Genomic DNA, 144,179 nt, shown 5'->3' on the forward strand with positions numbered 1-144,179 from the left:
CTTGCTCTTGGGACTATTTTCCTTTTAAAGGGTTGTGTAATCATGCATGGATATGATGAAGGTTTGTGTCTACTCTTAGTGTATCTTGTCATGTTCATTGACATTCTTAGGAGCCCTGCTCTTTCTGAAGGGAATCAGAGGAACAGTGGATCTGGGCCAGTGGGAATGTTGGGGACTAGGGAGTTTACACAGGGTTGAGGCTGTGGTCAGATTGTACTGTATTACAGAGAAGAATAAAAAGAATAAACAAAAAGAAATGAAAATGCTTTGAATCTAACTTCATAGTCTTCAACAGCCAAAACGTTGTTCAAATATCCAAAGTCTCTTCTGAGACTCAAGACAAAATATTGTCTTGTGACATCTTTTAAAATCAACAAGCAAAGTAAACTTTTCAGACATAAAATGACACAGGATATAATCCATTTAGAAAGAGAGGAATATATCTGTCTGTGTTCCAGTCCTGAATTCAGGCAGACATCCCTACTCACATTCAGACCACACCAGGCATAAAAACAAGTAGGCCACCATTTCATAAAACTTCTTCATTCCTTTAGATTCCACAGTCACAATCCCAAACAACTCTCTAGCCATCTCCCCTGAGACATATCCCCACCCCTCAAGAGCAGGCCAGGCCACCAAGAAGAACAGGTAGTTGAACTCAGGCAAAGACTCCCTGATAAAGCAGAGTCCACACCAGCCATTAGAAATCCAGGCAGCCTGTCCAGCACTGGGTTCCTCCACTCTTTGAGTACCTCCTCCAAACACTATCCCCATCCCAGCTGCCTTCTTGTCACTGTGTACTAGCCTCCAAAATAGGTAGAGATGTTCTGTTTGAACAAGACACACCAGCTGTCAGAAGTCCATGTAGGCCACTGGTGCACTGACATGTCCACTCCCAAAGTCCCTCACACCATGTCCACTCCCGAAGTCCCTCACACCATGTCCACTCCCAAAGTCCCTCACACCATGTCCACTCCCGAAGTCCCTCACACCATGCAGTCCCCAATCCAGCACCCCCCTTCATGTAATCTTAGCCACCAACTTGCACAAAAGACTTCCTGGCAGAAGAGAGACCACATCTGTCAACTGATTTCTAGTCCCAAACATGGTTGTGAAGGAGCTCTGTTGAACCATAGGCCACACAGACCAGAAGAACAGACAGCAAATAGAAACCAAAGAATAAAACACACTGTCAATATAGACTGAATGAGCTTCGGATCACACTGGACTCTCTGAAGGTGGCTCACAATTGAGGCAGACTGAGAAGCCAACGATAATGCCACTGGGATTTGTCTCTACTACATGTACTGGCTTTTTGGGATCCTATTCTATTTGAATGCATATCTTCCTAAACCTGGATATAGGGGGAGGGCCTTGGACTTCCCACAGGAAAGTGTACCCTTCCCTCTCATAGGACTGGAGAGGGAGGGGGAAGTGTGAGTGGAGGAGCAGCAGGACGGAAGTGGGAGGAGGGGAGGAAGTAGAAATTTTGAATATTATTATTTATAAAGAAATAAAAATTTATTAGAAACAAAAATTTCCTGCCTCTGAAAATAGTCTGCCAGTTACTCTAGGTTTTAGCCAAATTTGGTTGCTCCAACGTTACAAATAAGACTTTGGGTGATTGCCCAGGTAGCCAGTTGTCTCTGTCATTTGTTGCACATTTTAGAAGTTGCTTGATTGCATCTCCTGCTTATTAAAGAAATATTATTTCCTTTCTTGGGTCTTCAATGGGGTTGAAGACTAGATAGCTATAGTTACTTTCCTCACAGCTGACTTTACGGAGTCAAGCAGGATTGAACACATCTGCACAGGACAGTTACCTAACTGGAAACTCAATATTCACTGGCTCAAGCACTTTTAAAAACAATTTATTTTAAAAACAATAAGATATACCTCAGGTATATTGACTTTGAAAAAGATTAGGTCGTTTCATTGTAGATTCAATGCCACTAATAATAGACCAATTACATTCAATGCTACAATCAGGTTCTTTGTCATACTGGTAACTCCAGCAGCTGATTTCCTACCATTTCCCCCTGCAGGTTACTCGATAAACTATTCTTTCTACTCTGGTCTGAAGGCAGAAACCATGTTCTACATGCAAATCCTTCTCCTGCGACTGTAATGGATAGTCCACTACATGACTCAAGTGGGTAATTTTAAAAGTCTGAGGTTGCAGTCATTTAATTTAAGAATTTTGGAGGTGTAATCAAAAGGATAGCAAGGTCACTGACTAGAAAGCCAGAGACTGGGATAAAGGTCACCTATGTAAATATAGGAGAGCTTGTCTCAGAAATATTTTTCTAAAAGGCTTGGAGTGCAGCTGTTCTAGAGTAGTCTTTCCAGTGAGTAATCATTCCATTCACTTGAGAAATTAATAAAGAAAAAGCTTTGTAATGATAGCATGCACCCATCTCTGGTAAATGCTCAAAGAGGAGAGAGACGAGAACAAACACTGCTTTCCACATGTGCCGCCATTCTTAACTTTCTCTTAGGTTCAGACTCTTGCTTACACTCAGAAGACTTTAAAAAGTAACAGGAAATTTAAGTCTAGCCAGTTAGGCAAATGGGAGACTTACAAAGCAAAGATATTACTCTAATTATTACATAAGTTTATCAGAGACCTGAAATAGCAGTTCATACTTTAGTGATACGGCCTGAGGTGGAGGTTCCAGAAGGTGAGAAAGATAGAAAAAGTAGAACAAAGAAAAGATAAAAGCCGAAGTCTTATGATATGTCTTCTGATATGTCTTATTCCAAGTAAGCTTAAGATGAATAGCTTCTTGTATACTACTTCCAGAGGAAAATCAAAATCAGCAGAAATTACCATACAATGGGACAAACTCAGGAGACAGTGAATCAAATACCACAGCACAAAGGGATCACAGGATATCTCTAGAATATTGTGGACTAAGCCCCCAGTGGCCTTGGGACTGATAACTGTAGCCCTGTGTGAAGTGAAGAGTACTGTTCTCAGGATCTGAAGACCCTGCTCACAAGGACACAGGCTCCAGACCATTACCACCTATCCCTAGCACATTCTTGCTTCCAATATAGGAGCTCTGTCTTATTTTGTATAGCTCAGGGACTTAGGAAAAACTACTAACGCCTATACACTAGGCTGTTCCTGGCTCTACCAAAAAGTCCCTGGGTTTGAGAAGGAGCTATGTTCCATCTCCATGAGGGAGAACTGAAATGAAAAGTGTTGCTTGATCAGCCCAGTCCTCTGCACAACAGTGTTTTCCTTTTCAAACAGCTGAAACCTGCTCTCATCGTGTGCATTTGGCAGAACATTAATTTTCCATAAGAGAAGACTGGTTATTTATGGCAGACCATGCCCTCAAGTTCATTGTGACCCTGTAACGGCCCCTTGAGCAGCTTGTGAGAGGCCTGTTCTTTGACAGGGGAATAGGCCAGGTGGCTGTTTGCAAATCAGCAGTGTCAACTGTGTCCTGGATTAGAGCCAAATGTTTGGGCAATCCTAGAGAACAAATACTTCTCTTAGCACCTTAATCTCTAGCAGGCCTAGTTAGCATACGACTTATCTTTGGGTAATTTAGAGGCAACTCTCCCTCAGCTAAATATTTCCTAGGCATTGGTCAAGCCTTTATTTCAACAATTCTACTCTTCTGCATCAAGGTTAGTAGTGAAGTGGGAACGAATGCAAAAATACCATTTACAAACTCCACAAAATTAACTCCAAATGGATCTTACTACTAAGTGTTAAACACAAAACGCCGAACTTCTGGGAGAACCTAGAAAAACTCTCCAACAGCTTGGCTTCCATATGCATCAAAATCACGTTGATATTGACTACAAAGAAGTTTCTACACACAACTCCCTCCTCGAAATGCTTTTCCCAGATGCTGCCCACAGAGGAATTTTTTCGAGACCAGAAACTGTGCCTGGGGAGTTGCGAGTACCACGTGGGACCTAAGAGAACCCTGACTGTAGGCTTAGGCTCCCACCCAGCCTCCCGGAAGATCTGCAACGCTGTCTCACATAGCTCACCATCCTCTCCTCCCCATCTTGGGACAGCAGCCCCTTACTCACCATGTCGTGGCTTCCATGCTCACCCATGCTTTCCTCCAAGTTCCCTGCCATATCACTCACAGCACAGCACACAATCCACTGAGGCATGCTCTGCTTTAAAATCAAGCCTGTAAAATGGCGCCAGGAAGTCCCACCTGACTTTTGACTGACAGGTCAGCTTGGAGGCAGTGATTGGCTACTGAGACTTGAGTGACAAGAACACCTCTCTCAGGGTTACAGTGTATTTAAAGGCATAGCACAGCAGTTCTTGGTTCTGGCTCCCATACTCGATCCAGAATTTATGGACCTGCAGAAATATGAATTTTAATATCATTTACTCTGTCTGCAGTAGATGCCCCAACTCTCTTCCTGCAGCCCATAGGCACATGGCCTTCTTCCTCTCGGACACAATGTGCCTGGCTTGCACAGCCCAGTACACAATATGGAGTGGAGTTATTCTCCTGTTCAACAGATGGAAGGGTGCCCTGAATATTACAAAATTACACATTTAGGACACAAAAGATGAAGTTTGTTCTATGGTTTCAGGCTGACATCAGGAGAACTAAGGGTAATTTTTGTCTGGTTGTCACAGATACTTCTTACAACCATGAGAACAATTCGGGAACCACATCACCAACAACACAATATTTTTCTCCTGAAAGAAAACTAGTTGATACATCCAGGATTTTAATCCTGAATTTGAGGTCCAAATCTTGAGAAAAGAATAATAATTATAATTGTCGTCTCATAGTAGTTGAACACCTGGAGAGACCAGGGCTAGAAGAATGCCTTTATGGGCAGTATGATGAGTCAGCACATCTTCCTCAATGAGCAGGTGAAAAAAATCCTTGCATTTTTCAGGGTTCTTTACTTGAACAGGACTGGTAGAATGAAATTCTTCATATATGTAGAAGGTGGATTTATCAGAATGTCTCACGGGTTGTGGTCCAGCTATTCCAACAATGGTTACCTACTAATAGAAAGCTGAATGAAAATCCATGAACTAGATGACTCAGCAGACTTACAGTATACATGAGAATTCCAAAGATGAAGGCTCTAAATCTATTAAAGGAATAAACTTCCTAGCCAGATATGGAACAAGCAGGTAGAGAGAGAGAGAGAGAGAGAGAGAGAGAGAGAGAGAGAGAGAGAGAGACTGAGTTATGACAGACAAATAGAGACAGTGCTTTTTTTCTTCAATATTCCTATTAAGTAGACTGCCACCAGGATTTTTGTTTGATTGGTTTTCTTGATTTTTTTGGTAACATTGTTATACTGTGTTGACCTGGATCATATTCTCTATACCAGGCTGGTCACAAACTCAGAAAATTCAACTACTTCATTTTCCCAAGTGCTGGGATTAAAGATCCTCACCACCAAGAATTGTTGATGATGGATGCTTTCACCTCAAAAGATTCTGATAAAGGTGAGTTTTCCCATTTCAAAACCTTAAATAAGAAAAACCCCCATAGGTGTACCCAGCTTTTTGAGTTTTTTTGTTTGTTTGTTTGTTTGTTTTTGTTTTTCGAGACAGGGTTTCTCTGTGGTTTAGGAGCCTGTCCTGGAAGTAGCTCTTGTAGACCAGGCTGGTCTCGAACTCACAGAGATCCGCCTGCCTCTGCCTCCCAAGTGCTGGGATTAAAGGCGTGCGCCACCACCCCCTGGCTTTTGAGTTTTAATTAATCGAGAGGTAGACAGATTGACTACCTAGAACAGACTTCACAGCAGGCAAAACTGAAGAAATGAGGCAGCTTACTTACCTCAGCTGACAAGGAGAACATGGGTATATTTCCAAAGCACAGCTGTTCCTAAAGAAGGAAAGCATGAAGATTTTACTTATAGAATCTGGACATGTTCCTGTGGAATTCTGCCTAATTCCTAACCATAGTCTGTCAACAAATCCACAACTAAACATGATCAACATGATCACAGTGTAAAAAGAGAGATATTTAGGGACATTCTTATCTAAAACTCATGCAGGAACCTATGTAAATTTTTAAAAAATGAAAAGAAATTCCCTGGCAAGTTTATCTTACACTAAAACTTCTTAGTTGAGAATCAAATAAAAGAGACTGTGAAGCAGAATGCTTGGATCCCTTTTGTTATATTTGATAACATAATTGTGATGTTAAATCTAAAAGTTAAATGTGGCAATGACACAATTGGATCCCTTTTGTTATGTTTGATAACATAATTGTGATGTTAAATCTAAAAGTTAAATGTGGCAATGACACAATTGGATCCCTTTTGTTATGTTTGATAACATAATTGTGATGTTAAATCTAAAAGTTAAATGTGGCAACGACACAATTCACCATATCCAAAGGACGAAGAATACAAACACAGATAACATCAAGGATGAGGTACCCATCACTAATCTGTTATTAGGCGAACAGCTCTAGTGATCTACTTTAACCTGAGCACCAGCTGCTTTAGTCTCTGAGCATGTTGGCTCAGAAGAAGGTCATAGCTGCTTCCATGGAAGAACAGAATTAGTTTATTTAACTAACCCTGCCTGCTTCTTTTTTTTAATATTTATTTATTTATTATGTATACAATATTCTGTCTGTGCATATGCCTGCAGTCCAGAAGGGGGCAGCAGACCCCATGACAGATGGTTGTGAGCCACCATGTGGTTGCCTGGAATTGAACTCAGGACCTTTGGAAGAGCAGGCAATGCTCTTAACCTATGAGCCATCTCTCTACCCCCCCCCCCTCCTGCTTCTTGCCTCAGGTTGTAGCATTACTCTAGCGAGTTCGACTCTCTATTTTTTCTAAACTTTTTAGAAAATTATAGTTATACATATATATGTTTGCGTGTGTATGTTCACAGTAATTACAGAGCCCAGAAGAAGGGACAATAATCCAGAGACTACAGTTATGCCAAGTCTTACCTCCCATGTGGGGTACGGAATGAAACTTCAGTCTTCTGTAACAGTACCCAGTACTCTTAATTGCTGAGCCATCTCTCAAGACCCACTTCTTTCATTTAAAATTTATCTCTATACATTATTAATTAAAAGACATAACGTCACGTTCCTCTCTTTGGTCTTCCTCCACCTCTTCCCAAATATTTCCCTTGTAGTGTTTTACTTGTTAAGTATGTGTGAACAAATAAGCTGAAATATCAGATTACAATATGATAAATTTGTATTATTAGTTGTACTTTTATGGCTTGGGGACTGACAATACTGTATTTGTTAAACAATTAGGAAGTTCACCCCCTACTGGTGGCTTATACACATGGAGGGGAGTTCAGCTGTTTTAAATCAGTATCAGGGGTCTGACTGTGATTAGGTTATCTTGCACAGGAAACAATGAAGAAGAGAAAACTTGGGGTGGAAAATACCTTAGTAGTGAAGTGGACTGAAGATTTTTCCAGAGTAAACAGGTTTCATTTCCAGTACATACTGAAGCTTAGTACTTTCTGTATCTCCAGTACCACCTCCTGGCCTCTTAAACACCATACATGAATGGGACACAAAGGCATGTATACTGGAAAAAATCCAATACATATGAAATAATGATAACAATTAGTTTGTAAAAGTAACCACAACAAATACATAAGACAAATGATATACAACATAAAAACTATTTCTCCAGCATTCTTTAAGTACCAGTACTCCAGACAGAGTGAGGAGAATATCATTGTGAGTTTCAAAATTTGTGCTACATAGTCTATATAGACATAAACACACACACACACACACAGAGAGAGAGAGAGAGAGAGAGAGAGAGAGAGAGAGAGAGAGAGAGAGAGAGAGAGAAGAAAGCACAAGACTGAATAAAATTTCAGAAAAGCAGAATTAGAATATTGGGGCAATATAATACTTTTTAAAATCATTTCAGGTGTGAGATGGGGAATATTTAATGTTAGGCTGAGGCAGGAGAGTTGAGATAGTAAAAGGTGGGCAGCATCGGAAACTGAGAGAGGCGTCTTCTACTAGTGCCACCTGTAGGGAAAGAACTTGGGAAGGGGATAAGGGGTGTAAGTCTTTGTAAATTAACAGATGGGATGGATTGTGGTGGGGGAAGGCAGTGGTTGGTGCCCCAAAAGATAGTTTCTTTGACTCATGAATAAGAAGCTCAGTGGTCTCTAAAGCACATATGCAGGGTGCCCAGCGCTGTCTAAAGAGATCCAGCCTCTTTGACAGGTACACCACAGGTGAAAAGGAAGGTCCCAGCTGATGTCCTAGGAAACCAAGGACATATCCCTCCTTCTCTGTTACGTAGAGGGAGAAAGGCCAAGTTAAATCTGGAAGACGAAGAGCTGGGGCCTGGATAAGAGCTTGGCGGAGTCTCTGAAAGGTTTAGTAATGGGATGGAGAAGGAGCTCATGCAGAGATTCAAAAGGCCTTCAAAAGGAAGCTGGAAAACTCCCAGACCAGCAAAGTTGTAGGTCTTGTCTTAAAGGCTGGAACACAGTAAAAATGCATGGAGACCAGGGAAAAACAGGCTGTCTCAGACTCTGTGAGACCTGCAGGCTGCTTTGGAGCAGTCTGTGTCAGGACAATGTACAAGGGCTTCTTGCAGGGAGAGCTGGAGATCAAAGCACACAACTGTTGAGAGGAAAGTGCCTGGCCAGAGCAAGAGCAAACACTAACACCTCAAATGATTTTAAAACTGGTGGAATAAATATATGTTAATAGAAGAATATGAAATGACAGAATCTAACAGAAGAAACTCTCTCTTTGGTGTATACTTGAAATTTTGGGAGAGGAAAGAAAGGCAATCCAGGCCAGGGAGACAAAGAAAGTTTCTCTCCCCTGTAAAAAAAACATACAGAGTTGGGAAAAGAAACTGTAGAAAAATAATACATACTTGGGATTATATTTACCTGTGATGATGTTGTAGAATCTAAACTGACCACTTGAAGCTCATAAAAACCTTTCTTAAATTTAGGTATGTTGCCGGGCGGTGGTGGCGCACGCCTTTAATCCCAGCACTCGGGAGGCAGAGGCAGGCGGATCTCTGTGAGTTCGAGACCAGCCTGGTCTACAGAGCGAGTTCCAGGACAGGCTCCAAAGCCACAGAGAAACCCTGCCTCGAAAAACCAAAAAAAAAAAAACCATAAATTTAGGTATGTTGTGTGGTCATTTTCATTGAATTTTAAAAAATCTTTAATTTCTTAATTTATTTTTTCCTTGACTCATTGATGATTCAGTTGACCATTTTTTAATTTCCATATGTTTATGGACTTTCTGTAATTAGTATTGCTGTTAAATTTTAATATAATTCATGGTCATCCAATAAGATACCTGGAGTTATTCCAATTTCTTTATATGTTGAGGTTTGCTTTGTCAATTTTTGAGAAGGCTCCATGAGGTGCTGAAAAGAAGGTATATTCTATTATGTTTGGATAGAAGCTTCTATAGATGTTTGTTAAGTCCATTTAAGTCATAACATCTCTTAGTTCCCTTATTTCTATGGTCATTTTCTGTCTGAGAGACCTGTCCAGTGGTGTGATTAGGTGTTAAAGTATCTCACTATTAGTGTGTGTGGTTTACTTGTGATTAAAGCTTTAGTAGTGTTTCTTTTATTTATGATGATGCCTTTGTATTTGGGGCATAGATGTTCGGCATTGAGATTTCCTCTTGATGTATTTTCCTCTGAGCAGTATAAAATGTCATTTTTTGTCCCTTTTGATTGATTTTAGTTTGAAGTCTATTTTGTTAGATATACCAGCATGTTTCTTAGGTCCACTTGATTGAAAAATTTTCCCCAACCCTTTTCTCTGAGGCAATATCAGTCTTTGAGGTTTAGGTGTGCTTCTTATATGCAGTGAAGGATGTATTCTATTTTCATATCCAATCTGTGAACCTGTGTCTTTTTATAGATAAGCTGAGTCCATTTATATTAAGGGTTTTAATGACCAGTGATTGATTATGGGACATAATGAAAGCAGTGTTAAGAAGAAAGTTCATAGCTCTAATGGCCTTCAAAAGGAAGCTGGAAAACTCACACACTAGTGAGTTAACAGGACAGCTGAAAATTAACCAAAAGATAAAGAGAGAATATTCAAATTAACAAAATCAGAAATTAAAAGGGAGGCATAAGAACAGCCATGGAAGAAATTCAAAGAATCATTAGGCCACATTTCAAAAACTTGTACTCCACAAAATTGGAAAAATTAAAGAAAATGGACAATTTTCTGGATAAATATAACTTACCAAAATTAATCATGACCAGATAAGCAAATTAAATAGATTATAACTGCTAAAGAAATAGAAATGGTCATCAAAAGTCTCCCAACCAAAAAAGCACAGGGCAATATGGTTTTAGTGCAGAATTCTATAAGATATTCAATGTAGAACTAATACCAAAATCCCTCAAACTGTTCCACACAATGGAAATAGAAGGAACATCACCAAACACTTTTTATGAGACTACAATTACCCTGATACCCAAACAACACAAAGACATTACTAACAAAGAGAATTACACACTAAACTCACTCATGAATATTGATGCAAAATTACGCAGCAAAATACTGGCAAACCGAATCCAAGAACACATGAGAAAAACCATCAAGCATGATCAAGTCAGCTTCAACCCAGAGATGCAGGGATGGTTCAACATATGATAATCTGTCAATGTAATCCACCATATAAACAAACTGAGGAAAAAACCCACATGATGATTTCATTAGATGCTGAAAAAGCCATTGACAAAATACACCATTCTTTCATGGTAAGGGTCTTGGAGAGAGCAGGGATAAAGTAACATATCTAAACATAATAATTGCAATATACAGCAAGCCAACAGCCAACATCAAACTAAATGGAGAGAAATTCCCAGTGATTCCATTGTAATCAGGAGCAAGACAAGGTTGTCTACTCTCTCCATATCTAGTCAATATAGTACACGAGGTTGAGCAATAGCCAACAAAAGGAGATCAAAGGGATACAAATCAGAAAAGAAGAAGCTGAATTCTCATTATTTCCTGATGATATGATAGTTTACAAAAGCCAACCCAAAAATTCTACCAAGGAATTTTAACAACTCATAAACACCTTCAGTAATGGAGCAAGATACAAGATTATCTTGAAAAACTCAGTAGCCCTTTTTTACACAGCTGATAAATGGGCTGAGAAAGAAATCAGAGAAGCATCACCCTTTACAACAGGCACAAATAACATAAAATATCTTGGAGAAATTGTAACCAAACAAGTGGAAGTCATGACAAGAACTTCAAATTTTTGAAGAAAGAAATTGAAAAAGAAACCAGAAAATGGAAAAAACTCCCATGCTCTTGTGTAGGTAGAATTAACGTAGTAAAAGTGGCAATGTCGCCCGGCGGTGGTGGCGCAGGCCTTTAATCCCAGCACTCGAGAGGCAGAGGCAGGTGGATCTCTGTGAATTCGAGACCAGCTTGGTCTACAAGAGCTAGTTCCAGGACAGGCTCCAAAACCACAAAGATACCCTGTCTTGAAAAACCAAAAAAAAAAAAAAAAAAAAAAAGTGGCAATGTTACCAATAGCAGTCTAAAGATTCAATACAATGCTCATCAAAATCCCAGCAATTTTTTTACAGACCTCAATAGAACAATCCTCAAATTCATATGGAAAAGCAAAATAAATAAATAAATAAAAATAAACAAACCTATAACCAAAACAATAAAAGAACAATAAAGGAACTTCTAGAGGCATCACAATCCCTGACTTCAAACTCTACTACAGAGTTACAGTACTGAAAACAGCATAGCATTGGCATAAAAACAGAGAGGAGGATCAATGGAACCAGATAGAAGACCCAGATATCAATCCACACACTGACAAACACCTGATTTTTAATAAAAAGCAAAAATTATAAAATGGAAAAAAGGAAGCATATTCCCCAAACGCTGCTGGCATAACTGGATATCAATATGTAGAAGAATAAAAATAGATTCATAACTATCACCACGCACAAAACTCAAGTCCAAATGGATCAAAGACTTCAACTTACAGCCAGGCACACGGAACCTCATAAAAGAGAAAGTGGGAAGTACACTTGAACTCATTGGCACAGGAGACCACTTCCTAAATATAATCCTAGTAGCACAGACACTGAGAAAATGAATTAATAAATCGACCTCCTGAAACTGAGAAGCTTCTGTAAAGCAAAGGACATGGTCAACAAGACTACAGCAGCCTACAAAATGGAAAATGATCTTCACCAACCCCACATTGCACAGAGAGTTGGTCTCCAAAATATAAAAAGAACTCAAAAAATTGGTCATCAAAAGAACACATAATCCAATAAAAATGGAGTACAAATCTAAACAGAGAACTCTCAGTAGAGTAACTTAAAATGGCTGAAAGACACTTAAGGAAATGTTCAACATCTTTAGCTATCATAGAGATGTAAATCAAAACAGCTCTGAGATACCATCTTCTACCTGTAAGAATGGCCAAGATCAAAAACACTGATGACAACTTATGCTGGAGAGGATGTGGGGTAAAGGGAACACTCCTCCATTGTTTGTGTGAGTGTAAACTGGTACAGCCACTTTGGGTATCAGTATGGCAATTTCTCAGAAAATTAAAAAACAACCTACCTTAAAACCCAGCAATACCACTTTTTGATATATACCCAATGGGTGTTCAATCATACCACAAGGACCTGTTCTCAATTGTGTTCATAGAAGCATTATTTTTCATAACCAGGACCTGGAAACAACCTAAATGCCTCTTGACTGAAAAATGAATAAGTAAAATGAGGTTCATATTCACAATGGAGTACTACACAGCAAAAAAAAATTATAATTACATCTTGAAAGTTACAGGCAAATAGATGGATCTAGAAAACATCATATTGTCTGAGATAACCCAGACTCAAAAAGACAAATATCATATGTAGTCTCTCATAAGTGGCTTTTAGACATATATAAAGAAAAACTAGCCTATAATTCACATTTCCAAACAACTTAAACAAAAAGAGGACCCTAAGAGCAAAATACATGGATCTAATCTACACAGGAAGTAGAAAAAGGCAAGAACTTTTGAGTAAATTTGGACCATGGGGACCATGTGAGTGGGTAGAAGGGGAGAAGAAAGGATAGGAGAGGGGTGGAGAAAAATAATAGCTCAATAAAAGAAAGAAAAATTAATAAAAAAGAACCTTTCCTAAGTGGCAAAAAAGTTAGGTCTATGAGATTATTATTATTTGTGTTTTGTAATAAAATCCATGTTGTGGAAGAAACAAAGAGACACATTTTTCAGTGATAAAAAAGTTTGAAATTCCAAAATTAATTTTGGTTAAAAGCAGAAATATCCCCTTTCTTATTCAGAAGGTTGTGTGTGTAAATTAAGAGATGTCTCCATCAAAATCAGAATTTTTTAACTTTTATATTTTAAAAAATATTGAAATGGAATATAGAAAACTAAGCTTGGGTCTAAACAGTATACTTAGCTATAGCTTTATAAGGGGCAAGAATTATAGATGTTAAATTTTTAAAATTATTTTTACAAATGGGGAACTTGGAAAATTTACCCTGTCTTTTTAACAGGTAAAGGTGTTTTTTGACTTTCAAGCATACATAATTAAAATAAATTCTATAGCAGAAACTAAAAAAATGCATAGCTTTGCCGGGCAGTGGTAGCGCACTCCTTTAAGCCCAGCCCTTGGGAGGCAGAGGCAGGCGGATTTCTGTGAGTTAGAGACCATTCTGGTCTACAAGAGGTAGTTCCAGGACACGTTCCAAAACCACAGAGAAACCCTGTCTCGAAAAACCAAAAAAAAAAAAAAAGCATAACTTTGCTTATGTGGAATTATTTATAACAATAGTACATTTATAAATACAGTTTTCAATATATGAGATAATATTTTCAAAGATTATTTGAATATGTTAGAATAATTTAGACTGGCCAATAGCTTGTATTTTTAAATAATAATATTTATAAATTATGTAAACAAATTTTTTTAAATATTTATTTATTTATTATGTATACAATATTCTGTCTGTGTGTATGTCTGCAGGCCAGAAGAGGGCATCAGACCTCATCCCAGATGGTTGTGAGCCACCGTGTGGTTGCCAGGAATTGAACTCAGGACCTTTGGAAGAGCAGGCAATGCTCTTAACCACTGAGCCATCTCTCCAGCCCCCATGTAAACAAATTTTCACCTATAAATTATATAAAAATTTTTATAATCAGTTGTAAATTTACAGTAAAATAGATTGATTTTTAGAGTTTAAAATAATACGTATTATGTGTAATGAGTATGGAAACAGATCCCTTTGAATGAGTAACAAGGGGGAATCTACAGTGTAGGTAAAGTAGGAAATCTATAGTATAAGGATCAGTATAATATAGAAAATAGAAAGTTAAGCAAGAAAACTGTGTAAAGTAGAAAATTATTAAGGAGAAATATTAAGAGAACATTTTTCCCCATTTGGAGGCTCTGCCAGATGGGAAGGCTGCATCGAGTAACCGTGGTAACAAAAGCAGTCTTGCCACACAAGAAGAACCCCACCCTTGTCTGTCCAGTCGATACCGTTAGCCTAGGACACCTGGCTATCAGAAGGATCAGACCGGAGACAGGTTCAAACTGGAATAAAAGGAGAGGCAGAAGCAAGGCAGTCACTCACCATCACGATGGCCTCGTACGCCAGGTGACGTCACAGGCTGTCAGTGCTGCTGCAGGTGCTCAGCTTGCTGCTAGTCCTGCTGCAGCTGCGGGGCCTTGTAGGGAGATCCTCTGAATGTCCTGCCTCTGAAGAGCACAACATCGCCAGACCACACAGCCTGAATTATCAAGAGGTAAGTTTTGTGGTCAAGCACCTGGTGTGGTCAGGCATCCAGCCTGAAGAAACCCAAAACTCCTTTTTAGGGCTGAAGAAACCCAACAGTCCTTTTCAGGACTGAAGAATCCTTAGAGGAGATATCAGGTTATATGATGCTATTTACACGCAAGAATGGAACGTCCTAAATCTGAGATGAATGCACTAATGACAAGAGAAGAGCGCAAATGTACTTAAGCACGTGTTTAGTGTGTGAAATGTTAAGAGATATTTTATGGATAATTGATAAGTTGAATGGAGGTTAGGAATTGGTTAATGTAGTAGGATTAATTAATTAATTAATTGTGGTATTCAATTATTTGTGTGTTGCCTATCACGGCCCTCCCATGCATGCTAAGAGTGTGAACCCCCTTAATGCATTGGATATAGAAGCTATTAATAAAGAATCATTATAAAGACAGTTCTCTTGCTTGGTCTGGTTACTCATCGATCTCTGGGAAGAATGGCACTGAGTCCTCATAGCACTACTGGCAAAAGAACCTTGAGCTGAGGAAGTTTACAGGGATTGAAGTGGCTAAACAAAATAGCTCGTGACATTATGGTATTTATATTTTCATATACCATGCACATTTATATATATATATATCATATATTGTATAATATTATGTACTTATATATATAATGTTACAATAACTACATAAATTATCCAAACAATTGTTTAGATAATTAATCTTTAGACTGTATCTTTTAATTTCTCTTACTTATGTTAATAGATAATGATTTAACTAAAGTTTTTCTTTATAGTTTATAAGTTACTTGTCTTATACAGATGGGACTTGTGCTTTATATATGTTAAATTGAGCCTAAAAATTGATAAAGAATGTGAAGACCAGACAGCCATGATAATCTAAATTGGGGCAGAAAGCAAGTTCTTTACTTCCTCCAACCATTATCACCTGGGACTCTGACCATCTATAAGTTTAAATGGAGTCTATTGTCTCTATAGTTTACTCTGAGACAATGCCTGGCAGGCTGAGATTACCTGAACCCCCACCCAAGAGCAGACAATTCAAAGGAAATTCCTGGCATTCCAGGCACTGTAAATAGAAATATTTGCCAGCACTTCACCAGGACACCCCTAGACAAATGTCAGCCAATCAGGGGTCCTGAACCTCAGAGACTCCTCACCCCCACCTTTACTCCTATAAAAACCCAATTCTAATTGAGCTTGGGGCTCTCCAGATATTCCAATACGCTGGACTTGTGGAGAGACCGAGTTTGCTGACTTGATTAAAATAAAGGCTCAGTGTTCTTTGTTGGCTTTTGTGGGGACACACAGATTTGGGCATAACAGTAAATTTATTTAATATAGAAATGAAAATTCTTAATCAGAAATGTAATATACATATACATGGAGGTGTTTAATTATGAATCCTTTACAATGTATTATGAGACAATTTAGGCATTATAAAGTGAACAAAATAGCTGCTTATGGATGTAGAATAAGGGCAAAGTGTATTTTAAACTCTTATGGAGATAACAGGAAAAGGGAGAGAAATGCTGAAAGACCTGGATAAATCCAGACCCCGCCAGCAGAAAAAAATAGAGCCAAAAAACTAAGCAGGAAGAAAAGAATCAGAAATCTAGGATTAGCTGATTCAGTGACTGTGTTTCAGGAACTAGCTGAAGATAAAGTTAGATTGTAATCTTAAGAATAATCTTGAGAAACAGGGAGTTTCCCCCTTGTGATTATCATTGGTATTTTTGGAATACTGTGTTTCAGGAACTAACTGATTATGGCCTTGAGAGTGATCTTGAGAGGCAGAGAGTTGTCCCCTCGTGATCATCACTTGTATTTTTGGAATTTTCTACGATGTTCTCCCCACCCCTTTGGAATACTGGGCTGTGGGTCCTTCTCTTAAAAACCCCTTCTCCCGGCTACTAGGTGTCGAACTCTTCCCCTTCCTGGGTTATGAGTCTCATCTCATCATTTAAACCTCATGTGATTACAGCAAGTACAGAATCTACTGAGTTACTGGGGGGGGGGGGTCATGTTATCCCGAGTCTTGAGTGAGAGTCTCCCCACACTGGGGGTCTTTCAACGTGAGTGCAGATAGTTTAAAATTCAGTTAAAAAGAGAAATATATTTGGTGGCTGTATTTTGAACTATACCTGTGAGGTAGGTGGCACTTAATAAGAAGACAAATACAGAGTTGGAGAAATAGGTCCCTAGAGTTAGAATGAAAATTTTGTAGAGTTAAATGAAGACTGTAGAATTTAAATTTAAAGAGAAAATAGGAGTATTTTTTTTTTCTTGACTGGCTGGCTGGGAGGGCAGGCAGCACAGGAGAGTGGCAGTTGCTGACATCTGAACAAGCTGGGAGATGAGTGAAAGAGCAGGGGAAGGGGCAGAGACACAGCTGCACAGGAGAGTGCAGACAATTAGACAGATGCAGAGAGATAATAAGCATTATAAAGTAATTTTTATTGAGTTATCTTGAATGTCTACAACTGAAATTTAAAAAAAAATCCTGTAGAGTTTTTACAAATCATCAGAGAGAGTACCCTCTCTTTAGAATTTGGTCTTGGATTGGCTAAAGGCAGCTTTCTGTATGTGGCCACTGATATTATGGAAACATGACTGGGGCAGGATAGCCTTATTCAGAAAGAGAGAAGGACAGGATTTAGTTTAGTAACAGGAAGAAAAGTTGTAGGAATAGTTTATGCAATGTTGAGAAATCATCACATGGGTTTTTAAAGTAGCTGAAATGTCTCTCCACAGAGCCTAATGCTGTGGGCCCCTTAGGGAAACTTGCTCTGTCATTAAAACACCAGGGGTAGGCACCTGGGCTGCCTACAAGGCAGTTTTAAAGTTTAAAGCACAAGTTTGACCATTTAGATTTTAGTGGGTTACAGTAAAGAAATATGTTCACAGTTCACAGGAATCCAAATGCCACGCCTTAATCCTAGGTGATAGCATGGCAAAATATTTTCGACTGAAACATGATTAATAAAACTCAGAGAAAGTAATTGGGGTTCAAGCTGAAGGTCAGAGAAGTAAAGCAGGCAACCACTGGCTCTTACCTCTACCTCAGTCCAAAATGGTGATCTTGCCTCCAGGAATTTTAGAATTTATTAGAATACAAATAAAATACCACTATATTTCTGCCTTTTTCTAAAATAAAAAAGAAGTAAATAACTAATATAAGAACAAATATAATAAGAATTACAATAAGTATATGTAATATGTACAGTCAATAAATACATCAACAATGTCGAATCCATTAGCATTTGAAAAAAATAGAGAAAATACTTCATATCTGTTCTATCTTGGTAAGTCCAAAATCTTTTTTTTTTTTTTTTGGATGTTTTTCGAGACAGGGTTTCTCTGTAGTTTTTGGTGCCTGTCCTGGAACTAGCTCTTGTAGACAAGGCTGGCCTCAAACTCACAGAGATCCGCCTGCCTCTGCCTCCCGAGTGCTGGGATTAAAGGCGTGCGCCACCACCGCCTGGCAAGTCCAAAATCTTTTCTTTCTTTTTTTTTTTTTTTGGTTTTTCGAGACAGGGTTTCTCTGTGGCTTTGGAGCCTGTCCTGGAACTCGCTCTGTAGACCAGGCTGGTCTCGAACTCACAGAGATCCGCCTGCCTCTGCCTCCCGAGTGCTGGGATTAAAGGCCTGCGCCACCATCGCCCGGCCAAAATCTTATACATAATTTGTATTCTATCATAACTTGCTTTCTGTAACTGATAAACTATTGCTATAAGTATCTAATCTTCAACTCCCCCAGAGACCAAGAAGGAAATAATATTAACTGAGTAAGCAGAAAGTACAGGATGTGACTTCCAAAAAAATGTGAGTAATGACAAAAACAGTTCACTGCCTGAACAGTCACCCAAATTCCTTTGAAACATTGGGGCATCCATCTTAGGCCTACAGGCCTTCACAGATGATTCTATAAAGCAGGAAATTCTGAAGGGCTTTTTCTCCTTGTCTTGACCATGGTTGGCAGTCATTTTCTTTTGTGTCCTGCTTGTCCAATTAGGACAGTATATTATCAGCAGTCGAGACAAGGACATTTTCTTGCCCAGAGGTTTACATTTTGACCCAAAGAGAGTAGATTCCATGTGGTCTTTCTTTACTGTCCATTATTTTCTAGAAAGTACCTTGGTGCTGACAGGAGCAGACAGGTTTCATTTTCATAAAAAAGAACAACCTAGGCAATTAAATCATTGTAAGTATCATATTCTGTAGATCTCTGGAGTGTTTGAAAATGACCTGTCCATCTAAATTATATCTCTGTGTGACCTGGAAAAATACCTAATGTGACTACAAGTTCAATTATGATAGGTGACTAATTATTAAACTGCATTTCCTAATTATCTTAAACAGTTGGTAATAATAATGTTCAAGGACTAGGGATGCATGACATTGGTAAGTACAATACCTTGAACAGAATTAGAAATATATGTGTAGGAGTCAGCCCAGGATAAGCTAAATAGAAACAGACAAGCCAAAAGAAGTATCACCTGCCCAAGTAAGAATCAGCCATCGATAAGTTTAATGGAGGCATGAATCTCACTCAGTAGTTGACCCTGAAGCAATACATGGTTGCAGGAAGAACCACCGAGATTACCTGAGTACCACCCAAGAACAGACCATCCAAAGGAAATGCTTAATGTTCCCACTATTATATAGACAGGATCACTTGCCAGCACACTCACCAGGACACCCCTAGACAAATGTCATCCAATCAGAGGTCCTGAACCTCAGAATACCCTCACTCCCACCTTTACTATTATAAAAACCCAACTTTATCTAAGGCTGGGCTCTCCATTTATTCCAATATGTTAGACATGTGGAGAGACTAAGTTTGTAAACTTGCATAAAATAAAGGCCTTTGCTTTTACATATGGGACTCAGTCTCCTTGTTTGTTTTTGGGGAAACATTGCAGATCAGGGCATTACGTGCATACAGTATATTTTAACAAAATTAATCTCAAATTTCTATAAATATACAAAATTTGTATACAATACAAAAATCCAATCCAATGTAAAACATTTAAAACTAATAGTTGATTTTTAAATGAGGTTCAATAATCGACCTTTTAACTTATCATATCTATGTCCTCCCTTTTTCACAGGAGATTCAATAATCTACCGTTTTACAGTCTCATATCTATAAAATACATAATCTGTTGGATAACCAAAAATCAACAACACCATCTCTAGGGAATGTGGGTGTCATATTCTTCTTAAATTTCCTGCTGTCTGATGGCAATGATATTTTTAGGGTATCCTGAAAGAAAAAAATGGTTTAATTGCTAAGTCATGGAATAGGCAGCTATATCATTTTTTTGCAGTCTATGTATAATGAATATGGCTTGTCTCAAGTCCTGGCTAGAGTAGTTTGTGAGGCTGGATCATCTCAGCTAGACACCTCTGCTGTGCACATCTAGAGAGATCCAACCTCAGTCTGCCCTGAGGATAGAACATCTACCCCAGGATCCTGGTTCTGAAATGAGAGACTTCTGTTAGAGACTGACCTGACTTTCATATAAGATAAGATGCACAGATGAGCAAACTTGATTAGCTGTGAATTATGCACAATAAATTCCACATTTTCCTTTTGGAACTAATGTCCCGGAAAATTTATGAAGTTGCCTTCAACCATGAGAAAATTCTAGTAGTGTTTGGTGAAGCTTAGTTTCCTTCCTAAGAGCTGATTTCTCTCTGGATAGGAGATCTGGTAACTGATTCCTCTAAGGGGTGTCTTTTACACACACACACACACACACATACAACTAAGGGTAAGAAATGGAGGTATATTGAATTTAGAAGCTTCTGTGATATCTCCTGCTTTGCTGTATGCCACTCCATAGGTGTCAATGACAAGTATCAACGAAAATATCTCTAGCCAGGGAAAGGGCATGGGGATTAGAAATATAGTAAAAGGCCGGGCAGTGGTGGTGCAAACCTTTAATCCCAGCACTCGGGAGGCAGAGGCAGGCGGATCTCTGTGAGTTTGAGACCAGCCTTGTCTACAAGAGCTAGTTCCAGGACAGGCTCCAAAACCACAGAGAAACCCTGTCTCGAAAAAAAAAAAAAATATAGTAAAGAATATGAAGATGTGAATGAAAATAATAAAATGGAGAAACATATAGGGTAATATCAGGAGGGAATTTTTGTAAGCACTGAAAACTCATCCGCATTTAATTTCCAACTGCTTAAAATACCGTTGATCCCAAAAGAATGGTCCCCAGTGAAAGTGGGACTAATTGGTGAACCCCCAAATGCACAGAAGTGTGGCCGGGATACAAGGGAGTATGTGAGGGATCCCACAAGAAAATTGCACAAGTGGAAAGGTAAAGACTGAGCACTCAGAAATCAATAGTAGACATAAAAAAGGAAAGAGAAAGGCAGGGCATAAAATCAGGAGTAAAGGTGTAAATATTTGTAAATATGGAACAAAGAAATAGGATTCACTATCTGTACTGTCGCTTGGATGTGTATTGAAAGCTAGAGCTAAAATGGCATGGCTATGCCTAACTAAACTTGAGTTCTCACACGGAGGTCTCAGAGCAACTGGAATGGTGGCCACCTGCGAGCCCGTAAATTTGTCAGTCCGCCTCTAACATTAGCCTCTAATGGGACTGCTGAACATAAATGAAGGGACAAAACCAACTATTTTGTGCTAAGTCCCAAGGTGGCTGTCAGCAGAGTGGGAAGTTCCCTAGACTTGAGCGCAGCTGCTGAAGGCGGCTCTCAGCAGAGTAGAAAATCCCCTAGACTGGAGCCAATCAGAGAGTCACCTGTACCCCTTATGCCCATAACAATAGATTTGTGAGTTTTTTGCCTTTACAAACCCTGCCTAAGAACGATAAGATCCTCTTCCGACCACTGCTGCATCATTGTGCTAGACAAGGTCCCTATCACGATTTGTACTACAGGATTAAACCTTGCTTTTGCATTTCTGTGAGTCTGTGTCTCTTGTGGTCTTCTTGGGGTCCCTGCAACTTGGGCACTACAATAAAAAGCGCTGTCTGTGCCCAGGCAGAGCAGGCAATGAGCGACCGGCTGCCTGGTCCCAAGTACCCAGGCCAAGCAGTGGAGGCAGCATGACTTGTGCCCCACCATATGATCCAACATCAAGACCAAATCCCAGTTCCAAGCCTGACAGCCTTGCAAAGTAGTCTCAGGAAACTGCAGCTTCAGGACAGTCAAGTGTCTGTGAAAATATAAATGAGCAAGTTAAGCCTGTCAGCTAGGCAGACTTGCAGTTTGGATTACAAAGATAGTTTAAAACTTTAAATAAAAATCCAATGATAAAACCTTTATTTAAAATATTCCATGGGAGACCTTGAAACACTCAGCGAAATTCTTAAAGGGAACAGTGATCCAAATTCCACTAGACAACTTACAAAAGCTGCCAGACAGGTACTTTCCCAGGTAGAGTAAGGTATACAGAAACAGCAAGTACATTATATTAATTATGATCAGCCTTGGCAAATATGTATATCGCCTACAAAACTTACCCCTACAGCAGTGTTATGGCAACATGGTCTGTTTCTATGGTTGCACCTTCCTGTTTCATCAGTTAAGGCATTAAACCCTTATTTTGAAGCAGTATCTTGTTCAGCACAGAAAGGCAGGATGGAATCTGGGAAATATTTTGGTAAGGAACTCGATATGATCAATGTTCCTTATGCTAAGCAACAGATTGACTGGTTATTTCAATATAGTGATCAATGGATAACCGTATTTGCTTGGTTTGAAAGCCAGGTTAATAATCTTTTCACAATTGATCCGTTGCTACAATTCATTCAACTACATTCCTTTATTTTTCCTAAAGGTTTAGCAAAAAGATCCTTTAAAGGATGCTACACTAATTTTTGCAGATGTTTCTTCCAATCAAAGAGCTGCATATGTGGTTAATGGTGAAGAACATGTAGAACAAACAGAACTGACCTCAACTCAAATAGTTGAGCTGCAAGCTGTATCTGTAGTGTTTCAACTTTTTGCAACAAAAGGCATTTAATCAATATACTAACTGCTGATATATATTTAATGCTGTCCAGGTCCTAGGGACTGTTCCTTATATTGGGGCTAGCAATAAACAGGTTAAGATGCTAGTCCAGCAAATTCAAAATGCCATACAACAATGTAGATTGCCATGCTTTGTAGGTCATAGCAGAATGCATTCAAATCTTCCCGGTCCATTAGGTGAATGTACTGCTTCAGTTGATAATCTTACAAAAATAATTGCTGTATCTCTGGTGGGGCTAGCTCAGGAGTCACATGCTCTACATCATCAAAACAGTATAAATTTAAGAAAACAATTTAGATTAACAAGAGAAGTTGTCTGCCAAATTATTAAGCAATGTGATATGTGCTCACAGTATTTATTTGTACCTCTCTGGAAGTTAATCACTGAGGCCTACTTCCTAATCATTCATGGCAAATGATTGTTACTAACATTGCAGAGTTTGGAAAATTAAGCAATGTGCATGTGACAATTGATACATACTCAGATTCTTGATGGCCACTCAACAAACTGGAGAAGCCACTAAGCATGTAATAATTCATTGCTTAAAAGGCTTCCCATAGGGCTGGAGAGATGGCTCAGAGGATAAGGGCATTGTCTGCTCTTCCAATGGTCCTGAGTTCAATTCCCAGCAACCACATGATGGCTCACAATCATCTGTAATAGGGTCTGGTGCCCTCTTCTGGCCTGCAGGCATACACACAGACAATATTGCATACATAATAAATAAATTAAAAAAAAAAGGCTTCCCATATATGGGAACCCCACAAATCATAAAGATGGATAATGGGTCTGGATATGTTTGTAAAGCAGTGTAGCAATTTTGTTCCCAATGAAATATTCAATTTAAGACAGGTATTTCTTATAATCCTCAAGGATAAGCAATTGCAGAACGTGCCCATGGCTCCTAGAAAGGGTAACTTGAAAAAAATAAAAGCAGAAGAATTATATTCTAAAATGCCACATAATGCCTTGAATCCTGTACTTTTTACACTAAACTTCTTGAATATGGATGTCCAATAGCAGTCTGCTGTGGGCAGATTTTGGCATGATGGCACAAAGGCAACCTTTGCTATAGAAAGGTGGAGAAACTCTTGCACTGGATTATGAAAGGGACCAAATCCTGTGTTAATATGGGGTTGAGGGTATGTCTGTGTTGTCTCACAGGATAAGTATCAAGCAAGATTGCTTCCAGAATATTTAGTTAGATGCCTCCAACACAGGTGTACCAGCCTGATGATATTGCACCTTCTGATGACTCCACAAGAGAAGCAGAAAGAGATTCCTGACCCCATGGTCACAACCTCCTCATATCACCATGCTGCAGGCCAAGGAAAGGAATACCGGAACCAGTGTTCCTGACTCACAACACCATGCTGCAGTCTGACAAGTGAAAGACCTTGGTGATGACTGGTGATTCCTAGATTTTTGATAATATTGCTACACAAACTCCCAGAAGTAGCGAGTCCTGTTTACTTTGGAACCAGAGCAGAAACACAGACTGAATACTTGACTCTTTTTACTTCTGGACGAAGAACTCAGATTGCCAATGAAGTATTAAGTCTGTGGTTGAAATGGTGAAAGAACCTGAGAACTGAGACCTCAATTTTCACCTGAGGGGAAAAAAAGACATATTACAAGTAGTGACCAGAGCCCCTCATCTGATATGAGGAGAGTAGCATAAGGATTTTGCTGCTACTCAGCAACTGAGACATATGCTTAAAAGAAGCATTGACTTGGACCTTCACCTATTATAAAAACCTTTTGTTTAGGATGGATTTAAGACAATCATGATTTGACAAATTGTATTATGATATTGTCCTGTTTCATTGTGTTATGGTATTGACCTGTTAATGTTTTAGTTCACTATAAGATGCTAATGACTAGAAAATTGTTATAACTTGTCTAAGAAAAGTTTGAAATTTCCAATGAATTGTTGAATTTGACATGTTTGATAAGACACATTTAGATTTTGATACAACTGAATACTAACAAGACACACTATAGACCAATTCAAAGTGGGCATTCCCAACCCTGGTGATCCTCCACTCCTTTAAGTAGGAGATTTATGAACATAAAAGTAGGCATAGCACAAAGTATTAACTGCTGATGAGCTCTCTTGAAAGGAACTTGGCTCAGAGACACAGAGCCCAGTGCTTTATCTCTTAACCCTGTGATTACAAAGGTCAGCAGTCACTGATGGGTTTAATCCTTTTTCCACCCAAGTACCAAACATAAGGACTTGCATAATTGGAATACATGTTCTGAAGATGGGTAAGTCTGGGAAATGAAAAGTGTTCACATGAGGCAGATGCAAACATCTGTACTGTTGCAGAAGTATAGGCTTTATTAAAGTTAATAAGAAGGGACTGTTAAGAAAAAATAATAAGAAAAGGGCAGCACCACCGGCACAAGAAATCTAATCAAAACCAAATCAAAATTCGCATCTTTTTATTAAGTATGATACTCTCGGGTGGCTAAGCCCTTGGCGGGGACACAGAAAAGCAGGGAGCCAATGCAGACCTGAAAACCACTTGTTTATCCTCTGGGTGGCCACTTACATACCCTGTGGAAGTGATCCTAAACGCCCCCCCCCCTCAGGGAGGGGCCAGGATCTGACATGCTGGAATTTGAAGTCAAGAGCAATGCATCTCCCAGGCCAGGTTGGCTGGGATGGATGCCAGTGGCTGGAGGTTGCGCTCCCAACCTAACAGGAAGGAATTGTGGAGGCCAAAAAATGTGAGCCTATTTCCAAGTTGACAGAAGGTCAGCAAGCTGGAACTTACCTCTAGTTCCTTCAAAGTTATTATGTTTCTACCTCAATCAATGGTCCCACCTAGAATTAGATCAGAGAGTTCTGCTCTCTCAAGGTTATTGTCAATAGGTGTAACTAATAGCCAGACCTTGTATTGCAGGAATAAAGAAGTAGATATGTTTTCTACCTCAAACAAAAGCCTATGTATCTCAATAAAGAAAGTAACTAGTACATAAAAGAAATTGTTAGAGGAATCTAAAAATAGAATTGGCCTTAGCAAAAGATCTTAAATTTCTTAAATTAATAATGACTGGATGGTACCAGAATAAAGAGACCAGAAAGGTTTGACAAGTTATGGAGGACTGGGTAAGTTATTTAAGGTACATAAAGGGTGAGACTTAGAAGCCACATATTGTATTAAAATTGGTAAGGTCAGATATCATCTATATCAATGACTGGATAAAATGTATGTCAAACAAACATTTGCTGAGTTATTTCTGGCTTTTGAAATATTGTACAGAAGGTAAAAATATAAAACTGGTGTATAGCTGATATTCTGGGTATTTAATAATCATGTTTGGAGTCTATCCTACTGCATTTAGAGGAATTAAAAACATAAGTATTTCTCCCCTTTCCACATAAGGTCATTAAGGTCAATGAAAATGAGACTATTTATCACTTGTTGTCTTTTTCATATAGGATATCATGATGCCACTCAAAGAATGAACTTGAAACATTATCCAATATATAGAAAGGAGGGTCATTATAGGAAATGTTTACTCAACACTTCAGAGGAAGTAGCAGTTCATAAAACAAAGCCTTTGGTTATTATCATATGGATGGAGACCTGACTAGAGAAATCTAGAAAAGTCTGAGGTTCCTTTCAAGGCCAAGTGACCCATGAGGTCTAGTTGCTCAACTGGCTTTGACAACACAGAAGAAAAAACTAACTTTGGCGACCTTCATAGTCTTCAACACTCAGCAGGAAAGTTCAATCAAAAACTAGAACTGATCACAGCCCAAGGGATCACACTCAACAGACATTAGATATAAGTGTACATGGTCAGTTGTTTAGACAACCAATATCACTAATAATTTCCTCATTGTAAGTAATTGTGGCTCAGATGTGAGACGTCAGACTTTTGCTCACTGAACACCTGCCTATAGCCAAGGAAGACAGGCACATAATTATTTTAACTCCTAAATTACACGATGCTAAATAGCTCTACTGTCCCTAGATAGAAGCCACATGTGAAGGGCATCATGCTGACTTTTGGCTGATGAAAAGCTATGATAGTGTGTGAAACCTGACTGTCCATTCATCACTCAGAAGACCAACTCTAGAGATCAAAAGACACATCTACTAGACAGCTTTTTAGTTCTTTTGATGCCTTATAAAAATAATGCCATCAGATACCTCAAAGCCAACTGGATTAAGCCAGATCAACCATTGCTCTAAGCAGATAATGGCATTTATGGTTACCTAAGCAGAGAGAAGTGGGCTAAGAAATGGAGCTGGAAATTGACTAGGTTGTTTAGGATAAAACACTCCAAAGAAAAGTAACCAGTAGATTTCCAGACCAAATGTCAAGAGTCACTGCAACTCTGAGTGATTACATCCTTGCCAAAGGCCAAAGATTCTGAAAGTGTTTTGTTTTTGTTTATATTTATTTTATTTTATTTATTTATTTATTGGTTTTTGGAGACAGCGTTTCCAAGCCTGTCCTGGAACTAGTTCTTGTAGACCAGGCTGGTCTCAAACTCACAGAGATCTGCCTGCCTCTGCCTCCTGATTAAAGGCGTGCGCCACCACAGCCTGGCTGAAAGTGTTTTGGGAGCTCTGATCTCTGATCTATGGGATTCTTCTGGCCTTAGAAGGAGGAAAGTTAATAGTAGTACTGAATGTCTGTTAAGAGAAAAAGGCCCTTGGCTAAGAGAACAGCATTTCTTTTCTGTCCTGGAGGCAGACCTAACATTTCAGTGGTGACATGCCAGTGTCCTGGTCAAGAAGCCTGGTCTGTGGAGCCTAATAAATGCCCATGTGGGACATTTATAGATCACATAGTAATGATTAAATCATTAATTTGATTCGATTGACTTATTTGTCTGCAATAATCCTAATGTCACACAAAATTGGGAAACACTCAACTTCTTTTGTGTCCTCCTTTTCTGTACTTTGATCATAACATTTTGTAATGTGGGAATAATGAATTTCCAATCTTATACAAGTGCCTTGGCATTGCCACTGACCAATAAAATGTTGGACTGCTCTAGAAAACTCGATCTACTGTCTCTTTTTCTTCTCATTGGCTAGTCAAGGCCCATTTTGGAATAACTGTCATACATGGGCTTGGAAGTAGGAAGGGGATGGTGGAAATGATGCAATAATAATCTAAAAAAGTTCATATTAAAAATTTGCAACAGCTTTATGGCCATGTTTTATAAACTATGCAAAAACTAGAGATTTGTATTAGAGCCTACCAAGTATTACTCAAGCCTTCTCTTTCAGGCTGTGAATCAAAAACATGGAAAATTACAGTCCTGCTAGCCAGGGTCATAAAATTTTACCTAAAATTTCTTTTTTGAGTAACAATAGTATTTTGGTTTCATGATAAGTTCAGTTCTTTATCGTGATCTGGATTTCCTACTTGGTGGCCAGTCAAGACACTTATCTGATAGGGAACCTCCTTCAGACAATGATTTTTAAGAGGTTGGACGAGGTTGTGGCGTGACTTTTTGGGTACTCAGAGAAAACTGCCTGCCCACCTACCCAACGCGCTCTCTCTGTCTGTCTCTCTCATTCCAATGTGCACATCCTCCTGAGGTTGGCCTTCGCATTCCTGTTCCATGAGTTTCCCCCTTGCAGTACAGGACAATATTAGCAACTTTTGGAGTAGCTTGGGATCATTTGACTCTGTGTTTTCCCCTGTTTACACATTCAGTTGCATCGGGTGCCCCATCACGGGTTGAGGGGACTGGTCAACTCTATTTTGAGGACCCTGAGGCACTCCCGTTTTGCCAGCCACATAGTGCAGTGGGCACTGACTCTCCCCGCCCATGTCACCAGCCGGTGGCTCCTGCTTCACAAACACTGCTGGGCCCTGTGTGTCCCGGGAATGCAGTGTAGCTCTCCTCATGTCACTGCCTCTCCATCCAGTGATCCCCAGAGAGCACACAGTCCGTGATTCACACTGATGGAAGGCTCTGTGTTTTTTCTTTATCCTGATCACCAAATCTCTGAATTGCTTTGATCACTTTAATAGCTACTCTTAATTTGTTAAAGAAATCATATTTTCCAGTGTCTAATGCATGTAATCCAATTAGGGATTTTCTGCTGCTTGCATCTCTCAGCCACGTGGCTGCAATGGTGTCACCTGCTGGCTGGTATTTGTTATTACACATGCTCCAATTGACTATAACAGGGTAAACTACAAAAATGGGCCAATAATATAACAATCCAGAAGGTGCTGAGACATCATTGCCTGAGAGAATTAGTGTTGCTTAATATAATAATTATAATCTGTTGAACAATTATGATAGAATGACAGATAGGGTGTCTCTCCAGAAAGGTCATATGCATGACATCAAAGTTATGTTCAAGGATGAGATGTTATCTTTACTGGGAAAATTATGTATGTTGGAATTCTCAGTGAGCCATTAGAATAGATAATAGGATAGGAGATCCAGACATTACAAAAGGAAGTGGTTAGAAGATTTGAAAAATGAGGAATTAATTGAAACTGATGATCAGGGACAGAAGGTACAAAGACAGGATTTAGCCTCATCAGTACATGTCAGACTCTGGGATGACTTTTCCAGAGTTATAACTGCCTATGCAGTGATCTTCTCAGAAAGACCATTTAGCAACCAGTACCCTAAAGTAGTCAAAGAATAAACATGTGAACCTATATGTATGAAAGCTATAAAAGGCATTACACAAGCAATACTGGTTTATAGACTGCATTCACCTTTTGTAAGGAAAATTGTGAAAACATGGGCTTAAGGCAATAAGGCCATCCCACACAGGTGGCTTCAATTAATCTCAGTGGTCCTAGAAGATGGACCCCAGCTGCTTCTGAAGGGTTAATAGAGAGAAGGGGGGGCTGGAGAGATGGCTCAGTGGTTAAGAGCACTGGCTGCTCTTCCAGATGTCCTGAGTTCAATCCCCAGCAACCATATGGTGGCTCACAACCATCCATACTGAGATCTGGCACCCTCCTCTGGCATGTGGGCATACATGGAGGCAGAATGTTGTATATATAATAAATAAATAAATCTTTAATAGAGAGAAAAGGTTAAACCTTTAGAACAACAGAGAAAAGCAGAAGGATTTGTGACTTCCCAAGATCAAATTCTTGGTGAGGGACATTATTCTGTATCTCAGGACCAGCCTCTCTACAACAAACACACCTAGTCCCAATGTAGCACAGCAGCTTTAAATATTTGGGACACAATTTAGGAAAGAGAAAAGAGAATTGAATTATATATAAGTGTTAAACACTGCCAGAACCCTTTAGTGACTTTTTATAAAGATTAACTAAGGAGTACAGACCCAGAAGCTACATGTGTACTTATTAAATATTTGACTTTTGAAAATGCCAATGTAGATCTGGGTGGTGGTGGCACACGCCTTAAATCTCAGCACTTGGGTGGCAGAGGCAGGCGGATCTCTGTGAGTTTGAGACCAGCCTGGTCTACAAGAGCTAATTCCAGCACAGGAATCAAAGCTACAGAGAAACCCTGTCTCGAAGAGACAAAACAGAAAGAAAGAAAGAAAGAAAGAAAGAAAGGAAGGAAGGAAGGAAGGAAGGAAGGAAGGAAGGAAGGAAGGAAGGAAGAAAAAAAAAGAAAATGCCAACTTAAAATGGAAAAGGATCCTTGGGCCTTTAAAGGTTAGATCAGTATCAATAGCTAACTGGACCTTGCATACAATGAATGTTGAGACATGTGACTACAGTACTGAAACTTGGGTAGGAGAAGCAATTTCCACTGGTATAAAGAGACACCAAAATTCTGTTTTTTAAAATTGTGGTAGAATGAGACATCTGAAACAGGATTGTAGACAAGGAATTCCCAGGAGCAATGTCACCTTTAGGAATGGCAAGAATAGGTGGACTCAGCCTTCTGATGTGTGTAAGAGGTGTGGCAAAAACTGACATTGGGACAATGTCACAGGCCCCCATGATCCACATGGTTCAACCATTCTCAGTCAGTGTGGAGAACATGCCTCACCAGGAAAATTAAAAAACGCAGTGCCTAAGGGGGACAAAACATATTGTTTTGAGTGATGGAATAGACATTGTACATGAATCATAAACTTCAGAACGAAATAGGAAACATATATTCTGGCAGACTTCTATAAATGATCAGAAACCAAAGCTAAGAGTGTGTATAGATAAAGTTGTGATTGAGGGATTAATAGACATGGGTGTGGACATGAGTATTATTACTCCAGAATCTTGGCATCTGAATTGGTCTCTTCAAGAGGCATCAAATGGTTACTTCTTCTGTGTCTGGTCCTGGAGTTATTTTCATTAGATCCTGTTTACAATATTCAAGCAGAAAGTTCTTGGATAAAAGCTATGTGCTAGGTCTGAAGGTGTGGAAGATCCTTCTGTCTGTGTGTTGTTTTTCTTGGTTGATGAATAAAAAAAAACCTGCCTTGTCCTGTTGATAGGGCAAAACTTATGTAGATGGGGAGGAGCCAACTTAATGCTGGGAGAAGGAAGGCAGAGGGAGAGACGCTATGGAGCTGCCGCCAGAGTCAGACATGCTGAATATTTGCTGGTAAGCCACTGCCACATGGCGATATACAGATTAATAAAAATGGGTTAAATTAAGATGTAAGAGTTAGCCAGTAAGAAGCTAGAGCTAATGGGCCAAACAGTGATTTATTTTGTACAGTTCCTGTGTGATTATTTCAGGGTTAAGCAGCCAGGAACCAACAAGGTCCTCTCCTGTAACAGTCTGAAACACAACACAGCTAGAGTCAGGTTTCTCCAGAAAATAACTAAATCCAAGGGTTCACAGTAAAATCAAATACCTGCAATATTATAATTTCAGAGGGTTTAGTCCATTTCATCATGGCAGGAAGTATGGCAGTGTGCATGCAGACATGGCCTAGAGAAAAAGCTTATAGGTCTAAATCCAGATCAGCAGGAAACACAAAGAGACTGTGATACATTTCCTCCAACAGGGCCATACTGCCTAGTAGTGCCACTACCTATGAGACTATAGGGAGCATTTTGATTAAAACCACCACAGTATTCAAATATAACTGAAAAAACATGAAGCTATCCTACCTTTGGAAAAGAGAAGGCCACTCCCTGGTGGAGTACTGGCATTAATAAGAGATCATTTGATGTAAACCAAGGCAGTTTTGCTTTGTCTCGACTGCCCAGTCTTTTTTTTTTTTTTTTTTTTTTTTGAGACAGGGTTTCTCTGTAGCTTTGGAGCCTGTCCTGACACTAGTTCTTGTAGACCAGGCATCCGCCTGCTTCTGCCTCCGGAGTGCTGGGATTAAAGGCGTGCGCCACCACCGCCCGGCTTGACTGCCCAGTCTTTAATAATCATACAATTCTTATATGTATATTTGTGTTTTTGGGAGAGGGTTTCTCAGCAGCTTTGAACCTATCCTGGAAGTAGCTGTTGTAGACCAGTCTGACTTTAAACTCACTGAGATCTGCCTGCCTCTGCCTCCTGAGTGCTAGCATTAAAGACATGCATCCACACCTCAAAGCACCTTATATTAAATAGAAAACCTGTGACCTATACTTCAGGCTTATTACTAGCTAGTTGTTATAATTAAATTAGACAATTTCTATTAATCAACATTTTGGCACCTGACAACATGACTTTACCTGATTTCATATATGTCTTGTTCCTCTGGTAGCTGGTTTGCATCTCTCCTTAATCTGCCCTTCTTTTTTCCCTGTATTTCCTTTGGAGACTCCTGCCCAGCCTCATTCTGCCTAATTATAGGACAATTCAGGTATACTTTTAACCAATGAAAGGAATACATATTCAAAGAATACAGAAGAATTATGCTACAGCAGCTTGAACTTATGTAATATTAGCTGATTTAGACATGTAACATGAAACACATCGCTATAGTCAATGACCTGTGTCTGAAACCTCTGGGGTGACACAGCTGTGTCAATCAGGATTACACATATTTGTAGGCGGAGATTTCCTGCACTGACAGTTTCCAAATAATTGACATAGAGACTTAATTTGATTGTAAATGCTTGGCCGACAGCTTAGGCTTATTGCTAGCTAACTCTAACATTTAAAATTAACCCACATTTCTTATCGATGCGCTGCCATGTGGTGGTACATTTATTAGCATGACAGATTCATCTCCTGATACATCTGCATTTGGTTTGTGAGTTCTCTGACTCTGCCCTTGCTCTACCCAGGGTCCTCAGTTTGGTTTTCCTTCCTATACTTTGTTACTAACAGTGACAGCAACACATTGTCACAGTGTATAGCAGTATTCCACAGTACCTATTCGCAAAAAAAAAAACCCTTCCTTAAATATTCATTTGCTCAAGAGAAGTCCCCCCAATTGTATCCCCAGTAATCTGGTCTGTCTTCATTCACAGGACAAGAATTAACACATGCTGGGAAATTACAGAATCGCTCCCCTACTACGAGCCACAGAATTATGCAGTAATTATACAGTCATCATTTCATGAGATCGACCCATCAGAATCAATGATTCTATTGTGAAGGATTTAATCAAGACTGGATGTTTCCTGGCTCGCTCTCTGGATGATTCCCGTGGAACACAGAGGAACTTGGAATTTCCATTCTTGTTGCATGCTTTCCCTTATGATAAGTAAAAATATAATTGCTTATCTTTAAGCTAGCCTGGTTATATCCCAAATTGAAGTATTTCTACAGATAAGCATATTTATATAATTGAAGAAAAGTGTGACATCCAAAAGGGTTACCTTATCATTGAATTCACAGGACTTCTGTCCATATAATTTTGCAGGTGCAAACAAAATAGAGACTTCATAATGCTTGACCAGATTTGACATTTGTATACTTGTTTCTTCCCCCTCTTATGTAAGTAAATGTGTGTTGCCTGAAGATATTTCCAAAGTATTTATAGTCACATTCCCTTTAGTGTGAATCTTCTGAGGTCCTCAGAGTACTGTGATATGCAAAGGCCTTAATAGACCCCTTATCCACTAAAACTTTACTCTCTTAGAAAGACTATCAGGAAGAGGAAAACTTTACCACACTGATTGCCCCTAAAGTGTTTGATAGGCTGGACTGTGGTGGCACACCCCTTTAATCCAGCACTTGGGGAACAGAAAGAGACAAATCTCTGTGAGTTAAAGGGCAGCCTCATCTATGAGTGAGGTCTAGAACAGACTCCAATGCTACAGAGAAACCCTGTCTTGATAATACAAAAAACAAACAAAAGAATTTCTTTGCAGTATGATATTTTTTTCTCAAAATATTAAAGCCCGATGACACATACAAAGGCTCTAACACATTGGCTAAAATTGTAGGGTTTCTATACAGCATGTATTCTTTGATGGATTTGTACACTTCTATTACTTGCAAAGGCTTTATTACATTGATTACATTCATAAGGTTTTTCTCCAGTATGTATTCTTTTATGTGATTTTAGATTACTGTGTTGTGAAAAGGCTTTACCACATTGATTACATTCATATGGCTTCTCTCCAGTATGTGTTCTTTTGTGAAGTTGGAGATTACAGTGTTGTAAAAAGGCTTTACCACATTGATTACATTCATTGGTTTTATCTCCAGTATGTGTTCTATTATGTCTGTGAAGGTCACTATAACTCGCAAAAGCTTTATAACATTGATTACATTTATAAGGTTTCTCTCCAGTATGTCTTCTATTATGTCTGGAAAGGTAAGTATGACTCGCAAAAGCTTTATCACATTGATTACATTTATAAGGTTTCTTTCCAGTATGTGTTCTTTTATGGCTGTTAAGCTCACTATTACACACAAAAGCTTTATTACATTGATTACATGTGTAGGGTTTCTCTCCAGTATGTGTTCTTTTATGTATTTTGAGATTATATTGAAATTCAAATACTTTACCACATTCATTACATTCATAGGGTTTCTCTTTAGTATGTGTTCTTTCATGTATTTGGAGTTTAGAGCATTTTGAAAAAGCTTTATCACATTGATTACATTCATTCCTTTTCTCTCCAGTATGTGCTCTTTTGTGAACTTGGAGACTTCTGACATATGAAAAGTCTTTACCACATTGATTGCATCCATAGGGATTCTCTCCAGCATGTATTCTTTTAAGTATTTGGAGACAATTGGTACCTGCAAAGCCTTCATCATATTGAATACCACCATATGGCTTCTCTGCAGAATAAATTTGTTCATGCCTTTGAAGATGATTGTAACATGCAAGGGGTTTAACACACTGAGTATATTCAGAGGCCTTCTCTCCATTACAGTTTCTTTCATACGTGCAAAGATAATTGACACATATAAATGTTTTACCATGTACATTACACTGATGAATCTTAATATCTGTCTGAATTAATTTTATAATTTTGTTTAATTGTAAAAAGGAATCAGATTTTAAGTTTTACATTCATGGTGTTCTTTTAGTATGGGATATTTTATGCCTTTGAATAACCTTTCATAATAAGGGTATTTTTTTAAATGACCCACATTTATAGCATTATTTTCTCTTAAATTTTTTTCTATATTTGAAAGGAACTCAGTTTTAAATAACTTGACATTCATTTTGTATTCTTATGTTTTCCTGAAGTACAATACCTACCACAAGAAAGTATACTAGGACAAACAAATGTAAGTATACAGTCCAACACTCATAGGCCTTATCTTCAGTGTGAGTTTGCTGATGTCTTCCCAAGGAAGTTTGACAACCAATTAAATATAATCTTATAGCATATTCAACAAATCTACACAGTGTTGAAATACTAAATATTTTTCATATCTTCTCATTATTCTGAAAGAGATACAGTCCATCTTTCCATTTTGGGAAGCTCACTTGTGACATAAGATTTTCTTAATAAAGGAATAATAAATAAATGGTTGTCCATAAAATTCACAGTTTCACTTTCTGTCCCTCATAGACATTTGGTGTAGGAATGAAGGTTTCTCCACAAGAGCCTTTTTGACTCTCATAAACTAACTCTTTCAATAAGTTTGAAAACGTCACAAGTACATGAGTAACACTGGCTTTACTACAGACTATTTATTTTTGGACAGTTTTAAACATATACTTATTATGTATTCAATGTTTATATGTGTGTTCCTTGTGCAATGTCCCTCTCATCTGTTTTTAGAGGAATGTCTTGGAAACACAGGCCAGTTACCTCATATTGAGGCATATGATTTTATTAGAAATTAATAATCATAAATATTCTTTTAGCTGTGCATATTTATACTATTTTTTAAATATTCCAGGACAAATTAAAATTTCTTCAAAGACAAATTTATACCAAATTCTAAATAAAATTTACCTTCCATGTTTTCTAGCATTTTGACAATGCTCTTCAAAATTATGGTCTTTCCAACTGTACCCTAAAATATAGTAACAGAAAGTAGATAATATATTAATGGATACTGTAGAAAATTAAATATCTTAAGTGAATATGCCTTAGTTATTTAGCTCATCCTTACTATTGATCAAACACAAATACACAAAAGTATCACTAAATAATACACAGTTGTCCCCTTATTTTAAAACATGAAGGAAAGTTCACAATCTTACCAAGAGCGGTGAGGTTCCTGTATGTCTCCAGTATCACAACTTTGTATAGACTCTTTTGGGAAGGATTCAGCAAAATCCACTCATCCTCAATGAAGTCAATGTGCACATCCTCATAGGTCACTGAATTCTAGAATAATCCAACCAATAGTAAAGCAAAGTGTGATCCTGACATTGGATACTTATTTTACAATGATATATTTGTATAATGCTACTGCTTCACACACTTCTTCCATGACATTACATTAATATAATCACCAGTCACTTTAGAAGGAAACTGAAGACAAGGTTCATATGTGCCACTCGTTGGCCCTTTAAATAGGATACAGCCTTGAGAAAGAAATGGCAGTAAACAGACATACAGAGACAGACAAGCAAGCAGATCAACACTACTGAGAAAACATTACAGAACTAGTAAGAACAAAGAATATATAGAAAAAGGATCGCAATTTGGGTATATTCACTTGTGACTTTATACCCAGTGAACAATATAAAAGCAGATGAAATAAATTGAGTTGGATGTCAGTCAAAACCTATGCAATGAGTTACAGGTAAGCCAGAGTTACAAAGTAATAAAACCCAGTATCCATTCATAATCATTTAAATAAAAAACATAAAAAGAAATCAGAGGTTTGACTGCAGTTCTTACAAAAAGTTTTGTATTTATTTTAGTTTTACATTTATCTTCCAGAGCCTGCGGTGGCCCAGTTTATAATAATAATAAATCTTATTTATTAATAAGATCTTAATAAAAGGGAGTGCATGTTTAACAGTTACAAATGGACCAAAGAAAACATCAGCCCTACAAATGATGATCATAAATAACCTAGAGTAAGGGAGATGGGTCAGCAATTAAGTGATCTTGTTGTCCTTGCAGATAACTGGGCACAATTGCCAGTACTAAAGGGGCTTCTAATTATCCTTTACTTCAACTTCATAAGTGCTGAGGCCTCTTGGGACTACCTTGAGGAACAGGCATGTGTGTGGTACATACCCTTGTGTGTGTGTGTGTGTGTGTGTATGTGTATATATATATATATATATATATATATATATATATATATATATAACCTTATATTCATTGAAAGCATTCAAAACAAAAAAATTAGAGGCAGGTAGAAAGTCACACACCTGCAGTGCAATGGTTCAGGAGGCAGAGGTATTAATGTCATGATATTATTCTTCTGGGAAAAAGAATGATACCTTCCACCAAACTTCAAATTTCAAGATGTAGGTGAAGTTCAGCATAGAAACTTATCCTTGAAATGTACAAAAACCTACATTCCAGGATCATCAGACAATTAAAAAATACACAAATATAACAAGTATGTTGCTTCGCCATTAATCCTTCCTTGCAGAAGCCAGGATCATTTGTATTTTTGAGTTGAGGAGAGCGTGGTCTAAGGAGCCACACTGAGGACCCAGAGCTACACAGAAAAACATTGTCTTTCAAAAACAAAAATAAAAACAAAAAATTAAAATAGACATCAGGATAGCAAAGGATTAAGAGTAAATAACAATTGTTTCAAATGCATGTTTTGTCATTTAGTGATATTATCTATAATGGCGGTGAAGTCATAACAGTAGGACAAACATAACCAGAAATGGGTTGAGGCTATGAAGATGTAAATCCAACCCCCAATATAGGAATTTCATCCAAAATATTTCACCTACTAAATGTTCTACAAATACAACAAAGAGGGGCACCCCGGAGAGACAAGTGTTCAACTACTTCTTCTAATCTGGGACTTTTTCCTTCAATGAACTACATTCTGACCCTGTTCCATAAATATTCATAGTCATCACAAGGAAAAAAAAGTATTTAGTCTAATTCAATGCTTGTCACAGGCTGCCAGAGTTCCTAAAGTGTTTAATGTGAAGGCTCTTATAACAATCTTGATATTGACTTGACTTGGCCCGTCAAACTTGTACAACCATGTTGGAAATCAGTATTTCAGTTTCTCATAAAATTGTGAATCGTCCTAAGTCAAGAACCAACAACACCACACTTTGCCATGTACCAAAGGATGTCAATCATACCACAAGGGCCTTTGCTCAACTATGTCCATACCAGCATTATTTTATATTGCCAGAACCTGGAAATATCGATGCCCCTCAACCAAAGAATGGATAAAGAAAATGTGGTACATTCACACAATGGAGTACTACCCAGTGTTAAAAAAAATGACATCTTGCAATGGAAATTGAGGGAACTAGAAAATCCCATCCTGTTTGCGGAAACTCAGATTCAAAATCAAGAAAACAGTATTACTTACTCAAAAGGAGATACTACTTTTAAAGCATAAGAAAACCAGTCTATAGGTCACAACCACAGAGAAGCTAGGTAACAAAAAGAACCTAACAGAAACATATATGGATCCACCTGGAAAGGAGAATTAGACAAGATCTCCTGAGTATATAGCGACAATAGTCCTTTAGGCAATGTCGTTACAGTTTACAGATATCTTGTATTTTGGTTGAAGCAGTAAAATGACAGCAATTGGGCTTCATGATAAAGTCAGTTATTTATCCAGGTTTTGTTTTGTTTTGTTTTTCGAGACAGGGTTTCTCTGTGGCTTTGGAGCCTGTCCTGGAACTAGCTCTTTAGACCAGGCTGGTCTCGAACTCACAGAGATCCGTCTGCCTCTGCCTCCCGAGTGCTGGGATTAAAGGTGTGCGCCACGATCGCCCGGCTTTATCCAGATTTTAAATTGCTTTTGTCTGTGAATTCCAAGAAATGGCCAGTCATGGCATTTATCAATCATCTAAAACTGAATTCAAAACTCTACACTAGTAATTTTTATTGGAAGCCTTGAGTACCAGCCCAAGTACCCCTCAGGTTTCAGAACTGGATATCTATGGCAAGCAAGGATCTCAGGGTAAAACATTTAACTCAAGTATATTACCTCGGCATCTTCTTTATTTTCCATGCTGGAGGAAAAATGAAGTGAAGGGGGCATGGAGTAGAGGAAGAATAAGGAGAAGAAAGGAGAGTAAGGGCAAGTAGTAGAATTAGTGGAGGTGAAAAAGAAGAGTAAGAGTAAGGGCAGATCTCCATAAGAATTCTAGTTTTTACAACATGGTTGGAAAAATCCCTAGGCAAGGAGATTAATAATATGCATATCAAGATCACAAAAAGTGGCAGGTAGGGGGCTGGAGAAATGGCTCAGTGGTTGAGAGCATTGCCTGCCCTTCCAAAGGTCCTGAGTTCAATTCCCAGCAACCACATGGTGGCTCACAACCATCTGTAATGAGGTCTGGTGCCCTCTTCTGGACCGCAGAGATACACACAGACATAATAAATAAATAAATAAATAAATAAATAAATAAATAAATAAATAAATCTATCTCAGGTGGGCAGTGGTGGTACACACCTTTTAAAAAAAAGTGGCAGGTAGAACTTGACAAAGCAGTACTCCAGAACAGGTGACGTGACCTAGGAAAGAGCCAGCATCCACAGGGAAGATTCTGACATTCTAAGCCCTTAGAAAAAGTTATTGAACATTTCTGAATCCTTGATTCCCCCTTAGTCCTCATCTAATGTCTGCTGTGATACACACCTCTGAGAACACCCAGATTTGTTTGTTAGCCAAGAGGAGGGCATGCTGCCTTCCTGCTCAGTGCTTGTCTTTTATAGAAATTTCTAGGTGGTCTGTTAGCAGGTAATTTTGTGGGACTGACTCTATGTAAATTTGAGTGCTAGAATAAAGAGTGAACGCCATTGCTCCAAGGCCTCCTTGTGTGGGGAACTGGAGCAAGGTCAGTCCACTGATCAAGCAGAGGTTGCTCTGCTGTGGTGTTCTGGGAATGAGGCCCATTTCAAAGGGAAGAATCTTGGCTTAACAAGGTTTTTAACGATAAGATGGTGACTTTTACAAGACAAGTGTTCCCACAGCTCTGCAAAATAAGTTGTTCCATGTGGATGAGCACATACTTTCCATGGATCTCCCTATTGGTCTGCATTGACTGTAAGTCTCTCATGTTGCTTCCTTCCCTCCCCTTTCTGCACTCTGCCTTCAACAGCTACAGAGTAGGTAAATGGACTCAATTCTTTCACGTATCTCTCTTCAATTATGAGTCCCCAGAAAACGTCAGACGGATTAGAGGACTCACATTAACTGGTCTATTTTTCCTTCACAATGTCCAGTCAAAGCCCAGCCTGGAAAAAATTGCAAGAGTGTTTTCCCAGCACTGGGTAACAGAAGCAGAATTATCTGTGTTCAAAGCAATCCTCAGGTACACAATGTGGGGGCAAGCCTGAGCTAAAAAACACACTGATATAAAAGAAATAAAAAGAAAATCAGTAACACTCAGGAAAAACACGAATATAATGTTTAATAAAAACAAAATAATGTTTTGTTGGGAAGAGAACAAAATAGTCATCAGAACAGTAATGCATTGGGGGCTGGAGAGATGGCTCAGAGGTTAAGAGCACTGCCTGCTCTTCCAGAGGTCCTGAGTTCAATTCCCAGCAACCACATGCTGCCTCACAACCATCTGTAATGATACCTGGTGCTCTCTTCTGGCCTGCAGGTGTACATGCAGGCAGAACGCTGTATACATAATGAATAAATAAATCTTTTCTTTTTAAAAGAACAGTAATGCATTTAAGAAATGAAATTTGAAAGAGAATACAAATAATGGGCTTTTTAAAAAGATGAAAATAATGTATTTTAAAATCAGTAAGATAGGAGCTGGAGAGATGGCTCAGCGGTTAAGAGTACTGGCTGCTCTTCCAGAGGACCCAGCGTCAATTCCCAGCACCCACATGGCAGCTCACAACTGTCTGTAACTCCTGTTCCAGGGGATCTGACTTCACACCAATGCTCATAAAGTTAAATAAATCATAATAAATCATTTTTAAAAATTAGTAAGATAAACCTCAGGTATATTGACTTTGAAAAGGAGTAGGCCATTCCCTTTTAGATGGCATGCCTCTGATAAAAGACAGAATGATATTGCTCACATGCTCATGTTTGCTGCTGAGATCTGGAACCTGAGATACAGAGTTACAGTCAATGGCCTGTTTCTCAATCCTCGGTGATGTATTAACTGGATAAAGCAGGATTGAACATGTCTTCACAGGACAGTTACCTAATTTGAAATTCAATATGCACTGGCTCAAGCCAACCTTCCAATTATAAACTCACAAATCAGGACTGTCTTCATTCACATGACATGAATTAGTACATCCTGCAATATTAAAAAAAATATTACTTAGCTGGGCAGTGATGGCACAGGCCTTTAATCCTAGCACTGGGAAAACAGAGGCAAGTGGATGTTTGTGAGTTCAAGGCCAACCTGGTCAACTAGAGCTAGTTCCATGAGAGGCTCCAAAGCTAGTGAAAATCCCTGTCTCTAAAAACCAAAAAAAAAAAAAAAAAAAAAAACAAAATTACTGAAAGTACCCGTGTTAATTATGAGTTTTATGGATGTGAAGAGATACAATGTGCACCAAAACTCCTATAAAAAACATTTAATCAAGGGGGCTCATTTAGACTTCCAGAAGTTCAGTCCATTGTCATTATGGTGGGGAGAATTATGTTGTACAGAACAATTTTGGTGCTTGTTACATCTTGATATGCAGGACACAGGAAGTTGACTGAAATGCTTGGCAGTATCCAGAACATAGGAATTCTCAAAGCCCATCTTCTGTGCCACACTTCTTTCAACAAGACCATACAGATTCCAAAATTCCACACCTTGTAATAGCACCAATCCCTATGAGATTATAGAAGCCAATAACATTGAATCTACCACACTGCCACAATCAGGTCTTTCTCAAGACTGGTGACTCCAGCAGCTGATTTTCTCCAATTTCCCCTGCAGTGCACTGAGTAAATTATTCTTTCTACTCTGGTCTGAAGGCAAAAACCAAGTTCCACGTGCAGATCCTTCTCCTTTGAGTGTAATGAATAGTTGAATTCATGACTCAAGTGGGTAATTTTAAAAGTCTGGGGCCTCACAGTCATTTTAAAACTTTGAATCAAGCCGGGCGGTGGTGGTGCACGTCTTTAATCCCTTAACTAGGGAGGCAGAGGCAGGCAGATCTCTGTGAGTTTGAGGCCAGCCTGGTCAATGAGAGCTAGTTCCAGGAAAGGAACCAAAAGCTAAGTAGAAACCCTGTCTCGAAAATCCCTATCCCCCCCCCAAAAACAAAAAGTTTGAATCAATATCAGGTGGTGATGACACACACCTTTAATTGAAGGCGTAAGTCATAAACAATGCCACACCAGTTTGGAATTATGATTAATAGGGTGGTATTTATTTAAAGGGGAAAAAACTTACAGATCACTGTCAGCCCTCTGCGTAACCAGGAAGGAAGTCAAGTCACCGGCGGAGCAGGAAGTGAAGAGAGAGAGGAGAGGGAAGTGGCCGCTTTTTTAAAGGGAGAGAGACCACGCCCCAAGGGGCTGGTATCTCAGCAGCTATAGGTTGGAGGAGCGGGAGGACCTCCCGCAACACCTCCCCCTTTTGTTTAAATAAGAGAGTTCTAAACCTACTATGAAATTATATACAATAAGTACAAATATCCTATTCTAACTAGCTTAGGTCTTGTATAATAAATAACTTGGCCAAGTCATGAGAGAAAAGTAACTACATCTATATAGTCTTCAACCCCATCGAAGATCTGAGAAGGGAAATAATGTTACCTGGTTAATTAGGAAGTTCAGTAAAACAACTTCCAAAACATGCAACAAATCACAGAGACAACTAGCTACCTAGGCAATCACCCAAAGTCACATTAGCAGCGTTGAAGCAACCAACTTTGGCTAAGGCCTAACATAACTGACACACCATTTTCAAAGGCAAGCAACTTTTCAAAACTATCTTACCCTGTCTTGGCAGGATAAGACAGCCCTGTTTTATCCATTGATGCATGCTCTGTATCTTTGTCAGTGGTTGAGGTATGGGCATTTCTTTGCCCCAAGGCCAGTTCTGCCAAAAGGAAAGGCTCCAGGTGGAGTGTCTTTGGTGCTCAACATTCTCTCGGGAATAGAGTGGTGTTGCCAGGAGCAATTGGGTCTCACTACCACAAAACTCTGAGTTAGATTAAAGGCCATTTTCTACAGCTCTTTGAAGAAGTTGAAGACTATCTATCTATACTGAGTATAATCTCTATATATCTAAAGAACCTGATTAGTCTAATTATAAATGACAAACTTAGATGACTATTAGTCTATATAATTCTCAATATCTATCTAACTTAAAGATTAAGACAATAAACAACTGTGAAACAAATGAGGACAATGACCTCCAAATATAAACAATGTACAAATATACATTGCAGTAGGTAAATATATATCAATACACAAACATTATATAAGTATCTTAATCAGAGGTAGAAATGTACACAGCAATATGGTAAATATATACAATACAATATATGTCAATACATAAAAATGTTTTAAACAAGGTAGAAACATGCATGCATCCAATAGTCAATATAATTTAACTTTGTATCAATATACAAGAATCTATACCAATATATTTGTCTAAAAACAGTAACTCACAATTACAAATCTATTATCCCATCATCCCTCTTTTTTTTTTTTTTCAAAATGATCCCTGAGCTTATAAAATTCCTCCCCCAACCCTCAATCGTATACTAATTATAATCAACCCCTAAATGATGTCCCTAAACCCAAGGGCAAACTTTACTGGGAGAGGGGACGTCGTCCTCTAGAATTACTTCCAGCTGTCATGGGGGCGACGTTCTTTCTGGGGGATCCTGTGAAAGTAAAATGATGGTTAAATTTCAAGATCAATGTCTTTTAAAATTGCCAATAGTCTCTGAGTATTTTGTGCAGGTCTGGCCAAAATGTTGTATAAGATATGCACCATTTCAGCTAACCAAGTTGGAACTGTCTTGTGCAGCTGGTACCCAAAGCAGGTCTTGTTGTAGCGCTATCAGTATCATGACGTCATATCAACCAGGTGGAGTTGTTGTTATGGGGCCCCATCTTCTTCCTGGAAACTTCAAATGTCACTTCAGGAAAAACTCATTGTTCATTATGAGAAACTTAAGCATTAATCATATAGACATATGTATATATATTCAATGAAAGACATGATAGATATATTCAATGAAAAGTGTGATAGATATGAGGAAAAGCAAAGATGTTTTCTAAACTCATATTTCTTTCTGTCCCACATCATGGCTCTTGACATGAGACAGAAACTCCAGAAACTCTGGGTTTTTCTCTTACTAACAAGCTTGGAATTGGAGAGGGACTGAGCCAGAGTCCAACTTCAAAACCAGCTTTATAAATTTAGAAATATGGTTTAATATTACTTACACAACCCATTCAGTTTTCTTGATATTTCCTATCGGGCAGGTATTTTTCCATCTGTCAGTATCCAAACATCCAGGGTCCCTTGAATTTCTCAAAGATGAGTGTTTTCCTGTGGAGATAAGAACAGAACCCTGCCCCCATTCTATATGTTTTTCTTACCACCTGTATGAATATCATCATTGTGGATGAGTTGTCATTTCTCCTTTCCAAGAGGTTTCTCTTCTTCAAATCGAAACTTTATTAATTTTGATGGTATCCACAATTTTTCTTCTCCTGGGGAAACAAGAGCAAAACCCCTTCCCCAACGTAGCACATCTCCTGGCTTCCACTGAGAGGTCAGCACATCTTTGAAATAAATCGGTTGATTTAGTTCAGCAGACTTTTCCATTATCCAATGTCTTTCTGCTGCTGTCGTTCCTTTCTCATTAGCGTTAAGAAAATTCAAGGTTAATAAAGCATTATGTAATCTATTTCTGGGGGTATTTTCGGTCCCTTTCTGTTTGTTCAGCATATCCTTTATAGTACGATTTGATCTTTCTATAACTGCCTGACCTGTAGGATTATTTGGTATACCTGTAATGTGTTTTATATTATAATAATCAAAAAAGCGTTTCATTTTCTTAGATACATATGCTGGACCATTATCTGTCTTTATTTGTGCAGGTATACCCATGATGGCCATAACTTCCAATAAATGTGTGATTACTGAATCAGCCTTTTCTGAGCTCAGGGCAGTAGCCCATTGAAAACCTGAATACGTGTCTATGGTGTGGTGTACATATTTTAATTTACCAAATTCTATAAAGTGGAACACATCCATCTGCCAGATTTCATTTCTCTTAGTGCCCTTTGGGTTACTCCCTGCAGGCAACGGTGTTTGATTATAGAAAGAACAAGTAGGACATCTCTTTATAATGTCCTTAGCTTGTTGCCAAGTAATGGAAAATTCTTTCTTTAGGCCTTTACTATTGACATGATGCTTCTTATGAAATTCTGAGGCCTGCAACACACTTCCAATCAATAATTGATCAATCTCAGCGTTGCCTTGGGCTAGAGGACCAGGCAGACCTGTATGGGACCGGATGTGTGTTATGTACATCGGACAAAGCCTGTTCCTGATTATGTCTTGTACCTGGATAAACAATGAAGTCAACTCTGTGTCATCTGGTATAAATTCAGCGGTTTCAATATGCAAGATAACTCTTTCTGCATATTGTGAATCTGTAACTATATTAAGAGGTTCTTTAAAATCCCTTAGCACCATAAGAATGGCATATAATTCTGCCTTCTGGACAGAATTATAAGGGCTTTGTTCCACCTTACTCAATTCATCTGACTTGTAACCTGCTTTCCCTGATTTATTTGCATCAGTATAGAACGTACGGGCTCCAGTTATTGGAGCATCACGCACAATTCTAGGAAGAATCCAAGAAGTTCTTTTTATGAGGTTAAGTCTACCACTTTTGGGATAGTTGCTATTAATTTCTCCCAAAAAATTAGCACAAGCTCTTTGCCACGGTTCATTGTCTTCCCATAACTTTTTTATTTCTTCAGTAGTAAAAGGCACTATAATTTCTGCTGGGTCTATACCTGCTAGTTGGCGAAGTCTCAGCTTACCTTTTATAATTAATTCAGAGACTTTTTCCACATAAGTTTTTAATTTTTTACTTGGTTTATTAGGTATAAATATCCACTCTAAAATAATATCTTCCCTCTGCATTAGAATCCCTGTAGGAGAAATTCTGGAAGGCAATATGACTAGGATGCAGCTAAGATTTGGGTTCACCCTATCCACATGTGCCTCCTGTAATTTTTCCTCAATCATTGTCAGTTCCTTTTCTGCTTCAGCTGTCAGTTTTCTTGGACTATTCAAATCTTTATCACCATCTAAGGTTTTGTTTAAATGGACTATTAGATCAGGTGTTATCCCAACAGCTGGTCGTAGACTGGAAATGTCTCCTAACAATCTTTGGAAGTCATTAAGAGTCTTTAACCGGTCTCTCCTAATTTGTGCCTTTTGCGTTTTAATTTTCTCTAACCCTATTCTGTAACCTAGGTAATTAATAGAATTTCCTCTTTGAATCTTTTCAGGGGCAATTTGTAATCCCCACCTAGGCAAGACTTTCTTTACTTCTTCAAACATCCTTTCTAAAGTATCTTTATTTGAATCAGATAACAAGATGTCATCCATGTAATGATAAATAATGGACTTGGGGAATTGTTTACGAATTATTTCCAATGGCTTACTTACAAAATATTGGCACAGTGTAGGACTATTGAGCATACCCTGTGGGAGGACAGTCCATTGATATCTCCTATTGGGCTGAGAATTATTATAAGTAGGCACTGTAAAGGCAAATTTTTCTCTATCCTTTTCTTGTAACGGTATAGTGAAAAAACAATCTTTCAAATCAATAACTATAAGAGGCCATCCTTTTGGTAACAGAGAAGGCAAAGGAATTCCAGATTGTAGTGAGCCCATAGGTTGAATTACTTTGTTGACAGCTCTTAGATCTGTCACCATTCTCCATTTACCAGATTTCTTTTTTACAACAAACACAGGAGAATTCCAAGGGCTGGTTGATTCTTCAATGTGGTGAGCATCTAGTTGCTCCTGCACCAGCTGTTCCAATGCCTGTAGTTTATCTTCAGCTAGAGGCCACTGTTTGATCCATATTGGCTTCTCAGTTAGCCATTTTAAAGGTAGGGCTGTTGGTACCTCTAAAGGTTTGGTATTTGCTGTATGTTCTTGTACAGCCTGAATGGCTAGTGACCTTTTTCCATAATACCTCATCATATACTTCCCAGAATTATGAGTTCCTGGAACTACAGGAATGTTAATCTGGGTATTCCATTGCTGTAGCAGGTCACGGCCCCATAAATTTATGGCAATATTGGCTATATATGGCCTTAGTCTTCCTATTTGCCCTTCGGGCCCTATGCATTCAACCCATCTTGTGCTTTGTTTTACACGAGATAGGGTTCCAATTCCCAGGAACTGAACATCTACCTCTTGAAGAGGCCAATTCGGATGCCAAGATTCTGGGGTAATGATACTTACATCCGCACCTGTGTCTAATAAGCCTTCAATAAAAGTGCCATTTATACAGACTCTTAGCTTTGGTCTTTGATCATTAATAGAAGTCTGCCAAAATATACGTTTACTCTGTCCAACTGGGTTTTTTGACTCATCCTCCACATGGATTTCATCATTTAGACCAGTATTACTTTTTACAGCAGAAATTGGAGCTTTTAATTTTCTTGGTGAGGCACGTTCTCCACTGTGACTGGGAATGACTGGGCCACTGTTGGCTTGGGGGCCTGCGAGAGGCCCCTCAAGGAGTTTCCCGACGGTATCGGGTTGCCTTGTTTGTCTGTTGTTGACCTGCATTCATTGGACCAATGTCGGCCTTTACCGCATCTCCTACATATACCTGAAGGCCTAGGTCTCCTATCTTTGTCATTCCCAGAGGAGATAATATTCCTAGAAATTCTGTGCCTGCAATCCCTTTTCAGATGTCCTAATTTACCACAATTAAAACACCTGGCAGTTTGATGTCTCCTCATTGCTGTGGAAATCGCTTCTCCTACCCAAGATTCATCGTTATAGCTAAACGTCTCAACATTCATCGTATGCTGAATCCATTCATCCATAGGTGCTGATCTAGACTTTAAAGGCCCAATTATCTTTTTGCATTCTATGTTTGCATTCTCAAAAGCTAGAGATTCAAGAAGTATTCGTCTAGCTTCTGGGTCTGTTACCCCTATGTCCAGAGCCTTAATTAATCTTTGCAAAAAGTCAATAAAGGGTTCTCTCTGTCCCTGCCTAATTCTGGTATATGATTCAACCCTTTTTGCTGGATCTTGTATCCTATTCCAAGCATTTAAAGCTGCTTGGTGACATAGACACAGTACTTCATCATCATAAAGAGCTTGGACCTGTGGATCAGCATATTCTCCTGCACCAAGAATTTGATCTTGGGAAACCTCAATACCTTTTGCTCTTCCTTGCTGTTCCATATGTTTTGATTCTTCTCTGAAATAAATTCCAAACATCAAGGAAGGTCCATTATCTAAAACTGCAGACACTAACTGGTGGAAATCATAGGGGGTAGCTCTAGCATTAGAAGCCCAAGTCCTTATCATTTCCTTTACATATGCAGAGTGCAAGCCAAAATTAACAATAGCTTGCTTAATTTCTTTTAGATCATTCATTGCTATTGGCGTCCATCTAGCTTCTCTGACTCCCTTTGAGCCTTTAGTATTTGTCAGAATTAAGTATAGGGTATGCCGCTAAAACCTTGGATAATCCAGTTCTAATAGCTGGTGTTGGCATTGTATCCTGTCCTTGTGCCTTATTACTCTGTTCACCAGCTCCAATCATTTCTTCAATCATTTCAAGTCTTCTTATTATTGTCTTTATTATTGTCTCTTTTGAATCCTGAATCTCCTGACCTGCATGAGTTTCTAGTAAAGATTGTATGGTTCTTAGGAGTGCCATGATCTTCCTAAATGATAGAATATTCAAAAGAATACTGAAACCTAGTAACCAGTAAATTAAGTTATCCCCATAGTCATATAAACCTTGCATGATATAACCCATTGTATTGGTAACCAGAACAGTAAAATTCGCGTTGGAAACGAGAACTGCCATATTACCTATTATCCAGCAGGTGGCGCTGTTGCCAAGTCTCGACGAAAACACGGTCCTGTTTCAGAGTCCGCCTAGTATTTGTTAAAAACTGGAAAATGTAAGTTGCTCAACAAAGTAAATGTAATTAAATCAATTCCAGAGATGGAACCAGAAACCTAGAATCCAGGGGTAGAGAAGAGCAATCTGGAAGCTACTTATGCCTCCACGTGACAGAGTCACCCTGAGGGGTTGCAGCTTTCAGCAACCGCGTGCTCTGGTTCGCGCCACTTAAGAGCTGTGCTTGCAAGGGAGATTTGAAAACGACTCAGAAAAGAGCAAATCACGCGGGCAGAGACTACGCGGGCCTGTGGAGTTTAAATCCACAGGCAGCGGCTGAGGAAGCAAGGGCTCCCGCCAAGCCGAACAAGCGCCCGCCAAGCCGAACTTGCGGCCGCCAAGCCGAACTTCCGGCCGCCAAGCCGAACTCGCGGCTGCGAGCCAGGAGAGGTTCTAAAACCAAACGTTGGGCGCCAAATGAAGGCGTAAGTCATAAACAATGCCACACCAGTTTGGAATTATGATTAATAGGGTGGTATTTATTTAAAGGGGAAAAAACTTACAGATCACTGTCAGCCCTCTGCGTAACCAGGAAGGAAGTCAAGTCACCGGCGGAGCAGGAAGTGAAGAGAGAGAGGAGAGGGAAGTGGCCGCTTTTTTAAAGGGAGAGAGACCACGCCCCAAGGGGCTGGTATCTCAGCAGCTATAGGTTGGAGGAGCGGGAGGACCTCCCGCAACATTTAATAACATCACTAGGGAGGCAGAAGCAGGCAGATGCCTTGGAGTTCGAGGCCAGCCTGATGTACGAAATCTAGTTCTGAAACAGGCACCAAAGCTACAGAGAAACCTTGTCTTAAAAAAAAAAAAATTCAAATCGAGACAGCAAGGTCATTGACCTGGAATTTCACAGAATGAAATTGAGGTCTCAAAAAAAATAAGAGACCTTATCTCAACAATATTTTTCTATAGTGCTGGAAGTACAACTAGTCTAAAATATGTCTATCAGTAAGAAAACACTGTACACACTTAAGAGATTAATAAAGAAAAATCTGCACAATGATAGCATGCATCCATCTCTGGCAAATGCTCAAAGAGGAGGGAATCTAGAATAAACAATGCATTCCACATACACTGCCATCCTTGAGTTTCTTTTAGGTTCAGACTCTAGCTTACACTTTGAAGAAATTAAATAGCCATGGGAAACTGCAAGTCTTGCCAGTTAGGGAACTGGGAAACTTACACAGCAAGGATATTGCCACAATTATGTCAAAAGTATGTAAGTGACCTGAGCAGCAGGTCATACTTTACTGACAGGGCCCTAAGTGCAGTGCCAGAAGGTGAGAAAGACAGGAAAACTGGAACAAAGGTATGATAAAAGCTGGGACAGAGAATTCTTGTATAAGCTATGTCTTATTCCAAGTAAGCTTCTTAAGATGAATAGCTTCTTGTATACCATTTGTAAGAAGAAATGGAAGGAAATAGATTTCTTCAAGGAAATCAGCAGAAATTACCATACAATAAGACAAACTCAGAATAAGGTTAATCAAGCAAAGCAATACAAGTGCAGGGCGCTGGTGGCACATGACTTTAATCCCAGCACTTTAGATGCAGAGGCAGGTAGCTCTCTGGGAATTCAAGGCCAGCCTGGTTTCCAGAGTTAGTTCCAGAAAGGGCTCCACAGCCACAGAAAAACCCAATCTCCAAAAAAAAAAAAAAAGGCAACACAAGAAAAACAAAGGCGATATCAAGAATGTAATGGACTATGCCCAAAGTGGCCTTGGGACCATAGCTCACTGTGGTGGGAAGAGTTGGGTTTCAAGATCTGAAGAACCTCTCCAGAAAGGCACTGGTTCCAGATCCTTACCATCTCTCCCAAACATATTCCTGGTTACAATGAAGGAATTCTATTTTATTTTCCATAACTCAGGACCTTCAAAACCCCAAGGCCTAGACACTCACTAGGCTGTCCCTGGCTCTGCCAAGAGTATCCCTGGTTTTGAGAAGGAGCTATGTTTCTTCTCCATGAGTTGGAACCTAAATGCAAAGACATCATTGATATGGCAATTTCTCAACATAACAGCATTTTCCTTTCAAATGACTGTCACTTCTTTCAGCATATACATCTGGCAGAAATATAATTTTCTCTAAAAAGTGCCTGATCTTTAAGTCACACCATACCCTAATGTTCATTATAATCCTTTAATGACCTGGAGCATCATATTAGAGGTCTGAACATTGATGTGGGGATGGCAGTAGTGGCTGTTTATAAATCAGTAGTGTCTTTGTCATGGTCTAGAGCCAAATATTTAAACAATCCGTGTAAATAATTTTGTATCCTAGCATCTTAATCTCTAACAGGCCTAGTTAGCACACTACTTTGCTGCCTTTGGGTAATTTACAGGCAGGCTTCCTCAGCTAATATCTCCTAAGCATTGCTGATGCCTTTATATCAAATTTCTACTCTTCTGCACCACCTGTTAGCTGTGGTGTGGGAACGAACACAAGGATGCCATTTACAAACTCCACATAATTAACTCCAAATGGATCTTACTCCTAAAAGTTAAATGCAAAGGGAAAAGCTTCCGAAAGATAATGGAAAAACTTGGCATCTCCAACTTTGGGATCCTGTCTTCCATTCATAACAAAACCATGTTGATGTGAACCATAAAGATGTTTCTACACACAATTTCCTGCTGGAAATGCTTTTCACAGATGCAGCCCACAGAGGGAAATTATTCAGAGGCCAAGACCTGGTTCTGGGGAGTTGCAAGGACCACATGGGACCTCAGAGAACGCTGATGGCAGCAGCGGGTTCCTACACTTGCTCAAGGAGGGCATGCCACACTCACTCCCATGGCTTACGATCCTCTCTTTCTCATCTTGGAACAGCAACCCCTTACTCACCATGTCGTGGCTTCCAGGCTCACCCATGTTCTCCTCAGAGCTCGCTGCAGTAGCACTCACAGCACAGAACACAATCCACTGGCATCTGCTCAGCTTCAAAATCAATCCAGCAGCATGGCTCCAGGAAGTGCCCTGCCTGATTTCTGACTGACAGGTTGGCCTGGAAATCTTGATTGGCTAGTGAGGCTTGAGTGACAAGAGCACTTCCCTGAGCCTTACAGTGTGCTTAAAGACACAGCACAGGATTCCTTGGCTCTGGCTTCCACCCCAGACCCAGACTTTTACAGATCTGCAGACATATGAATTTCAATATCACTTATGCCTCTCTCAGATTACAGAGCTATCTTCCTGCAATCCACAACCACACTGCCTTCATGCTCCTGGACATGACGTGGCTAGCTAGCACAGCCCATTACACAATGTGGAGTAGAATGATTCTCCTGTTCAAAAAATGGAACGGTGCACAGAATCCTAATGAGTTCAGATTTTAGGAAACCAAAGATGATGTTTGTTCTGTGGCTTCAGGCTGACACCAGGAGTCACAGGCACTTCTGACAGCCATCAGAGCAACCCAAGGACCAAATGACAACTAAATTGATACCTTTTTCTCCTGCCAGAAGATTGCATGAAAGCTACAGACTATGTCCCATTACAGACTATGACCAACTGGCAAATTTAGCTCAGGTTCTCAGGTGTCCACCATTACAGGGGCTTTGAACTGCCACATTCTAAAGCTTAAGTGGGTACAGTCATACCGATTTTTACTATACTTGCTTTATTATTTTATCTTTTGTAATCACAAAATTAGAAGAATTCTGAATCCTCTCCTCTGTTAATGGCCATAGATTTTTCCGTTATAGGTTCCTTGTCTCATTTGTCAATTAGCCTATAGTTGTTTCCATTGGCTGACTCTGGGTGCTGACTGTGGGAGGTATAGCCCTTTAAGCTCTCCTGTCTGCCTTTCCTGGCTCCAAGGCACAGCATGGGTCAGACTCAGCTGGCCACAGTTTATATGCTTGTACTATTCCAATCTTAGCAGTATCCTAGCCCAATTTAGGGAAAACACCAAACCCCCTTCATTATTTTCACTCAATCAGAAGTGGGAGAGGCTGTGGCTTGGTGAGCACAGCACTGCTGGTTGCAAGGGTGAAGGCAAAACTTATTTTGGTCTCTCCAAGTCTTGGAGCTGCCTGAAGATGGCAGCGGATACACTATCAGTGCTGTGGGAAAACTATATTTAAAAACTCTAAAAATTTCTGCCTTTGTCTCTGCTTCTTTTCAGCTCCTCTGGCCATTAAAATCCATCTAAGTAACTGTATAGATACTTGAGTACTATTTCCTTGTGCCATGTTTACAAATATTTACATTTTTACTCCCAATTTTATGCCCAGCTTAACTCTTTCCTTTTTATATCTACTACTAATTTCTGAGCACTCATTACTTACCTCTCCAACTGTGGTGCAGTTTTATTGTGACATCCCTCACATGCTCCCTTGTACACAAGACCACACTTCTATATTTTTTGGGGTTCACTGGTCAGACCCACATTTAAGTGCCATTTGTGGGCTGACTGGCATATTGGGCTGCCATTTGTAGACAATGACACCTTGCTTTCTAAAAGGTTTTAGAGCCGCTTTAGGCACAGCATTAGGATTTTCAAATGCTAGCTCTTTACCTATCAATTGCCCTGCTTCTGTGTCTCCAATCAATCTATTAGATGCCTGTGTCAGTCTGGAGACAAAGTCTTGAAATAATTTATCTGGTCCCTGTTTTATACTAGACAACACCCCAGCCTGTTCTTTAGAAGATGGAAGTCTATGCCAGGCCTTCTTGGCAGCTGCATTAACTTGGACATATACTGTCATATTAAATTCTAATTGCTGATCTCTGTATCTCCTTTGCACACTCCTGCCTAGCCTCATTCTGCCTAACTATAGGCCAATTCTGGTATGTTACTAACCAACGAAAGAAATACATATTCAAAGAAGAGAGAAGCATTATCCCACAGCAGTGTGAACTTGTGTAATGTGAGCTGATTTAGATCTGTGACATGAAACCACTGCTACAGTCAATGGCCTGTGTCTGAAACCTTGGGATGACCCAGTTGTGTCAATCAGGACTATACACATTTGTAGGCAGAGATTTCCTTTTCAGATAGTTTCTGAAAAATGACATGGAGACTTAATATTAATTATAAATGCTTGGCAGAGAGTTTAGGCTTCTTACTAGGTAACTCTAACATTTCAAATTAACCCATATTTCTTATCTATGCTCAGCCATGTGGCGGTACATTTACTAGCATAACACATTCATCTCCTTATATGTCTGCATTTGGTTTGTGAGTTCTCTGACTCTGCTCTTGCTCTTCTCAGAGTCCTCAGTTTGGTTTTCCTTCCTATACTTTGTTACTAATAATGACACCAACACATTGTCATGATATATAGGAGTATTCCACAGTACCTATTTGCAAAACAAAACAAAAATCTACAAAAACCCTTTTCCTTCAATATTCATTTACTCAAGGGAATACCCCCAATTGTATACCCAGTAATCTGGTCTGTCTTCATTCATGTGACATGCATAATACATGCTGGGAAATTACAGAATCACTCCCTAGTATGAGACACAGAATTATGCAGTAATTATACAGTTATCAGTTTTTGAGATCGACCCATCAGAATCAATGATTCTATTGTGATGGATTTAATCAAGACGTAAGGCATATCGGCATAATTGCCTTGTAAATGAACTGGATGTTTCCTGGCTACAGAATTCTCCCATAACCTACCCTCATCTGTTAACTTTGTGGGATATATCGCCCATAGTTTAGCATGATTTGATCTCATTTTGGGCACAATTTCCCCTAACTATGGGCAAAAGCAGGCACAGTGTCACAAAAAAACCTGTTCCCTATTACCCGATCTTCATTCTTTTTTTTCCAAAGTATACACAGAACTATAACTTCTTGTGATTATCTTCATTGGCAATCATTTGGCCAGCATTAAGTGTCCAGGCAAAAGTACTTCATTAAAACTTCTGATGAGAAGCCAAGGACAATGGCACGGGGTTTTGATCCTACTTAATGTGCTGGCTTTGTGGGAGCTTAGCCAGTTTCGATGTTCACCTTCCTAGATATGGACGGAGAGGGGAGGACCTTGGACTTTCCACAGGGCAGGGAACCCAGACTGCTGTTTGGACTGGAGTGGGAGGGGGAGAGGACTAGAGGGAGGGGGAGAAGGGTGGGAGGAGGGGGAAAAGGGTGGGAGGAGGGGGAGGAAAATGGGAGGCTGGGAGGAGGCGGAAACTTGGTTTCTTTTTTTCCTTTTCTCAATCAAAAAAAAAAAAAAAAGAAAAAAATTATGGGCTAAAAGAAAAAAAATAAAACCATTCATAGATTTCAAGGGCATAGAAATCTACATTCATAAGACTGTAGATTGATAGTCACTCAAATGACAGAAAAATAAGTATACTCTGGTTTTACCTCATTTACAGATAAAAGACTGGCCTAAAGTAACCTTTCATAGAGATTCTCTTCAGCATGTACACTTTGAAGTAATTGGAGAGAACTGGTATCTGCAAAGCCTTCATCATATTGAATACCATCATATGGCTTCTCTGAAGAATGAAATTTTTCAAGCCTTTGAACGTAACTATAACATGCAAACGTTTTATCACATTGAGTATATTCAGAGGGCTTTTGTCCATTATCGCCTCTGTCATCACCGCAAAAATAATTGGCACATGTAAAAGTTTTACCATGTTTATTACATTGATGAATCTTAATATCTATATGAATTAATCTTTATAAGTTTGTTTAGTGTAAAGAGGAATCACATTTTAACTTTTACATTCATGGTGCTCTCTTTCAGGATGGGATGTTCTCTTTCTCTGAACAACCTTTGATAGTATGGGTCTATTTTTAAATGACCCACTTTTATAGCATCACTTTATATGAATTTTTTACATATTTAAAAGGAACTAGACGAACTCAGTTTTAAACAACGTACATTTGGATTATTATGTTTTCCTGTAGTGCAATACCTACCACAAGAAAGTGTACTAGGACAAACAAAAATAAGGACACAGTCCAACACTCACAGGGCTTATCTTCAGTGTGAGTTTGCTGATGTCTTCCCAAGGAAGTTTGAGAACCAATTAAATGTAATCGTATAGCACATTCAACAAATCTACACAGTGTTGAAATACTAAATATCTTTCCTAACTTTTCATTATTCTGAAAGAGATACAGTCCCTCTTTCCATTTTGGGAAGCTCATTTGTGACATATGACATTCTTACTAAAGGAAGAAGATTTGTCCATTGAATTTACACAGTTTGACTTTTTGTAATTGGCAGACATGTGGTGTAGGAATTAATGTTTCTCCACAAGAGCCTTTTTGACTCTCATGACCCAACTCTTTCAACAAGTCTGGCAAAGTCACAAGTACATGAGTAACATGTGTTTTACTACAGAGTATTTTTGGGACGTTTTAAACATATACTTATTATCTATTCAATGTGTCTATGTGTGTTATCTGAGTGGTATGAAACTAAATGGATTAGCAGCTCTACAGCATAATTCTCATGGTAGTATCAGTTAAGACATTGTTTCCTTCTCTTCTGTTTAGAGGAATGCACACACCATTTACCTCATATTGAGGCATATGATTTTATGAGAAATTAATAATCAACCATATACTTTATGGTGTGCTTATTTTTTAATATTCATTTTTTTTAATATTATTATTTATTTATTATTAAAGATTTCTGTCTCTTCCCCGCCACCGCCTCCCATATCTTTCTCCCTCCCCCAATCAATTCCCCCTCTCTCATCAGCCCGAGGAACAGACTGGGTTCCCTGCCCTGTGGGAAGTCCAAGGACGTCCCACCTCCATCCAAGTCTAGTATGATGAACATCCAAACAGCCTAAGCTCCCACAAAGCCAGTACGTGAAGGAAGATCAAAACACAGTGCCATTGTTCTTGATTTCTCAGCAGTCCTCATTGTCTGCTATGTTCAGCGAGTCCGGTATTATCCCATACTTTTTCAGACCCAGTCCAGCTGGCCTTGCTGAGTTCCAAAAACAACATCCCCATTGTCTCAGTGTGTGTGTGTGCATCCCTCGTGGTCCCAAGTCCCTTGCTCCTGCTCTCTCTCCTTCTGTTCCTGATTTGGACCTTGGGATTGTAGTCAGGTGATCCAATGTGGGACTCTGTCTCCATCTCCTTTCATTGCCTGATGAAGGTTAATATCCAGGAGGATGACTATATATTTTTCTTTGGGTTCACCTTCTTATTTAGCTTCTCCAGGATCATGAATTATAGGCTCAATGTCCTTTATTTTTGGCTAGACCAAATATGAGTACATCCCATGTTCCTCTTTTTGGGTCTGGCTTACCTCACTCAGGATAGTGTTTTCTATTTCCATCCATTTGCATGCAAAATTCAAGAAGTCCTTGTTTTTTACTGCTGAGAAGTAATCTAATGTGTATATATTCCATACTTTCTTCATCCATTCTTCCATTGAAGGGCATCTAGGTTGTTTCCAGGTTCTGGCTCTTCGAAACAATGCTGCTATGAACATAGTTGAGCATATACTTTTGTTGTATAATAGGGAATCTCTTGGGTATATTCCAAAGAGTGGTATTGCTGGGTCCAGGGGTAGATTGATCCTGAATTTCCTGAAAAACCGCCACACTGCTTGCCAAAGAGGTTGCACAAGTTTGCATTCCCACCAGCAATGGATGAGTGTGCCCCGTTCTCCACAGCCTCTCTAGCAAAGGCTATCATTGCTGTTTTTGATTTTAGCCATTCTGACAGGTGTAAGATGGTATCTTAAAGTTGTCTTGATTTGCATTTCCCTGATCGCTAAAGAAGTTGAGCATGACCTTAAGTGTCTTTTGGCCATTTGAACTTCTTTTGTTGAGAATTCTCTGTTCAGCTCAGTGCCCCATTTTATAATTGGGTTGAATAGCCTTTTAAGTCTAGTTTATTGAGTTCTTATATATTTTGGAGATCAGACCTTTGTCAGTTGCGGGGTTGAGAAGACCTTCTCCCAGTCATTGGGTTGCCTTCCTGTCTTAGTGACAGTGTCCTTTCTTTACAGAAGCTTCTCAGTTTCAGGAGGCCCCATTTATTCAACGATGCCTTTAATGCCTGTGCTGCTGGGGTTATACGTACGAAGTGGTTTGCTGTGCCCATGTGTTGTGGAGTACTTCCCACTTTCTCTTCTATCAGGTTCAGTGTGTTCAGATTGATATTGAGGTCTTTAATGCATTTGGACTTGAGTTTTGTGCATGGTGATAGATATGGATCAATGTTCATTCTTCTACAGATTGACATCTAGTTTTGCAAGCACAATTTGTTGAAGATGCTCTTTTTTTCCATTGTATACTTTTAGCTCCTTCACCGAAAATCAGGTGTTCATAGGTTTGTGGGTTAAAGTCCGGGTCTTCTATTCGATTCCATTGGTCAACTTCTCTGTTTTTCTGCCAGTACCAAGCTGTTTTCAATACTGTAGCTCTGTAACAGAGTTTGAAGTCAGGGATGGTAATGCCTCCAGAAGTTCCTTTATTGTATAAGATTGTTTTGGCTATCCTGGATTTTTTGTTTTTCCATATAAAGTTGATTATTGTCTTCTCAAGGTCTGTGAAGAAATTTGATGAGATTTTGATGGGGATTGCATTGAATCTATAGATTGCTTTTGGTAGAATTGCCATTTTTACTATGTTGATCCTCCCAATCCAAGAGCAAGGGAGATCCATTTTCTGGTATCCTCTTTAATTTCTTTCTTCAAAGACTTAAAGTTCTTGTCAAATAGATCTTTCACTTCTTTGGTCAGTTACCCCAAGATATTTTATGCTATTTGTGGCTATCGTGAAAGGTGATGCTTCTTTGAATTCCTTTCTTGTTTCCTTATCCTTAGTGTATAGGAAGGCAATTGATTTCTTGGAGTTGATCTTGTATCCTGCCACGTTACTAAAGGTGTTTACCAGTTGTAGAAGTTCTTTGGTAGAGTTTTTGGGTCGCTTATGTATACTATCATATCATCTGCAAATTACGAAAGTTTAACTTTTTCCTTTCCAATTTGAATCCCCTTGATTTCCTTATGTTGTCTTATTGCTATTGCTAGAACTTCAAGCACTATATTGAAGAGGTATGGATACAGTGCACAGCCTTGTCGTGTTCCTGATTTTAGTGGGATGGCTTTGAGGTTTTCTTCGTTTAATTGAATGTTGGCTGTTGGCTTGCTGTAAGTAGCTTTTACTATATTTAGGTATGATCCTTGTATCCCTAATCTCTCCAAGACCTTTATCATAAATGGGTGTTGAATTTTGTCGAATGCTTTTTCAGCATCTAATGAAATGATCATATGGTTTTTTCTTTCAGTTTATTTATATGATGGATTACATTGATAGATTTTCATATGTTGAACCAGCCCTGCATCTCTGGGATGAAGCCTACTTGATCATAATGGATAATTTTCCTAATGTGTTCTTGGATTCGGTTTGCCAGTATTTTATTGAGAATTTTTGTGTCGATGTTCATGAGTGAGATTGGTCTGTAATTCTCTTTCTTGGTTAAATCTTTGTGTGGTTTTGGTATCAGGGTGACTGTAGCTTCATAAAAGGAATTTGGCAATGACTCTTCTGTTTCTATATTGTGAAATACATTAAGGACTATAGGTATTAGCTCTTCTTAGAAGTTCTGGTATAATTCTGCATTGAAACCATCTGGTCCTGGGCTTTTTTTGGTAGGGAGGTTTTTGATAACAGCTTTCAATTATTCGCGACTAACAGGTCTATATAGATTGTTCACCTTGTCCTGGTTTAACTTTGGTATATGGTATTTATCTAAAAAAGTGTCCATTTCTTTTACATTTTCCAGTTTTGTGTTATACAGGCTTTTGTAGTAAGACTTAATGATTCTCTGAATTTCCTCTGTGTCTGTGGTTATGTCCCCCTTTTCATTTCTGATCATATTTATTTGCATGCTCTCTCTCTTTCGTTTAATTAGTTTGGATAGTGGTATGTCTATCTTTTGATTTTCTCCAAAAACCAACTATTTGCTTCATTGATTCTTTGGATTGTTTTCTGTGTTTCTGTTTTGTTGATTTCAGCCCTGAGTTTGATTATATCCAGTCTTGGGCTGGTGAGATGGCTTAGCGGTTGGGAGCACTGATCGCTCCTCCGGAGGACCCAGGTTCAATTCCCAGCACCTACATGGCAGCTTGCAGCTGTCTGTAGCTCCAGTTCAAGAGAATCTGACATCGTTATACCAATGTGCATGAAATAAAGTTGTTGGTTTAAAAAAAAAAGATTATATCCAGTCTTCTACTTCTCTTGGGTGCATCTGCTTCTTTTTTTTCTAGAGCTTTCAGGTGTGCTGTTAAGTCTCCAATGTATGCTTTTTCTGTTTTCTTTAAATGGGCACGTAGTGCTATGAACTTTCCTCTTAGTACTGCTTTCATTGTGTCCCATAGGTTTGAGTATGTTGTCTCTTGATTTTGATTAATTTCAAGGAAGACTTTAATTTCTTTCTTAATTTCTTCCTTGACTCAGGTGTGGTTCAGTAGTTGACTGTTCAGTTTCCATGAGTTTGTCGGCTTTCTGGGGGTAGTATTGTTGTTGCCTTCTAACTTTAATCCGTGGTGATCTGATAAGACACAGGTGGACACTGATATTTTTTTTGTATCTGTGGAGGTCTCCTTCATTACCGAGTATGTGGTCAATTTTCGAGAAGGTTCCATGATCTGCAGAGAAGAAGGTATATTCTTTCCCATTTGGGTGCAGTGTTCTGTTAAGTCCATTTGCTTCATTACCTCCAATAATTCTCTTAGTTCTCTATTAGGTTTCTGTCTGATTGACCTGTCCATTGGTGAGAGAGGTATGTTGAAGTGAGAAATCAAAAAGTGCTACATTATCACTAAATGTGCAGGACTTCTGTCCATATAATTTTGCATGTACAAAAAAAAATAGAGACTTCATAATGATTGAACAGATTTGACACTTGTAGACTTGTATTCTTCCCAGTCTTATGTAAGTAAATGTGTGTTGTCTGAATATATTTCCAAAACATTTATAGTCACATTCCCTTCAGTATGAATATTCCCAGGTAACCAGAGTACTGTGGTATGCAAAGGTTTGTAGACCCCTTATCCACTAAAAGTTTACTCTCATATAAAGACTACCAAGAAGAGGAAAACTTTACCACACTGATTGAACTTAAAGTGTTTGACAGGCTGGACTGTGGTGTCACACCCCTTTAATCCAGCACTTGGGAGACAGAGACAGACAAATCTCTGTGAGTTAAAGGCCAGCCTTGTCTACGAGTGAGTTCCAGAACAGACTCCAATGCTACAGAGAAACCATGTCTCGATAAACCAAAAAAAGAAAAAAAAAAGTTTTGTTGCAATATGATATTTTTTCTCAAGATGTTAAAACCTGATACAAAGGCTCTACCACATTGGCTGAAGTTTTAGGGTTTCTATTCAGCATGGGTTCTTTGATGGCGTTGTACACTTCCACGACATGCAAAGGCTTTACTACATTGAGTACATTCATAAGGTTTCTCTCCAGTATGTGTTCTTTTATGTGTTTGTATACAACTTTTTTGAGAAAATGCTTTATCACATTGATTACATTCATATGGCTTCTCTCCAGTATGTGTTCTTTTATGAAGTTGGAGTTTATCGCGCTGTGAAAAAGCTTTATCACATTGCTTACATTCAAAGGGCTTCTCTCCAGTATGTATTCTTTTGTGTCTTTGGAGTTTAGAGCACTCTGAAAAAGCTTTATCACATTGCTTACATTCAAAGGGCTTCTCTCCAGTATGTGTTCTTTTATGTATTTGGAGACTATGTTGACGTGAATAGGCTTTACTACATTGATTACAGTGATAAGGTTTCTCTCCAGTATGTGTCCTTTGATGTACTCGAAGACTACTGTTCTGTGAAAAGGCTTTACCACATAGATTACACTGATAAGGTTTCTCTCCAGTATGTGTCCTCTGATGTACTCGAAGATTACTGTTCTGTGAAAAGGCTTTACCACATTGATTACATGTGTAGGGTTTCTCTCCAGTATGTGTTCTTTTATGTATTTGGAGACTATATTGATATAGAAATACTTTACCACATTCATTACATTCATAGCGTTTCTCTTTAGTATGTGTTCTTTCATGTATTTGGAGTTTAGAGCATTTTGAAAAAGCTTTAATACATTGATTACATTCATCAGTTTTCTCTCCAGAATGTTGTCTTCTGTGAACTTGAAGACTTCTAACATATGAAATGTCTTTACTGCATTGATTACATTCATAGAGATTCTCTCCAGCTTGTGTACTCTGAAGTAATTGGAGAGAACTGGTACCTGCAAAGGCTTCATCATATTGAATACCATCATATGGCTTCTCTGAAGAATGAAATTTTTCAAGCCTTTGAAGGAGACTGTAACATGCAAAGACTTTATCACATTGAGGATATTCAGAGGGCTCTTGTCCATTATGGTTTCTCTCATCTCTGCAAAGATAATTGGCACATGTAAAAGTTTTACCACGTTTATTACATTGATGAATCTTAATATCTGTATGAATTAATTTTTATAATTTTGTTTAGTGTAAAGAGGAATCAGATTTTAAGTTTTACATTCATGGTGCTCTCTTTCAATATGGGATGTTTTGTGTATTTAAAGTACCTTTGATAGTATGGGTGTATTTTTAAGTGACCCACATTTATAGCATTGTTTTATAAGTGTTTTTTTTTTTACTTATTTGAAAGGAACGAGCCTAACTCAGTTTTAAATAACCTTAGATTCCTTTTGCATTCTTATGTTTTCCTGTAGTACAATACCTACCACAAGAAAGTGTACTAGGACAAACAAAAGTAAGGACACAGTCCAACACTCACAGGGCTTATCTTCAGTGTGAGTTTGCTGATGTCTTCCCAAGGAAGTTTGAGAACCAATTAAATATAATCTTATAGCACATTCAACAAATCTACCCAGTGTTGAAATACTAAATATATTTCCTATCTTCTCATTATTCTGAAAGAGATCACTCCCCTTTTCAATTTTGGGAAGCTCACTTGTGACATATGGCATTCTTACTAAAGGAAGAAGAGTTGTCCCTTGAATTCACACAGTTTGACTTTTTGTAATTGGCAGACATGTGGTGTAGGAATTAATGTTTCTCCACAAAAGCCTTTTTGACTCTCATAAACTAACTCTTTCAACAAGTTTGGCAAAGTCACAAGTACATGAGTAACATGCACTTTACTACAGAGTATTTATTTTTTTGGATAGTTTTAAACATATACTTATTATCTATTCAATGTGTATATGTTTGTTCCTTGTGCAATATCTGAGTGGTACTATACTAAATGGATCGGCAGCTCTACAGCATAGTTCTCATGGGGCTGTAATTCAAAAGGTGATATCAGATAAGACATTGTTTCCTTCGCTTCTGTTTAGAGGCATGCACACACCAGTTACCTCATATTGAAGCATAAGACTTTAATCAACCATATACTTTATGCTGTGCTTATTTATACTAATTTTTTCTTTAAATCTTCTATGGAAATTAAAATTTCTTCAGAGAAAAATATACACCATGTTGCAAATAAAAATTACCTTCCATGTGTTCCACCACTTTGACAATGATCTTCACAATTATGGTCTTCACAACTGCAGCCTAAAATATAGGAACAGAAAGTAGACAATATATTAATGGATATTGTACAAAATTGAATACCTTAATTGAACTATGTCTTAGTTATTGACTCATTCTTACTCTTTCTCAAACAAAAATACATAAACGTATCAATAAATAATACACAGTTTTCCCCTTATTGTAAAATGTGAAGGAAAGTTCACAATCTTACCAAGAGCAGTGAGGTTGCTGTATGTCTCCAGCATCACATCTATGTAGAGTCTCTCCTGGGAAGGATTCAGTAAAACCCACTCATCCTCAGTGAAGTCAATGTGCACATCCTCAAAGGTCACTGAATTCTAGAAGAATCCAATTAACAATAAAACAGGGGCTGGAGAGATGGTTCAGTGGTTAAGAGCACTGACTGCTCTTCCAGAGGACCCGGGTTCAATTCTCAGCACCACCATGGCTGCCCACAACTGTCTGAAGATCTAGTTCCAGGGGACCTGACACCGTCACACCAATGCATATAAAATAAAGTTAAATAAAATTTTTTAAAAAAAAGGGCTGGAGAGATGGCTCAGAGGTTAGGAGCATTGCCTGCTCTTCCAAAGGTCCTGAGTTCAATTCCCAGCAACCACATGGTGGCTCACAACCATCTGTAATGAGATCTGTGCCCTCTTCTGGCCTGTGGGCATATACACTGACAGAATATTGTATACATAATAAATAAATAAATATTTAAAAAAACAATAAAACAAAGTGTGATCCTGACATTGGATACTTATTTTACAATGATATATTTGTATAATGTGCTGCTTCCCACACTTCTTCCATTCCATTACATATAATGTAAATACCAATCACTGTAGAAGGAAACTGAAGAAGAGGCTCATATGTGCCATTCTTTGGCCCTTTAAATAGGATACAGCCTTGAAAAAGAAAGGCCAATAAACAGACATACAGAGACAGACAAGCAAGCAGATCAACACTACTGAGAAAACATTACAGAAATAATAAGACCAATAATTATATAGAAAAAGGATGGCAAAATTGGGCATATTCACTTGTGACTTTAATCCCAGTGATCAATGTAAAAGCAGATGAAATAAATTGAGTTGGATGTCGGTCAAAGCCTATGCAATGACTTGCAGGTAAGCCAGAGTTACAAATTAATAAAACCCAGTATCCATCCATAATCATTTAAATAAAAAACGTAAAAAGAAATCAGAGGTTTAAATGAAGTTCTTACAAAAATTTTTGTATTTACTTTAGCTCGACATTCATCTTCCAGAACTTGCAGTGGCCCAGTTTAAACTCTTTCATAGTAAGATCTTAATAAAAGGGAGTGCAACTTTAACAGTTACAAATTGACTAAAGAAAACTGTAGCCCTGCAAATGATGATCATAAACAACATAGAGTAAGGGAGATGGGTCAGCAATTAGCGGTCTTGCTGTCCTTGCAGAAAAGTGGGCACAATTAATTGCCAGTACTAAAGGGGACTTGTAATTATCCATTACTTCAACTTCATACGTTCTGACACCTCTTGTGACAACCATGAGAAACAGGCACGCCTGTGGTACATACCCTTGTATACAGATACAACCTCATATTTACTGAAAGCATTCAAAAAAATTAGAGGCAGGTAGAAAGTCACACACCTGCAGTACAGAAGGCAGAGGTATTAATGTCATGGATACTAGTCTCCTGGGAAAGGGAATGATACCCTCTACCAAACGTCAAATTTCAAGAAATTCCGCATTGGAACTTATTCTTGAAATGTACAAAAATCTGTATTCCAGGCTCATTTAACCGTAAAACAATACAGAAAAATAACAAGTATGTTGTTTTGCCATTAATCCCTCTGTACAGAAGCCAGGATCATTTGTATTTCTGTGTTGAGGACAGCAGGGTCTAAGGAGCTACATTGAAAACCAAGAGCTACACAGAAAAACGTTGTCTTTCAAAAACAAAAGTAAAAAAAATAGAAATCAGGATTGCAAAAGGCTTATGAGTGAATAGCAATTATTTCAAATGCATGTTTTGTCTTTTAGTGATACCATATATAATGGCACTGAAGTCATGATTGCAGGAAATACATAACCAGAAATGGGTTGTGGCTATGAACATGTAAATCCAATCCTCAATATAGGAATTTCATTTCCAAAAGATTTCACCTACTAAATGTTACACAAATACAACAAAGAAGAGCATCCTGGACAGACAAGTGTTCAACCACTTCTTCTAATCTAAAACCTTTTCCTTTAATCAACTACATTCTGACTCTGATCCATAAATATTCAGTCATCCCATGATAAAAAAGTATTTAGTCTAACTTCAATGACTGTCATAGGCTAGAACAGTCAGTCCCTGTAGTGTTTCAATGTGAAGTCTAATATAACAATCATAATATTGACTTGATTGGCCATAACCCAGCCCAATAAAGCCACACCTAATAGTGCCACTCACTCCCTGGGAGATTATTGGGTTTCACTACATTCAAACTACCAGTGTGGTATAGCTGAGTCTTAGATAGATACCAATTATCTGAGGAACTGACACATTGGTTTCCATAGTGGAAACTGCCATATTTGTTTCCATAGTGATTTACAACATGGCTGTAGCAGGGGGTGCATGGATCCCAAAGATTCTATTAAATAGACTAGATTTTGTGGGAGTACACAGAGCAAGAACAGGAAGGATCATAAGAGTAAATGTAGGTATGTAGGGGAAAAACACAGCAAGAAATTAACAGAATAAGAAAGATTTCAAGGGTTGGTGTTAAAACTGGGCAGTAACAACTCTATGCAATCTGCGAGGGTCATTATAGTGAGGATTCCCTATAACTCAGAAATATGGAGCCTCTACTGGCCATCTTCTGTAGTCGCATATGGCTCCCAGTGGTGGGAATAGGAAACCAAGCCAGCTATAAAATATTCAGCACACACGTGTTGTGTCTGGGAGATACACCCGAAACATGGTGGCTCAAGATTTGTGCAGTGGCTAACCAATGACTGGCCCAAATTGAGGACCAGGGTTGCTAGGAAACGTGACTACATTTGCAGGATCGAGAAGTTGCATGGCTCAGAGAACTAGGGTAGAACCAAATACAAGTAACAATAAAGAAAAAAAATCAATGTAATGATACCTAATTCCACGACAAATAGATCTCTAGGTCTAAATCCTGTTCGCCTTTGTTGAGAGCAGCATACTTCTTTTTCCTGTGTTGGTTTCATTCCCCATTAGTAGCTCTCCTTGGCAGGTAACCTATGACCCTGGGATCTCTAACATCTTGGGTAATTAAAGAATTCCAACCTTCCAATATTAAGATCCACTCAACCATAGGCTCTGGGTCAATACACTGACTCTGCCCTCTGCAGTACACACACCTGGTCTTCTAGACTCCGGCTGGCTCCATTCCACTGTCACTGCTGTTTTGGTGGTCATCTCACAGTGCTGGCCTCTTCATAACACTGGGGTCTTCTGTTGCAACTGGGTTTCACTTTCACCAGTGTTTCTCATAGAATCTCCTCAGGGTGCTGCATCTCTTGGCCTGACCCTTACAATCCTGGGCATTCAACTGCCAATGACACTGCACCTTCAGTGATGTCCTTTCCTGGCCTCTCACAGGGCCAAGCCTTACATCCATCAATATCTTCAAAACAAATATCACCTGGGTAAAACACATTATAAACTCCATCTACCACCATGAGGTACAACAATGGCTACCTCGGAAGATAGCTTCTCTGTGCTCTTAGAAAACACTTCCAGACATTTTCACATCGGTGATGCTGGTCTTGTAATCATCACTAAATTTTTAGCTCTAGCCGTCCAGCATTAAGTACCCAGTAGAGCAATATTTCGCTTAAATACTTCAGATAACTTGCTCATCACAGCTGATTCTTTAGCCCAGGCTAACCAGAAACATGATTTAATGTCTTTCTTTTATCCTTAAGTCTTAAGTGAGAAACATGTGTCCCAAGCTGTCAGGTTCTGCTGCTTACTGGGGTTGGAACAGGGCAACTTGTATAATTATGTCTTTACCAGCTTTCTGTCTTTCATTATATAAGCTTGGCTGTCCTGAAACTTGATCTGTAAACTAGGCTGTGCTTGAACTAACAGAGTATGCAGGCCTCTGTGTTCTGAGTGCTAGGGTTAAAGTCAATGTGCCACCACCCCCTCAGGCCAACAATCCCTTTATTCTATTTCTTAATCTGTTGATGTCCATGGACAGGTGATTTAGACACATTCCACTTTTGGGGGCCTTTTATCTCCTCAAGTATGATTCCTTGCTCAGCTGCTTTTTTTATTATGTATCTACAGTAGAGTTACCACTAACATACACTCGGCAGAGTCCATTGTAAGCTGTGTTGAGATTTTTTCTACTAATGAAATTAATGAAAATCTCCTTACTTTAGCCTCAGGCAGATTCTTTAAACCAAGGCAAACCTTCACCAAAACATCATAAGAATAATTTCTAAAGAACTTGGTAAAATACTTGTCTGAAACCTCTTGTGCTGTCTCCTGATATTTCATATCATTAACAAGGTCACTCGCTCCCATCCTCCTCCTAGTATGAGCCTGTATGCAGTGCCAAATGCATTCTGTCCTGTTCTTAAGCCAAATAATCAAAGACCTTATCATTCAAAACAAAAGTATGGTTAGGACTAGCACAGCAATACCCAAGTCCCTGGGACAACTTCTGTTTTAGTTTGTTTCTTTTTTTTTTTTTTTGTAAGGAGACACTATGACCAGAGAAACTCTTATAACAAAAGCTTGTAAGTTGGCAGCCAGATGTGATACTGGAGCTGAGAGTCATTTGTCCTAGACTCAGAGGAAACAGGACCTAGTCTGACACACTGGGAAGTATCCTGAGGATAAGAGAACTCAAATCCGCAGTGACATACTTCCTCTAGCAAGACCATGCCAACTCCAAAATGGCCACACCTCCCACTACTTACACTCCCTAAGAGATTTTGGTGCCAAATATATCCAAACTACCACAGTGGTGCCGGGCGGTGATGGCACGCGCCTTTCATCCCAGCAGTTGGATCTCTGTGAGTTCGAGGTCAGCCTGGTCTACAAGAGGTAGTTCCATGACAATAACCAAAAACAATGGAGAAACCCTGTCTCGAAAATTCCAGAAAAAAAAGGAAAAAAAAAACCTACCACAGTAGTATAGCTGAGTCTTGAGGTAGATAGATTAATAATTATCTGGGGAATAGCCATATTGATTTCCATACTGTCTATACAGGTTTGCATTCCCAGCAGCAATGGGGGAGCATTCCCTTTTTCTATATTTTTGCAAGTATGTCACTTGTGTTATTGATCCTAGCCAATCTGACAGGTATAAGATGAATCATTAAAGTAGTTTTGATCTGTATTCCCTTGATAGCTAAGTATGTTGGACATTAATTTATGTGTTTAAGCCAGTTAAATTCATTTATTTAGAATTTCTTAATTTTGATCTGTACTATATTTTTATTTGATTATTTGATCTGTAGATGTCTAGTTTCCTCAGTTCTATTTTATTCTGAGCAAGTAAATCCAGAACCACAAACGCAAACATGATATGTACTCATATATATGTGGGTATTAGCAGTTGAGTAAAGAATAATCACAGTACAATCCACAGACTCAGAGAAGGAAAGTAACAAGAATGGCTATAATAGGGAATGCAAGGAGCCCACATGAAAAGAGGAAATAGACTAGATTTTGTAGGTGAACAAGGAATCACAACAGTAACAATCATGGGATAATGGAGGGATGGAGGGAGAATATACAGGGAGATATGACTGGGATAGGAAATGTTTAAAGTTGATGTGGAAACCTAATATAGTAGAAACTTTTTGCTAGCTAAGAGGGCAACCGTAGTGAGGACTCCCAGTAACTAAGAATATGGAGCCTGAACCTGTCATCTTCTCCAATGACATATGGCTCCCTGTGGTGGGAATAGAAAAGAAAGCCAGCTATAAAATATCTGACACACGGTGTGTTGTCTGGAAGATATACCAGGAAACTGGTGGCTTAAATTACTGTAGTGGCAAACCAAGGACTGGACTAACTGAGGCCTAAGTGAAAAGAGACAACTCATGACCAACACTGCCTGGATGGCAGGAACAAGAAGTTCAATGGTTCAGAATTTAAGTTGAACAAAATACAAGTAACAGAAAAGGAAACAATGGTCAATTTAAGGATTCCTAGCTCTATTTTAATAGAATCATAATTGTTTCCTAGACTAATTGTCAACAGAGGGCCTTCCTCTGAAAATTGATTATGGCAGATGCAAAGAACTTCACTCAAACAGTAGCTGAAGTACTTGTGAGCAAGCAGAAATTTGGGTGACGGTTCTTTGGAAGCCATAGGTGTCAAGGACACCCAAAAACCACAATTTACAGAATCAACTAAGCAGGGATCATAAGGGTTTAGAGAGCCTGACAGAGCAATTATGGAGCTTGCAGTGTCTGAGTTCGAACCTCTCAATGTGCACTTTGTTTGCTTTGCTTTGTGTTTTTGTGGGACTGCTAACTGTAAGAGTGTTTCTGACTCTTTTGTTTGCTCTTGGAACTATTTTCCTTTTACTGGGTTGTGTAATCATGCATGGATATGATGAAGGTTTGTGTCTAGTCTTAGTGTATCTTGTCATGATGTTCATCGACATTCCTAGGAGCCCTGCTCTTTCTGAAGGGAATCATAGGAACAGTGGATCTGGGCCAGTGGGAATGTTGGGCACTAGGGAGTTTAGACAGGGTTGAGGCTGTGGTCAGGATGTACTGTATGAGAGAAGAATAAAGAGAGAACAAACAAAAAGAAATGAAAATGCTTTGAATCTAACTTCATAATCTTCAACAGCCAAAATGTTGTTCAAATATCCAAAGTCTCTTCTGAGACTCAAGACAAAATATTGTCTTGTGACATCTTTTAAAATCAACAAGCAAAGTAAACTTTTCAGACATATTATGACACAGGATATTTTCCATTTAGGAAGAGAGGAATATATCTGTCTGTGTTCCTGTCAATAATTTGGGCAGACATCCCATACTCACATTCAGACCACACCAGGCAAAAAACAAGTAGGCCACCATTTCATAAAACTCTTCATTCCTTTAGTTTCCACAGTCACAATCCCCAAACAATTCTCCAGCCATCACCCATGAGACATATCCCCACCCCTCAAGAGCAGGCCAGGCCACCAAGAACAGGTAGTTGAACTCAGGCAAAGACTCCCTGATAAAGCAGAGTCCACACCAGCCATTAGAAATCCAGGCAGCCTGTCCACCACTGGGTCTCCTCCAGACTTTGAGTACCTCCTCCAAACACTATCCCCATCCCAGCTGCCTTCTTGTCACTGTGTCCTAGCCTCCAAAATAGGTGGAGATGTTCTGTTTGAACAAGACACAGCAGCTGTCAGAAGTCCATGTAGGCCACTGGTGCACTGACATGTCCACTCCCGAAGTCCCTCACACCATGCAGTCCCCAATCCAGCACCCGTCTTCATGTCATCTTAGCCACCAACTTGCACAAAAGACTTCCTGACAGAAGAGAGACCACATCTGTCAAGTGATTTCTAGCCCCAAACATGGTTGTGGAGGAGCTCTGTTGAACCATAGGCCACACAGACCAGAAGAACAGACAGCAAATAGAAACCACAGAACAAAACACACTTTCAATATAGACAAAATAAGAAATAGGAACCTAGACTCATAAACACCACAAACCCAGATACGTAGATGACGGTTTAAGAACACAAACAAGAGCCATGGAAATATGTCCCCACCTGAGCCCAGCTATCCTACTACAACAAGTCCTCAATACTCTATCACAGCTGCAACACAAGTAATACTGTGTGAGAGGTGTCTCTTACTCTTTTCCTTAGTCTTGAGACCCTATTTCTCCTACTGGGTTACCTCTTCAAGCCTTGAGATGAGAGCTTATGTCCAGTCTTATTTAACTTCACATGTTGTAGTGTAGTGCCTGCACTGTGAGAAGGCTCAGAAGTCAGGCAAGGGGCTGGAGATTGAAAAACACACAGAGACATGAGCCACTCTTAAAACAAGAAGGCCGATTATATTGTGTTCCAGGGCAGCTTATATAGGGTTCGTCTTAACTAATGGCCACATCCCAACTACTGGGATTTTTTCCTGCAAACCTACCAGAAATCACTCCCCTGCCATCAGGAACTTATGGAGGTCTCGTGCTCAGAGCAACTGCAAGCATAGGAAAACAAGCTGTTCACTTGGGCAAGCAAAGGGTCATAAAAAACTCAAGGTCTGAAGGTCTGCAGTTCCAAACAATATGTCATGTTTTGTTTATATCCTGGGAGATCTTCTCTTTAAGAAGGAAAATGGAGGAGAAAATATAGAGGAGAGGGCGTCAGGGGAGGGGAATGAAAGAAGCAAATGTAGGGCAAATTGTAGTGCAGATATACTGTATGAGAGAAAAATTTTTAAGAAAAGAAAGAGGAATGTGAACACTGTGGGGGAACACTGGACCAAAGCAAGATTAAAACTCAGCAGGATGAAAACAAAATTCTTCAATTCCATATCTAACTCAAGGGGCTTCATTCTAAAACAACTTAGATAGCTCCGTCACTGTAACTGTTCATTCACGTCACTCAGTTGCTAGTTCCACTCTCTGTATGCAGCTGCCCATGGCAAATGCCTCCTAGCTTGGGTATGTCACTATCCTGTGTTCTCAAAAGAACACAAACTTCTTCAGAACTTCAGGCAATAAACTCTCAAAGGCTCCTCACTATGTTCCCGACCCTGCCAAATGCAGCAAGATACAGCAATGTTGAGCTAAACCCACAGAGGGAGAATTGACGACCTTTACAGTTGATATCTTTATTGTTTCCAGGATCAGTACATGGGGGATCATGGCAAGTTTGGCTTCTAAGTTGGGATGGAACCCACCAGAGTTGCATGGACCAGAGACACAGTAGGTTTTGAATGAAGTTGACTCCTGGATCTAGGAATCAGTTTGCTTACTCCTTCCATCAATAGATGGTTTAGCTAGATGGAATCTTACCTTTAGAGTACCATGCTAGGCTTCCTCGCTAGAGCACGGAATTTCCTTTAATGGTGAAAATCTACTTGAAAGTTTCTGCCACCTGAATCTACCCAAAGCTTTATTTCATTATCAATAAGACTTTTGCATTTCATTCTGTCCCACTTGTTTAGTTTTTTTTTATTAGAAACCCGAATCAGTCATCTGTAAAAACTCTCCATCAGAATCAATACTTTAAGAAATCAGCCTCTACTTTTTAATTTTGGCTTACTCAATTTTCAGGTAATGGAGAAAGTAAGAATTGTTTGGGACAAAAATATAATCCAATGACCTCTAGCTTAATTTTTCATGCAATCTACTTCCGACTGAACTCCTATGAAGTCCACCTTCACTGTCTGCATTCCTCTCAACACTCCCATCTTTTCAGTCCCGTAAGAATGACTGGTGAAGCTCTGTGTATTCGTTTCTAGGGATTTTGCCATCTCAATCTTAATATCTTCAACAATCCTCCAAAATCATCAATTCAAAATCCTTTGCAATAACAACATCACTCTGTTGTACCACATTTTCTTATAACTTCCTTGTTATTTGCTGTGACTTAATTCTAATCAAAAGCATCTCCATATTTACTTGACTGATATTACAAGATCACAAACCCATCATCATGGGAGCTTAGGATAGAAATACAAGATAGCACATGAAGTAACAAAAAAAAAAAAGGAAAAGTTTTATTCGCTTTTCTCTCATTTGGTCACTGTCTCAAGCTCAGCTAGCCCTCTTATCCAGTCAAGTTCCATTTGCTTATGAGTATTGCCGGAGTCGGGGGAAGAGTCTTCCTATATCAATCATCAATCGACACAATTTCTCACAGACATAGTAACTAGTGATTCTGAGTGGCCATGCCATCAACTGATGTTCCCTCAGATGACTCTAGGCTACATCATGTTGACAGGTGAAACTGAGACAAAGAGACAATAATATGTGAAAATGTTTTAAAAACACAAAACTAGTTCATTGACTGTATCAATCACTTAAACAGCAGAAATACAGACATGAAGACTGCAACAACTGGAAAACACAGATATACATATAAATTACAAAAGGCAAGCCGCTAAGATCAAGAAGAGAAAACTAAAACTGTCCCTTTACAGACAGCACCCAAAGCAACAAAAGTTTATGGAATTCTTAATAAAATAGTACATTTCTTGAATACAAAAACTGTCTTATGCTGTACAGAATGTGTAGTAAGGGGAAACACTCCTTCATTGCCTGTGGGCATGTAAACTTGGAAATCAGCCAATCTGGAAAACTGTACGACAGTTTCTTTTAAATTTGGAAAAAAGCTGCCTCAAGACTCAGTAATATCACTCTTAGGTACATACCCAATTGATGCTCAATAATACTACATAGACTTTTGCTCAGCTATGTTAATAGAAGCGTTCTTTATAATAGCCAGAACCTGAAAACAACCTAGTGGTCCCTCAACCAAAAAATTTACAAAGAAAATATGGTACATTTACACAGTGCAATAGTACTCAGTGGGAAAAAAAAACTGACATCTTTAAATCTGCATGCAAATGAATGGAAGTAGAAACAAATCTTCCTGAGTGAGGTAACCCAGACCCAGAAAAAAGAAGATGGTGCGTATTCACACATAAATGGATATTAGATATCAAGCAAAGGATAACAATCCCACAGGCCACAACCCCAGAGAAGCTAGCTAATAATGAGAAAATTAAGAGAAACATACATTGATCTCTCTGGGAAGGGGAAATAAGATAAAATCTCCTAAGCAAATTGAGATAACAGTTCTGTTAGGCATAGCCAAACCATTTTACATAGATCTTCTATTTTGGTTGAACTAGTATAACTACAGCAATTTGGTCTCATGATAAAGTCAGTCTTTTATTAAGCTTTTTTTTATGACCCTTATCTGCCTTTATTTTTTAGCTGCTAGCTTGTAGCAACTCCCTTAAGAGAGGTCTTTCTGATTTAGCAGTTTGGGGGGCAGAGTTTCAAAACAGTGGCTTCCTGGTTTGCCAGCTGAGTCTGGCACTTTTGGGAGGTCTGGCTATGGAACATTTAAATTTGATTTTTACTTGTGAACAACAGGCAATTTCCATTGGTATAGATTCTTGTATATTAATACAAACTTAAATTAATTTGAATATGTTCCTATTTTCATCTACAATGTTTGTATACCTAAGCAAAATTATTTTGTCATATTGCATGTATGCATGCTTCTACCTCTGCTGTAGACATTTTGTATATCGATACAAGTTTAGGATGTATTTATCATATTGCAATATACCTTTCTACCTCTGATTAAGATACTTATAGTTGTTTACATTTTGAGGTCATTGTCCTCATTTCTTGGACACTTGTTTAAAGATTGTTTACTGATCTTACTACAAAAGCCTGTATGCCAGAAAACTGGAAAATGCAAAAGAAATTGACTTTTTTTAGATAAGTACCATATACCAAAGTTAAATTAAGACCAGGTGAACAATCTAAATAGACCTGTTAGTCGCGAAGAATTAGAAACTGCTATCAAAAACCTCCCTTCTAAAAAAAGCCCAGGACCAGACGGTTTCAATGCAGAATTCTACCAGAACTTCCAAGAAGAGCTAATACCTATACTCCTTAATGTATTTCACAATATAGATACAGAAGAGTCACTGGCAAATTCCTTTTATGAAGCTACAGTCACCCTGATACCAAAACCATACAAAGACTCAACCAAGAAAGAGAATTACAGGCCTATCTCTCTCATGAACATCGATGCAAAAATTCTCAATAAAATACTGGCAAACCAAATCCAAGAACACATTAGAAAAGTTATCCATTATGATCAAGCAGGCTTCATCCCAGAGATGCAGGGCTGGTTCAACATATGCAAATCTATCAATGTAATCCATCATATAAATAAACTGAAAGAAAAAACCATATGATCATTTCATTAGATGCTGAAAAAGCATTTGACAAAATTCAACACCCCTTTATGATAAAGGTCTTAGAGAGATTAGGGATACAATGGTCATACCTAAATATAATAAAAGCTATTTACAGCAAGCTGACAGCTAACATCAAGTTAAACGAGAAAAACTCAAAGCCATCACACTAAAACCAGTAACATGACAAGGCTGTGCACTCTCCGTACCTCTTCAATATAGTGCTTGAAGTTCTAGCAACAGCAATAAGTCAACATAAAGGGATCATGGGGATTCGAATTGGAAAGGAAGAAGTTAACTGTCCTTATTTGCAGATGATATGATAGTATACATAAGCAACCCCAACTCTACCAAAGAACTTCTGCAGCTGATAAACACCTTTAGTAATGTGACAGGATACAACATCAACTGCAAAAAATCAGTTGCCCTCCTATACATTAAGGATAAAGATGCAGAGACAGAAATCAGAGAAGCATCACCTTTCACGATAGCCACAAATAGCATAAAATACCTTGGGGTAACTCTAACCAAGGAAGTAAAAGATCTATTTGACAAGAACTTTAAGTCTTTAAAGAAAGAAATTGAAGAGGATACCAGATAATGGAAGGATCCCCCTTGCTCTTGGATTGGATCAACATAGTAAAAATGGCAATTCTACCAAAAGCAATCTATAGATTCATTGCAATCCCAATCAAAATTCTTTACATACCTTGAGAGGACAATAATAAACTTTATATGGAAAAACAAAAAACCCAGGATAGCCAAAACAATCTTATACAATAAAGGAACGTGTGGAGGCATTACCATCCCTGACTTCAAACTCTATTACAGAGCTACAGTATTGAAAACAGCTTGGTACTGGCAGAAAAACAGAAAAGTCGACCAATGGAATCGAATAGAAGACCCAGACTTTAACCCACAAACCTATGAACACCTGATTTTTGATGAAGGAGCTAAAAGTATACAATGGAAAAAAAGAGCATCTTCAACGAATTCTGCTTGCAAAACTGGATGTCAATCTGTAGAAGAATGAAAATAGATCCATATCTATCACCATGCACAAAACTCAAGTCCAAATGCATTAAAGACCTCAATATCAATCTGAACACACTGAACCTGATAGAAGAGAAAGTGGGAAGTACTCCACAACACATGGGCACAGCAAACCACTTCCTACATATAACCCCAGCAGCACAGACATTAAGGGCAACATTGAATAAATGGGGCCTTCTGAAAGTGAGAAGCTTCTGTAAAGCAAAGGACACTGTCACTAAGACAAAAAAGCAACCCACTGACTGGGCAAAGATCTTCATCAACCCCGCAACAGACAAAGGTCTGATCTCCAAAATATATAAAGAACTCAAGAAACTAGACTTTAAAATGCTAATTAACCCAAATAAAAAATGGGGCACTGAACTGAACATAGAATTCTCAACAGAAGAAGTTCAAATGGCCAAAAGACACTTAAGGTCACGTTCAACCTCCTTAGCGATCAGGGAAATGCAAATCAAAACAACTTTGAGATACCGTCTTACACCTGTCAGAATGGCTAAAATCAAAACCACCAATGATAGCCTTTGCTGGAGAGGATGTGCAGTAAGGGGTACAATCATCCATTGCTGGTGGGAATGCAAACTTGTGCAACCACTTTGGAGAGCAGTGTGGCAGTTTCTCAGGAAATTTGGAATCAACCTACCCCAAGACCCAGCAAAACTACTCTTGGGAATATACCCAAGAGATGTCCAATCATACTACAAAAGCATTTGTTCAGCTATGTTCATAGCAGCATTATTTGTAATAGCCACAATCTGGAAACAATCTAGATGCCCCTCAATGGAAGAAAGGATAAAGAAAGTGTGGTACATCTACACATTAGAGTACTACTCAGTGGTAAAAACAATGACATCTGAAATTTTGCAGGCGAATGGATGGAAATAGGAAACACTATCCTGAGTGAAATAACCAAGACCCAAAAATATCAATATGGTATGTACTCACTCATTAGTGGATTCTAGCCATAAACAAAGGACATTGAGCCTATAGTTCATGATCCTAGAGAAGCTAAATAATAAGGTGAACCCAAATAAAAACATATATAGATCCTCCTGGAAATTGGAAGCAGACAAAATCGCCAGGCAGAAGCTGGAGCATGGGGGTGGGGGGAAGGGGAGAGGGGGACAGAGAAGGAAGAAGGGGAATGTTGGGGAGAGCTTTGGAAAGTGGGATGGTTGAGATGGAGGAAGGATGGATATGGGAGCAGGGAAGAAGATATCTTAATTAAGGGAGGTATTGTGGGGTTTGCAAAAGCCTTGACTCTAGAGGGGTTCTCAGGTGTCCACAGGGATGTCCCCAGCTAGGACCCTGCACAGTGGAAGAGAGGGTACCTGAACTGGCATTGTCCAATAGTCAGACTGATAATTACCTTGAATATCACCATAGAACCTTCATCTGGTGACAGATGGAGATAGAGACAGAGACCCACATGGGAGCACTGGACTGAGCTCCCTAAGTCCAGTTGAACAGCAGAGGAGGGGGAATATGAGCAAGAAAGTCAGGACCGCGAAGGGTTGGTCCACCCACTGAGACAGAGTGCCTGATCTAATGGAGCTCACCAAAGCCAGCTGGACTGGGACTGAATGAGCTTGGGGATCAAACTGGACCCTCTGAAGGTGGCTCACAATTGAGGCAGACTGAGAAGCCAACGAAAATGGCACTGGGATTTGTCTCTACTGTATGTACTGGCTTTTTGGGATCCTGTTCTATTTGAATGCATACCTTCTTAAGCCTGGATATAGGGGGAGGGCCTTGGACTTCCCACAGGAAAGCATACCCTGCCCTCTCATAGGACTGGAGAGGGAGGGGGAAGTGTGAGTGGAGGAGCAGCAGGACGGAAGTGGGAGGAGGGGAGGAAGTAGAAATTTTGAATATTATTATTTATAAAGTAATAAATATTTATTAGGAAAAAAATGTCCTGCCTCTGAAAATAGTCTGTCAGTTACTCTAGTCCTTAGCCAAATTTGGTTGCTCCAACGTTGCAAATAAGACTTTGGGTGATTGCCCAGGTAGCCAGTTGTCGCTGTCATTTGTTGCACAATTTAGAAGTTGCTTGATTGCATCTCCTGCGTATTGAAAAAATATTATTTCCTTTCTTCGGTCTTCAATGGGGTTGATGACTAGATAGCTATAGTTACTTTCCTCTCATGACTTGGCCAATTTATTTAAAATACAACACTTAAACTTCTTAGGATAGGATAATTATTGAAACATTTATCATATGTTTCTTGCTTGATATTGTTTATGCTTATTGTAATTCTAATTTTTATACCTGATATTTGTTCTATTGTATATAATTTTGTATTAGGCTTAGAACTCTCTTATTTAAATAAAAGGGGGAAGTGCTGTAGGAAATCTTACAGCCAGTAGCCTTTAAGTTACCCAATCAATTGGGCGTGGCCTCTATACTATAAGTGCTGAGGTAAAGCATGCACTCACTCTCACATCAGGCTGCAAGATTTGTTTGCTGTTCCCTGTTCGAGCAGAAGACTGTGATCTAAGTAAATAACCCTGTATTATCCTCAATTCTGAGCTAGTGTAGGATTTCGTTTTAGCGTCCAATTTCAAATTTCCAACTGCATCATGTGGGGGCAAGCCTGAATGAAAAAATGCCTTGCTCTAAAGATAAACAAATAAATAGTGCTTGAAAAAATAAGAAGGAAAATCATAATAACCAAGTAACAGTAGGGAACATAACTAAATAGAAAATAGTGAAGGAATGCATTTGAAGAAATGAATTTGAAAAAGGATACAAATAATGCATTTTTTATAACAAATAAAAACAATTTATTTTAAAAACAATAAGATAGCCGGGCGTTGGTGGCACACGCCTTTAATCCCAGCACTCAGGAGTCAGAGGCAGACGGATCTCTGTGAGTTCGAGGCCAGCCTGGTCTACAAGAGCTAGTTCCAGGACAGGAACCAAAAGCTACAGAGAAACCCTGTCTTGAAAAATTCAAAAAAAAAAAAGAAAGAAACAAAAACAATAAGATATACCTCACGTATACTGACTTTGAAAAAGATTAGGTCGTTTCATTGTAGATTGAATGCCACTAATAATAGACTGATTGGTATTCCTCAAATACACATGTTGGCTGCTGAGATGTGTAGCCTGATACACTTACTTACTGCCAATGACTGTTTCTCAGTCCTCACAGCTGACTTTACGGAGTCAAGCAGGATTGAACACATCTGCACAGGACAGTTACCTAACTGGAAACTCAGTATTCACTCGCTCAAGCTAATCTTCCCAAATTATAAAATCACAAATTAGGTCTGTCTTCATTCATATGCCATAAATTAATATGTCCTGGCATGTTAAAAAAAAATCACTAAAAATGTCTGTATTAGTTTTCATTTTTATTGATGTGAAGAGACGACATGACCATCATAACCTGTATAAAGAAAATATTTAATGAAGTTTGCTCATTTCCAGTTCAGATTTCGGTGAATTTTCATCATGGTGGGGGCAGGATGATGTGCAGGATGATGTGGTGCTGGTTACGACGTGGAATGCAGACCACAGGAAGTTGACTGACATGCTTGGCTGTATCCAGAACACAGGAAGTCTCCAAGACCATCCACATTGACACACTGGTTTCAACAAGACCGTATCCATTTCAAAAATCCCACACTTCCTAATAGTACCACTCCCTATGAGAATACAAGGGCCAATTACATTCAACGCCACAATCAGGTCTTTGTCATACTTGTGACTCCAGCAGCTGATTTCCTACCGTTTCCCCCTGCAGGTTACTCAATAAACTATTCTTTCTACTCTGGTCTGAAGACAGAAACCACGTTCTACATGCAAATCCACCTCCAATGACTGTAATGGATAGTCAACTACATGACTCAAGTGGGTAATTTTAAAAGTCTGAGGTTGCAGTCATTTAATTTAAGAATTTTGGAGGTATAATCAAAAGGATAGCAAGGTCACTGACTAGAAAGCCAGAGACTGGGATAAAGGTCACCTATGTAAATATAGGAGAGCTTGTCTCAGAAATATTTTTCTAAGGGGATGGAGAGATGGCTCAGAGGTTAAGAGCACTGACTGCTCTTCCAGAGGTCCTGAGTTCAATTCCCAGCAACCACATGGTGGCTCACAGCCATCTATAATGAGACCTGGTGCCCTCTTCTGGCATGTAAGCATACGTAGAAAGAATGTTGTATACATAATAAATAAATAAAACTTTAAAAAAAAAGAAATAGTTTTCTAAAAGGCTGGGAGTGCAGCTATTCTAGAATAGTCTTTCCAGTGAGAAATCATTCCATTCAATTGAGAGATTAATAAAGACAAAGCTTTGTAATGATAGCATGCACCCCTCTCTGGTAAATGCTCAAAGAGGAGAGAGACGAGAACAAACACTGCATTCCACATGTGCCACCATTCTTAACTTTCTCTTAGGTTCAGACTCTTGCTTACACTCAGGAGAATTTAAATAGTGACAGGAAACTGTCTAGCCAGTCGGGCAAATGAGAGACTTACAAAGCAAAGATATTACCATAATTATTACATAAGTATACCAGAGTCATACTTTAGTGATACGGCCTGAGGTGGAGCGCCAGAAGATGAGAAAGATTAAAAAAAAAAAAGTAAAACAAAGAAAAGATAAATGCTGAGGCAGGAGTATTGCATATATGTCTTATTCCGAGCAAGCAATTGGAATAGCTTCTTGTATACTACTTCCAGAGGAAAATCAAAGTCAGCAGAAATTACCATACAATGGGACAAACTCATGAGACAGTTATTCAAATACTACAGCACAAGAGGATCACAGAATATGTCAAGAATATTATGGATTAAGCCCACAGTGTTCTTGGGACTGATAACTGTAGCTCCACGTGGTGGAAAGAGTATTGTTCTCAGGACTTGAAGACACTGTCCACCCAGACACAGGCTCCAGACCATTACCACCTCTCCCAAGCACATTCTTGCTTCCAATATAGGAGCTCTATTTTATTTGGCATAGCTCAGGAATTTAGGAAAAACTACTAATACCTATACACTAGGCTGTTCCTGGCTCTACCAAAAAGTCCCCGGGTTTGAGAAGGAGCTATGTTCCATCTCCATGAGGGAGAACTGAAATGAAAAGTGTTGCTTGATCAGCCCAGTCCTCTGCACAACAGTGTTTTCCTTTTCAAACAGCTGAAACCTGCTCTCATCGTGGGCATCTGGCAGAACATTAATTTTCCATAGAAGAAAACTGGGTATTTATGGCAGACCAGGCCCTCGAGTTCACTGTGACCCTGTAATGGCCCCTTGAGCAGCTTGTGAGAGGCCTGTTCTTTGACAGGGGAATAGGCCACGTGGCTGTTTGCAAATCAGCATTGTCTACTGTGTCCTGGACTAGAGCCAAATGTTTGGGCAATCCTAGAGAACAAATACGTCTCCTAGCATCCTAATCTCTCATACGACTTATCTTTGGGTAATTTAGAGGCAGCTCTTTCTCAGCTAAATATCTCTTAGGCATTGGTCAAGCCTTTATTTCACAATTCTACTCTTCTGCATCAAGGTTAGTAGTGTAGTGGGAACGAACACAAGAATGCCATTTACAAACTCCACAAAATTAACTCCAAATGGATCTCACTACTAAGTGTTAAACACAAAACGCCGAACTTCTGGGAGAACCTAGAAAAACTCTCCAACAGCTTGGCTTCCATATGCATCAAAATCACGTTGATATTGACTACAAAGAAGTTTCTACACACAACTCCCTCCTCGAAATGCTTTTCCCAGATGCTGCCCACAGAGGAATTTTTTCAAGACCAGAAACTGTGCCTGGAGAGTTGCGAGTACCAAATGGGACCTAAGAGAAACCTGACTGTACGTTTAGGCTCCCACCCAAGTTCCGCAAAAATCTGCAACACTGTCTCACATAGCTCACCATCCTCTCCTCCCCATCTTGGGACAGCAGCCCCTTACTCACCATGTCGTGGCTTCCATGCTCACCCATGCTTTCCTCCAAGTTCCCTGCCAAATCACTCACAACACACCACACAATCCACTGAGGCCTGCACTACTTTAAAATCAAGCCTGTAAAATGGCGCCAGGAAGTCCCACCTGACTTTTGACTGACAGGTCAGCTTCGAGGCTGTGATTGCCTAGTGAGACTTGAGTGACAGGAACACTTCTCTCAGGGTTAAAGTGTATTTAAAGGCACAGCACAGCAGTCTTGGTTCTGGCTCCCATACTCGATCCAGAATTTATGAACCTGCAGAAATATGAATTTCAATATCAATTACTCTGTCTGCAGTAGATGCCCCAGCTCTCTTCCGGCAGCCCATAGGCACATGGCCTTCTTCCTCTCGGACACAATGTGCCTGGCTTGCACAGCCCAGTACACAATATGGAGTGGAGTTATTCTCCTGTTCAACAGATGGAAGAGTGCCCTGAATATTACAAAATTACACATTTGGGACACAAAAGATGAAGTTTGTTCGATGGTTTCAGGCTGACATCAGAACTAAGGGTAGTTTTTGTCTGGTTGTCACAGATACTTCTGACAACCATGAGAGCAATTCAGGAACCAAATCACCAACAACACAATATTTTTCTCCTGAAAGAAAACTAGCTGATACATCCAGGAATTTAATTCCTGAATTTGAGGTCCAATCTTGAGAAAATATTACTAATACTACTACTAATAATAATAATAATAAGCGTTGTCTCATGTTAGTTGAACACCTAGGGAGAACAGGGCTAGAAGAATGCCTTTATGGGCAGTACATCTTCCTCAGTGAGCAGGTGAAAAAAATCCTTGCATTATTCAGGGTTCTTTACTTGAACAGGACTGGTAGAATGAAATTCTTCATATATGAAGAAGGTGGATTTATCAGAATGTCTCACAGGTTGTGGTTCAGCTATTCCAACAATGGCTACCTACTAATAGAAAGCTGAGTGAAAATCCATGAACTAGATGTCTCAGCAGATTTGCAGTATACATGAGAGTTCCAAAGATGAAGGCTCTAAATCTATTAAAGGAATAAACTTCCTAGCCAGATATGGAACAAGCAGGTAGAGAAAGAGAGAGAAAAAGAGAGAGGGAGACTGAGTTATGGCAGACAAATAGAGACAGTGCTTTTTTCTTCAATATTCCTATTAAGTAAACTGCACCAGAAGGGGGGATCCAGATAATAAATAGGGATTTTTGTTTGATTGATTTTCTTGATTTTTTCTTTTTGTGACATTGTTAAACTGTGTTGACCTGGATCACATTCTCTAGACCAGGCTGGTCACAAACTCAGAAAATTCAACTACTTCATTTTCCCAAGTGCTGGGATTAAAGATCCTCAACACCAAGAATTGTTGAAGGTGGATGTTTTTACCTCAAAAGATTCTGATAAAGGTGAGTTTTCCCATTTCAAAACCTTAAATAAGAAAACCCCCTATAGGTGTACCTAGCTTTTTGGGTTTTAATTAATACCAGAGGTAGACAGATTGACTACCTAGAACAGACTTCACAGCAGCCAAAACTGAAGAAATGAGACAGCTTACTTACCTCAGCTGACAAGGAGAACATGGGTATTATTTCCAAAGCAAAGCTCTTCCTAAAGAAGGAAAGCATGGAGATTTTACTTATAGAATCTGGACATGTTCCTGTGGAACTCTGCCTAATTCCTAAGCATAGTCCATCAACAAATCCACTTCTAAACATGATCAACATGATCACAATGTAAAAAGAGAGATATTTAGGGGCATTCTTATCTAAAACTCATGCAGGAACCTATGTAAATTTTTTAAAAATGAAAAGAATTTCCCTGGCAAGTTTATCTTACACTAAAACTTCTTAGTTGAGAATCAAATAAAAGAGACTGTGAGGCAGAATGCTTGGATCCCTTTTGTTATGCTTGATAACATAATTGTGATGTTAAATCTAAAAGTTAAATGTGGCAATGACACACAATTCCCCATATCCAAAAAACAGAGAACACAAACACAGATAACATCAAGGAAGAGGTACCCATCACTAATCTGTTATTTGAGGAACAGCTCTAGTGATCTACTTTAACCTGAGCACCAGCTGCTTTAGTCTCTGAGCATGTTGGCTCAGAAGAAGGTCATAGCTGCTTCCATGGAAGACCAGAATTAGTTTATTTAACTAAACCTGCCTGCTTCTTGTCTCAGGGTTGTAGCATTACTCTAGAGAGTTTGACTCTCTATTTTTTCTAAACTTTTTTGAAAATTATAGTTATACATATATATTGTTTGCATGTGTATGTTCACAGTAATTACAGAGCCCAGGAGAAGGGACAATAATCCAGAGACTACAGTTATGCCAAGTCTTACCTACTACGTGGGGTACGGAATGAAACTTCAGTCTTCTGTAACAGTACCCAGTACTCTTAATTGCTGAGCAATCTCTCAAGATCCACTTCTTTCATTTAAAATTTATCTCTGTACATTATTAATTAAAAGACATAACATCACGTTCCTGTATTTGGTCTTCCTCCACCTCTTCCCAAATATTTCCCTTGTAGTGTTTTACTTGTTAAGTATGTGTGAACAAATAGGCTGAAATATCAGATTACAATCTGATAAGTTTGTATTATTAGTTGTAGTTTTATGGCTTGGGGACTGACAATACTGTATTTTATAAACAATTAGGAACTTCACCCCCTACTGGTGGCTTATTCACATGGAGGGGAGTTCAGCTGTTTAAAATCACTATCAGGGGTCTGACTGTGATTAGGCTGTCTTACACAGGAAACAATGAAGAAGAGAAAACTTGGGGTGGAAAATACCTTAGTAGTGAAGTGGACTGAAGATTTTTCCAGAGTAACCAGGTTTCATTTCCAGTACATACTGAAGCTCAGTACTTTCTATATCTCCAGTACCATCTCCTGGCCTCTTAGACACCATACATGAATGGGACACAAAGGCATGTATACTGGAAAAATTCCAATACATATGAAATAATGATTACAATTAGTTTGTAAAAGTAACCACAACAAATACATAGGACAAATGATATACACCATAAAAACTATTTCTACAGCATTCTTTAAGTACCAGTACTCCAGACAGAGTGAAGAGAATATCATTGTGAGTTTCAAAGTTTGTGCTACATAGTCTACATAGACATAAACACACACACACACACACACACACACACACACAGAGAGAGAGAAAAAAAGCACAAAACTGAATAAAATTTCAGAAAAGCAGAATTAGGATATTGGGGCAACATAATACTTTTTAAAATCATTTCAGGTGTGAGATGGGGAATATTTAATGTTAGGCTGAGGTAGGAGAGTTGAGATAGTAAAAGCTGGGCAGCATCGGAAACTGAGAGAGGCGTCTTCTACTAGTGCCACCTGTAGGGAAAGAACTTGGGAAGGGGATAAGGTGTGTAAGTCTTTGTAAATTAACAGATGGGATGGATTGTGGCGGGGGAAGGCAGTGGTTGGTGACCCAAAAGATAGTTTCTTTGACTCATGAATAAGAAGCTCAGTGGTCTCTAAAGCACATATGCAGGGTGCCCAGCCCTGTGAAATGAGATCCAGCCTCTTTGACAGGTACACCACAGGTGAAAAGGAAGGTCCCAACTGATGTCCTAGGAAACCAGGGATATATCCCTCCTTCTCTGTCACATAGAGGGAGAAAGGCCAAGTTAAATCTGGGAGATGAAGAGCTGGGGCCTGGATAAGAGCTTGGAGGAGTCTCTGAAAGGTTTAGTAATGGGATGGAGATGGAGCTCATGCAGAGATTCAAAAGGCCTTCAAAAGGAAGCTGAAAAACTCCCAGACCAGCAAAGTTGTAATTTTTGTCTTAAAGGCTGGAACACAGTAAAAATGCATGGAGACCAGGGAAAAACAGGCTGTCTCAGACTCTGTGAGACCTGCAGGCTGCTTTGGAGCAGTCTGTGTCAGGACAATGTACAAGGGCCTCTTGCAGGGAGTGCTGGAGATCAAAGCACACAACTGTGGAGAGGAAAGTGCCTGGCCAGAGCAAGAGCAAACACTAACACCTCAAATGATTTTAAAACTGGTGGAATAAATATATGTTAATAGAAGAATATGAAATGACAGAATCTAACAGAAGAAACTCTCTCTCTTAGGTGCATACTTCCTTTTGGGAGAGGAAAGAAAGGCAATCCAGGCCAGGGAGACAAAGAAAGTTTCTCTCCCCTGTAAAAAAAAAATACAGAGTTGGGAAAAGAAACTGTAGGTAAATAATACATACTTGGGATTATATTTACCTGTGATGATGTTGGAGAATCTAAACTGACCACTTGAAGCTCATAAAAACCTTTCTTAAATTTAGGTATATTGTGTGGTCATTTTCATTGAATTTTACAAAATCTTTAATTTCTTAATTTATTTTTTCCTTGACTCATTGATGATTCAGTTGACCATTGTTTAATTTCCATATGTTTATGGACTTTCTGTAATTAGTATTGTTGTTGAATTTTAATATAATTCATGGTCATCCAATAAGGTACCTGGAGTTATGCCAATTTCTTTATATGTTGAGGTTTGCTTTGTCAATTTTTGAGGGGGATCCATGAGGTGCTGAAAAGAAGGTATATTCTATTATGTTTGGATAGAAGGTTCTATAGATGTTTGTTAAGTCCATTTAAGTCATAACATCTCTTAGTTCCCTTATTTCTATGGTCATTTTCTGTCTGAGAGACCTGTCCAGTGGTGTGATTAGGTGTTAAAGTATCTCACTATTAGTGTGTGTGGTTTACTTGTGATTAAAGCTTTAGTAGTGTTTCTTTTATTTATGATGGTGCCTTTGTATTTGGGGCATAGATGTTCGGTATTGAGATTTCCTCTTGATGTATTTTCCTCTGAGCAGTATAAAATGTCATTTTTGTCCCTTTTGATTGATTTTAGTTTGAAGTCTATTTTGTTAAATATACCAGCATGTTTCTTAGGTCCACTTGATTGAAAAATTTTTCCCAACCCTTTTCTCTGAGGCAATATCAGTCTTTGAGGTTAAGGTGTGCTTCTTATATGCAGTGAAGGATGTTTTCTATTTTCATATCCAATCTGTGAACCTGTGTCTTTTTATAGATAAGCTGAGTCCATTTATATTAAGGGTTTTAATGACCAGTGATTGATTATGGGACATAATGAAAGCAGTGTTAAGAAGAAAGTTCATAGCTCTAACGGCCTTCAAAAGGAAGCTGGAAAACTCCCACACTAGTGAGTTAACAGAACAGCTGAAAATTAACCAAAAGACAAAGAGAGAATATTCAAATTAACAAAATCAGAAATTAAAAGGGAGGCATAAGAACAGCCATGGAAGAAATTCAAAGAATCATTAGGCCACATATCAAAAACTTGTACTCCACAAAATTGGAAAAATTAAAGAAAATGGACAATTTTCTGGATAAATATAATTTACCAAAATTAATCATGACCAGATAAGCAAATTAAATAGATTATAACTGCTAAAGAAATAGAAATGGTCATCAAAAGTCTCCCAACCAAAAAAGCGCAGGGCAAGACGGTTTTAGTGCAGAATTCTATAAGATATTCAATGTAGAACTAATACCAAAATCCCTGAAACTGTTCCACACAATGGAAATAGAAGGAACATCACCAAACACTTTTTATGAGACTACAATTACCCTGATACCCAAACAACACAAAGACATTACTAACAAAGAGAATTACACACTAAACTCACTCATGAATATTGATGCAAAATTACGCAGCAAAATACTGGCTAACTGAATCCAAGAACACATGAGAAAAATCATCAAGCATGATCAAGTCAGGTTCAACCCAGAGATGCAGGGATGGTTCAACATATGATAATCTGTCAATGTAATCCACCATATAAACAAACTGAGGAAAAAACCCACATGATGATTTCATTAGATGCTGAAAAAGCCATTGACAAAATACAACAATCTTTCATGGTAAAGGTCTTGGAGAGAGCAGGGATAAAGTAACATATCTAAACATAATAATTGCAATATACAGCAAGCCAACAGCCAACATCAAACTAAATGGAGAGAAATTCCCAGTGATTCCATTGTAATCAGGAGCAAGACAAGGTTGTCCACTCTCTCCATATCTATTGAATATAGTACACGAGGTTGAGCAATAGCCAACAAAGGAGATCAAAGGGATACAAATCAGAAAAGAAGAAGCTGAATTCTCATTATTTCCTGACGATATGATAGTTTACAAAAGCCAACTCAAAAATTCTACCAAGGAATTTTAACAACTCATAAACACCTTCAGTAATGGAGCAAGATACAAGATTATCTTGAAAAACTCAGTAGCCCTTTTTTACACAGCTGATAAATGGGCTGAGAAAGAAATCAGAGAAGCATCACCCTTTACAACAGGCACAAATAACATAAAATATCTTGGAGAAATTGTAACCAAACAAGTGGAAGTCATGTATGACAAGAACTTTAAATTTTTGAAGAAAGAAATTGAAAAAGACACCAGAAAATGGAAAAAACTCCCATGATCTTGTGTAGGTAGAATTAACATAGTAAAAGTGGCAATGTTACCAATAGCAGTCTAAAGATTCAATACAATGCTCATCAAAATCCCAGCAATTTTTTTACAGACCTCAATAGAACAATCCTCAAATTCATGTGGAAAAGCAAAGTAAATAAATAAATAAAAATAAACAAACCTATAACCAAAACAATAAAAGAACAATAAAGGAACTTCTAGAGGCATCACAATCCCTGACTTCAAACTCTACTACAGAGTTACAGAACTGAAAACAGCATAGCATTGGCATAAAAACAGAGAGGAGGACCAATGGAACCAGATAGAAGACCCAGATATCAATCCACACACTGAAAAACACCTGATTTTTGATAAAAAGCAAAAATTATAAAATGGAAAAAAGGAAGCATATTCACCAAACGCTGCTGACCTAACTGGATATCAATATGTAGAAGAATAAAAATAGATTCATAACTATCACCATGCACAAAACTCAAGTCAAAATGGATCAAAGACTTCAACTTACATCCAGGCACATGGAACCTCATAAAAGAGAAAGTGGGAAGTACACTTGAACTCATTGGCACAGGAGACCACTTCCTAAATATAATCCTAGTAGCACAGACACTGAGAAAATGAATTAATAAATCGACCTCCTGAAACTGAGAAGCTTCTGTAAAGCAAAGGACATGGTCAACAAGGCAAAACAGCAACCTACAGAATGGAAAATGATCTTCACCAACCCCACATTGCACAGAGAGTTGATCTCCAAAATATAAAAAGAACTCAAAAAATTGGTCATGAAAACAACACATAATCCAATAAAAATGGAGTACAAATCTAAACAGAGAACTCTAAGTAGAGTAACCTAAAATGGCTGAAAGATACTTAAGGAAATGTTCAACATCTTTAGCTATCATAGAGATGTAAATCAAAACAGCTCTGAGATAATATCTTCTACCTGTAAGAATGGCCAAGATCAAAAACACTGATAACAACTTACGCTGGAGAGGGTGTGGGGTAAAGGGAACACTCCTCCATTGTTTGTGTGAGTGTAAACTAGTACAGCCACTTTGGGTATCAGTATGGCAATTTCTCAGAAAATTAAAAAACAACCTACCTTAAAACCCAGCAATACCACTTTTTGATATATACCCAAAGGGTGTTCAATCATACCACAAGGACCTGTTCTCAATTGTGTTCATAGAAGCATTATTTTTCATAACCAGGACCTGGAAACAACCTAAATGCCTCTTGACTGAAAAATGAATAAGTAAAATGTGGTTCATATTCACAATGGAGTACTACACAGCAAAAAAAAAAAAAAAAAAGATAATGACGTCTTGAAAGTTACAGGCAAATAGATAGATCTAGAAAACATCATATTGTCTGAGATAACCCAGACTCAAAAAGACAAATATCATATGTACTCTCTCATAAGTGGCTTTTAGACATATATAAAGAAAAACTAGCCTATAATTCACATTTCCAAAGAAGTTAAACACAAAGAGGAACCTAAGAGCGAAATACATGGATCTAATCTACACAGGAAGTAGAAAAAGGCAAGAACTTTTGAGTAAATTTGGACCATGGGGACCATGTGAGTGGGTAGAAGGGGAGAAGAAAGGATAGGAGAGGGGTGGAGAAAAATAATAGCTCAATAAAAGAAAGAAAAATTAATAAAAAAGAACCTTTCCTAAGTGGCAAAAAAGTTAGGTCTATCATATTATTATTATTCGTGTTTTGTATTAAAATCCATGTTGTGGAAGAAACAAAGAGACACATTTTTCAGTGATAAAAAAAAGTTTGAAATTCCAAAATTAATTTTGGTTAAAAGCAGAAATATCCCCTTTCTTATTCAGAAGGTTGTGTGTGTAAATTAAGAGGTGTCTCCATCAAAATCAGAATTTTTTAACTTTTATATTTTAAAAAATATTGAAATGGAATATAGAAAACTAAGCTTGGGTCTAAACAGTATACTTAGCTATAGCTTTATAAGGGGCAAGAATTATAGATGTTAAATTTTTAAAATTATTTTTACAAATGGGGAACTTGGAAAATTTACCCTGTCTTTTTAACAGATAAAGGTGTTTTTTGACTTTCAAGCATACATAATTAAAATAAATTCTATGGCAGAAACTAAAAAAATGCATAGCTTTGCTGGGCGGTGGTAGTGCACACCTTTAATCCCAGCCCTTGGGAGGCAGAGGCAGGCGGATCTCTGTGAGTTAGAGACCATCCTGGTCTACAAGAGCTAGTTCCAGGACAGGGTCCAAAACCACAGAGAAACCCTGTCTCGAAAAACCAAAAAAAAAAAAAAAAGCATAACTTTGCTTATGTGGAATTATTTATAACAATAGTACATTTATAAATACAGTTTTCAATATATAAGATAATATTTTCAAAGATTATTTGAATATGTTAGAATAATTTAGATTGGCCAATAGCTTGTATTTTTAATTAATAATATTTATAAATTATGTAAACAAATTTTCACATATAAGTTATATAAAAATTTTTATAATCAGTTGTAAATTTACAGTAAAATAGATTGATTTTTAGAGTTTAAAATAATACTATTATGTGTAATGAGCATGGAAACAGATCCCTCTGAATGAGTAACAAGGGGGAATCTACAGTGTAGGTAAAGTAGGAAATCTATAGTATAAGGATCAGTATAATATAGAAAATAGAAAGTTAAGCAAGAAAACTGTGTAAAGTAGAAAATTATTAGGAGAAATATTAAGAGAACATTTTTCCCCACTTGGAGGCTCTGCCAGATGGGAAGGCTGCATTGAGTAACCATGGTAACAAAAGCAGTCTTGCCACACAAGAAGGACCCCACCCTTGTCTGTCCAGTCGATACCGTTAGCCTAGGACACCTGGCTATCAGAAGGATCAGACCGGAGACGGGTTCAAACGGGAATAAAAGGAGAGGCAGAAGCAAGGCAGTCACTCACCATCACGATGGCCTCGTACGCCAGGTGACGTCACAGGCTGTCAGTGCTGCTGCAGGTGCTCAGCTTGCTGCTAGTCCTGCTGCAGCTGCTGGGCCCTGTAGGGAGATCCTCTGAATGCCCTGCCTCTGAAGAACACAACATCGCCAGACCACACAGCCTGAATTATCAAGAGATAAGTTTTGTGTTCAAGCTCCTGGTGTGGTCAGGCATCCAGCCTGAAGAAACCCAAAACTCCTTTTTAGGGCTGAAGAAACCCAACAGTCCTTTTCAGGACTGAAGAATCCTTAGAGGAGGTATCAGGTTATACGATGCTATTTACACGCAAGAATGGAACGCCCTAAATCTGAGATGAATGCACTAATGACAAGAGAAGAGCGCAAATGTACTTAAGCATGTGTTTAGTGTGTGAAATGTTAAGAGATATTTTATGGATAATTGATAAGTTGAATGGAGGTTAGGAATTGGTTTAATGTAGTAGGATTAATTAATTAATTAATTGTGGTATTCAATTATTTGTGTGTTGCCTATCATGGTCCTCCCAAGCGTGCTAAGAGTGTGAACCCCCTTAATGCATTGGATATAGAAGCTATTAATAAAGAATCATTATAAAGACAGTTCTCTTGCTTGGTCTGGTTACTCATCGATCTCTGGGAAGAATGGCACTGAGTCCTCATAGCACTACTGGCAAAAGAACCCTGAGCTGAGGAAGTTTACAGGGATTGAAGTGGCTAAACAAAATAGCTCGTGACATTATGGTATTTATATTTTCAAATATCATGTACATTTATATATATTGTATATTATAAGACTATATTATGTACTTATATATATAATATAATGTTACAATAACTACATAAATTATCCAAACAATTGTTTAGATAATTAATCTTTAGACTGTATCTCTTAATTTCTCTTACTTATGTTAATAGATAATGATTTAAGTAAAGTTTCTGTTTATAGTTTATAAGTTACTTGTCTTATACAGATGGAACTTGTGTTTTATTTTTATTTTTTTGATTTTTTGAGACAGGGTTTCTCTGTAGGTTTGGTGCCTGTCCCGGAACTAGCTCTTGTAGACCAGGCTGGCCTCGAACTCCCAGAGATCCGCCTGCCTCTGCCTCCCCAGTGCTGGGATTAAAGGCGTGTGCCACCATTGCCCGGCGGAACTTGTGCTTTATATGTGTTAAATTGAGTCTAAAAATTGATAATGAATGTGAGGGCCAGCCATGATAATCTAAATCGGGACAGAAGGGAAGTTCTTTACTTCCTCCAACCATTATTGCCTGGGACTCTGACTACTGATAAATTTAAATGGAGTCTATTGTCTCTATAGTTTACTCTGAGACGATCCCTGGCAGGCTGAGATTACCTGAACCCCCACCCAAGAGCAGACAATTCAAAGGAAATTCCTGGCATTCCAAGCAAGTAAATAGAAATATTTGCCAGCACTTCACCAGGACACACCTAGACAAATGTCAGCCAATCAGGGGTCCTGAACCTCAGAGACCCCTCACCCCCACGTTTACTCCTATAAAAACCCAATTCTAATTGAGCTTGGGGCTCTCCAGATATTCCAATACGCTGGACTTGTGGAGAGACCGAGTTTGCAAACTTGATTAAAATAAAGGCTCAGTGTTCTTTGTTGGCTTTTGTGGGGACACACAGATTTGGGCATAACAATGAATTTATTTAATATAGAAATGAAAATTCTTAATCAGCAATATAATATGCATATATATGGAGGTGTTTAATTATGAATCCTTTACAATGTATTATGAGACAATTTAGGCATTATAAAGTGAACAAAATAGCTGCTTTATGATTGTAGAAAAAAGGGAAAGTGCATTTTAAACTCTTAATGGAGATAACAGGAAAAAGGAGAGAAATGCTGAAAGACCTGGATAAATCCAGAACCCCCAGCAGGAAAATATAGAGCCGAAAATCTAAGCTGGGAGAAAGAATCAGAAATCTAGGATTAGCTGGTTCAGTGACTGTGTTTCAGGAACTAGCTGAAGATAAAGTTAGATTGTAATCTTGAGAATTATCTTGAGAAACAAGGAGTTTCCCCCTTGTGATTATCATTGGTATTTTTGGAATACTGTGTTTCAGGAACTAGCTGATTATGACCTTGAGAGTGATCTTGAGAGGCAGGGAGTCGTCCCCTCGTACTCACTGCTTGAATTTTTGTAATTTCTATGATGCCCTCCCTACCCCTTTGGATTACTGGGCTTTATAGTTCCTTCACTTAACCCCTTCTCCTGGTTACTCAGGGTCGAACTCTTTCCCTGCATGGGTTATGAGTCTCGATTCCAGTGCACTGGTTCCCATCTCACCAATTAAACCTCATGGGATTGCTCGTGAGTTACTGGCTGGGTGGCAGGGTGGGGGGCGGGGATCGTGTTATCCCGAGACTTGAGTGAGAGAGTCTCCCCACATCGGGGGTCTTTCAATGTGAGTGCAGATAGTTTAAAATTCAGTTAAAAAGAGACAGATATTTGGTGGCTGTATTTTGATCCATACCTGTGAGGTAGATGGCATGTAATAAGAAGACAATTACACAGTTGGAGAAATAGGTCCCTAGTGTTAGGATGAAAATTTTGTAGAGTTAAATGAAGACTGTAGAATTTAAATTTAACTAGAAAGCAACAGTATGTTTTTTTCTTGACTGGCTGGCTGGGAGGGCACGGGAGCACAGGAGAGTGGCAGTTGCTGACATCTGAACAAGCTGGGAGATGAGTGAAAGAACAGGGGGAGGGGCAGAGACACAGCTGCACAGGAGAGTGCAGACAATTAGACAGATGCAGAGAGATAATAAGCATTATAAAGTAATATTTAATGAGTTATCTTGAATGTCTCCAACTGAAATTTTAAAAAAAATCCTGTAGAGTTTTTACAAATCATCAGAGTACCCTCTCTTTGGAATTTGGTCTTGGATTGGCTAAAGGCAGCTTTCTGAATGTGGCCACTTATATTATGGAAACATGACTGGGGCAGGATAGCCTTATTCAGAAAGAGAGAAGGACAGGATTTAGTGTAGTAACAGGAAGAAAAGTTTTAGGAATAGTTTATGCAGTGTTGAGAAATCATCACATGGGTTTTTAAAGTAGCTGAAATGTCTCTCCACAGAGCCTAATGCTGTGGGCTCCTTAGGGAAACTTGCTTTGTCATTAAAACACCAGGGGTAGGCACCTGGGCTGCCTACAAGGCAGTTTTAAAGTTTAAAGCACAAGTTGGACCATTTAGATTTTAGTGGGTTACAGTAAAGAAATATGTTCACAGTTCACAGGAATCCAAACTGCCAGGCCTTAATCCTACGTGATAGCATGGCAAAAATATTTTCGACTGAAACATGATTAATAAAACTCAGAGAAAGTAATTGGGGTTCAAGCTGAAGGTCAGAGAAGTAAAGCAGGCAACCACTGGCTCTTACCTCTCCCTCAGTCCAAAATGGTGATCTTGCCTCCAGGAATTTTAGAATTTATTAGAATACAAATAAAATACCACTATATTTCTGCCTTTTTCTAAAATAAAAAAGAAGTCTATAACTAATATAAGAACCAATATAACAAGAATTACAATAAGTATATGTAATATGGACAGTCAATAAATACATCAACAATGTCGAATCCATTTGCATTTAAAAAAATAGAGAAAATACTTCATATCTGTTCTATCTTGGTGAGTCCAAAATCTTATACATAATTTGTATTCTATCATAACTTGCTTTCTGTATCTGATAAACTATTGCTATAACTATTTAATCTTCAACTCCCTCAGAGACCAAGAAGGAAATAATATCAACTGAGTAAGCAGAAAGTACAGGATGTGATTTCCAATAAATGTGAGTAATGACAAAAACAGTTCACTGCCTGAACAGTCACCCAAATTCCTTTGAAGTATTGGGGCATCCATCTTTAGCCTACAGGCCTTCACAGATGATTCTGTAAAGCAGGATATTCTTTTTTTTTAAATATTTATTTATTTATTATATATACAATATTCTGTGTGTATGCCTGAAGGCCAGAAGAGGGCGCCAGACCTCTTTACAGATGGTTGTGAGCCACCATGTGGTTGCTAGGAATTGAACTCAGGACCTTTGGAAGAGCAGGCAATGCTCTTAACCACTGGGCCATCTCTCCAGCCCGAAAGCAGGATATTCTGAAGGGCTTTTTCTCCTTGTCTTGACCATGCTTGGCAGTCATTTTCTTTTGTGTCCTGCTTGTCCAATTAGGACAGTATATTATCAGCAGTCGACCCGGACATTTTCTTGCCCCGAGGTTTACATTTTGACCCAAAGAGAGTAGATTCCATGTGGTCTTTCTTTACTGTCCATTATTTTCTAGAAAGTACATTGGTGCTGACAGGAGCAGACAGGTTTCATTTTCATAAAAAAAGAACAACCTAGGCAATTAAATCATTGTAAGTACCATATTCTGTAGATTTCTGAAGTGTTTGAAAATGACCTGTCCATCTAAATTATATCTCTGTGTGACCTGGAAAAATACCTAATGTGACTACAAGTTCAATTATGATAGATGACTAATTATTAAACTGCATTTCCTTATTATCTTAAACAGTTGGTAATAATAATGTTCAAGGACTAGGGATGCATTACATTGGTAAGTACAATACCTTGAACAGAATTAGAAATATATGTGTAGGAGCCAGCCCAGAATAAGCTAAGTAGAAACAGACAACCCAAAAGAAGTTCTTTACTTCCAACCGTTATCACCTGCCCAAGTAAGACTCCGCTATCGATAAGTTTAATGGAGGCCTGAATCTCACTCAGTAGTTGACCCTGAAGCAATTCATGGTTGCAGAAAGAAACACCAACTGAGATGACCTGAGTACCACCCAAGAACAGACCATCCAAAGGAAATGCTTAATGTTCCAACCATTATAGACAGGATCACCTGCCAGCACACTCACCAGGACACCCCTAGACAAATGTCATCCAATCAGAGGTCCTGAACCTCAGAAAACCCTCACTCCCACCTTTACTACTATAAAAACCCAACTTTAACTAAGTTTGGGCTCTCCATTTATTCCAATACGTTGGACATGTGAAGAGACTGAGTTTGCAAACTTGCATAAAATAAAGGTTTTTTGCTTTTACATATGGGACTCAGTCTCATTGTTGGTGTTTAGGGAAACATTGCATTTCTGGGCATTATGTACATACAGTATGTTTTAACAAAATTAATCTCAAATTTCTATAAGTATACAAAGATTGTATACAATACAAAAATCCAGTCCAATGTAAAACATTTAAAACTAATAGTTGATTTTTAAATGAGGTTCTATAGTCGACCTTTTAACTTATCATATCTATGTCCTCCCTTTTTCACAGGAGATTCAATAATCTACCATTTTACAGTCTCATATCTATAAAATACACAATCTGTTGGATAACCAAAAATCAACAACACCATCTCTTGGGAATGTGGGTGTCATATTCTTCTTAAATTTCCTGCTGTCTGATGGCAATGATATTTTTAGGGAATCCTGAAAGAAAAAAATGATTTAATTGCTAAGTCATGGAATAGGCAGCTATATCATTTTTTTGCAGTCTATGTATAATGAATATGGCTTGTCTCAAGTCCTGGCTAGAGTAGTTTGTGAGGCTGGATCATCTCAGCTAGACACCTCTGCTGTGCACATTTATAGAGATCCAACCTCAGTCTGCCCTGAGGATAGAACATCTACCCCAGGATCCTGGTTCTGAAATGAGAGACTTCTGTTAGAGACTGACCTGACTTTCATATAAGATAATATGCACAGGTGATCAAACTTGATTAGCTGTGAATTATGCACAATGAATTCCACATTTTCCTTTTGGAACCAATGTCCCGGAAAATTTATGAAGTTGCCTTCAACCATGAGAAAATTCTAGTAGTGTTTGGTGAAGCTTAGTTTCCTTCCTAAGAGCTGATTTCTCTCTGGATAGGAGATCTGGTAACTGATTCCTCTAAGGGGTGTCTTTTACACACACACACACACACACACACACACACACACACACACACACACACACACAACTAAGAGTAAGAAATGGAGGTGTATTGAATTTAGAAGCTTCTATGAAATCTCCTGCTTTGCTGTATGTCACTCCATAGGTGTCAAGGAGAAGTCTCAACAAAAATATCTCTAGCCAGCAAAAGGACATGGGGATTAGAAATACAGTAAAGAATATGAAGGTTTCAATAGTGTGCCCAAGGCGATGTCCCCAGTTAGCTCCTTGGGCAGCTGAGGATAGGGAACCTGAAATGACCCTATCTGATGAATATCTTGCATATCACCATAAAACCTTCATCTGGCGATGGATGGAGGTAGAGACTGAGACCCACACTGGAGTATCGGACTGAGCTTCCAAGGTCCCAGTGAAGAGCAGAAGGAGGGAGAACATGAGCAAGGAAGTTAGGACCACGAGGGGTGCACCCACCCACTGAGACAGTGGGGCTGATCTATTGGGAGCTCACCAAGGCCAGCTGGACTGTGACTGAAAAAGCATGGGATAAAACCGGACTCTTTGAACATGGTGGACAATGAGGGCTGATGAGAACCCAAAGACAGTGGCACTGGGTTTTTTTTTTTTTTTTTTTAAATATTTATTTATGTATTATGTATACAGTGTTCTGTCTGTGTGTATGTCTGTAGGCCAGAAATGGGCACTAGACCTTATTACAGATGGTTGTAAGCCACCATGTGGTTGCCGGGAATTGAACTCAGGACCTTTGGAAGAGCAGGCAATGCTCTTAACCACTGAGCCATCTCTCCGGCCCGGCACTGGGTTTTGATCCTACTTAATGTGCTGGCTTTGGGGGACCCTAGCCAGTTTGGATGTTCACCTTCCTAGATATGGATGGAAGGGGGAGGACCTTGGACTTTCCACAGGGCAGGGAACCGTGACTGCTCTTCGGACTGGAGAGGGAGGGGGAGAGGAGTGGGGGGAGGAGGAGAAGCATGGGAGGAGGGGGAGGGAAATGGGAGGCTGGGAGGAGGCGGGAATTTCTTTTTTCTTTCAATAAAGAAAAAAAAGAATATGACGATGTGAATGAAAATAATAAAATGGAGAAACATATAGGGTAATATCAGGAGGCAATTTTTGTGAGCACTGAATTTAATTTTAAGCATTTAATTTCCAACTGCTTAAAATACCGTTGATCCCAAAAAGAATGGTCCCCAGTTAAAGTGGGACTAATTGGTGAACCCCCAAATGCACAGAAGTGTGGCCGGGAGTACAAGGGAGTATGTGAGGGATCCCACAAGAAAATTGCATCACAAGTGAAAAGGTAAAGACTGAGCACTCAGAAATCAATAGTAGACATAAAAAAGGAAAGAGAAAGGCAGGGCATAAAATCAGGAGTAAAACTGTAAATATTTGTAAATATGGAACAAAGAATTAGCATTCATTATCTGTCCTGTCGCTTGGATGTGTATTGAAAGCTAGAGCTAAAATGACATGGCTATGCCTGCCTAAACTTGTGTTCTCACACGGAGGTCTCAGAGCAACTGTAATGGCGGCCACCTGCGAGCCTGTAAATTTGTCAGTCCGCCTCTAACATTAGCCTCTAATGGGACTGCTGAACATAAATGAAGGGACAAAACCAACTATTTTGTGCTAAGTCCCAAGGTGGCTGTCAGCAGAGTGGGAAGTTCCCTAGACTTGAGCGCAGCTGCTGAAGGCGGCTCTCAGCAGAGTAGAAAATCCCCTAGACTGGAGCCAATCAGAGAGTCACCTGTACCCCTTATGCCCATAACAATAGATTTGTGAGTTTTTTGCCTTTACAAACCCTGCCTAAGAATGATGAGATCCTCTTCCGACCACTGCTGCATCATTGTCCTAGACAAGGTCCCTATCACGATTTGTACTACAGGATTAAACCTTGCTTTTGCATTTCTGTGAGTCTGTGTCTCTTGTGGTCTTCTTGGGGTCCCTGCAACTTGGGCACTACAATAAAAAGCAGAGCAGGCAATGAGCGAATGGCCGCCTGTTCCCAAGGATTCAGGCAGTACAGCCAAGCAGTGGAGAGGGAGCATGACTTGTGTGCCACTATATGATCCAACATCAAGACCAAATCCCAGGGCTGGAGAGATGGCTCAGTGGTTAAGAGCATTGCTTGTTCTTCCAAAGGTCCTGAGTTCAATTCCCAGCAAACACATGGTGGCTCACAACCATCTGTAATGAGGTCTGGTGCCCTCTTCTGGCCTGCAGGCATACAGACAGAACATTGTATACATAATAAATAAATAAATAAATATTTAAAAAAAAAAAAAAAGACCAAATCCCAGTTCCAAGCCTGACAGCCTTGCAAAGAAGTAGTCTAAGGAAACTGTGGCTTTAGGCCAGGCAAGTGTCTGTGAAAACGTAAATGAGCAAGTTAAGCCTGTCAGCTAGGCAGACTTGCAGTTTGGATTACAAAGATAGTTTACAAACTGTAAATAAAAATCCAATGATAAAACCTTTATTTAAAATATTCCATGGGAGACCTTGAAACACTCAGTGAAATTCTTAAAGGGAACAGTGATCCAAATTCCACTAGACAACTTACAAAAGCTGCCAGACAGGTACTTTCCCAGGTAGAGTAAGGTATACAGAAACAGCAAGTACATTATATTAATTATGATCAGCCTTGGCAAATATGTATATCGCCTACAAAACTTACCCCTACAGCAGTGTTATGGCAACATGGTCTGTTTCTATGGTTGCACCTTCCTGTTTCATCAGTTAAGGCATTAAACCCTTATTTTGAAGCAGTATCTTGTTCAGCACAGAAAGGCAGGATGGAATCTGGGAAATATTTTGGTAAGGAACTCGATATGATCAATGTTCCTTATGCTAAGCAACAGATTGACTGGTTATTTCAATATAGTGATCAATGGATAACCGTATTTGCTTGGTTTGAAAGCCAGGTTAATAATCTTTTCACAATTGATCCGTTGCTACAATTCATTCAACTACATTCCTTTATTTTTCCTAAAGTTTTAGCAAAAAGATCCTTTAAAGGATGCTACACTAATTTTTGCAGATGTTTCTTCCAATGAAAGAGCTGCATATGTGGTTAATGGTGAAGAACATGTAGAACAAACAGAACTGACCTCAACTCAAATAGTTGAGCTGCAAGCTGTATCTGTAGTGTTTCAACTTTTTGCAACAAAAGGCATTTAATCAATATACTAACTGCTGATATATATTTAATGCTGTCCAGGTCATAGGGACTGCTCCTTATATTGGGGCTAGCAATGAACAGGTTAAGATGCTAGTCCAGCAAATTCAAAATGCCATACAACAATGTAGATTGCCATGCTTTGTAGGTCATAGCAGAATGCATTCAAATCTTCCCGGTCCATTAGGTGAATGTACTGCTTCAGTTGATAATCTTACAAAAATAATTGCTGTATCTCTGGTGGGGCTAGCTCAGGAATCACATGCTCTACATCATCAAAACAGTATAAATTTAAGAAAACAATTTAGATTAACAAGAGAAGTTGTCTGCCAAATTATTAAGCAATGTGATATGTGCTCACAGTATTTACTTGTACCTCTCTGGAAGTTAATCACTGCGGCCTACTTCCTAATCATTCATGGCAAATGATTGTTACTAACATTGCAGAGTTTGGAAAATTAAGCAATGTGCATGTGACAATTGATACATACTCAGATTCTTGATGGCCACTCAACAAACTGGAGAAGCCACTAAGCATGTAATAATTCATTGCTTAAAAGGCTTCTCATGTATAGGAACCCCCAAATCATAAAGATGGATAATGGGTCTGGATATGTTTGTAAAGCAGTTCAGCAATTTTGTTCCCAATGGAGTATCAAATTTAAGACAGGTATTTCTTATAATCCTCAAGGATAAGGAATTGCAGAGCATGCCCATGGCTCCTTGAAAGGGCAACTTGAAGAAATAAAAGCAGAATTATATCCTCAAATGCCACACAATGCCTTGAATCCTGTACTTTTTACACTAAACTTCTTGGATATGGATGTCCATGAGCAGTCTGCTGTGGACAGATTTTGGCATGATGGCACAAATGCAACCTTTGCTACAGAAAGGTGGAGAAACTCTTGCACCGGATTATGAAAGGGACCAAATCCTGTGTTAATATGGGGTTGAAGGTATGTCTGTGTTTTCTCACAGGATAAGTATCAAGCAAGATTGCTTCCAGAACATTTAGTTAGATGCCTCCAACACAGGTGTACCAGCCTGATGATATTGCAGCTTCAGATGACTCCACAAGAGAAGCAGAAAGAGATTCCTGACCCCATGGTCACAACCTCCTCATATCACCATGCTGCAGGCCAAGGAAAGGAATACCGGAACCAGTGTTCCTGACTCACAACACCATGCTGCAGTCTGACAAGTGAAAGATCTTGGTGATGACTGGTGATTCCTAGATTTTTGATATAATTGTTACACAAGCTTCCAGAAGTAGTGAGTTCTGTTTTTTGGAACCAGAGCAGAAACACAGACTGAATACTTGACTCTTTTTACTTCTGGACGAAGAACTCAGATTGCCAATGAAGTATTAAGTCTGTGGTTGAAATGTTGAAAGAACCTGAGAACTGAGACCTCAATTTTCACCTGAGGGGAAAAAAGGAAATATTATAAGTAGTGGCCAGAGCCCCTCATCAGATATGAGGAGAGTAGCCTAAGGGTTTTGCTGCTGCTCAGATACTGTGACAAATGCTTAAAAGAAGCTTTGACTTGGACCTTGACCTATTATAAAAACCTTTTGTTTAGGATGGATTTAAGACAATCATGATTTGACAAATTGTATTATGGTATTGTCCTGTTTCATTGTGTTATGGCATTGACCTGTTGATGTTTTAGTTCATTATAAGATGTTAATGACTAAATTGTTATAACTTATCTAAGAAAAATTTGAAATTTCCAATGAATTGTTGAATTTGACATGTTTGATAAGACAAATTTAGATTTTGATACAACTGAATACTAACAAGACACACTATAGACCAATTCAAAATGGGCATTCCCAACCCTGGTGATCCTCCACTCCTTTAAGTAGGAGATTTATGAACATAAAAGTAGGCATAACACAAAGTATTAACTGCTGATGAGCTCTCTTGAAAGGAACTTGGCTCAGAAACACAGAGCCCGGTGCTTTATCTCTTAACCCTGTGATTACAAAGGTCAGCAGTCACTGATGCGTTTAATCCTTTTTCCACCCAAGTGCCAAACACAAGGACTTGCATAGTTGGAATACACGTTCTGAAGATGGGTAAGTCTGGGAAATGGAAAGGTGTTCACACGAGACAGATGCAAACATCTGTACTGTTGCAGAAGTATAGGCTTTATTAAAGTTATTAAGAAGGGAATGTTAAGAAAAAATAAGAAGAAAAGGGCAGCACCACCAGCACAAGAAATCTAATCAAAACCAAATCAAAATTCCCATCGTTTTCTTAAGTACGATACTCTCTGGTGGCTAAGCCCATGGTGGGGAGACAGAAAAGCAGGGAGCCCATGCAGACCTGAAAACCACTTGTTTATCCTCTGGGTGGCCACTTACATACCCTGTGGAAGTGATCCTAAACGCCCCCCCTCAGGGAGAGGTCAGGACCTGACATGCTGGAATTTGAAGTCAAGAGCAATGCATCTCCCAGGCCAGGTTGGTTGAGATGGATGCCAGGGGCTGGAGGTTGCGCTCCCAACCTAACAGGAAGGAATTGTGGAGGCCAAAAATGTGAGCCTATTTCCAAGTTGACAGAAGGTCAGTGAGTTGGAACTTACCTCTAGTTTTTTCAAAGTTATTATGTTTCTACCGCAAACAATGGTCCCACCTAGATTTAGATCAGAGAGTTCTGCTCTCTCAAGGTTATTGTCAATGGTGTAACTAATAGCCAGACCTTCTATTTCAGGAATAAAGAAGTAGATATGTTTTCTACCTCAAACAAAAGTCTATGTATCTCAATAAAGAAAGTAACTAGTACATAAAAGAAATTGTTAGAGGAATCTAAAAATAGAACTGGCCTTAGTAAAAGATCTTAAATTTCTTAAGTTAATAATGACGGGATGGTACCAGAATAAAGAGACCAGAAAGGTTTGACAAGTTATGAAGGACTGGGTAAGTTATTTAAGGTACATAAAGGGTGAGACTTAGAGGCCACATATTGTATTAAAATTGGTAAGGCCAGATATCATCTGTATCAATGACTGGATAAAATGTATGTCAAACAAACATTTGCTGAGTTATTTCTGGCTTTTGAAATATTGTACAGAAGTTAAAAGTACAAAACTGGTGTATAGCTGATATTCTGGGTATTTATTTATTTTTTTTTAAATATTTATTTATTTATTATGTATACAATATTCTGTCTGTGTGTATGTCTGCAGGCCAGAAGAGGGCACCAGACCTCATTACAGATGGTTGTGAGCCACCATGTGGTTGCTGGGAATTGAACTCAGGACCTTTGGAAGAGCAGGCAATGCTCTTAACCACTGAGCCATCTCTCCAGCCCCTATTCTGGGTATTTAATAGTAATTTTTGGAGTCTATCCTACTGCATTTAGAGGATTAAAAAGATGAGTATTTCTCCCCTTTCCACATAAGGTCATTGAGGTCCATGAAAATGAGACTTTTTACCACCTGTTGTCTTTTTCCTATAGGACATCTTGATGCCACTCAAGGAATGAACTTGAAACATTATCCAATATATAAAAAGGAGGGTCATTGTGGGAAATGTTTACTCAACACCTCAGAGGAAGGAGCAGTTCATAAAACAAAGCCTTTGGTTTATTGTCATACGGATGGACACCTGACAAGGGAAATCTAGAAAAGTCTGAGGTTCCTTTCAAGCACAAGTGACACATGAGGTCTAGATGCTCAACTGGCTTTGACAACACAGAAGAAAAACCTAACTTTGGCGACCTTCATAGTCTTCAACACTCAGCAGTAAAGTTCAATCAAAAACTAGAACTGATCACAGCCCAAGGGATCACATTCAACAGACATTAGATATAAGTGTACATGGTCTGTTATTTAGACAACCAATATCACTAATAATTTCCTCATTGCAAGTAATTGTGGCTCAGATGTGAGACGTCAGACTTTTGCTCACTGAACACCTGCCTATAGCCAAGGAAGACAGGCACATAATTATTTTTAACTCCTAAATTACATGATGCTAAATAGCTCTATTGTCTTTAGATAGAAGCCACATGTGAAGGGCATCATGCTGACTTTTGGCTGATGAAAAGCTATGATAGTGTGTGAAACCTGATTGTCCATTCATCACTCAGAAGACCAGCTCTAGAGATCAAAAGACACATCTAGTAGACAGCTTTATAGTTCTTTTGATGCCTTATAAAAATAATGTCATCAGATACCTGAAAGTCAACTGGATTAAGCCAGATCAACCACTGCTCTAAGCAGATAATGGCATTTATGGTTACCTATGCAGAGAGAAGTGGGCTAAGAAATGGAGCTGGAAATTGACTAGGTAGTTTGGTGTAAAACACTCCAAAGAAAAGTAACCAGTTGTTTTCCAGACCAAATGTAAAGTGTTACTGCAACTCTTAGTGATTACATCCTTGCCAGAGGCCAAAGATTCTGAAAGTGTTTTGGGAACTCTGATCTCTGATCCTATGGGATTCTTCTGGCCTTAGAAGGAGGAAAGTTAATAGTAGTACTGAATGTCTGTTAAGAGAAAAAGGCCCTTGGCTAAGAGAATAGCAATTCTTTTCTGTCCTGGAGGCAGACCTAACATTTCAGTGGTGACATGACATTGTCCTGGTCAAGAAACCTGGTCTGTGGAGCCTAATAAATGCCCATGTGGGACATTTATAGATCACATAGTAATGATTAAATCATTAATTTGATTTGATTGACTTATTTGTTTGCAATAATCCTAATGTCACAGAAAACTGGGAAACACTCAACCTCTTTTTTGTCCTCCCTTTCTGTACTATGATCAAAACATTTTGTAATGTGTGAATAATGAATTTCCAATCTTTTTTAAAATATTTATTTTTTATTATGTATACAGTATTCTGTCTGTGTGTATGCCTGCAGGCTAGAAGAGGGCACCAGACTTCATTACCGATGGTTTTGAGACAACATGTGGTTGCTGGGAATTGAACTCAGGACTTTGGAAGAGCAGGCAATGCTCTCAACCACTGAGCCATCTTTCCAGCCCATGAATTTCCAATCTTATACAAGTGCCTTGGCATTGCCACTCACCAATAAAATGTTGGACTGCTTTAGAAAACTCGATCTACTGTCTCTTTTTCTTCTCATTGGCTAGTCAAGGCCCATTTTGGAATAACTGTCATACATGGGCTTGGAAGTAGGAAGGGGATGGTGGAAATGATGTAATAATAATCTAAAAAAAGGTCATGTTAAAAATTGTAAACAGCTTTATGGCCATGTTTTAAAAACTATGCAAGGACTAGAGATTTGTATTAGAGCCCACCAAGTATTACTCAAGCCTTCTCTTTCAGGCTGTACATCAAAAACATGGAAAATAACAGTCCTGCTATCCAGGGTCATACCATTTTACCTAAATATTTTTTTTTCGGTTTTTTGAGATAGCGTTTTTCTGTGGCTTTTGGAGCCTGTCCTGGAACTAGCTCTTGTAGACCAGGCTGGCCTCGAACTCACAGAGATCTGCCTGCTTCTGCCTCCCGAGTGCTGGAATTAAAGGCGTTAGCCACCACCGCCCTGCTAAAATTTCTTTTTTGAGTAACAATAGTATTTTGGTTTCATGATAAGTAATGTTCTTTATCATGATTCTGGATTTCCTACTTGGTGACTAGTCAAGACACTTATCTGATAGGGAACCTCCTCAGACAATGATTTTTAAGAGGCTGGATGAGGTTGTGGTGTGACTTTTTGGGTACTCAGAGAAAACTGCCTGCCCACCTACCCAACGCGCTCTCTCTCTCTCTCTCTCTCTCTCTCTCTCTCTCTCTCTCTCTCTCTCTCTCTCATTCCAATGCTGCACATCATCTTGAGGTTGGCTTGGCCTTCGCATTCCTGTTCCATGAGTTTCCCCCTTGCAGTACAGGACAATATTAGCAACTTTTGAAGCTAGCTTGGGATCATTTGACTCTGTGTTATCCCCTGTTATACACATTCAGTTGCATCAGGTACCCCATCATGGGTTGGGGGAACTAGTCAACTCTATTTTGAGGACCCTGAGGCACTCCCATTTTGCCAGCCACATAGTGCAGTGGGCACTGACTCTCCCCGCCCATGTCACCAGCCGGTGGCTCCTGCTTCACAAACACTGCTGGGCCCTGTGTGTCCCGGGAATGCAGTGTGGCTCTCCTCATGTCACTGCCTCTCCAGCCAGTGATCCCCAGAGAGCACACAGTCCGTGATTCACACTGATGGAAGGCTTTGTTTTATCTTTATCCTGGTCACCAAATGTTTGAATCACATTGATCACTTTATTTTTTTTTTTTTTTTTTTTTTTTTTTTTTTTTTTTTTTTTTTTTTTTGGTTTTTCGAGACAGGGTTTCTCTGTGGTTTTGGAGCCTGTCCTGGAACTAGCTCTTGTAGACCAGGCTGGTCTCGAACTCACAGAGATCCGCCTGCCTCTGCCTCCCGAGTGCTGGGATTAAAGGCGTGCGCCACCACCGCCCGGCTACATTGATCACTTTAATAGCTACTCTTAATTTGTTAAAGAAATCATATTTTCCAGTGTCTAATGCATGTAATCCAATTAGGGATTTTCTGCTGCTTGCATCTCTCAGCCACGTGGCTGCAATGGTGACACCTGCTGGCTGATATTTGTTATTACACATGCTCCAATTGACTATAACTGGGTAAACTACAAAAATGGGCCAATAATATAACAATCCAGAAGGTGCTGAGACATTGCCTGGGAGAATTTGTGTTGCTCAATATAATAATTATAATCTGTTGAACAGCTATGATAGAATGACAGATAGGGTGTCTCTCCAGAAAGGTCATATGCATGCCACCAAAGTTATGTTCAAGGATGAGATGTTATCTTTACTGGGAAAATTATGTATGTTGGAATTCTCAGTGAGCCATTAGAATAGAACACTGGATAGGAGATCCAGACATTACAAAAGGAAGTGGTTAGAAGATTTGAAAAAAATGAGGAATTAATTGAAAGTGATGATCAGGGACAGGAGGTACAAAGACAGGATTTAGTCTCATCAGTACATGTCAGACTCTGGAATGACTTTTCCAGAGTTATAACTGCCTATACAGTGATCTTCTCAGAAAGACCATCTAGCAACCAGTACCCTAAAGTAGTCAAAGAATAAACATGAGGACCTATATGTATGAAAGCTATAAAAGGCATTACACAAGCAATACTGGTTTATAGACTGCATTCACCTTTTGTAAGGAAAATTGTGAAAACATGGGCTTAAGGCAATAAGGCCATCCCACACAGGTGGCTTCAATTAATCTCAGTGGTCCTAGAAGATGGACCCCAGCTGCTTCTGAAGGGTTAGTAGAGAGAAGAGGTTGGGCCTGGAGAGATGGCTCAGCAGTTAAGAGCACTGGCTGCTCTTCCAGAGGTCCTGAGTTCAATTCCCAGCAACCATATGGTGGCTCACAACCATCTATACTGAGATCTGGCACCCTCCTCTGGCATGTGAGGCCTGCATGCAGCCTTGGAGCAGTCTGTGTCATGAGAATGCAATAGGGATTCCTTGGGTGAGAGCTGCAGAGAGAGCTGGAGGGCTAGGTGCACAGCTGTGGCAAGGAAGCTGCCTAGCAATCTCTTACAGTTTAAATGATTATAAATCTGGTGGAATAAATACGTGTTAATGGAAGAATAGGAAGTTAAGGAATCTTAAAGAAGAAACTTTATCTCTTAGGTGCACACTTGAAATGTTTAAGTGCACAGTTTTGGCAGATGAGAAAAAGGCAAACCAGGCCAGGGAGACAGGGAAAGTTCCTCTCCCCCACAAAAGAATTAGGCAGGTAGAAAACAAATTACAAACAAATAATACTTAGTTGAGTTTATTTTTAGTTTTGACAATGTTGTTGGATCTAAACTGATCTCTTGAATCTCATAAGAATCATTCTTAATAGGCAAAAATGTTATATTTATCAGGTTATTACTATTTGTGGTCTGTATTGAGATCGATATTGTGGAAGAAGCAAAGAGACAGCTATTCTGAAGCTATATTTTATCTATACCTGTAAGGTAAATAACACTTAATAAGAAGACAACTATACAGGTGAAGAAATAGGTCCCTAGAATTAGAATGAAAAAAAAGTTTAGAGATGTTTTGAGTTAAATGAAGAGTATAGGTTTTAAACTTATTGAGCGAGCAGCACCATGTTTTTTTTTTTTTTTGGAGGGCTGGGATGGCCATGAGTGTAGGAGAGCATCAGGTTGCTGATACCTGAGCAAGCTGGGATAGACAGTGAAAGAGCAAATCTATCATTTAGATCATACATTATGATCTGCACTGAGGAGAAGCAGTACGACATTTCAAAGATGTACCATTGCCACAATCCTCACACATATGGAACGACATAACACAAAAACAGGGAAAAACCAAAGAAAATTCCCCAATCCCCACTGTGAATGCTGTTATTAAATGAACAGCCTTGCTGAGCTCTTCAAATGTTAGATTAAGGCTGCCATTTCCTCTGAGAGGGCTAGCTAGATTTTATTTTATTTTTATTTATTTATTTATTTTTTAATTTATTTATTTATTAAGGATTTCTGCCTCCTCCCCGCAACCGCCTCCCATTCCCTCCCCCTCCCCCGATCAAGTCACCCTCCCTCATCTGCTCCAAGAGCAATCAGGGTTCCCTGACCTGTGGGAAGCCCAAGGACCGCCCACCTCTATCCAGGTCTCCTAAGGTGAGCATCCAAACTGCCTAGGCTCCCCCAAAGCCAGTACGTGCAGTAGGATCAAGAACCCACTGCGATTGTTCTTGAGTTCTCAGTATTTCTCATTGTCCTCTATGTTCAGCGAGTCCGGATTTATCCCATGCTTTTTCAGACCCAGGCCAGCTGGCCTTGGTGAGTTCCCGATAGAACATCCCCATTGCCTCAGTGTGTGGGTGAACCCCTTCGCGGTCCTGAGTTCCATGCTTATACTCTCTCTCCTTCTGCTCCTGATTTGGACCTTGAGATTTCTGTCCCGTGCTCCTCTGTCTCTGTCTCCTTTCATCGCCTGATGAAGGTTAATATTCATGAGGATGCCTATGTGTTTGTCTTTGGGTTCACCTTCTTACTTAGCTTCTCTAGGAACATGCATTATAAGCCCAATGTCCTTTATTTGTGGCTAGAAACCAAATATGAGTGAGTACATCCCATGTTCCTCTTTTTGGGTCTGGCTTACCTCACTCAGGATAGTGTTTTCTATTTCCATCCATTTGTATGCAAAATTCAAGAAGTCCTTGTTTTTTACTGCTGAGTAATACTCTAATACGTATATATTCCATACTTTCTTCATCCATTCTTCCGTTGAAGGGCATCTAGGTTGTTTCCAGGTTCTGGCTATTACAAACAATGCTGCCATGAACATAGTTGAGCATATACTTTTGTTGTATGATAGGGCCTCTCTTGGGTATATTCCCAAGAGTGGTATTGCTGGATCCAGGGGTAGGTTGATTCCGAATTTCCTGAGAAACCGAAACACTGCTTTCCAGAGTGATTGCACAAGTTTGCATTCCCACCAGCAATGGATGAGTGTCCCCCTTTCTCCACAACCTCTCCAGCAAAGGCTATCATAGGTGTTTTTTTATTTTAGCCATTCTGACAGGTGTAAGACGGTATCTTAAAGTTGTCTTGATTTGCATTTCCCTGATCGCTAGGGAAGTTGAGCATGACCTTAAGTGTCTTTTGGCCATTTGAAGTTCTTCTGTTGAGAATTCTCTGTTCAGCTAAGTGCCCCATTTTATAATTGGATTGATTAACCTTTTACGGTCTAGTTTCTTGATTTCTTTATATATTTTGGAGATCAGACCTTTGTCAGTTGCGGGGTTGGTGAAAATCTTCTCCCAGTAAGTGGGTTGCCTTTTTGTCTTAGTGACAGTGTCCTTTGCTTTACAGAAGCTTCTCAGCCTCAGGAGGTCCCATTTATTCAATGATGCCCTTAGTGTCTGTGCTGCTGGGGTTATACGTAGGAAGTGGTCTCCTGTGCCCATGTGCTGTAGAGTACTTCCCACTTCCTCTTCTATCAGGTTCAGTGTGTTTGGACTGATATTGAGGTCTTTAATCCATTTGGACTTGAGTTTTGTGCATGGTGATAGATATGGATCTATTTTCATTCTTTTACAGATTGACATCCAGTTTTGCCAGCACAATTTGTTGAAAATGCTGTCTTTTTTCCATTGTATACTTTTAGCTCCTTTATCGAAAATCAGGTGCTCATAGGTTTGTGGGTTAAAGTCCGGGTCTTCTATTCGATTCCATTGGTCGACTTCTCTGTTTTTATGCCAATACCAGGCTGTTTTCAATACTGTAGCTCTATAATAGAGTTTGAAGTCAGGGATGGTAATGCCTCCAGACAATCCTTTATTGTATAAGATTGTTCTGGCTATCCTGGGTTTTTTGTTCCTCCATATAAAGTTGATTATTGTCTTCTCCAGATCTCTGAAGAATTTTGATGGGATTTTGATGGGGATTGCATTGAATCTATAGATTGCTTTTGGTAGAATTGCCATTTTTACTATGTTGATCCTCCCAATCCAAGAACAAGGGAGGTCCTTCCATTTTCTGGTGTCCTCTTCAATTTCTTTCTTCAAAGACTTATAGTTCTTGTCGAATAGGTCTTTCACTTCCTTGGTCAGGGTTACCCCAAGATATTTTATGCTATTTGTGGCTATCGTGAAAGGTGATGCTTCTCTGGTTTCCCTCTCTGCTTCCTTATGCTTAGTGTAAAGGAAGGCCACTGATTTTTTGGAGTTGATCTTGTATCCTGCCACATTACTAAAGGAGTTTATCAGCTGTAGGAGTTCTTTGGTAGAATTTTTGGGGTCACTTATGTATACTATCATATCATCTGCAAATAACGAAAGCTTAACTTCTTCCTTTCCAATACAAATCCCCTTGATCTCCTTATGTTGTCTTATTGCTATTGCTAGAACTTCAAGCACTACATTGAAGAGGTATGGAGAGAGTGGACATCCTTGTCGTGTTCCTGATTTTAGTGGGATGGCTTTGAGTTTTTCTCCGTTCAATTTAATGTTAGCTGTTGGCTTGCTGTAAATAGCTTTTATTATATTTAGGTAGGATCCTTGTATCCCTATTCTCTCCAAGACCTTTATCATAAAGGGATGTTGAATTTTGTCGAATGCTTTTTCAGCATCTAATGAAATGATCATATGATTTATATCTTTCAGTTTATTTATATGGTGGATTACATTGATAGATTTTCGTATGTTGAACCAGCCCTGCATCTCTGGGATGAAGCCTACTTGATCATAATGGATAATTTTTCTAATGTGTTCTTGGATTCGGTTTGCCAGTATTTTGTTGAAGATTTTTGCGTCGATGTTCATGAGTGAGATTGGCCTGTAATTCTCTTTCCTGGTTGAGTCTTTGTGTGGTTTTGGTATCAAAGTAACTGTAGCTTCATAGAAGGAGTTTGGTAATGACCCTTCTGTTTCTATATTGTGGAATACATTAAGGATTATAGGTATTAGCTCTTCTTGGAAGTTCTGGTAGAATTCCGCATTGAAACCATCTGGTCCTGGGCCTTTTTTGGTAGGGAGGTTTTTGATAACCTCTTCTAATTCTTCGTGACTAACAGGTCTGTTTAGATTGTTCACCTGGTCCTGGTTTAACTTTGGTATATGGTATTTATCTAAAAAAGTGTCCATTTCTTTTACATTTTCCAGTTTTGTGTTATACAGGCTTTTGTAGTAAGATCTAATGATTCTCTGAATTTCCTCTGTGTCTGTGGTTATGTCCCCCTTTTCATTTCTGATCTTATTTATTTGTGTGTTCTCTCTCTGTCGTTTAATTAGTTTGGATAGGGGTTTGTCGATCTTGTTGACTTTCTCCAAGAACCAGCTTTTTGTTTCATTGATTCTTTGGACTGTTTTCTGTGTTTCTATTTTGTTGATTTCGGCCCTTAGTTTTATTATTTCCAGTCTTCTACTTCTCCTGGGCGTGTCTGCTTCTTTTTTTTCTAGAGCTTTCAGGTGTGTTGTTAAGTCCCCAATGTATGCATTTTCCGTTTTCTTTAAGTGGGCACTTAGTGCTATGAACTTTCCTCTTAGCACTGCTTTCATTGTGTCCCATAGGTTTGAGTATGTTGTCTCTTTATTTTCATTAAATTCAAGGAAGACTTTAATTTCTTTCTTAATTTCTTCCTTGACCCAGTAGTTGACTGTTCAGTTTCCATGAGTTTGTCGGCTTTCTGTGGGTAGCATTGTTGTTGCCTTCTAACTTTAATCCGTGGTGATCAGATAGGACACAGGTGGACACTGATATTTTTTTGTATCTGTGGAGGTTTCCTTTGTTTCCAAGTATGTGGTCAATTTTTGAGAAGGTTCCATGAGCTGCAGAGAAGAAGGTATATTCTTTCCTATTTGGGTGGAATGTTCTATAGATGTCTGTTAAGTCCATTTGCTTCATTACCTCCAATAATTCTCTTAATTCTCTATTAGGTTTCTGTCTGATTGACCTGTCCCTTGGAGAGAGAGGTGTGTTGAAGTCTCCTACTACTAGTGTGTGTGGTTTGATGTCTGCTTTGAGTTCTAGTAATATTTCTTTTACATAAGTAGGTGCTTTTATATTGGGGGCATAGATATTCAGAATTGAGACGTCATTCTGATGAATTGTTGCTGTTATGAGTATAAAGTGACCATCTCGGTCTCTTTTGATTGATTTTAGTTTGAAGTCAGTTTTGTTAGAAATTAATATGGCCACACCTGCTTTTTTCTTAGGACCATTTGCTTGAAACACCTTTTCCCAACCCTTTACTCTGAGTAGGTGCCTGTCTTTGTGGTTAAGATGTGTTTCTTGCAAACAGCAGAATGTTGGATCCTGTTTTTGTATCTGATCTTTTAGCCTGTGCCTTTTTATAGGTGAATTGAGCCCATTAATATTAAGTGATATTAATGACCAGTGGTTGTTTACTCCGGTTATTCTTATTGCTTTTGGTAGTAGAGATTGTGTGTCTCCCTTCTTTGAGATGTGCTGGTGAAGGGTCACTAGATGCCTGGGTTATTGTAGGCTGTGTTGGGAGTGTTGGATTCCTTGGGTTGCGATTTTCCTTCTATTACTTTCTGTAGGGCTGGATTTGTGGCTACGTATTGTTTAAATTTATTCTTATCCTGGAATGTCTTGTTTTCTCCATTGATAATGAATGATAGCTTGGCTGGGTATAGTAGTTTGGGTTTGCATCCATGGTCTCTTAGCTTCTGCAGTACATCTATCTAGGACCTTCTGGTTTTCATAGTTTCCATAGAGAAGTCAGGTGTAAGTCTGATCGGTTTACCTTTATAAGTTACTTGCCCTTTTTCCTTTGCAGCTCTTAATATTCTTTCTTTAACCTGTATATTTTGGGTTTTGATTATTATATGGCGAGGAGATGTTTTTCTTTGATCCAGTCTGTTTGGTGTTCTGTATGCTTCTTGAATATTTAAATGAATATCTTTCTTTAAGTTGGGAAAGTTTTCTTCCATAATTTTGTTGAATATATTTTCTGGGCCTTTGAGCTGTGACTCTTCTCCTTCTTCTATTCCTATTATTCTTAAGTTTGTTTTTTTTTATTGTGTCCCATATTTCCTGAATGTTTTGTGTTGAGAATTTGTTGGCTTTGCTGTTTTCTTTGATCTGTTCATTTATTTTCTCTATGGTGTCCTCAGCATCTGAGATTCTTTCTTCTATCTCTTGTATTCTATTGATTATGCTTGTTTCTGTAGACTCTGCTCGTTGACCTAGATTTTCCATATCCGGCTGGTCCTCAGTTTGTATTTTCTTCCTTGCCTTCATTTCAGTTTTCAATTCTTGAACTGTTTCCATTACCTGTTTGATCGTTTTATCTTGGTTTCCCAGGGTATCATGTACATATTTACTCATTTCTTCAAACTTTTTGTTATACTTCTCATCCATTTCTATAAGGGCATTTTTTACGTGTTGTTTAAGGGACTCTATTGCATTCATAAAGTCAATTTTTTCCACTTCTTCTGTGTTAGATTGTTCAAATACTTCTGTTGTAAGATCCTTGGGTTCTGGTGTTTTCATGTTGTTTTTCAGATTATTGGGTGAGTTCTTGCCTTGGCGTCTGCCCATCTCCTCCTATTAATCCTATCTAATGGGTCTTTTAAAAACCGGATCAGGTTTCCCTGCTGGCCCAGGGCTCCGCTTACAAAATGCCCTCGCTCTGTTTCCTGGTTCCTGCCGCAGGCCAAGAACCCTCTCACCCCTCCGAAGGGTCTTCAGGACAGGACCAGGCTCCCCGTTTGCCAGTGACCTGGCCAACCAAAGGCCTACCTCTTTGATTTGATTGTAGTAGGGCGATCTGCTCTCCTTATTGCACGCCTGACCCTGCCGCTTGCGTCTGCTGCCGGGCTGGTCTCCCAAAGCCTCTTCCTGAATGCGGTGTCGCTCCGCAGCAGCTTCTGGCCGCCGCTTCCCTTCTGTGCGTCTGGCCGCTCTGCGGCTTCTGGCTGCCCCCGCTCCGCCTCTGTGCGTCTGGCCGCCGCTGCCCCGCCTCTCCTAGCTAGATTTTAAAGTCATAGTTGCCTCCTTGCAGAACCAGGAGTTCAGTTTATCCAGACCTGCCCTCTGTCTGTCTCAGGGCTTCATTATGTTTACAGTATGTAGGGTTTTGCCTGCCATTTTCTGTGCACAACCTAAGAGGCCATAAAAGGCCATCAGATCCCTTGGGACTGGAGTTAAGGGAGATGGTTAGCTACCATGGTTTCTTGCTATGTATCGTTTCCCGTTTTAACAACAGATAGTGTTCTTAGCTGATAAGCTGTCTCTACAGTGGCTTTATTATATAAAATTTATTTTTATACATTTTATTTAAAATATATTATATCATTTTCATTCTTTTTTGTTCTCTCTTCACCTGTTCATAAATTATTTCCTTCCAATTTTCTCCTTGCTAAGCATGTGTGACTAAGTGTGTGCAAATACATGTATAAAACCTGCTGAGGCCATTTCTGTTGGTTGTGTATATATAGTTCCAGGGCTGAAGATATTCCATTGGATACTCAGTTAGTTAGCTCATCCCTGCCTGAGTCAAATTCTCCCACTTAAATGAAAACTCCAGTCACTACAGAACAAAATAATCTGATCCCACAGTGACCTAGACTTCCTTCGGTAGGAAACATGAGGAAAACCCTTGGTGAAAATACCTCATCAGACCTTTGCTGGTATAATTAATGACTTTGAAATTCTAGCCCCGCAGCAAACACTCTGAACGTTGATCTCAGCCAATCACAGTCTTCCTTGGAACTCTGGGCCTCCCTCCACACCCTATTCACCATTCTCATCTGAGAAAACTTAAAAATCCTGAAGTTCCTGCCTCCACTTTCTTAGTCCCATGACTACATATCTGTGCCATCATGTTTGACTTAGATTGCTCCAGCTTCATTTAGTCAAGCATAAAAAAGATGGGATGAGTAAAAAGAGCATTACAGTTAACTACATTATAAAAGCACTGATCTCTGTAAGCCTGGGTTTTACTATCTTTTGAATAAATTCAGAACTATGTGCTAATCCTTTGATTAGTTATAATTGAATCAATGATAAAGAAAAACTTTCGTTTTAATAGTTGAAAATAGTAGACGTTATGGAAGAAGTATTGTGTTTGATGGGAGCCATTTTGTGACTTGAATTAGGACCAGAGTCTCTGCCCTGGCTTCCTAAACTAACCGGGCTCAGACAATCATCCTCATTAAGCTAATTTGAAAAACATGTTACCCAGATGTGCTGTGCGCATGTATTATGCATACACTCTGGAGACAGTGTGTGAAGACTTCACTTATGTCCTAGGACGGTCTAGACTACCAAGTGAGGTTTGGGACGACCGGAAATTCATAAACACACACTTAAAATTAAATATATATATAAATTTGATTATCAAAATTTAAATTAAGAAAAATTTAAAAACTAAAAGTCAAAAATATAACTCAAAAATCTAGCCATAAAATATCTAATAATCCAATTAAAAATAGATAGGAAAAGATAATCACAGAGAATTCCCAAGTGAAGACACTTAATTGGCAAAGACTTTGAGAAATTGCTCAACATACTTAGTCATTAGAGATACCATCGTACACCAGTTAGAGTAAATAAGATCAAAAACACTGAGGACAGCTTTTGTTGGAGAAGATGTGGAGTAAGTGGGACATTCCTCCATTGCTGGTGGAAGTGCATAATTGTGCAGTCAACTTGAAATCAATATGGTGGTTTATCAGAAAATTGGGAATCAATCTACTCTCAAGATCCAGCATTATCACTATTGGGTACATACCTAATGTATTCTCAATCATACCACAAGGATACACGCTCAAGTATGTACATAGCAGCACTATTCTTAATATCCAAATCTTTATATAAACTAAATACCTCTCACCACAGTTGAGTGGATACAGAGAGCACAGTAGGAGTGAGCCTGTGCTCAGGTACACCCCAAGCATTGCCTCTGCCTATTTGTTTTTTTTTTTAATTTATTTATTTATTAAGGATTTCTGCCTCCTCCCCGCAACAGCTTCCCATTTCCCTCCCCCTCCCCCAATTAGGTCCCCCTCCCTCATCTGCTCGAAGAGCAATCAGGGTTCCCTGACCTGTGGGAAGCCCAAGGACTGCCCACCTCTATCTAGGTATCGTAAGGTGAGCATCCAAACTGCCTAGGCTCCCACAAAGCCAGTACGTGCAGTAGGATCAAAAAACCCACTGCGATTGTTCTTGAGATCTCAGTAGTCCTCATTGTCCGCTATGTTCAGCTAGTCCGGGTTTATCCCATGCTTTTTCAGACCTAGGCCATCTGGCCTTGGTGAGTTCTGCCTCTGCCTATTTGATTGGGTTTTAATGGGCAAAGGTTCCTCCCTAACAATTCAATACTCGACAGCTCTCTCTCTACAAATGCCTGATTGTCCAAGTCTTACAGTGACTTCTTTTTAAGTACCAGAATTTTTTGAAAATCTGTGCATCATTTGAAGTCACCACCATTCAAGTCTCCTAATTGAAAGTTTTACAGTCATCAGGGAAGCAGACTATGATCATACTCAGAAAAGTCATTCTTCATGCCTGTAAGTTCCCTTTATCTCCTTTTAGGAGGCAAAAACTCCAGCAGGGCTCCACCTGCCCTGTATACTTGGGGTCTCCCATTGCTGACTATTTACCAACTTTGGGCTAAACTCAGGTTTGTGATTTCATTAAGAGTTTGTTACTTTTTAAACACTTATATTTTCAGTTTCTCTCCTGAAAAATTTTTGTACTGTTCCATTGTTTTATGGAGATTTGGGCTCAAAGACTCTTTGTGCATATTTCTAAGTTGGTTTCTGATGCTGCCCATTTTGTATTTCTTTTGGGTCATAAGAGGTGAGGCAAAGAAGAACTTAGGATCACCCATTCACACCTTACTGCTATAATGACATGTTCACTAGGCTGAATAGATGGCTCAGCAGATGAGAACACTGGTTGCTCATCCACAGGGCCTGACTTTGTTTTCCAGAATCCACAAAACAGCTCACAATTCTCTTTAACTCCAGTGAAAGGGGATCAGATACCCTCTGATGGCCTCCACTTTTACCTCCACTTTATACTCAGTATAATCAATGACAAACTCAAGTCATCAAACAGCAGCAAAAACCTTTCTGTACTGAGAAATACTATGGTATTCACTGAGGTTCTGAGAAAATGCGACCAACAAGTGTTTAGTCCTAAGGATAACATATTCTACAATAAAGGGAAAAACAAAAGAAGAGATAGCAGTTTATCTGTTTCCTTGAACATATGCTTTATTATTTAAGTTGTTGTCTTTCCTCTTTTCTTCAATTAAATCATGTTTACAATCTTAAAAATGGCAATAATTTTCTGATAGAATATTTCAATTAATCAGAGTACTCACTTAGTGGGAAATGTGTGCGGTGTGCAAGCCTGGTAACCTAATCTTGATTACCATATGAGGAAAGCCAAGAGTCCACCCCAAAAACTTGTCTTATGGTCTTCACATATGTGTCAGGGCTAAAATTTCATAATTATATCACACTTACATATAACAGAAACTTTTTTCAAATAAATCATTACTTGGCATCTTTGGATAATTCCCTTAGAAGGAAGCACTTCATGATGAAATGACCAATGGATAACAAATGGGGACAGGAAGATGCATAGAACTTCAAATAATGTATACATATCCACAGGACATCAAGTTATACTCTGAAATATTCAATAGATTACTGATTATCCAATATTTCATCTCTCTACCAGTCTGATGAAAATGATGCTGTGGACACACATATGAGGTAATGTTTCTTATAATCTATCCTATTATGCATTTTAACATTAATTTTGATAAGATATGTAGACAAAACAGCAAGTGTTGGGGTCTAACATGTACCCTTGGACTTATATTCAATAGACTGACCCATGATGATTATGAGTTCAGATGTATTCATAATTAATTAATGACATAAAGCTAAACTGGATAGCAACTGACATCTCATGGGAATTTCTGAATATATGAAAAACAAATGCAGGAAAAAATTTCATCACCCTTTCGCAGACAGCATTACTTAAAAGGAATGAATATACACTGTCTAACATTAAACAAATGTTTCACTTAGATGATGGATATCTCATTCTATATATTTAACCAGAAAAATACCTATCACTTAGTGAAAGCACAGTGAGGGATGTACAAAAATCACAGAGAGAAAACAAAGAGCACAAAATAAATTTCATTGAAAGGATTTGCTAAATGTATAGAACACTTTAATATCTCTCACTAACCAGAAATTGTAATGGAGAAATGTCCACCATCAGACTTGAGTGAAGATAGGAAATGACTAACCTTCATGAAGAAATATATATAAAGAATTTCTGGACAATGAAGACTACTGTGATGTCTAAAGTCTTTACCATATTATTTACACAAAGGTTTTTCTCTTTCATAAGTTCTTCCCTATTATCTGATGTTAAGATGATAAAAAATAATGTCTTTAACAAATATACAGGGCAAAGACATAGACAAGCAGTTAGGACAAGTTCATCGTCAGGATGAAGGTTAGGTTTTTCAGAACTTTCTGTAGTCCTGCCTGCAACAGGAATACCCAATAATCTAACTTTCCTAGGAGCAAGCATGAATATTTATTTTCCAAAACCAAGGCACACTAAAATAACATGATTAAAATTAAATAAAATCTTTAAACAATTTTTCACTCATGAATATATTTCTCCTCTAAGCATTCATTCCTGTAACCCAGGTGTTGAGGTATTATAGGCTTATTTCCACAGTTTTTTGTAGTAATAGGAGCGGTGGGGCTGCGTCCCCAGCACCCCGGCTGCCTGGCTAGCTTATGCCCGAAATAACAACACACAAACTGTATTCATTTAATCACTGCTTGGCCCATTTCTATCTAGCCTCTTCTAGGCTAACTCTCACATATTAATTTAGCCCATTTCTAATCATCTGTGTAGCACCGGTCTTACCGGGAAGATTCTAGCCTATGTCCATCCTGGGTCGGAGCTTCATCGCGTGCGTCTGCCTGGGAGCTGGGAGCATGGCGTCTCTCTCTGAGGCGTCTGCTCCTGAGAGGAGAGCTGTGGAGTCTGAGCTCACTTCCTCTTCCTCCCGGCATTCTGTTCTGTTTACTCCTCCCACCTATCTTCTAACCAATGAGGGCCAAGCGGTTTCTTTTTATTTAACCAATGACCTTCCTCCATCATTTTCCCTTTTTTGGTTTAAACAACAACAACAAAAAAAAAAGGCTTTAACTTTAACATAGCAAAATTACATATAACGAAACAGTTATCAAGCAAAAGTTACAATAATCTTTATCATAACTAAGGAAAACTACAACTATAACTAACTATTCTTAACTCCATCAAAGACTCCAGAAAGATACAATACTACCTAAGCAAACAGGAAAAAAGCAACTTTTAAAACTCTAGAAATGACAGAGACATCTCGCTGCCTGGACAGTCACCCAAAGTTCCTCTGTACCATTGGGGCATCCATCTTCAGCCTTCAGGCCCATGGTATCCGGCAGACATTTCCATAAAGCAGGAAAATTCAAAGTCAGTTCAGTCACTATCTGTTGTGTCCTGCAGAATGTCTCGCAGACTCTTTCATGAATCAGGAACCCCGAAAGATCATCTCACCTTAGGCAAGTTCAGTAGTCCTCTCTCTGTGGGTTCTCTGTGTCCAGTTTATGCAATAGTCCAGGAAAGAGCAGTTTCTTGCCAAAATGGCTATCAAACTCCATAACGAGCCTCTTCGATGCCCATCTTCCTCTTGAAGTAGATTGGTGCTGCCAGGAGCAGAGTGTCTCATTGTCATGAAAAGTCCTAAGTTATTAAAACATTTAAAATGCCATATTATATAATCTTTGGAAAATATGAAGAATGCCTATCTAAAATATATCTATGCACATCTAGAAAATATTAACTAACATGACTACAAACTTGACTATTATTTATGATTATCCATCAACAACCTATATTTCCTAATTATACATTACATTTTAATAATGAACTACACAATCACAATACCTTAATCAATATCAGAAATACATATACATATAACAAAATTGACCATAAATCTCTATCAATAAAGCAAAATCTATACTAATGCAAATTATCCATATCTATATCATATCCCCCTTTAAATGTTAAAGAACGTTTATAAACCATATTTGGGAACATGGGCGCAGTTTTTTCTCTCCAACCTGCTTCCTGCTGAATGGGGGTGTCATTAATTAGGTCTTTCATGGTATAACCTGTGTGCTAGTTTCATCTCAGTCGGCAGTTGAGCGAAGCAATTTTCTGAAGGTGTTCACACCAACCCTTCAGGAAGGCGTGGTCCATCATACCAAATCGGAATAGAAGAAATGAACAGGGTCTTATTCTCTGTGAAAACAAAATAAAAAACTCCTTTCCAAAGCATCATGTCCTTAGATCCAAATTTCAAAGTCAAGGCATCAAAATATCTATGTTGGATTAGTTCAGCAGCATTTATAAATAAATATCTTTTATCATCTGTTGCTCTTTCTTCAGCATTCAAATAATTCAAACAGATCATAATAGCATACAGTATCAAAATTCTCTGTGTATTTTCCACCTTTGTGCATTTTATTTTAACCTCTATTTTGTTTATTTTTACTTTCAACTTTTTGCTTTTTGAGACCAGTTCTCTGTATCTTTTACCTGAAGTAACTCTGTAGACCAGGCTGTCCTTGAACTCTCAGTGATCCACCTGTCTCTGCCTTCTAGGCACTGGGATTAAAGGCGTGTGCTACCACACCTTGAAGTCACAGATGTCAATCTCCCTCTGCCTCCCAAGTGTTGGGATTAAAGGTGAGTACTACCACACACAACAACTCTCTTCCTTTTTTTTTACTTTAAGAATTTTAACTTTTAGTCTGCATATATTTTTAACACACTGTACATCATTTAAAAATTTTCTTTGTCTTTGACGCTCTCTTTACTGTAAATGTCTCTTTTTTGACCACATGAGTCCTTAATTTAGCAAACAATATCAGTACGATTAAAGCCGTGGCTTTGCCAGCTAGATCCAGTCCATTCCTTAGATTTCCAACCTCGTGGCTGAGGTACTGGCTGTAGCCATGTTTACTGCCACAACTCTACAGCATTTCAAGGTCCCTGCCAGCAAGCAAGCTTCAGCAGCCTGTGCTTGCAAACCGCGCGAACCGCCTGCGTAAAAGCGTCAGAGTTTGCCCTGGCAGGAAAGCCCAGAAAGCCGGCATTTTTAAACGGCCCAGCTTCTAACCAATGAGGGCCAAGCAGTTTCTTTTTATTTAACCAATGACCTTCCTCCATCAGGTTTTCTCAATGATAATTTGGTTCATGCAATAAAAAGAAAGAATGTAGATTTGAAGTAACAGAAATTAATCATTTTCAATTAGTTGCATCATTTGGGAAAATTTAGAACATACTGTCATACTGGAAGAAATGTCATGGGTCTTTTACTGAGCGTATACATTCACACACCATGAACTACACCTGGTTCATGTTACAGCTAAGTATATGAGTCCTTCGCTTCCCGGTGTAGGTGTCATGTCTGAGACATCTTGTGACAACACTGTCAAAGTAATCATGTAACCGTCTGGAACCCAGAGTCACATTAAACGCCTTTATTAAGAGACTTAGACATTATGATTCATCACAGACACAGGAGAGGCACTCATACCCATCTACCAAATTTTACATCTGGATAAGTAATAGGGGAAGCTTTGTTAACAAACCATCTTAAAGAAGTGGAATCTAGTTAAGGCGTGGCTTCCTGGAGCCCAGGAGAAAAAACTTGGATAGACCAGATGCTTGCTATCTGGGTGATTCCCATGGGACACAGTGGAACTTGGACTTTCCATTCTTGTGGCATGAGTTTCCTCTTATAATAAGTAAAAATATAATTGTTTATCTTTAAGGTAGCCTCGTTATTTCCCAAAGTCAGCTAATTTCGAGAGATAACTGTATTTATATAATTGAAGAAAAGTGCAAAATCAAAAATAGTTACCTTATCAGTGAATTCATAGGACTTCTGTCCATATAATTTTGCAGGTGTGAACAAAATAGAGTCTTCATGATGCTTGAACAGATATGATACTTGTAGACTTGTTTTCTTCTCAGTCTTATGTAAGTAAATGTGTATTGGATGAAGATATTTCAAAAACATTTACAGTTACAGTCCCTTTAGTAGGAATCTTCTGAGGACCTCAGAGTACTGTGATATGCAAAGGCCTTAATAGACCTCTTTTCCACCAAACGATTACTCTTGTATAAAGACTACCAAGAAGAAGAAAACTTTACCACACTGATTGCACTTAAAGCGTTTGACAGGCTGAACTGTAGCAGCACACCCCTGTAATCCAGCACTTGGGAGACAGACAAATCTCTGTGAGTGTAAGGCCAGCCTCTTTTATACGTGAGTTCCACAACAGACTCCAATGTTACAGAGAAACACTGTCTCAAAAATTCAAAAAAAAAAACGTTTCTTTATAGTATGATTTTTTCTCAAGATTTAAAGCCTGATGACACATACAAAGGCTCTACCACATTGGATAAAATTGTAGGGTTTCTATTCAGCATGTGTTCCTTTATGGATGTGTACACTTCTACGACATGCAAAGGCCTTACTACATTGATTACATTTATAAGGTTTCTCTCCAGTATGTGTTCTTTTATGTGATTTTAGACTACTGCATAGTGAAAAGGCTTTATCACATTGATTACATTCATAGGGTTTATCTCCTGTATGAAGTCTTTTATGTGTTTTTAGATGACTGAGTTGTGAAAAGGCTTTATCACATTGATCACATTCATATGGCTTCTCTCCAGTATGTGTTCTTTTGTGAACTTGGAGACTATGGATATATGAAAAGGCTTTACCACATTGATTACATTCATAGGGTTTCTCACCAGTATGTGTTCTTTTGTGAACTTGGAGACTGTGGATATATAAAAAGGCTTTACCACATTGATTACATTCATGGGGTTTCTCACCAGTATGTATTCTTTTGTGAACTTGGAGACTGTGGATATATAAAAAGGCTTTACCACATTGATTACATTCATGGGGTTTCTCACCAGTATGTGTTCTTTTGTGAACTTGGAGACTATGGATATATGAAAAGGCTTTACCACATTGATTACATGTATAGGGTTTCTCACCGGTATGTGTTCTTTTATGTCGTTGGAGACAATCTTGTCGTGAAAATGCTTTACCACATTGATTACATTCATAGGGTTTCTCTCCTGTATGAATTCTTTTATGTGTTTGTAGAATACTGAGTTGTGAATAGGCTTTACCACATTCGTTACATTGATAAGGTTTCTCTCCAGTATGTGTCCTTTGATGTACTCGAAGACTACCTTTCTGTAAAAAGGCTTTACCACACTGATTACATATGTAGGGTTTTTCTCCAGTATGTGTTCTTTTATGTATTTGGAGATTACGTTTACATGCAAAGACTTGACGACATTCATTACATTCATGGGGTTTCTCTTTAGTATGTGTTCTTTTGTGTATTTGGAGTTCATAGCATTTTGAAAAAGCTTTATCACATTGATTACATTTGTAGGTTTTCTCTCCAGTGTGTAATCTCTTGTGAACTTGGAGACTTCTTACATATGAAAAGTCCTTACCACTTTGATTATATTCATTTGGTTTCTCTCCAGCTTGTGTTCTTCTTTTAAGTATTTGGAGACAACTGGTATTTCCAAAGGCTTCAGCATATTGAATACCATCATATGGCTTCTCTGCAAAATAATTGTTTTCATGCCTTTGAAGATGACTATAACATGCAAATGATTTAATGCATTGAGCATACGCAGAGAGTTTCTTTCCATTATGGATTCTTTCATACCTGCAAAGATAATTGGCAAATGTAAAAGTTTTACCATGTACATTACCCTGATGAATCTTAGTATCTATATGAATTAATTTTATAATTTTGCTTTATTGTAAAGAGAAATAAGATTTTAAGTTTTATATTCATGGTGCTCTCCTTCAGTATGGGATGTTTTGTGTCTATGAATAACCTTTGATGGTAAGGGTCTTTTTCCAAATGACCCACATTTATAGCATGATTTTATATGATTTTTTTTTTACATATTTGAAAGGAACTGGACGAACTCAGTTTGAAATAACCTTACATTTCTTTTGGATTCTTATGTTTTCCTATATTGCAATATCTACCACAAGAAAGTGTATGAGGACAAACAAAAGTAAGTACACAGTCCAACACTCATAGGTCTTACATTCATTCAGTGTGAGTTTGCTGATATATTCCCAATAAAATTTGAAAATGAATTACATATAATCTTATAGCACATTCAACAAATCTACCCAGTGTTGAAATACTAAATATCTTTCATATCTTCTCATTATTCTGAAGGAGATAGTCTCTCTTTCCATTTTGGGAAGCTCACTTGTGCCATATGACATTCTTATTAAATGAAGAAGAAATAAATGGTTTTCAATTGAATTTACAGAGTTTCATCAAAGACATGTAGTATAGGAATTAAGCTTTCTCAAGATGAGACTTTTTGACTCTCAAACTAACTCTTTTAATAAGTTTGGCAAAGTCACAAGTACATGAGTAACACTGGCTTTACTACTGAGTATTTATTTTTTGGTCAGTTTTAAACATATACTTATTATCTAATCAATGTGTGTATGTGTGTTCCCTGTGCAATATCTGAGTGGTATGAAACTAAATGGATTGGCAGCTCTACAGCATAGTTCTCATGGGACGATGACCCAAATGGTGGTATCAGGTAAGGAAGTATTTGTTTCTCTTCTGTTTTTAAAGGAATGCCTTGGAAACATAGACCAGTTATGTCATATTGAGGCATATGATTTTATGAGAAATTAATACACATCAATATACTTTAAGCTGTGTTCATTTATATTATTGTTTTTCTTTAAATGTTCCGGGATAAATTAAAACTTCTTCAGAGACAAATATATACCAAGTTGCAAATAAAAATTACCTTCCATGTTTGTTAGCACTTTGACAATACTCTTCAAAATTATGGTCTTCCCAACTGTAGCCTAATACAGTAACAAAAGTAAATAATATATTAATCAATATGTACAAAATTGAATATCTTAAGTGACCTATGCCTTAATTGTTTGACTCATTTTTACTCTTTCTCAAACACATATACCAAAAGTATCAATAAATAATACAGAGTAGTCCCCTTATTTTTAAATGTAAAGGAAAGTTCACAGTCCTACCAGTAGCAGTGAGGTTCCTGTATGTCTCCAGCATCACATCTTTGTAGAGACTCTTTTGGGAAGGATTCATCAAAACCCACTCATCCTCAGTGAAGTCAATGTGCACATCCTCAAAGGTCACTGAATTCTAGAATAATCCAACCAACAGTAAAACAAAGTGTGATCCTGACATTGGATACTTCTTTTAAAATGGTATATTTGTAAAATGTTGCAGCTTCCCATACTTCTTCCATGCCACTATATTATAATGTAATTACCAGTCAATTTAGAAGGAAACTGAAGAAGAGGTTCATATGTGCCATTTCTTGGCCCTTTAAGTAGGATAGAGCTTTAAGAAAGAAATGCCAATGAACAGACATAAAGACACAGAGAAGCAAGCAGATCAACACTACTGAGAAAACATTACAGAAATAGTAAGAACAATGATTATCTAAAAAAGAGATGGGGAAATTGGGTATACTGACACTTGCCTTTACCCAGCAATCAATATAAAAGCAAATGAATTAAATTGAGTTGGATGTCAGTCAAAACCTATGCAATGAATTACAGGTAAGCCAGAGTTACAAACTAATAAAACCCAGTATCTATCCAAAAATCACTCAAATAAAAAATGTAAGAGGAAATCAGAGGATCTACTGAAGAACTTACAGAAACTTTTTTTTTGAGACAGGGTTTCTCTGTGGCTTTGGAGCCTGTCCTGGCACTAGCTCTTGTAGACCAGGCTGGTCTCGAACTCACAGAGATCCGCCTGCCTCTGCCTCCTGGGATTAAAGGCGTGCGCCACCACCGCCCGGCTAGAAACTTTTGTATTCACTTTAGTTCTACATTCATCTTCGAGAACCTGTAGTTGCCCAGTTTAAATTGTTGCATACTGATCTGAATAAAGGGAGTGCATGTTTAAACAGTTACAAATGGACCAAAGAAAACATCAGCCCCGCAAATGATGATCATAAACAACATAGAGTAAGGGAGATGAGTCAGCAATTAAGCAGTCTTGCTGTCCTTGCATATGAGCGGGAAAATTGCCAGTACTAAAGGGGACTTGTAATTATCCATTACTTCAACTTCATAGGTGTTGAGGCTTATGGTGACTACCACGAGGAACAAGCACACAGGTGGTACATACCCTTGTATATAGATACAACCTCATATTCATTGAAAGCATTCAAAAGAAAAAAATTAGAGGCAGGTAGAAAGTCACACTCCTGCACTGCAATGATTCACAAGGCAGAGGTATTAATGTCATGCATACTACTCTTCTGGGAAATAGAATGATACCCTCCACCAAACTTCGAATTTCAAGATGTAGGTGAAGTTTAGCATGGATGTTTATCATTGAAATATATAAAAATCTACATTCCAGGCTCATCAGACAATCAAACAATACACACACAAACACAAACACACACACAAACAACAATGTTGTTCCCTCATTAATCCCTCTGTGCAGAAGCCAGAATCATTTGTATTTGTGAGTAAGGACAGCATGGTTTAAGGAGCTACATTAAGTACCCAGAGCTACACAGAAAAATATTGTCTTTCAAAAACAAACGCCTTTAATCCCAGCACTCAGGAGGCAGAGGCAGATAGATCTTTGTGAGTTCAAGGCCAACCTGGTCTACTAGAGCTAGTAACAAGAGAGGCTCCAAAGCTAGAGAGAAACCCTGTCTCAAAAAACCAAAAAAAAAATTACTGAAACCACCTGTGTTAGTTATGAATTTTATGTATGTGAAGAGATACAATGAGATACCGGTATTATAAAACATTTAATCTGGGTGGCTATTTTAGACTTCCAGAAGTTTGTACAGTCTATTGTCATTATGGTGGGGAGAATTATGTTGTGCAGGACAATTTTGCTGGTGGCCACAGGAAGTTGACTGAAATGCTTGACAGTATCGAGAACATAGGAATTCTCAAAGCCCATCCCCAGTGCCACACTTCTTTCAACAAGACCATACAGACTCCAACAAGGCCACACTTTGTAATAGCACCAATCCCTATGATATTATAGAAGCCAATAACATTGACTATCACACTGCCACAATCAGGTCCTTTCTCAGACTGTTGACTCCAGCAGCTGATTTCCTCCCATTTCCCCTGTAGTGCACTCTGTTAACTATTCTTTCTATTCTGATCTGAAGGCAGACACCACGTCCCACATGCAGGCCCTTCTCCTGTGAGTTAGTGAATAGTGGAATTCATGACTCAAGTGTATAATTTTAAAAGTCTGAGGCCACACAGTCATTTAAAAATTTTGAATCATTACTGGGTGGTGGTGGCACACGCCTTTAATCCCAGCATTTGGGAGGCAGAGGAGAGCAGATCTCTTGGAGTTCAAGGCCAGCCTGATTTACAAAAGCTTGTTCTGAGACAGGCACCAAAGCTACAGAGAAACCCTGTCTCAAAAAAAAAAAAAAAGAATTTTAAATCAAGACAGCAAGGTCATTGACCTGGAATGCCACAGAATGAAATCGAGGTCTCATATAAAAACATAAGAGACCTCATCTCACCAATATTATTCTACAATTCTGGAAGGGCAGCTATTCTAGAATATACCTTTCCAGTGAGAAAACACTGTACACACTTAAGAGATTAATAAATAAAAATCTGCACAATGGTAGCATACATCTATCTCTGGCAAATGCTCAAAGAGGAGAGAATCTAGAATAAACAATGCATTCCACATACACTACCATCCTTGAGTTTCTTTTAGGTTCAGACCCTAGCTTACACTTTGAAGAAATTAAATAGCCATGGGAAACTGCAAGTCTTGCCAGTTAGGGAATTGGGAAACTTACACAGCAAGGATATTGCCACAATTATGTCAAAAGTATGTAAGTGACCTGAGCAGAAGGTCATACTTTACTGACAGGGCCCTACGTGCAGTGCCAGAAGGTGAGAAAGGCAGGAAAACTGGAACAAAGGTATGATAAAAACTGAGACAGAGTAGTCTTCTTTAAGCTATGTCTTATTCCAAGTAACCTTCTTAAGATGAAAAGCTTCTTGTATATTATTTGTAAGAAGAAATGGGAGGAAATAGGAGACTTCTAGGAAATCAGCAGAAATTACCACACAATGGGTCAAACTCAGAATAAGGGTAATCAAGCAATGGAACACAATAGCAGGGTGGTGGTGGAGCAAGCCTTTCATCCCTGCACTGGGCAGGCAGAGGCTGGTGGCTCTCAGGAATTTCGAGGCCAGCCTTGTCTCCAAGAGCTACATCCAGGAAAGATTCTAAAGCCACAGAAAAACCCTATCACAAAAAAAAAAATGCAACACAAGAAAAACAAAGGCGATCTCAAGAATATTATGGACTAAGCCCAAAGTGCCCTTGGGACCATAGCTCACTGTGTTGGGAAGAGTTGGGATCACGGGATCTAAAGAACCTCTCCAGAATGGCACTGGTTCCAGATCCTTACCATCTCTCCCAAACATATTCCAGGTTTCAGTGAAGGAGTTCTATTTTATTCTCCATAACTCAGGACCTTAGGAAAAACCCCAAGTCCTAGACACTCACTAGGCTGTTCCTGGCTCTGCCAAGAGTATTCCTGGTTTTGAGAAGGAGCTAAGTTCCTTCTCCATGAGTTGGACCCTAAATGGAAAGACATCATTGATATGGCCAGCTCTCAACGCAACAGCATTTTCCTTTTCAAATGACTGTCACTTTTCTCAGCATATACATCTGACAGAACTATAATTTTCTCTGAAAAGAATTGGAACTTTAAGTCACACCATACCCTAATGTTCATTATGATCTCATAATGACCATAATGTGACAGAAGTTGTGGCTGTTTATAAATCAGTGCTGTCTCTGTCATGGTCTAGTGCCATTTGTTTGAACAATCCTTGTAAACAATTTTGTATCCTAGCATCTTAATCTCTAACAAGGCTAGTTAGCACACTACTTTGCTATCTTTGGGTAATTTAGAGGCAGGCTTCCTCAGCTAATATCTCCTAAGCACTGGTGATGCCTTTATGTCAAATTTCTACTCTTCTGCACCACCGGTTAGTGGTAGAGTGGGAAGGAACTCAAGAATGCCATTTACAAACTCCACATAATTAACTCCAAAGGGATCTTACTCCTGAATGTTAAATGCAAAGGGAAAAGCTTCTGAAAGATAATAGAAAAACTAGGCATCTCCAAGTTTGGGATCCTGCCTTCCATACGTATCAAAACCACGTTGATGTGGACCACAAAGCTTTTTTTTTTTTTTTTTTTTTTTTTTTTTTTGGTTTTTCGAGACAGGGTTTCTCTGTGGCTTTGGAGCCTGTCCTGGAACTAGCTCTGTAGACCAGGCGGTTTTTCGAGTCAGGGTTTCTCTGTGGTTTTGGAGCCTGTCCTGGAACTAGCTTTTGTAGACCAGGCTGGTCTCGAACTCAGAGAGATCAGTCTGCCTCTGCCTCCCGAGTGCTGGGATTAAAGGCGTGGGCCACCACCGCCCGTCTCACAAAGCTGTTTCTACACACTTCCCTGCTGGAAATGCTTTTCACAGATGCAGCCCACAGAAGGAAGTTATTCAGAGGCCAAGACCTGGAACTGGGGAGTTGCACGGACCATATGGTATCTCAGAGAACACTGATGGTAGCAGTGGGTTCCTACACTCGCTCCCATGACTCACCATCCTCTCCTCCTCATCTTGGAACAGCAACCCCTTACTCACCATGTCCTGGCTTCCAGGCTCACCCATGTTCTCCTCAGAGCTCGCTGCAGTAGCACTCACAGCACAGAACACAATCCACTGGCATGTGCTCTGCTTGAAAATCAATCCAGGAGCATGGCGCCAGGAAGTGCCCTGCCTGATTTCTGACTGACAGGTCGGCCTGGAAGTCTTGATTGGCTAGTGAGGCTTGAGTGACAAGAGCACCTCCCTGAGCCTTACAGCGCATTTAAAGACACAGCGCAGGATTCCTTGGCTCTGCCTTCCACACCAGACCCAGACTTTTACAGATCTGCAGACATATGAATTTCAATATCACTTATGCCTCTATCAGATAGATGACACAGCTGTCTTCCTGCAATCCACAGCCACACTGCCTTCATCCTCCTGGACATGACGCGACTAGCTACACAGCCCATTACACAATGTGGAGTAGACTGATTCTCCTGTTCAAAAGCTGCAAGGGTGCACAGAATCCTAATGAGTACAGATTATAGGAAACCAAAGATGATGTTTGTTCTGTGGCTTCAGGCTGACACCAGGAGTCACAGGCACTTCTGACAGCCATGAGAGCAACTCAAGAACCAAATGACCACTAAGTTGATATCTCTTTCCCCTGCCAGAAGATTGTGTGATAGCTACAGACTATGTCCCATTACAGACTATGACCAGCTGGCAAATTTAGCTCAGCTTCTCAGGTGTCCACCATTACAGAGGCTTTGTGACTGCCACATTCTTAAGCTTAAGTGGGTTCAGTTATACCGATTTTTACTATACTTGCTTTATTATTTTAACTTTGTAATCACACATTTAGAAGAATTCTGAATCCTCTCCTTTTTTAAAAGCCATAGATTTATCCATTATATGCTCCTTGTCTCATTTGTCAATTAGTCTGTAGGTATTTCCATTGGCTGACTCTGGGTGCTGACTGTGGGAGGTATAGCCCTTTAAACTTTCCATCTGCCTTTCTTAGCTCCACAACACAGCATGGGTCAGGCTCAGCTGGCCACAGCATGTATGCTTGGATTACCCCAATCTCAGCAGTAACCTAGGCCAGTTCTAGGGCAAACACCATACCCCCTTCATTCTTTTCATCCAGACAGAAGTGGGAGAGGCTGTGGCTTGGTGAGCACAGCACTGCTGGCTGCAAGGGTGAAGGCAAAACTTATTTTGGTCTCTCCAAGTCTTGGAGCTGTCTGAAGATGGCAGTGGATACACTATTAGTGCTGTGGGAAAACTATAATATTTAAAAACTCTAAAAATTTCTGCCTTTGTCTCTGCTTCACTTCAGCTCTTCTGACTATCAAAATCCATCTTAGCAACTGTACAGATACTTGAGTACTATTTCCTTGTGCCATGTTTACAAATATTTGCATTTGTACTCCCACTTTTATGCCCAGCTTTACTCTTTGCTTTTTAAATCTACTACTAATTTCTGAGCACTCATTACTTACCTCTCCACCTGTGCTGCACTTTTATTGTGGGATCCCTCACATGCTTCTTGTACACATGACCATTCTTCTGTGTGTTTTGGGGTTCACGGGTCAAACCCACATTGAGGTGCCATTAGTTGGCTGACTGTGGCATATTGGGCTGCCATTTGTACACAATGACACCTTGCTTTCTAAAAGGTTTTAGAGCCGCTTTACGCACGGCATTAGGATTCTCAAATGCTAGCTCTTTACCTATCAATTGCCCTGCTTCTGTGTCTCCAATCAACCTATTAGATGCCTGTGTCAGTCTGGAGACAAAGTCTTGAAATAATTTATCTGGTCCCTGTTTTATACTAGACAACTCCTCAGCCTGTTCTTTAGAAGATGGAAGTCTATGCCAGGCCTTCTTGGCAGCTGCATTAACTTGGACATATACTATCATATCAAAGTCAAATTGCTGATATCTCCCTGTATAAGGTCCCTTGCTCCTCCACACTCTATGTCTGATTTTTTTTTCTTTTTTTGGTTTTTTGAGACAAGGTTTCTCTTTAGCTTTGGAGCCTGTCCTAGAACTAGCTTTTGTAGACCAGGCTGGCCTCAAACTCACAAAGATCTGCCGGCTTCTGCTTCCCAAGTGCTGGGATTAAAGGCCTGCACCACCGCCCAGCTTTGGTCTGAAATTGTAAATGAACCAACTCAATTGTTATGATAGGTAGTAAGGAAGAGGGTGCACTCCCTAAGGTGAAAATGAAAAGTTTTTGATTAATTTCATTGACAGAAGTAATCTCAAAGGAGCTTCATCTAGATTCTATCATGTGGATATTAGTGGTAACTCTGATGGAGATATATAATGAAAGGAGCAAGGTGAACAAAAAATATTTGAGAAGAAAGGAGGCACGCGAAAGTGGATTGTAGCTAACTCCCCTGTTCAAGGAGATAAACAGATTAAGAAAAGGAACGAAGGGAGAGAAGATCTGAGGGGATGGTGGCACACACCTTTAATCCTAGTACTCAGAACCCGGAGGCACTCACAGCCCTATCTCTGTGAGTTCAAGGCCAACCTGGTTCACCGAGGAAGTTTCCGGGTAGCCAAGCTTAGGAAGTTAAAGATAGAAAGCTAGTAAAGATAGAATTAAACAAGGGGCCATGTTCCAGCCCCAGTAAGCAGCAGAACCTGACAGCTTTGGCCATGTGGCTCTGGACTTAGAGCAAAGGACAGAAGAAAGGAGTTCTGATCCTCTAGTTCTGTTTCGCTGTGGCTGAAGAATCAGCTGTGATGAACAAGATATCAGAAGTACTTAAGCGAAATTCTGCATTGCTGGGTATATGACACTCAGTGGCTATAGCTAAGAAATAAGAAATGGTTAATCCGCATTAATTAATTATTTAATTTAATAATTAATTAATTAATTAATTAATGCTTAAGCAACCAGCATCACTGATGTGAAAGTGTCTGGGAAGTGCTGAAAAAGAGCACAGAGAAGCTGTCTTCTGGAGGTAACCAAGGTTGTAAAGCATGCTGCCAGCTGGACTTAGTAATGTGTGTCACCCAGGTGGCACCGATTTTGAAGGCATGGAGGGGTTTGAGGCTTGGCACTGTGAGAGGCCAGGAAAGGCCATCACTGAAGGTGCAGACTTATTGGCAGTTGAATGCCCAAGCCTGTAAGGGTCATGACAAGAAACTGAGGCTGGGCTCCCTGAGGGGAGCGTATAAGAGACTATTAGCGAAAGTGCCACCCTGTTGCAGGAGAAGCTCCCAGTCTTTGGAGATAACAGTCCTGTGAGATGACCCCCGAGAACGGAGGTGGCAGTAGAATTGAGCCAGTCTAGGCGACCAGCGGTGTGTACCGCAGAGGGAAGACTCAGAGAACTGAAGCAAGGCCTGTGGAGGAGCCCAGAAGACTCTGAGTGGATCTTAGCTATTGGACAGTGGAATTTTGTAATTCCCCAAGACATTAGAGATGCCAGGGTTTTAGGTAACCTGCCAAGGAGAGCTGCTAGTGGTGAATGGAACCAGACAAAGAGAAAGAAGCTGAATGAAATTGGAGACCTGGAGAGCCATTTGACAACGAGATGGGAACCATTACAATGAACTTTTTTTTTCTTTTTTGTTACTTGTATTTGGTTTTACCCTAGCTCTCTGGCCCATCCAACTTCTGGTCCTGCTCATCTAGGTGCTTATACTGGCCATTTGGGCCTTAAGTTGAGCCAGTCATTTGTTTGACACTACACCAATTTTGAGCCACCTTTTCCTTTGAATATCTTTTATATAGAACAAGTGTGTGTTCAATATTTTATGATTGCCTTGGTTTCCTAGTTTCAGCGCTGGGCACTGGATGTGATTAAAGAAGATGGCCAGTTCAGACTCTATACTTGTCGTCACTGCCAGTCCTCACTAGAGTCACCCTCATGGTTGCAGGCTGTTTCTACTGCACTAGGTTTTCACATCACCCATGATATAAAAAAAAAAGGTTTGTAAAATATTTACAGGGCTTGAAACATGGACAAGCAGTTATGTCAAGTTTATTGGCAGAAAAAGAGGGTCAGGTGTTTGAGAACCTCCTGTAGTTCCTGCTACAGAAATACACAAGGGTCTAACCTTCTTGGGATCAAGCATGAACATTCACATACCACAAAAAGACACATGGACTTCACATAATTAAAATAATTAAATTAAATTTTTACCAAACAAATTTTCAGTCATGAATGTTTTTCTTTAATAGGTATTCATCCTGTAACCCAGTTGTTGAGGCATTTAAACGCTCACAGAGTTTTTCTTTAACAAGAATGGGATCATGGAAAAAAAAAATCAAGCATGTATACTTGAAGTTGTGGAAATTAATCATTCTCAAATGTTGGCATCGTTTAGGAAGATTTAAGAAATACTGTCCTCCTGGAAGAAATATGTCATGGGGGTTGTGCCTGAGAGGGTACATCCACACACCATTTCATGTTTTTTTTTATTGATATTTAGTTTTATTATTTATTTATTAAAAATTTCTGCCCCTCCCCTTTCATTTCCCCCCCTCCCCCCATCAAGTCCCCTACCCTTGTCAGCCCAAAGAGCAATCAGGGTTCCCTGCCCTGTGGGAAGTCCAAGGACCACCCACCTCCATCCAGGTCTAGTAAGGTGAGCATCCAAACTGCCTAGGCTCCCACAAAGCCAGTACGTGCAGTAGGATCAAAAACACATTGCCATTGTTCTTGAGTTCTCAGTATTCCTCATTGTCCGCTATGTTCAGCGAGTCCGGTTTCATCCCATGCTTTCTCAGACCCAGGCCAGCTGGCCTTGGTGAGTTCCCGATAGAACATCCCCAGTGTCTCAGTATGTGGGTGCACCCCTGGTGGTCCTGAGTTCCTTGCTAGTGCTCTCTCTCTTGCTCCTGATTTGGACCTTGAGATACCATTTCACGTTTCTATCCCTGGTTCATGCTGTAGGCTGAGGATGTGAGTTCTTAGCTTCCCAAAGGAGCTGCCAAGTGTGACACTTGTTGCCATAACACTTTCAAGTTGATCGTGTAACCACCCTGAAGCCAGAGTCAAATTAAAGTCTTTTATATATTGACTTAGACATTATGTTTTTATAACAGACACACTCATACACATCTACAAAATTTTACATATTGAATAAGTGTATTTATGTTATTGAAGAAAGGTGTGCGCCAGGCGGTGGTGGTGCACGCCTTTAATCCCAGCACTCGGAAGGCAGAGGCAGGCGGATCTCTGTGAGTTCAAGGTCAGCCTGGTCTACAAGAGCTAGTTCCAGGACAGGCTCCAAAGCTACAGAGAAACCCTGTCTCGAAAAACTAAAAAAAAAAAAAAAGGTGTGAAATCAAAAAAGGTTACCTTATCATTGAATTCACAGGACTTCTGCCCATGCTTATGCAGGTGCAAACAAAATAGACACTTTATTTATTTATTTATTTATTGGTTTTTTGAGACAGGGTTTCTCTGTAGCTTTGGAGCCTGTCCTGGAATTAGCTCTTGTAGATCAGGCTGGCCTCGAACTCCCAGAGATCCTCCTGCCTCTGCCTTTCGAGTGCTGGGATGGGATAAAGGCATGCGCCACCACCGCCCGGCTAATAGACACTTTATAATGCTTGAATAGATGGTTGACACTTGAAGGCTTTTTTCATCACAATCTTATGTAAGTAAATGTGTGTTGGCTGAAGATATTACCAACACATTTATAGTTACATTCCCTTCAGTATGAATCTTCTCAGGTCCTCAGATTACTGTGATATGCAAAGCCTTTAACTGACCTATTATCCTCTAAAAGTTTTACTCTTGTATAAAGAAAACCAAGAAGAGGAGAAACTTTACAACACTCCTTATGTTTAAAGACCTTTTCTGGTCAGACTGTGATGACACACCCCTCTAATTAAGCACTTGAAAAGGATGTTTAATTTAACAAGAGAACGGGCTAGGCAAATTGTAAAGAACTGTAAACATTGTCCGGATGTATATCATCCATTGAAAATGGGCGTTAATCCAAGAGGCCTTAAATCACAGGTTTTATGGCAAATGGATGTGACACATATCCCAGATTTTAGAAAATTGGTCTATGTACATGTTACTATAGATATTATTCTCATGTGGTTATGGACACTGTAAGAACGGGGAAAGCTGTAAAGGATGTTATAAAACAGCTTGTTATATGCTTCTCCTTCTTAGGTGTGCCAAAAGAATTAAAACTGATAATGTTCCAGCTTATATTTCTCAAGCTTTTGCAAAGTTTTGCATTCAATGGGGTATAGAACATACAACAGGAATTCCATATAATCCCCAAGGCCAGGGTATTATAGAAAGGATCAACAAAATCTTAAAATACAACTTTAAAGATTAAAATCTAGTGGTCATTTCTATTCACCTCATCAATTATTAAGTCATGCTTATTTACTATTAGTCATTTTAATACAGATGATAAAGGTCTTACTCCTATGCAAGAGCATTGGGTTCCTTTACAATGGACTGTTCCTCCTTTAGTAATCTGGAAAGATCTTTTAACAGGCACTTATTTAGAAAGGGCCAGATGTACTAATCACCCCGGGAAGAGGATTTGCATGTGTTTTTCCACAGGATGCAGAAAACCCAATCTGGGTCTCAGACAGGCTTATTAGACCTTTCCACCAAAAAGACTCTATCAGGAACTCAGAAGAGAAGGAAGAGACGGAAGGATTAAAGTATTAAAGAAAACGAGGAAGTTTGATCTCTCTTCTTTGCAGGCGTCTTCACCTCCCCCTGCATGGTCATCCACTGTGAGAATAAATCCACCTACTTGGGGGCAGTTGAAGCAACTCACCAGGAAAGCTCAGCAAATGGTCTCTAACACCGGAAAGCCACCATCAGTTGCGAATATGTTTCTTCCTATGCTTGCTGTCATTGCTATGCAAGTATATCCCACCTCTGCAGACTTGTTTTGTATTTCCGTTCCCCATCCTCCACTTCATCCCATGGGTTGAGGAGATGATGTGAACATCAGGGTGATGACTGGGCTGATGGAGGGACATGCTGATTTCTCCTCCTATATGACCTCCACTTAATTAAATATGAAGGAATGTCTTATTCTGCTCCAATTTGTACTGCTATAAAGGGAACACCTCTCATGGGTTGCCTTTACAATTACTTATAGAACTTTTCTTTCTGATGTTCCAGATGCATTGCCTCCATATCATTAGAAGGTTTATGTGAAAAATTAAAATAAAGATTTTGGGGAATAGTTACAATAATGGTACTGAGGTCAGATTACTAGAAACAGAAACCATTCACATGGAATCATGTGTAAAAGAATATTGAGACAAAGATAAGATATGAGAATCGTCTCTGCTCAGAGATGTAAGGCCAAATTGGCTTAAATGTGGGTTTGAACATTGGGCTACAGCATATAATCCTTGGGAGACTCACGAAACAATTTATGATTATTCTGTAGTTTCAAAAGTTGTTATAGAAAATATTTATCTAATGAAGAATTACTTTACCATGGATATAAGCCTGAGGTATTTACGGAAGAGCCTATCATAGATGGTTCACACCAGGATGGGTGGAACCTATTTATGCCAATCATTCTCCTTCAGGTGAAATGTTGAAAGTTTTTCCAGGATTATTCAGACCTTTTGCTGCAACTGACTTAGTTTATTTTAAAAAGCCTCTGCAAACTAAGAGCACTCCTATAAGAATTAGATCCTGTTTAGGCTATCCTTATGGTATACTTGCTGGACAATCTTCAGATTGAAAAATTATTAAATCAGAACAATCTTATCAAGTTAGCTGTTCCAGGTGTATTTTAACTAATTGTGTTGATTCAAGTTTAGCTGAGACTTATTCAGTCATTTGGATATTATAAAGACCTTCCTACATTATGCTTCCTGTAGATTTGAAAGATGATGCTTGGTTTGGCAATGAAGCCTTACAAACACTTCAAAAAATGAATGAGGTCATTAGACCAAGACATTTTCTAGAACCCTTGATGTTAGGTATCAGTCAGTGCTTTAATAGCTATTGTAACTTCACTGTCGCTCTAGTCTCAAAGATAAAGACTGCACATTTTGTTAATGATTTAAATAAGAATGTTTCTTTAGTATTAGCAAGGCAACAAATTATAGATCAAAAACTAAAAGCAAAGCTTGATGCTTTAGAGGATGTCATATTAGAATTAGAACAAGAGATAAAAAATATTAAGGTTCAGCTTTCTACCAGGTGCCATGTCAGCTTTCGATACATATATGTGTAATACCATTAATTTATGATAAAAATCATAATTGGAACCTTACTAAAAATCATTTGTTGGGAGTTTGGAAAAACAACGATATTACTCATGCTATGGCTCAATTAAAAACTCAAATTTCAGCTATGAGCAAGGCCTACAATGGGTCTATTGGTCTAGAGGATTTGGCTCAGTCTATTAGTTCTGGTTTGTGGTCTTTGAACCCTATAAGTTGGTTACATTGGATTATTGTTATTGCTGTGGCTACAGGAATAATTTCTCCTTTTCTCCTTGTTCTTCCATTTATTTTAAGACTAGTCTTCTACTCCATTTCCACTGCCAAAGAGATATTTACAAGCTTCAATTAAAAAATTAAAAAGGGATCTATCGCCATGCACAAAACTCAAGTCCAAATGGATTAAAGACATCAATATCAGTCCGAACACACTGAACCTGATAGAAGAGAAAGTGGGAAGTACTCTACAACACATGGGCACAGGAGACCACTTCCTACGTATAACCCCAACAGCACAGACATTAAGGGCCTCCTTGAATAAATGGGACCTCCTGAGACTGAGAAGCTTCTGTAAAACAAAGGACACTGTCACTAAGACACAAAGGCAACCCACTGACTGGGATAAGATCTTCACCAACCCCGCAACTGACAAAGGTCTGATCTCCAAAATATATAAAGAACTCAAGAAACTAGACCGTAAAAAGCTAATCAACCCAATTATAAAATGGGGCACTGAGCTGAACAGAGAATTCTCAACAGAAGAACTTCAAATGGCCAAAAGACCCTTAAGGTCATGCTCAACCTCCTTAGCGATCAGGGAAATGCAAATCAAGACAACTTTAAGAATGGCTAAAATCAAAAACACCAATGATAGCCTTTGCTGGAGATGTTGTGGAGAAAGGGGTACACTCATCCATTGCTGGTGGGAATGCAAACTTTTGCAACCACTTTGGAAAGCAGTGTGGCGGTTTCTCAGGAAATTCAGGATCAACCTACCCCTGGACCCAGCAATACCACTCTTGGGAATATACCCAAGAGAGGCCTTATCATACAACAAAAGTATATGCTCAACTATGTTCATAGCAGCATTGTTTGTAATAGCCAGAACCTGGAAACAACCTAGATGCCCTTCAATGGAAGAATGGATGAAGAAAGTATGGAATGTATACATATTAGAGTACTACTCAGCAGTAAAAAACAAGGGCTTCTTGAATTTTGCATACAAATGGATGGAAATAGAAAACACTATCCTGAGTGAGGTAAGCCAGACCCAAAAAGAGGAACATGGGATGTACTCACTCATATTTGGTTTCTAGCCATAAACAAAGGACATTGAGCCTATAATTAGTGATCCTAGAGAAGCTAAATAAGGAGAACCCAAAGAAAAATATATAGGCATCCTCCTGAATATTAACCTTCATCAGGCGATGAAAGGAGACAGAGACAGAGACCCAGTTTGGAGCACGGGACAGAAATCTCAAGGTCCAAATCAGGAGCAGAAGGAGAGAGAGTACAAGCATGGAACTCAGGACCGCGAGGGGTGCACCCACATACTGAGACAATGGAGATGTTCTATAGGGAACTCACCAAGGCCAGCTGGCCTGGGTCTGAAAAAACCTGGGATAAAACTGGACTCGCTGAACATAGCGGACAATGAGGACTACTGAGAACTCAAGAACAATGGCAATGGGTTTTTGATCCTACTGCACATACTGGCTTTGTGGGAGCCTAGGCAGTTTGGATGCTCACCTTACTAGACCTGGATGGAGGTGGGTGGTCCTTCAAATTCCCACTGGGCAGGGAACCCTGATAGCTCTATGGGCTGACAAGGTAGGGGAACTTGATTGGGGGAGGGGGAGGGAAATGAGAGGAGGTGGCGGGGAAGAGACAGAAATCTTTAATAAATAAATAAATGGGAAAAAAATTAAAAAGGGAGAGATGCCACACTAACCCCAGTAGAATCTGTGTGACAAGTTCAGACTGAGGTGTTTGACTGTAAAAGGAGAAGGTCTCCTGGACTGGTTGTGGAACTCTCTAGCTGGAGAGAAATTATTGAGCCATAGTTCTCATGACAGTCTGTCTGCTTCTATTTCCTTTCTATACTTAGGAGATGTTCATGATAGCCTGGGCTGAGAATAAGCCACCCCCTTGAAATGGTGTCACTGGCCATGACCTCTTCTCTAAGAGATTCAGTGCTTTGCTTCATAATCATTTACATAATTATAAAATAATACTTTGATAGACTATCCTCCCGACAATATATGAATTTGTATGGCTATGCATGTGTAGATGAGGTTGGCATTGACATTGTGCATCTGGCAGAACTATAATTTTCTATAGAAGAAAACTGGAACTTTATGTCACACCATATAGTAATGTTCATTGTGACCTGATAATGCCACCTTGAGTAGATTGTTAGAGGCCTGTTCTTTCATATGGGGATGGGCCTAGTGGCTGTTTATAAACTTGGGCTGTCTACTTTGTCATGGTTTACAGCCAAATGTCTGAACAATGCTGCTGAACAAATGTGCATCTCTCACAGACCTAGTTAGCAAACTACTTATCTTTGGGTTATTTTTTTCAGGTTTTCATCATCATCATTATTATTTTATTACTTTAAAAAATACTAACTCAAATTCCCCCTTCCTCTCCTAACCCCACTCCTTCCCCACACCCTCCCACCTTCCCAACTCCAATCTTAAGGGAAAACAAGGCACCCTGCCCTGTGCCAAGTCCAAGGCCCTCCCTACTACATCTAGTAGGAATCTATTACATCTAGTAGAGAACAGGATCCCAAAAAGCCAGTACATGCAGAGAGACAAATCCCAGTGAACGAACATGGGATCAAACTAGTCTGAATGTGGCTGGGATTTGTCCCTTTGGGTTATTTTAAAGGCAGCCTACCTCAGCTAATATCTTCTAAGCATTGGTAAAGCATCTCTTTCTTTTTTTTCTCTTTTTTTTCTTTTTTTCGAGACAGGGTTTCTCTGTGGTTTTGGAGCCTGTCCTGGAACTAGCTCTGTAGACCAGGCTGGTCTCGAACTCACAGATATCCGCCTGCCTCTGCCTCCCGAGTGCTGGGATTAAAGGCGTGCACCACCAACGCCCGGCAAAGCATCTCTTTCAACAATTCTACTCTTCTATATCAAACTTAGAAGTGGAGTGGTACCCAACACAAGAATGCCATTTACAAACTCCACAAAATTACCTCCATATGGATTTTACTCCAAAATATTAAATGCAAAGCACAGAATTTCTGAAAGATCCTAGAGAACCTAGGCCTCCCCAAGTTTGGCTACTTGCCTTCCATATGCATCAAAATCACGTTGATGTTGACTACAAAGATATTTCTACACACAGCTCCTTGCTCGAAATGCTTTTCACAGATGCAGCCCACAGAGGAAGTTATTCAGAGGCCAGCACCTGGGTCTGGGGAGCTGCAGGGACTACATGGGACTTCACAGAACACTGACTGTGGGCGCAGCTTCCCACGTAGCCTCGGAGAGGGCCTGCCACACCATCGCCCTTGGCTCATCATCCTTCCCTCCCAAACTTGGGACAGAAGCCCCTTGCTCACCATGTTGCTGCTGCCAGGCTCACCCATGCTCTCCTCAGTTTCCTGCAATAGCACTCACAGCGCAGCACACAATCCACTGGGACCTGCTCTGCTTTAAAATCAAGCAGGCAGCATGGCGCCAGGAAGTGTAGGCTTAGAGGCCCTGATTGGCTAGTGAGGTTTGAGTGACAAGAGCACCTCCCTTGCGGTTACCGTGTGCTTAAAGACACAGCACAGGGTTTCTGGGATCTGGCTTCCACCTCAGAACCAGACAGCTTCCTGATCTGCAGAGATATGAATTTCAATATCACTTACCCCTGTCTCAAATAGATGATCCAGCTCTCTTCCTAAAGTCCACAGCCACATTCCCTTTTTTCTCCTGGATTCCATGTGCATAGCTACCGCAGCCCATTACATGATGTGGAGTGGAGTGATTCTCCTGTTCAACAGGTGGAAGGGTGCACAGCCTACTAAAAATACAGATTTTAGGACACAAAAGATGATGTTAATTCTGTGCCTCCAGGCTGACATCAGGAGAACTTAAGGCACATTTTACCTGCTTGTACAGACTCTTCAGACATCAAGCGAAAACAACCCAGGAACCAGATCACAAACAAGATGATATATTTATCTCCTTCCAGAAGACAGGATTATGACTCCATAACATTAGGATTTTTATTTTAGAAATTCAGGTCAAACCCCTAGG

General features: G+C 39.1%; 3 protein-coding genes and 1 pseudogene across 3 annotated transcripts; all 4 read right to left on the reverse strand.

Moving 5' to 3' along the window:
* Positions 1–28,741: 28,741 nt before the first annotated feature.
* Positions 28,742–35,918, reverse strand: LOC142848439 (uncharacterized; annotated as a pseudogene).
* Positions 35,919–36,056: 138 nt separating this feature from the next.
* Positions 36,057–39,238, reverse strand: LOC142848482 (zinc finger protein 431-like). The gene is made up of 3 exons (XM_075970679.1): positions 39,215–39,238; positions 36,312–36,438; positions 36,057–36,121 (listed from the first exon to the last, which is right to left on the reverse strand). The coding sequence occupies exons 1-3, from the start codon at positions 39,236–39,238 to the stop codon at positions 36,057–36,059; spliced, it is 216 nt and encodes a 71-aa protein (XP_075826794.1).
* Positions 39,239–55,704: 16,466 nt separating this feature from the next.
* LOC142848522 (uncharacterized) lies at positions 55,705–84,521 on the reverse strand. Its single transcript, XM_075970782.1, has 7 exons — positions 84,357–84,521; positions 83,101–83,247; positions 79,294–79,473; positions 64,076–64,202; positions 63,825–63,885; positions 61,695–62,716; positions 55,705–55,907 (listed from the first exon to the last, which is right to left on the reverse strand). Exons 1-7 carry the CDS (start codon positions 84,519–84,521, stop codon positions 55,705–55,707), a joined length of 1,905 nt encoding a protein of 634 aa, XP_075826897.1.
* A 38,852-nt stretch (positions 84,522–123,373) lies between these two features.
* Positions 123,374–131,795, reverse strand: LOC142848619 (zinc finger protein 431-like). Its single transcript, XM_075970848.1, has 5 exons — positions 131,727–131,795; positions 127,108–127,234; positions 126,861–126,921; positions 124,674–124,813; positions 123,374–123,471 (listed from the first exon to the last, which is right to left on the reverse strand). The coding sequence occupies exons 1-5, from the start codon at positions 131,793–131,795 to the stop codon at positions 123,374–123,376; spliced, it is 495 nt and encodes a 164-aa protein (XP_075826963.1).
* Between the last annotated feature and the right edge of the window lie 12,384 nt (positions 131,796–144,179).

Source organism: Microtus pennsylvanicus, chromosome 1, assembly GCF_037038515.1.
Source record: "Microtus pennsylvanicus isolate mMicPen1 chromosome 1, mMicPen1.hap1, whole genome shotgun sequence".
In the NCBI taxonomy this organism is placed as follows: domain Eukaryota; kingdom Metazoa; phylum Chordata; class Mammalia; order Rodentia; family Cricetidae; genus Microtus; species Microtus pennsylvanicus.

Excerpts from the sequence above, each read along its gene's own strand:
- LOC142848482 (XM_075970679.1), bottom strand. The coding sequence starts at position 39,238 with ATGGAAAATAAAGAAGATGCCGAG. Across the intron at positions 36,439-39,214 it reads AAAATAAAGAAGATGCCGAG|AATTCAGTGACCTATGAGGA; the intron begins GTAATATACTTG and ends GGATTATTCTAG. Across the intron at positions 36,122-36,311 it reads CAGGAACCTCACCGCTCTTG|GGTACAGTTGGAAAGACCAT; the intron begins GTAAGATTGTGA and ends ACTATATTTTAG.
- LOC142848522 (XM_075970782.1), bottom strand. The coding sequence starts at position 84,521 with ATGTTGATCATGTTTAGAAGTGGATTTGTTGATGGACTATGCTTAGGA. Across the intron at positions 64,203-79,293 it reads TCTTGCAGCCTGATGTGAGA|AATTCAGTGACCTTTGAGGA; the intron begins GTGAGTGCATGC and ends GGATTCTTCTAG. Across the intron at positions 63,886-64,075 it reads CAGCAACCTCACTGCTCTTG|GCTGCAGTTGTGAAGACCAT; the intron begins GTAAGATTGTGA and ends CCTATATTTTAG.
- LOC142848619 (XM_075970848.1), bottom strand. The coding sequence starts at position 131,795 with ATGGGTGAGCCTGGAAGCCAGGACATGGTGAGTAAGGGGTTGCTGTTC. Across the intron at positions 126,922-127,107 it reads CAGGAACCTCACTGCTACTG|GCTACAGTTGGGAAGACCAT; the intron begins GTAGGACTGTGA and ends TTACTGTATTAG. Across the intron at positions 123,472-124,673 it reads GCCATATGAATGTGATCAAT|ACGGTTACATGATTACTTTG; the intron begins GTGATAAAGCCT and ends TCTGGGTTCCAG.